At 42.2% G+C, this 110201-nt stretch overlaps 3 protein-coding genes and 1 long non-coding RNA gene across 9 annotated transcripts; 3 read left to right on the forward strand and 1 right to left on the reverse strand.

Moving 5' to 3' along the window:
- The first annotated feature begins 3483 nt into the window (after positions 1-3483).
- On the forward strand, positions 3484-61951 carry XPO6 (exportin 6). Of its 2 annotated transcripts, none has more exons than XM_060786241.2 (24): positions 3484-4099; positions 17472-17562; positions 20310-20422; positions 22177-22374; positions 22947-23106; positions 25918-25995; positions 27413-27866; positions 31365-31491; positions 33081-33190; positions 35192-35300; positions 36187-36279; positions 37186-37255; positions 39336-39495; positions 42087-42179; positions 44666-44810; positions 44955-45101; positions 47721-47910; positions 48732-48887; positions 50770-50884; positions 51201-51372; positions 52676-52837; positions 58138-58236; positions 59576-59806; positions 61230-61951. In XM_060786241.2, exons 1-24 carry the CDS (start codon positions 4097-4099, stop codon positions 61329-61331), a joined length of 3378 nt encoding a protein of 1125 aa, XP_060642224.2. In that variant the 5' UTR covers positions 3484-4096; the 3' UTR covers positions 61332-61951. The 2 variants fall into 2 exon arrangements, with proteins under 2 accessions (XP_060642224.2, XP_060642225.2); XM_060786242.2 differs by having other exon boundaries at positions 36190-36279.
- An 11441-nt stretch (positions 61952-73392) lies between these two features.
- NME4 (NME/NM23 nucleoside diphosphate kinase 4) lies at positions 73393-84149 on the forward strand. Its single transcript, XM_060786240.2, has 5 exons — positions 73393-73553; positions 75066-75196; positions 80492-80593; positions 82050-82162; positions 83748-84149. Exons 1-5 carry the CDS (start codon positions 73421-73423, stop codon positions 83866-83868), a joined length of 600 nt encoding a protein of 199 aa, XP_060642223.2. The 5' UTR covers positions 73393-73420; the 3' UTR covers positions 83869-84149.
- On the reverse strand, positions 77228-80485 carry LOC137095021 (uncharacterized). The gene is made up of 2 exons (XR_010908759.1): positions 80247-80485; positions 77228-78388 (listed from the first exon to the last, which is right to left on the reverse strand). It is a non-coding gene; the product is annotated as an uncharacterized lncRNA (long non-coding RNA).
- A 3045-nt stretch (positions 84150-87194) lies between the features above and the next one.
- Positions 87195-108304, forward strand: DECR2 (2,4-dienoyl-CoA reductase 2). 5 transcript variants are annotated; one of them, XM_060786235.2, is made up of 12 exons: positions 87195-87538; positions 88302-88392; positions 92212-92308; positions 92766-92883; positions 92979-93047; positions 93905-93956; positions 96445-96580; positions 97266-97390; positions 100706-100799; positions 102916-103020; positions 103877-104065; positions 106623-108304. In XM_060786235.2, the coding sequence occupies exons 4-12, from the start codon at positions 92786-92788 to the stop codon at positions 106655-106657; spliced, it is 903 nt and encodes a 300-aa protein (XP_060642218.2). In that variant the 5' UTR covers positions 87195-87538; positions 88302-88392; positions 92212-92308; positions 92766-92785; the 3' UTR covers positions 106658-108304. The 5 variants fall into 5 exon arrangements, with proteins under 5 accessions (XP_060642218.2, XP_060642219.2, XP_060642215.2 ...); XM_060786236.2 differs by lacking the exon at positions 88302-88392; XM_060786232.2 differs by lacking the exons at positions 87195-87538; positions 88302-88392 and adding an exon at positions 89527-89836.
- Positions 108305-110201: the final 1897 nt, after the last annotated feature.

Below are 110201 nucleotides of genomic sequence, written 5' to 3' on the forward strand. Positions count from 1 at the left end.
CTGGGTTTGAACGGCTAACCTTTCGTCAGCAAATTCAGCTCAGTTGTTTAACCTGCTGCGTCACCAGGGGCTCAATGGGTCGTGACTTAGCTTGGCCAATAAGCTCACAACAGGGGCTCCCCCCCCCCCCAACTTCACCAGAGGGATGTGGCTTATCTTGGCCAATAAGCACACCAGAGAGGCCTTCCCCCTTCAACAGAAGGGCATGCCTTGTCTTAGCCAATAAGCTTACAGCAGAAGCCTTTTTTCTTCCCTTCAATAGAAAAGTGTGGCTTAGTTTGGCCAATAAGCACACCGCAGAGTCTTTTTTCCTTTCTTTCACTATTGAGACGTGGCTAAGCTTGGCCAATAAACACATCGCAGAGGCTTTCCTCCTCTAATACAGTGGTTCCAAACCTTTTTTTGACCAGGGACTACTTTGAGCAAGAACCACTCTCCAACATTAGTACCAAAAGTGTTATGAATAACTTTTTGGTCAACTTTAGATTTGGTTTGGTTACTTGGGGTGCCGATTCAGAAAATTGCATTAGATAGACCACATCAGCTCTAGTTTCTGATACAGAACGTACGCCATCCAGTAGTCACCATCTGCTTGCCCACAGAAACCCATATTTAATAATCTAGAGCCGCAGACGTTATTTTAGATTTTGTGGGCCACCAGTGGGCCACGGTCCATAGTTTGAGAACCACTGCTCCAACTTCACCAGAGGGGTGTGGTTTAGCGTAGTAATAATAGCAACTTTATTTATATCCCATCACCATCTTCCAGAAGGGACTTGGGGCGGCTTCTAGAACAGCACAGCATGTTGCCATAAGAATACATACAACACATCAACATTTGTGACAGTAACAATACCAATTAACATAAAACAACACTTACAAAAATTACAAAACCCCAACTCAATTTAGATAAAATACTCAATAAAAATGCAGCAATAGCTACTAATTAAAATGGACAGTACATCCAAATTGAACATCCCAGCCACAAACAAGTTAAAAGCAATATGTTAAGCTGCCAATAAGCACACCACAAAGGTGTTTTTTTTTCCTTCAGTGTATTGTCGAAGGCTTTCATGGCTAGAATCACTGGGTTGTTGTAGGTTTTCCGGGCTATATGGCCATGTTCTAGAAGCATTTACTCCTGACATTTTTGCCTGCATCTATGGTAGGCATCCTCAGAAGTGATGCGGTCTGTTGGAAACTAGGAAAAGGGAGTTGTCTATGTTTTTATACATCATCCCTAATTTTTTAGGTGTGATATACCTAGTTTAGGTGTGATATACCTAGTTTCCAACAGACCTCACAACCACTGAGGATGCCTGCCATAGATGCAGGCAAAAGGTCAGAAAAGAATGCTTCCAAAACATGGCCATACAGCCTGAAAAATCTACAACCCACTTTTTTTCCTTCCTTTAACAGAAAGGCGTGGCTTGGCTCAGCCAATAAGCACACCGCAGAGCCCCCCCCCCCCCATAGAAGGGTGTGGCATGTCTTAGCCAATAAGCTCATGGCAAAGGTCTTTTCTTCTTCGCTTCACCAAGGGGCGTGGCTTAGTGTGGGCAAGAAGCACACCGCGGAGGCTTTTCCTCTGACTTTACTAGTGGGCCTGGCTTATATTGGCCAATAAGCTCACAGCAGAGGCTTTCTTTCCTTCCAACAGAGTTCTTGCGACCCTGGAGAAGGTAGGCTGTGGTAGACTCCATGGCAGTCCCCCCGGACTTAAGGTCCTGCTGGTTAACGCCAGCTTCAGGCCTGGCCATCGCACCGAGACAGCTTTGGTCGCCTTGGTAGATGATCTCCGTAGGGAGCTGGACAGGGGGAGTGTGACCCTGTTGGTTCTCTTGGACATCTCAGCGGCTTTCAATACCATTGATCATGGTATCCTTCTGGGACAACTCTCCGGGATGGGTCTTGGAGGTACGGCTCTGTCGTGGCTCCGGTCCTTCCTGGAGGGTCGATCCCAGATGGTGAAGCTGGGAGACGCCTTCTTGGACCCCTGGCCTTTGTCCTGTGGGGTCCCGCAAGGCTCCATTCTGTCTCCCATGCTTTTTAACATCTACATGAAACCGCTGGGAGAGGTCATCCAGAGTTTTGGAGTTGGGTGCCATCTCTATGCAGATGACACATAACTCTACTACTCTTTTCCACCGAATTCCAAGGAAGCCCCTCGAGTGCTGGGCGAGTGCCTGACCGCTGTGGCTGTCTGGATGAGGACGAACAAGCTGAAGATTAATCCTGACAAGACAGAGGTCCTCCTGGTCGATCGTATAGTGTAGCAACCTGTGCTGGACGGGGCTGCACTCCCCCTGAAATCACAGGTCCGCAGTTTGGGGGTCCTCCTGGATTCTTCACTTACGTTTGAGGCTCAGGCGTCGGCGATAGCCGGGAGGGCCTTTGCACAATTAAGACTTGTGCGCCAACTGCGACTGTACCTCGGGAAGGCGGATCTGGCCAAGGTGGTCCATGCCTTGGTCACCTCTAGACTGGATTACTGCAATGCACTCTACGTGGGGCTACCCTTGAAAACGGCCCGGAAATTTCAGATGATCCAACGGGTGGCAGCCAGATTGTTAGCTGGGGCTCCTTACAGAGAGCGGTCATCCCTCCTGTTCAAGGAGCTCCACTGGCTGCCATTCATTTACCGGACCCAATTCAAGGTGCAGGTTCTTACCTACAAAGCCCTGAACGGTTTGGGACCCGCCTACCTGCATGACCACATCTCTGTATACAAACCCACACGATCTCTTCATTCATCCGGAGAGGCCCTGCTCTCAATCCCGCCAGCATCGCAGGCGCGATTGGTGGGGACGAGAGAGAGGGCCTTTTTGGTGGTGGCCCCTCGACTCTGGAACTCACTCCCGAAGGACATCAGACAGGCCCCAACTCTGGCAGTCTTCAGGAGGAGCTTGAAGACGTGGTTGTTCCAGTGTGCCTTTTTTTAGGCCTGCCCATATGTCTCTCCACAAACGCCACTATCACCTGTTCGTCCATGTTCAGCACTATTTCTAATTTTACATTTGGTCTTCCCATAGTTTTAATTGCATGTTGTCTCATTGATAATGTTATATGTTTAATTTTAATTTTAATTGCTTGCATTGTTGTGATTATTGCTTGTATTGTGTGTTTGGGCTCCGCCTCATGTAAGCCGCACCGAGTCCCTTGGGGAAATGGGAGCGGGGTACAAAGAAAGAGTTATTTATGATGATGATGATGATTCTTCCCTTCTCTAGAAAGGCATGGCTTAGCGTAGCCAATCAGCACACCTCGCCGCTTTTTTTTATCCTCAATAGGAGGGCGTGGCTTAGCGTAGCCAATCAGCACACAGCAGAGACCTTTATTTATCTCTTTACCAGAGGGGCGTGGCTTGATTCAGCCAATAAGCACACGGCGGAGGCTTCCCCCCTCCTCCAGAAGGGTGTGGCTTAGCACAGCTAATAGGAGCGCGCAGCCACACAAACACCGCAGTTTCCCGGATGTGTGGCCCCGCCCATCCGCTTCCGGCGTGACAGGAAGGATGGGAGAGAGTGCTGCGGGAGAAGGAGGCGGGGCGGGAGGGAAGGCGGAGAGGAAGTGGAAGGATGCGTTTCTCCCTTGAAGGAGGGCCTGGCGTGTGGTGACTACGAGCCGACTTTCTAGGGGGACATAAAGGCCCCCAAAGGCAGGCAGGCAGGCCGGCCTCTTCCACGCAGGCTTCCTTCCCAGCCCAGAGTGAGGGGTTTTTCCTCATAGGCTTCTCTCAAAAAGCCTTCCTCCCAAAGAGACATCCATCTCGGCCTTTCCTGCCAGGCCTTTCATGATAGGCCTCTCCTTCCTTTGAGCCTGCTCAGACCATCCTTTCTTCTCCACCCAATAGGTTTATTCCTCTTAAAGGGGCACGGACACTCTTTTTTTTCCTGACTCCTGCCCACTTCATGGGTCTCTGAAGCCTGTTGGGGGAGTAAAAGCCTTTGGTCAAAGTTCTCACTTTTGGAGCCGCCATGGAGGAAGAAGGCCCTCCGAAGAAGAAGCAGCAGCAGCAGCAGCAGCTCCTCTCTCTCGTCGACCCTGACATGAGCTGAAGGAAGGGAAGCCCTGGAAGCCAACACGAAAAGCCACCATGGTAAGTGAGAACGTTTAAGACAGGCAAGGCCAATTTCTGCCCTTCCTCCAGGTGTTTTGGACTTCAACTCCCACCATTCCTAACAGCTTACCACCAGGAATGGTAGGAGTTGAAGTCCAAAACATCTGGAGGAAGGGCGGAAATTGGCCCATGCCTGGTTTAAGATGAGATCGCATTGGATCGGCATGTTTGGAAATCATTGCCATTCTTTAAGAATTATTATATTACTTTTACCATTTAAGCAGACTTGATCCCGCCAGGTGTAAGAAATATTATCATTATTGCCATTTTAAGCAGGCATGGGCCAACTTGGGCACTCCAGGTGTTTTGAACTTCAGTTCCCACAATTCCTAATAGGCAATAGACTGTTAGAAATTGTGGGAGTTGAAGTTCAAAACACCTCGAGGGAGGGCCAAACTTCGTCCATGCCTGATCTTAAGTCATTGTCCATTATGAGCACACATTTTGGTAAATGGGATGCTGAGGCCAAGAGGAGAAGCTGGGCCAAAGCCTGCCTAGGAAGTACAATAAGTGCCCCTCTGAAACATCAACAGAGTCACAACTCAGGCCCTGTCCACACTGACTATTCAATGCAGTTTAAACCTGTATTGAAGAAATATGGTTGTACTCTGCAAATGACGAGGACATCCTGGAACCAGTTTGAGGCCTGGATGACAGTTGCATCAGACCAAAGGATTGGTGTGCATTAAGGCAGTTTCTTTCACACTCTTTCATGAGAGAGTGGTTTTTCTCGACCACCAGTTTGAAGCTAACTTTAAAATTCATTAAGTGGTCAGTTCAGATGGGGGCTTCTGTGAGTGACTGGCTTGCTAATTGTATTTTCAAGTGCCAACTCAAGGCTGCCAGTATCAACACAGGAAAGCGATACTGAGCATCTCTGGAAATAGAGTTTTCCAGGTGAAATAAAGGGACACAGCTCTCATCCATTTAATGATTGAGTAGAAAAGTTAATCTCAACAGGTGCTGCTTTCTGAAATGTCCTCTTCTATCTAGTTATTAAATGGAAGGAATCCTGTCTTTCTTCATCTGGAAACGTTAGCTTCAATTGGCATTTGTACTGGTGGAATGAATTAGAACCAGACATCCTGAGGAGTGAGGTTGAATGGGCCTTAAGAAGCATTGCTAACAACAAGGCAGCAGGAGACGACGGGATCCCAGCTGAACTGTTTAAAATCTTAAAAGATGATGCTGTCAAGGTGATGCATGCCATTTGCCAGCAAATATGGAAAACACAAGAATGGCCATCAGATTGGAAAAAATCAACTTATATCCCCATACCAAAAAAGGGAAATGCGAAAGACTGCTCAAACTTCCGTACAGTGGCCCTTATTTCTCATGCCAGTAAGGTAATGCTCAAGATCCTGCAAGGAAGACTCCAGCAATACATGGAGCGAGAGTTGCCAGATGTTCAAGCTGGGTTTAGAAAAGGCAGAGGAACGAGAGACGAGATTGCCAATATCCGCTGGATAATGGAGAAAGGCAGGGAGTTTCAGAAAAACATCTACTTCTGCTTCATTGACTATTCTAAAGCCTTTGACTGTGTGGATCATAATAAATTGTGGCAAGTTCTTAGTGGGATGGGCATCCCAAGCCACCTTGTCTCTCTCCTGAGGAATCTGTACAAGGACCAAGTAGCAACAGTAAGAACTGACCACGGAACAACAGACTGGTTCAAGATTGGGAAAGGCGTACGGCAAGGCTGCATCCTCTCATCCAACCTTTTTAACTTGTATGCAGAACACATCATGCGATGTGCGGGGCTTGATGAATGCACAGCTGGGGTGAAAATTGCTGGAAGAAACATTAACAACCTCAGATATGCAGATGACACCACTCTGATGGCCGAAAGCGAGGAGGAGCTGAGGAGCCTTCTAATCAAGGTGAAAGAAGAAAGCGCAAAAGCCGGGTTGCAGCTAAACGTCAAAAAAACCAAGATTATGGCAACAAGAATGATTGACAACTGGAAAATAGAGGGAGAAACCGTGGAGGCCGTGACAGACTTTCTAGGTGCAAAGATTGCTGCAGATGCAGACTGTGGCCAGGAAACCAGAAGACGCTTACTTCTTGGGAGGAGAGCAATGTCCAATCTCGATAAAATAGTAAAGAGTAGAGACATCAGACTGGCAACAAAGATCCGCCTAGTCAAAGCCATGGTATTCCCTGTAGTAACCTACGGATGTGAGAGCTGGACCTTAGGGAAGGCTGAGCGAAGGAAGATCGATGCTTTTGAGCTGTGGTGTTGGAGGAAAGTGCTGAGAGTGCCTTGGACTGCGAGAAGATCCAACCAGTCCATCCTCCAGGAAATAAAGCCCGACTGCTCACTGGAGGGAAAGATACTAGAGACAAAGTTGAAGTACTTTGGCCACATCATGAGGAGACAGCAAAGCCTAGAGAAGACAATTATGCTGGGGAAAGTGGAAGGCAAAAGGAAGAGGGGCCGACCAAGGGCAAGATGGATGGATGGCATCCTTGAAGTGACTGGACTGACCTTGAGGGAGCTGGGGGTGGTAACGGCCGACAGGGAGCTCTGGCGTGGGCTGGTCCATGAGGTCACGAAAAGTCGGAGACGACTGAACGAATGAACAACAACTGGTGGAATAGATCCAAGGATTGTTGTATAAAATAAAAAAGTAATAAAATAATCTTTGTGGTCATGGCTGTTTGTTTGCTTCCTAGTCAGCAGTTGTCAAGGAGCTTTTTTATAACTAACAAACAATAAGCTTGGAGCATTGCATTGGAGGATGCACCAAGTTCCTAGAGAGAGTACCTCTCTAGGTTCTCCAGTGCAACTCTGTGGTATGCTGGGACTGAATGCCATTAAATGAAGTAATTTAATGGTATTAGTCATATCTTCTACTTTATGTGAGTGCAGTCTGCTGGAACATAATCCCATAGATACAAAGGCATTATTGAACTGATTAAATCAAAGTACTGTATAGTCAGCCCTTCACATTAGTGTTGCAGGACACTTGCAAAAGTGTGTGTAGGGGAAACAGTGATCACCTCTCAAGAAGTCCCTAGAATGATCCTGTTTCATGATTCTATGATCAACTTCCTTTATTGCCAGGTCATTCCAAGTTTAGTTGTACTAAGAATTCATTTGCTGCATTCCCTAGCTTTGTGAATAATATTGCCATGGATGCACAATTGTGGTTACTTCTTGTATAAGTAGAGGGTAGGCCTTGATGCTACAATTATGGATTTTTAAATGACTTGTGGATATGTTGAGGCCTCCACTTATGTTACAATTCCCATTGTGATGACCCCACTTGCATGATTTATTTTCCCCAATCCCATACCACCCCAAATGTATAAGAATAGTAAACCCACTTCTAGCACCATTATTATTTATTTCTTTTATAATTTTATTTGTTACTTGAAAGACATCTAATTCAAACACCAATGTGTGGTGGCATGACCATGACACACACATATATGCATCCACAAATTCATACTCTTGCCTTCATTTGGTGGTGTTAAATACCAACAATTTATTGTTCTTAATGTACCTTCTATTTCTTTGAGATTTCCCATAAAGGAACCATACTCCATATTTTGTCTCACTTTTTCTGATAATATTGTTTTAGGGTCTTTTTCTAATAATTTATTTCTGCCTTTCAGCGTTATAATGTTGAATAATAATAAGAATGTAATACATTTTACATGCCATACTTTTGACATAACTAATCTCTGCTAGTAGAATAATTGTTTCAGATAGGATGAATGGCTTTGTTTTTGACATTTTGGATTAGATGAAAAAATATTATTTGCTTTAATTGAAAGCAATTAGTGGTATCACCTAACAATTGTTCTTTAATCTGCTCTCTTCTTTTTGATGTTTCTCCATTAGACAGAATCTTTCAGCTAGATTCCCAGACCTCTCCCTCTGGCTTCTGTTATAATTCACCCATTATTCATTGCTTCTGGTGAAAGAACACAGCTCAATAAATGAGAGTTTAAAAGGTGTATGGATTTTCTGTATACTCTTTAGACTTGCACTAATTGAATTGTGTTCAAAGAGTATTTACACAGAAGTCACATTAGAAAATGTGAGTATAAGGTTTGTGTTAGCATTTCCATACCATGACTGTTGTATTTAAACATATGTTTTGCCTGCCCATTCACAAATGGAATTTATAAATTTATTGTGTCCAGATTTTGAGAACCTCTAAATTGTTACAGATTTTTTTAGTATTTATTGAATTTATTTATAGAATGCTTCAAAGGATTCTTTTTTATGAAGAGTTCCAATGGCCCCATTGTTTTGGTGTTTGTGGGCTGTTTTTGTGTATGACATCCATGATCAGTTGTTACCATCATGAAGATATTTTTCCAGGACAATACCTGCATAAATGTTAATGTCTATGACATGGTCTAATATTGTTTTGGAGCCCCCGGTGGCGCAGTGAGTTAAACCGCAAGGCTGCTGAGCTTGTTGACTTTTTTTTTTGGTCGTGTCAGGAGCAACCAGAGAAACTGCAAGTCGCTTCTGGTATGAGAGAATTGGCCATCTGCAAGGACGTTGCTCAGGGGACGCCCGGAGCTGATAGAAGGAGCTCATCCACCTCTCCCCAGATTCGAACCTGCGACCTGTTGGTCTTCAGTCCTGCCAGCACAGGGGTTTAACCCACTGCGTCACCGGGGGCTCCTACCTTGTTGACTGAAAGGTCACAGGTTCGAATCTGGGGAGTGGCGTGAGCATCCGCTTTCAGCTCCAACTTCTGCCAACCTAGCAGTTCGAAAACATGCAAATGTGAGTAGATCAATAGGTACCTCTCCGGTGGGAAGGTAACAGTGCTCCATACAGTCATGCTGGCCACATTACCTTGGAGGTGCCTGCAGACAACACTGGTTCAATGGCTTATAAATGGAGATGAGCACCAACCCCCAGAGTTGGACACGACTGGACTTAATGTCTGGGGAAAACCTTTACAATTACTTTAATATTGTTTTGTTTTGCTTTCCTGCACTTGGATGATTCCAAATCTTACATTTCTTGTTTGTCTGTCACTGGGTCATGTTTTCTTTGTGTACAGCTGTAGATATTTGATTTTTAAAAGATAGAATTGATACTAATCCCTTAATTAGAGTTATAAATATGAATGTGTTCATCTCAGAATTGCTAGGGGGGCTTTATAACAGGTGATGCTGTTTGTTAGCCATAGACTGATATTTTAGTGATGCTGAAAAAATACTTCACATTCCAGACCTATGTTTTCTGCACATGACCCTGAAAATTCTTATCACTTGGTCATTATTATGATCCTTACATTGTAGGTGCAGAGAATAGTCAGGTATGTCTTCAAATGTTCAGTAGCCTGTAGGATGCTAGGTGCTTCTCAAGATGTCACTGTAGTTTACTTTCTCCTGAAGTGTTGCCAAGAGCCTTCACTCTTGCATTTCCTCCCTCTTTGGTATACATTTGAAGCTGTAATCATTAACAGTATCCCACGTCAATCTCATACCCAAGAATGCAAGAATGCTCATTGTCACTAAATTTCCTGTTCTGTGAGCACTTTGAGTCATACTGACTTCATCAGTTAGTTGTTGTTTTTTTCATATTGCAGCAGGAGGAGATTCTGGGTTTTGTGTGTGTGTGTGTGTGTGTGTATATATTCTGCATTCTGCTGTAAGAGAAGTACTGTTTCAAACACGACTTGACAGTGCTTTTCCTTCCTGTAAAGAACAACGGTCAAAACTATCTTCCTTGGTCAAATGAGCTTTTATACTCAAAGGCCTGTTGCAAATGATATAGCATTAACTGACCTTGCTAACCAACCCCAAATTGTGATTGATGGGGGTTCCTCAATTTTAGTAAATTCTTCTACAATGCTAGACTGGACAACTTGCCATGCCCTAAGGAATTGAAGAACCATGTTGATAGTTCTTATTAAAGGTAAAGGTTTTCCCCTGACATTAAGTCCAGTTGCTTCTGACTCTGGGGGTTGGTGCTCATATCCATTTCTAAGCTGAAGAGTCGGCGTTGTCCATAGACACCTCCAAGGTCATGTGGCTGACATGATTGCATGGAGCACCCTTACTTTCCCACCGGAGCAGTACCTATTGATCTACTCACATTTACATCTTTTCAAAGTGCTAGGTTGGCAGAAACTGGGACTAACAGCGGGAGCTCACGCTGCTCCCCGGATTAGAACCTGTGACCTTTCAATCAGCAAGTTCAGCAGCTCAGCCATTAAACCCACTGTGCCACCAGAAAGCAACAAATTAAAGATTCTAAGAATGTTCTACCTGTTATTTTTGGCAGATTTAAGATGGTATATTAGCTCCCACCTTGCATTCATCTCATCCTTCCAACAATTTGGTGAAATTAAGTTGGAGAGAAAGTGACTTCGATAGCAAATTTCAATGCCTTTTCCGCACATGATCCCAAAAATTCTTATCACTTGGCCATTATTATGATCCTTGCATGGCAGGTGCACAGAACAGTCATATAGATAGCCAAAATGCATTGAGTTAGTCAGTGGCAGGGGTCACATTGGATCTAAGGATGTCCACATTTATGCACCACCATTTTGACTGCTGTGTCGTAAAATCATAGAGTTGAAAGAGACCTCATGGGCCACCAAGTCCAACCCCATTCTGCCAAGAAGCAGGAAAATCACATTCAAATCTTCCCCTGAAAAATAGCCATCCAGCCTCTGTTTAAAAGCCTCCAAAGAAAGAGCCTCCACCCTACTCTAGGGCAGAGAGTTCCACTGCTGAACAGCTCTCAACGTTATGAAGTTCTTCCTAGTGTGCAAGTGGAATCTCCTTTCCTGTAGTTTGAAGCCATTGTTCTGCATACTAGTCTCCAAGGCAGCAGAAAACACGCTTGCTCCCTTCTCCCTATGACCTCCCATCATATATTTCTTCATGGCTATCATGTCTCCTTTCAGCCTTCTCTTCTGCAGGCTAAACATGCCCAGCTCTTTGTGTCTCACAATTAAATATTAAGGTCTTTTATTTCATCTTCGAATCTAATCTTTTATTTTAGCTTTATATGGCCATTTCCTTGGCACATATAAATGAATACTTGTGTAAGCGAGTGGGTGGTGTGGGGGTGAATGGGTAATGTGTTTCTTTGCTTCCCTTCTTTCCCATATAGAAATGCTGGTATGGATGGAGCTTTTTATTCCCCATTCCCTGCCAACCCCACAGTAAACGAGTAATCATTGTTGCAAGATAGTACATTTTGTGGACATATTAATCAGCTTTGTCATTTGTTTGTTTCCTTTGTAAATTTGTATTGACCAAATCAAAGGATCTTACAACAATTTAAAATCAAAGCAAAATGAGAAAGTAATATAAAATACACTCAGTCAGTAAAGCCATTATAAGAGTCGGGACCTTTAAAGATCCCCTCACAATTGCATTTATCCCTCCCTTTATCTCCCTAATTCTGCCAGCTTCTCTCAGTTATCATCCACTACTTTATTCCTAACCATTTGTCCTGCTTCAGGAGAGGGAACAGTTCCTTGTCATGTGCGCAGCCACATAGTCAGCCACAGTCTCCACACTTCCCCCATTTCTATTTGTTGCATTAACACAAATGATTGATATGTAAACATATAGGCACCACATCCTGTCTGATCTTGAAAGCTAAGCAGGGCCAACTCTCATTGGTACTTGAGTGGGAGACTGTCAATGAATGAAGAGTGCCGTAGACTACATTTCAGAATGTGGAATTGGCAGAGCCATCTCTGAATATGTCTTGCCTGAGAAAACTTCATGGGGTCACCATAAAACAAGTGATTTGAAGGCACATACATGCACACCATCCTCCTTTAAATGTTAAAATCAAGGGCCTGCAAATACACTTTGCAAAGATGATTCTTGCAAGCACCGCATCAGAGATTACTGGCAAAGGAAGGGGGAGTTGTAGTGAGCTTGGCATCTTACTGCTAGACAGATGGGCTCTAGGATCTTTGTCAGCATCATGGCAAACATTGACATCTCTTTGTTGACATAAAAAGGGTTAATTTACATTTCTCGGGCTTGGTAAGATAGTTTTCATTTTAGCTTGCCAGTTCAAAGCTTGGAAGAGATTGATGACCGGGAAAGGACTGGGAAATGAAATTCTTTTTTAGCAACCTTCTTATAGAGTTCTTACATCAAAAAGGGTCACATCTTCCTACTTTGATTTTATTTGTGTGCTTCTGCACTTATGGATCTATCATCTTCATCCTATCATGGAGAAATGAAAATGTATCTTGTCAGGCCCACTTACATGTCAACCATAGTAAAAATACTGTATTTCTTTAATCTGAGACGTACTTTTCCCCCTGGATAAACATCTCTACAGATGGAGTAGACCTTAGAATTATAGGTACTTTTAAATTAATAAAGTGTGTATTTTATAATCAGTCATGTCTTAGAATCAAAGAAATATAGTCGCTTTGGGCCCCAGTTATACCACTGTCTGTGAAGGAATGCTGAACTAAAGTCCTGGTACGCTTTCCCTGCTGCACCATGTATTATCAAACACTGTCTGCCGGTATTTGGTACTGAGCAAAGTCTTGTAGAGGGCTGACATTCATCAAGTTCCAATTCAAAAAGGGAATTCTGAATACAGACAGACATCCCTGTTACAGAATAATTGGTAGTGCATCTTCCCTGGTTTGTGTACCTGGCAGAGATTGTTGCACAAAGTTAAGGTATAGGTCAAGAAACATAGCCAGATAGAGCACTGAACTTCCCCCAGACTTTTGGAATAACTGAACAAAACCAGAATAAGCAGTTTTCTCTTCCAAGTGCCTAGCAAACTTTATCACAGTAAGTATCCAAGTATTCTGCTCATACCAGAAGCAACTTGCAGTTTCTCAAGTTGCTCCTGACTGTTCCTGGTGTCTCTGAGCCTGATTGCAACGGACTTTTCACCACTTTCTTGTTGTGTGCATTTAAATAGTTCAAAATGTAAACTGAACAGTAAAAATGGTTAGATACTTAGATTGGGTTGAATTCCCATTTAGCTAGAAAACATATTGGGTGGTCAGTCTGTATATTGCCAGGTTTGTTCAAAAACTAAATAGAGTTGTAAACCACCTTATATTGAGAGGCACTATAAAAGTACCCGAGAAGGATTGTAGAACAATGAGGTGGAGAATGTGTTTAGATTAGATTGTAAATGATTACCTTTTACAAATAAATTAAACTCTCTTGAAGTCTGTTTTCCTACATGGATATTAAGAATACTTAGAGAGTTTTTTCAATATGAAACTTTAGTGGAACAAGACAGAATAATTATTGTGTTCAGCCAAATGGCCTTTTCTTTATACAAATCATTTGAGAACATTTTAAGGTTTCTGGGAAAGTGGGACTCTCCAGAGGTTTTTATTATCTGTATTATTTATTTAAAAAATTGAAACAAAGTATGAGGTTGTATTTTTTAAAATTTATAAATAGATACAAGAATTATAAACCACAGAATTACTATTTGGAGACAATGAGGTTAACAGCTTGTATTACAGGGGGAAATTTACAATTCAGTTTTTAAAGGCACCCTGGTTCCAAGTACTGTATGTGTTCAATAAAATCATAATTGAATTTGTTAGTCCAAGTGGATATTAGTGTTCAGGCAAGTATATTAGTGGCATTAAAGTATATCTTGTTCTAACATTAAAAAATCAGATGTTTAAAATTTCTTAAACAGCTCAATAAGCTTCCAGTGTGCTGGATTACTGTAGTCCATGGATAGATTGTTCTTTGCATAAAAGAACTTTCCCTGTTCTGGTTTACTCAAGATACGTTTGAGCATAACATTCATATGCGATGGCACAAAAATACACTTCCTTTGTTCTATGCTACCCTTTCTATTTTACATGTGACTAATTTATTAGCGGAGAAGATCATCCTGGGCTGAATACTTTAAAAACTGTGCAAAACATTGCTGGTGTAATTAGTACTTTGTGGTGATTGAGCACTGGCGATGGCAGAGATAAATGCTAAGAAACATGACAAGGATGAATTGCATCACCTTCTAACTTCCTTGTCGAAAGAGGCATTCTGGGACCCATGAAGTTCACATACCTATCTTGAAAATATTTGGCAACATGTATAGGGCACTTGTTTCCAAACTGCTGAGAAAGTTCCTCTACAAATCAATGAATATGGCTAATGGAGCTTTGTGTAGCAAGCCTCGTTACCACCCCAAATATCAGTCCTCAAAATAACTGTTCCTTTCATTTTCCTGTTGACTTTTGGTGACCTCATGAAGTGCATCACATTTTCTTAGGCAAGGAGTACTCAGAAGTGGTATTGCCAGTTCCATCCTCTGAGTATAGCTTAAAATGCATGATATTCAGTGACAGTGTCCCATCCAGATAGAAACAGGGCTGACCCTGCTTAGCTTTCAGGATCAAATGGGATCTGCTGCTTTTACAGTATGATCTTTACTATATTACCTCTTTGAAATTACTCTCAAACAGATGACATTGCAGTACGACTGTGCGTCTCATTCTGCAGATAATCAACGTGGGGAGGGACAAGTGTGGTTCTTTATTAGTCATAGCAAGTTAAGAAAGACCGGGTTTCTCAAGAATTGTATCTGCAAGACCAAAAAATGTTCAGAAGGTAATTCTGTTGGATGTACTTGATTTCTCTTTGCTGCTACATTGGATGTGTTATTGGCTTTAGGATAGCTGTGTTAGTGTGTTGCAGCAACACAACGTAGTTGTGGTGCCAACCAACGCCTTTTTGTATTCCTTGGCAGTATAAGCAGCCTTTCTTCCAGCAGTAGCCAGAAGGTAACTCGAGATCAACATTAGATTTCTGGATGACTCATACAGATTGGCCACAGCGTTTGACTTCTAACTGCTTAGCAGCAGCAAAAACAATAGTGAGACTTTTCCACCCCAAGTTGTAGACATTATAATAGATTGTGATAATCAAGTGGACTCCTTTTTCTTTTCTTTCTTTTTTTTTGTTGGTAAAAACAGCATGAATATGGTTCAGTTCGCTATTGGTTTATTGATGTACATAGTTGTAAACTGCTTGCATCAAGTGACCTCAGAATGATGGGCAATATAAAACAATATATAAAAACAAAACATGTTGTCCTACTTTATCTAGGGGAATAAAATACATAATGGACTGCATTACCCCAGAAAATCTTACAAACTTGTCTTTGACGTGTTCCTAGAAAGTATAATTGTTAGTCAAAATGATGTAGATGGAGTGATGCTTATATGTATTTCTAGAAAAGGAAAATGGCATTTAGTGGGCGCAGAGATGGTACAGATCCTCAGTATGTTGGAAAGAACCCTGTCACGCCTTCTTAAAGTCTGTGTCTTCTGTATGTATCTCTGACTGGTTGTATCTTGGAGTCCCTACATAAACTATATTTGTTAAGCCTTACATATCGCAGCTCATTTCTTCTCAATCCAGACTAAACTTGAGCCAGGAAAGATTTTTTAAACACAGCCCTTTTCAGTAATATTAATAGGTAATAATATGTGAAACATAAAAAACACATGGCAGAATAATTTAAGGATCATTTGTAAACAGGACAAGAACATTGTAATCAATATTTTTATTAATTTTTCAGCAATATAATTATTCAAGTTCATAATTTTCCAATGCATAATTTATACTACATATACACCTGTTAAAACTAACTTCTCCAACACTCCCTCCATCCCAAAAAAACCCGTAATCATAAAACAAAAAGTTAAAATTGACTTGCCACTTTAAAAGATGTATAATGACAATGTTACTGTCATCCCACAGACTTCTTACATTAAATAATTTCTTTAGCTTACTATTTCAGTATTTTACTTAATCTTTGAAACCCCTCAAGCATTTTTACATAATTTTCTCTGGTGGAATCTTTCACGTGTTAGCATATAAAATGCTCGTTTGTTTTGACGTTTTGTAAGACTGCAACTGATCTCTGAGCAGTCAGTCTTGTGAGATGCGCCTTCTATTTTAAATATACAAAGAGAAATTGAAAATCCAGTTTTCTGTTGCCAAGATACAGTCTGTTAGTGTGCGAGCCAGTTTAAATTTAGTTCTGTTAAAGCTGGTTTCTGAATTTCAGCTGAACTGATTGGGATAATGTAGTCTTTTTGGTTGCTGTATTCTGTGGAGTGGAAAACAGGGTATCCAAATGTAAGGGTTGCTTTAGCTTGAAGTTGGGGTCCTGGAAATTTTTCTGAACATCACCTAGGGCAGGCGTAGGCCAACCTCGCCCTCCAGGTGTTTTGGACTTCAACTCCCACATATCCCACTTGTGGGAGTCCAAAACACCTGGAGGGCCGAAGTTGCCCCGTGCCTGCCCTGGTTGTCTTGGACATGTACTATACATGGGGTTAGTTTAAAAAATTTTGGGCCAAAAGGGATTGCGAATGGAAAAATTTAAGAAGCTTTGCTCTAGGGGGGACATGTTTGGGGACCCTCCAGGCCAATTTAGTCCAAAGAGAGGCCTATTTTAACCATGGGTTACGAGCAGGGGTCACTTTCTGTGCCCTTCTTGTCTCAAAAAAAGGCCTCTATTGTGCCTGCGTTAGTTCTGTGTGTGTGTGTGTGTATTTGCATAAGCACTGTTTAATTTCTGGGCGGTTCATGGTTTTCTCAATATGGTAGTGCCCCCCCACACACGCACACTTCCTAGATTGGCTGGGGAGTGTTTTGGGTCCCCAAAATTGAACCACTGGAAATCACAAAAAGCCTCTGCTTCAATAACAAATAACTACAATGTGCTACAGTTAGGGGTTATCATTAAGAGCTGCCTCTCATTGGATATGGGGGATTTGTTTCTGGTTTTGCTTTTGGTAGTAGATAGCCATTTAAGGTTCTTTTGCTTTAGTCCCTATATAACATCTGGGAAAAAAAGTTCTTACCTATTGGTCCAGTAATTTTTGCTACCTTGTTTTATCCATAACAAAATAGAATGTATAAACATCATATTTTGCCCTGTCTCATTTACTTACTATGTACAATTTCTCGTGCCTTCTTCCACTTAGATCTGATATGTAAACTTGGGCTTCTTGGTGATACCTTTGCTTCTTGGTGATACCTTCGCTCTTTGGTTAAGGGTGATGTTAGTGCTTTTCAACATGCTCATATTCTGTTGAAAGGATTCTCAAATATCCTTGGAATATATACTTAAATACATTAACAGTGCTTGGTTTTTGCTCATAAATTAAGGTCTGGGAAGAGATTAGAGTTGAAGAGGGGCTAGGGAGGAGAGTGGAGTTCTGGCACTGAAGACAATTAAATATCCTTATGGGAGATTTTGAATGAGGTATGGTTTTGAATGAATTTAGGCATTTAGACAAAGACATTCAAGATGTTATTTAGACGAAGGTATTCAAGGTGTACGTTGCCAAAATATTCTCTGAAATGTCTTCAACAGGCTTCTGAGGAGGCTTCGTTGCGAGCTTTGGAGAGTCTAATGACAGAGTTTTTCCACAATTGCACTACCAACGAAAGGAAGCGTGAGATCGGTAAGTTCATGTCTATTTACAACAGCTGCAACCAACTTTCTCCAACTGCTATATCAAATAGCTTTGCTGGTACTCGAATGAGATTTCAAAAGTGGGCCCTCAACCTGCCCTCAACACATAGTATAAGAAATGGAATTGTACGTTGTACTTATTTATTTATTATTTGTTTTTTGTTTTTTTGATAAGGCATCAAATTGTTGCCTATTGTAAGGCCACTCTGAGTACTTCTTGGGGTGAGAAGGGCAGGGTACAAATATGGTGTATAGATAGATAATAAATTAATTCTACTCTTTCCTTTTTTTCTGATGTCACAAACTTCCCTAGTTTACAATTGGACAATTCAGTCCTTCCTTGAGTCATGGCAGTTGACCTTTGCATAAAGAAGGTCTTGATTTCTTCTTCGGCTTTCATTCAGGTCTTTTATAGAAGCATAAAACGGAGCTCACCTGCATCCATGTTTCATGCAATCCAGAAAAAAATTGAGCTATGAATAGCAAACCACCTAGGAGGAACTGTTACTTTCCATGGGAAGTGGATAACAACATAGCTGATTTCCCTTCATGAAGGGTTGCCAGGGCGATTCTGTGCCTTGTTTCAGTGCATAAGTCTGAAATACTTTTTCATAGCACAGATGGAATGCACAAAGAATGTATGAATTACATAGCTCGAGGCCAAGCTGCGAGCATCCCTGCTGATGAGATTCTTCCTTTCTCCCACTTGCTGTTGCCTTCTGCATTCATTTGAACACAGGAATAATCGGAATTCCAGAGTAATCTCCCAGTGGACTGTTTCAAAAGAGTCTTTCTGTGCCAGGAAACATGGATTAGATGCACAGCCATTATCTTTATGCATTCAGTAGCTGGAAGAATGATCAACTCTGACACAAACAGACATAATAAGCTACTATTATTCTCTCATATCAATTTGATCTGTTATTTACAGCAGGGGTAAGCTGAAGGTAGATCATGATCTGGGTAAATTTTAGTAGATCACGAAAGCCCATAACCTAACTGCTGCTGCTGCAAAAAAAAATCAATAAAAGGAAATTAATTCCTTGGAGTGATGAGTCTTGTGTCAGTCGCCCGTCTCCTAGCTTCAGAGTCCTTAGGTTTTAAAACTTTTTGGGCCCTTCTACCCTGCCATATAATCCAGTTCAAAGCAGATAATCTGGATTTTATACAGCTGTGTAGAAGGGGCCTTAGACTCTGATGTATTGTAATTAAGTTGTAGATTCATATATCCCACACTGCAGTTGTGAGCTGTATGCTCTCCTGGTCAGTCATGACACCAGTCAGGGTATAGTGTGACAACCTGTGCCGAAGATGGTTACCCACTCCCCGAGAGCACAGGTCCACAGTCTGGGGGCCTATACACAATTAAAGCTTGTGAGCTAGCTGTGACCATACCTTGAGAATCCAGATCTAGCCACAGTGGTCCATGCCTTTGTTACAGCTCATATGGATTACTGCAACGCACTCTGTGTGGGGCTGCTTCTGAAGATGGTTCAGAAGCTCCAATTAGTACAAAGATCTGCAGCCAGGCTGCTGACTGATGGGGGAGGGGTCATAGAGAACATATGACCCCCCCCCCCCCCAAAGCAACTACATTGGTTGCCTGTTTGCTTCTGGGCCCAATTCAAAGTGCACATCATTACCTATAAAGGCTTATATTATTTGGGTCCTGCCTGTTTATGCAACCACATCTCCTTTATGAACCTGTTTGAGCTCTAAGATCAGCTGGGGAAATCCTCTTCTTGGTCCTGCCTCCATCGCCAGCGAGGCGATGGGGACGAGGGAGAGGGCCTTCTCAATAGTGCCCACCCTCCAGCTCTTGAACACCCTCCCCAAGGAGATCAGACAAGCAACCACTGTCATGATTTTTAAGGAGGACTTAAAGACTTAGCTATTTCAAAAAGGCCTTTGAAAATGATTAGTAATATCCTGTTAATGGGGACAAGGTCTTTGTTTTATGGATATGCTCAAGTACTTTGGCTTTTATCTCATCTATTTAATCTGTTGGAACTACTGTGTTTTAAATGTGTTTTTAACTAATGTTTTTACTGTTTATTGTTTAATCTGTTTATTTTGTTTTATTTTGCTTTCTTCCTTTATTAACTTGTTACTTAATTTGTATATATTGTCTATTGTGTTTACTTGTGTTGTGAGCCGCCCTGAGTTCTTTCGGGAAGATGGGGCAGGATAGAAATAAAGATGATGATGATAATGGTGATGATTAAGATTAAACAGTTAGATAATCCAGTAATTTCAACAAACAATTAAACCAAAGAAAGTGTGCCACAAAATATCCCTTTTTAAAAAAATCTACATCAAAGGATATTAAAGGATTTTTTTATTGTTCCACGCATAGGATGTGTTAACAGGATTGCGTGGGTTGTATTGTTAGGATGATTGCTTTAGATAAGAATTTGTAAGTTGTTTTAAGTTAATATTCTATACTAAGAAAATGTTGTTTTTAAGAGGATATGGTCCTTTTGTTTTGTGAAATCTGTTTCTGTATATGTTTGATTGTAAGCTTGCTTTTTAAAATAAAAATTAGTTATTAAAAAATCTACATAAAATTGGCCGACTACTACTTTCCTTGTATTGGTAACAGAGATTATGCTCCAGACCCTATGGGATCCTATTCTATTTAACAAATGGGTATCATTCCAAAAGTGTGAATGAATAGATTCATAATTTTCATTGTTCTGAGTTTTAACACATTTGTAATTATTTTTCCTCCCCCAGAGGAACTCCTAAATAACTTTGCCCAACAGATTGGCGCCTGGAGATTCTGTCTGTATTTCATTTCAAGCACAAGAAATGACTATGTGATGATGTATAGTTTGACAGTGTTTGAGGTGAGTTTCCAAGCAAGAATGAACATACCAAAAGGCATGTGTTGTGATCATGAAAAGAAATGTATATCACACAGTGAACATAGAAATAAGTGTCTGGGTCTGTTAGTATTGAACAGACATACAAGGCAATATCTTGACTCTTTTAGCTTTGTGTGTCTATATATGTAGCAAAACTTGTAAAACCTTGATCTATCATTTCCCTGTAAAGGAAGGACTTGCTCCTCCAATATTTTGGCTATTTAGTATGTACTTTTCATTGCAGTGTCTTCCTTTTGAAAATAATAATTTAATTCTGGATGTTAACTGTTTTAATATGAGTTTGCACAAAATTAACACAAGTATTACAATTTTGGAAAATGGCATTCATAACCTTTTGGAGAACACCTTTTGGAGATCATAACATTTTTAGAAAAGCATGACCTTTCAGAGAAGAGCCAAAACCCCTTTAGAGTATAATCTTCTCTTGCTGTATACAAACAAATAATTATGCAAGGCAATGGTTTCAGTTGTTAGCCTAAATAACCTGTTATCTCTGATTTGTTAGGAAAACGGAGATTTTGCCAGTGCATAAAAAAACAGCAGTGCTTCAAAAGTGTTTTTCATTGCCCAAAAATATATATACGCTACTCTCCCATAAAACAATTTGTTTTATATCATGCACTCAAGAGACAAAAATGAAGTCAGCTTGGATAAAAATAACATATTTGGTTTACTCACAACCTTCATTTGTACAGCATACACAGATACAAAACATAGCTGTCCAGTTTCAGATATGTTTGAGATAATTTTCTGTGCCGTCCAGCCAGGATATCTCTTACACCAGTGGTTCCCAGCCTTTTTTTGACCAGGGACCACTTTGACCAGGGACCACTCTCCAACATTAGTACCAAAAGGATTACGAATCAGCTTTTGGTCAACTTTAGGTTCGGTTTGGTTATTTGGGGTAGTGATTCAGAAAATTGCATTGGATAGACATCAGCTCTAGTTTCTAATACAGAACACATGCCGTCCAAGAGTCGCCATCTTCTCGCCCACAGAAAATTATATTTAATAAGCCTTGGCACGATAAGAGGGCTTCGCTAGACCAGTCGCTCTAGTTGTAACAGTGTAGTAATGATGAGGCCGGGGACCATATTTTCATTCCCGCGGACCACTGGTGGTCCACGGACCACAGGTTGGGAACCACTGTCTTACAGCAAAACAGCAAGCAAGCGTGTGATCCAAGGTCTAAAGTAGTCTGTCGTCTGTCTATGGAGATGATGTGGTCTACAGCCCATTTTATAATTTCCCAGGAACCATGGAGTAAAGGAAATTGCATACCCAGAACATACATACAGAAAACAGTAAGCCACAGGATCATAGATGAACATTGCTAGAAAAGGCTTGAAGAAGGTTGTCATTTCCAACATACAATACTTTTTATATGGATCACTTAATTTTGGTTAGCCTTTTTCTACTCTTCATAAATGCAATAGCATTCCAGTATTTATCTTTAGTGTTAGTAGTAGGGTTAAAGTTCTCCCTCAACACTAGTTGAGAATAATCCTTCCTAATTCTAAATAAACATTCGCTGATGGATTCCGTCACTAAGTAAATAGTCTAAAAATGACTTTTAAATAGGCATTATCTTTTTCGATTATCAGTGGCATTTCTACCTTTTGATTTAGTATCTTAACTGTAGGCTTCAGCTAAGTAGAGTTGTCTTTTCAGGCATCCGAAATCTGATAACAGGGTTATCTTTTATGCTTTTCCAGAACCTGATTAACAAGATGTGGCTTGGGGTCCCATCTCAAGATAAAATGGAGATTCGCAGCTGCCTGCCCAAGATTCTTTTGACTCATCACAAAACGCTGCCTTATTTCATCAGGAACAAGCTTTGTAAAGTCATTGTGGATATTGGCCGGCAAGACTGGCCAATGTTCTACCATGACTTCTTCACAAATATTTTACAGGTGAGATGCTTTCTAGAAATTACACTGCCGAGTTCAGCTTTTGTCTGAATGAAAACTATTTCAGAAGAAGGATGATACGACCCAAGTCCTGTTATACTATTACACTGCCTGAAATGGCCCTTCAGAAAACTGTATGAATTTAATATTGAGAGAAACTGTGGAGGATCTTCCTGTAACCTCCCTTATCTATGTGAACCGGTTTCTTTTAATTAGCCTGATTAATGCAGCAATGCAAAATCTGTTGATCTCATTATATACAATAATGTAATAAAAATGGCAAAATGCAGAACCCATTCACTGTGAGAGTCAGCTGCAATTTCTTTTTCTTTTTTTAACTAAGTTACATAGTTTTTTTATTTGTTCACTGCCTGAGGTATTTTGCTTCAGAACAAGAAAGAAATCATGTAATAATGAAATAAATCAACTCGACCCTGAGCTTCTTTAAAAATAGTGGAGCTTTTGAGTCCCCTTCGGAGGAGATAAAGCAGGGTATAAATAAATATAATAGTAATAATAATAATGGGCAGAGAATGCTAGCTGTTTAATATTTATAACCTGGTTTCCTTTAACAGTTGATCCAGTCCCCTGTGACAACTCCACTTGGGCTAATCATGCTGAAAACAACGTCTGAAGAGTTGGCATGTCCACGGGAGGACCTCAGCATCGCACGGAAGGAGGAGCTGCGCAAATTGCTCCTGGATCAGGTCCAAACTGTCCTTGGGCTTCTCACAGGTGAGTGAAAGCGATGGGGCAGGAGCAGCAGAAGAAAGGGAGGAATCCCTGGTTTTGCAGCCATGTCTGCCTTTTTTTCCAAAAGCCATCTTTTAAAGAGAATCACAAGTGAGAGAAGCTTGACATCACTCTTATTACATCAGTATCAAGGCATCTTAATGTCAGGGCATTCCAGAAGGATCGTGCAGTTTGTAGTCCTACGGATGTGCATTTTGGTACTGAGATGCAGACCTTTTGTGGATAATAACAAGCAATGCAATACAGTGGAACCTCTGCTTAAGGGCATCCCAACTTAAGAGGATTTAGAACTAAGAGCTGACATTCAACCCAGGTTTCACTTTGACATAAGAGCAGCATTTGAGTTAAGAGACATCAGACAGCACCAGCATGGGAGTACATGGTTTTAGGGCTTCAAGGGAGCAGATTCTGGACCTCGTGCCTCATGCTCTTCCTACTTTGGGAGACTGCTGTCCACTTTGCTCTTGTCCGCTTTGAGGGACTTTGAATTAGTTGATTTTGTGTGGTTTTTATTCCTGGGTAATATGCATTCCCAGGGAGCCCTTTGCCCAGTGAATATGGAGGGCTATTTCTTTCATCCAATATGGAAATGGATCTCAGATATACTTGCCTCGCTCATAATGGCTCCTTCCCCAGAAAAGTTACTGACATTTTAATAGCCAGATATATTTGTGACTTATTGCCAACAGCACTATTTATGTAAAATGAAACATAACCATAAACAACATCATACTTTATCACCTCTATGCCTCTGCTTTGAATAATCCATTTTGCTATCAACTAACACACTGAATCAAATTGAGAGGGATTTTCTAAGCAGAGGGATAAATGCTGTGAATGTTTTTCTTTGTTCCTTCAACATTCATAGCTTGTAATTCCAGAGCACCATTGAGAATCTAGGCTTGGGCAAAGATGAGAGATCTCAACTCTTTTAGTACTTGAGTAGTGACCTTAGACCAGTGATGGGCAACCTTTTGAGCTTGGTGTGTCAAAATTCGCCAAAAAAACCAAGCATAATTCAGGTGGGGTGCCACTTTGAGAAAAAAAACCCCCATAATTTTGCGATATTTACTTTAAATAACAAAAATGCATAATTGTAATATATAAATTACAATTTATTTAATAATCCAAAAACTAATTATTTAACTGCTTAGTGACATCTTTGTTCATCCTTCAGTCGGTTTCTTTTCTGGTCTTGATATTATTTAACACACACCCTTTAAAAATTGGATACAAGAAGCTAAACCAGAAGATGAACATTGGGGGGAAAAACTAGATAGAATGCAATGAAGGCTCGAATAAATGAAGAAGGACCATCTTGTCAATGGGGGGAGGGGGGAGGATTAGGGGTGGAAGAAAAAATGTATTGAAACTAAAGCAATGTAAAGATAAATGTAAAAAAATATTGTTTAACACTGAGAATAAGATGTCACAAAAGTACATCGAGGGAAAAATTGTGAGAAGCCACTGAAATCCACAAGCATGTGGACAGTTTCAACAAAAAAGAGGAAACCATGAAAATGAGCACAATCTGGCTAGCAATATTTAAAAAACTCTAAAATCAGGACAGTAAAGAAAGAGCAACACTCAGAAAACAGAGGGATTCCAGACAAGAATCAGTCAGGCCCAGCTAACACATCCCAACAAAGGATTCCCCTGAGCAGGAAGGAGCCAGATTTTGAAGCTGCAAGGCAATTTAGTGTTAATCAAAGTGGCCAATTGCAACATTCACACTTGCCTCCGACAGACAAAAGTTATTTCTCCCACCCTGGACGTTATTCCACAGGGATATAAACCCCACTTGCCTAGTTTCCAACAAACCTCTGAGGATGCTGCCATAAAATTTGAGCAAAACGTCAGGAGAGAATGCTCCTGGAACATGGCCAGACAGCTCGGAAAACTCACAGCAACCCAATGTGTGTAAAGCTTTGGTTGATGTCTTTTAATATAGGCATTTGATTACTTGTAATTATGTGTTTTAGCTATGTTGCACCCCACCCTGAGCAGAGAGGCAGATAAGAACAGGAATATACGGTCAGAAGGATGTTGGGATGGGAGGAGAGATCTAAAAGCTACAGTGAAAATGCCAGGATCACAGGATGGAGGAAAGGAAGGGTGGGGTGAATAGGAAGGAGGAGAAGAGAGAGAGAGAGAGAGAGAGAAAGAAAAAGAAAGAAAGAAAGAAAGAAAGGGAAAATCTGGAAAAGTGAGGAAGAGAGAGGAGGGAATGCAGGATGGGGCCAGCGGCTGCGGGAAACCCGCCCCCTCCCTAACTTGGCCCTCCTGCCTCAAGAAAGTTTGACTAGCTGCCAGCCCAGCCTGAGACAGAAGCAGCAGCGCCGGATGGGTTTAGCTGAGGAGGAGGAAAAAAAGACCCCAGCCACCAAGGTGCGCCTGTGTGTTTCTCCCGCGAGCGCTCCTGCCTTAAAGAGACAGTACACTTTTTTCCTCTCTCCCTCTCTTTCTACTGTTTGGAGGAGCGAGCAAGCAAGCAACCAGCCAGGGGCGTGCCCTTCGGGATTTGGCGCTATGTGGCTGCGTGTCATTGAAAATGGCTATGCATGTCAGTGCTGTCACGCGTGTCATAGGTTCGCCATCACGGCCTTAGTCTGAGCCTCTGCAGGAGCATATACATCAAAGTAAAAGCTTGAAAGCTTAAAAAATGCCTTGAATTCCTCAAACAAACTCTGAGCATTGGAATTTGCATTATAGTTGTGACATGTAACTGAAATTCACACAATGTGTAGGAATCTTCCTGCCATTCCTAGCTGCTTTCATCTTCTTTCCTTACAGGTATTTTGGAAAGCATCTGGGATAAATACAGTGTTACTGCTGCCACTCCACCACCCTCTCCAACATCAGGAGAAAGTGGTAAGGCCTGAGTCAGTCCCTTAACCCAATTAGCTTATTTTCTGTTTTTCGTTTGAGTTTTATTCTGCATAGTGAAGGTATGAGACAATAACCTCACTAAAATATTTTCTGAATTTTCGAGAGCTACTGAAGTGCAGTACTATTTTGTGGCCCAGATCATGGGTTCTGGAGGTTTGACTTGAAAGGAATTTCATCTTGGATTTCTCCCATTTGATCTAAGGCCTCTACCATTTATTTTGACAACATGGCAAGGAGCCACACTGCAGTGACTCTTATTTCTTGGATAATATATACCTTTTAATGTCTTTAATTGATTCACATTATCCCTGTTCATCATCGCATAATCTGGGCCACAAAAAAGGAACTTCCTATTGGGCATTCATAATGGGAAGGACTAAATGCTAGACTATAATAATTTCTTTTTGTTGAATCTTTTTTGTGCCATTTTGTGAAGATTTGCTGTCTTGTTAGCACAAATGCTAAGCACCTTTAACTCAGAAACCAGAAAATCTGTACATTGCATGTAACATGATTCAGCCTGATATTTGCTGTGCTCTTTTAATTAAAGGAAACAGAGTTCATTTCAAAATGCACAAGAGCTGCCATGTCAAAAGGCTTGATCTTTCTGAACAAATTCAATCCAAACTAACTCATGATTTACAATATATGGAAACAAGCACATCTTTTAAGTGCCAGCATAATGTTCAAACAAAAGGGATAAGCTTCTCAAAGATCCCCCTAGAAAATGACTTTCATGTGGGAGCACATTTTATAGGAATGCCACAGTAAGATTTCTCTCGTGAACTGGCTAAGAGTGTGAGCTCAGCTTAAAGCGTGTCTCAACTGAAAGCTTGATAGACATAGGCAAGGTTCTAAGTAATCACTCATGTGCAAATCATAGCATTTATTTATTTATTTATTTACTTTATTTGTATACCGCTGTTCTCAGCCCTTAGGCGACTCACAGCGGTTAACAACAAGAACAGCAAAAATTCAATGCAACAATAACACGATATAAAAACAGTTAACATCATAACACATTATACAATAATATACAATTAACAACAATAGCCATTCACTATCGTCTCATCACTAAAAACATGATCCAGATCCGTCATCCCTTGTTCCATTCCTATGTTCATTACACTCATTGCACTGACTGTTCGAACGCCTGCTCAAACAACCAGGTTTTCACTTTTTTGCGGAATACCATTAATGATGGAGCTAGTCTAATGTCCGTGGGAAGGGCGTAGTAATCCATAACCATCCAATCTAATATCATCAGGATGGCTGAGAGAAAGAACACAAACTGCTTTGAATAGTCAAGTGTAATATTCAATGCTGAACATTGAGAGTATAGAACTGGAACTATGGATTCTGCAAAATGGGCTCATGGCTGTTGGTTTTACTTCCCTAGGTGACCTTTTAAGTAGCCTGTTGCAAAGTCCCAGCGCAGCCAAATTACTGAACCAGCCAATCCCTGTCCTGGATGCAGAGAGCGAGTATGTCTGTTCCTTGGCCTTGGAGTGCCTGGCTCACCTCTTCAGCTGGATCCCTTTGTCTACGAGCATCACTCCTTCCCTCCTTACCACGATATTCCACTTTGCCCGCTTTGGCTGCGACGCCCGGGCCAGGAAGATGTCCTCCATCAATGGCAGCAGCCAGAACTCTGTCTTGGGCCAAGAACGCGGCCGGCTTGGGGTGCTTGCCATGTCTTGCATCAATGAACTGATGTCAAAGAACTGTGTGCCAGTGGAGTTTGAGGAATACTTGCTGCGGATGTTCCAGCAGACCTTCTACCTCCTGCAGAAGATCACCAAGGAGAATAATGCCCATTCAGTGAAGAGTCGGCTAGATGAACTGGACGAGAGGTGAGGGAGAACAAAGTAACGAAATTGCTGTGGTTGAACTTCCTTCTTATCACAAGATGTTCTTTACTGACTTCTTGTTAGGTGTAGTGTATCTAATCACCTTTTTTCAGAATCCTGTGGTGACAAAGGAAAAGAGGGCAGGTAGGGGCAACCAAATACGTTGACTTTGCAGTTGCAGCATTGTAGGCTTCTTCTACCTCCTCATTTATTACAGTGTGGCTGCGGGTCTGAGATTGTTCAAGATCTGAATTTGCCTTAATTTGGTTGTTACAGAAAGTAGCCAAAGAGACCCAGTGAGGTAAATGTGCATTCCTTTTGTAATTGGCATCTTCTGTCTTGTTCTAAAACACTGAGTGGAAGTTTTCATGCTTTATGAGAAGGAATATTAATCATAAGGAAGCAGAGAGACAGAGAGAGCCATGTTGATCTGTTTTATCCTTAAAACATAAAGCTGGTCCATCTTATACTAGACATTTATTTTGCCCAGATAGTATTCCTTTGTGTTTTTCTGATCATAAGCATTCAATGTACAAAATGTGATATTTGTCAGCTAATTTGGATGACATCTCCCATCATCCCCACCATGGCCAAGTGCCATGTTACTGTGGTATAATGAAGCATAAAGTCTGGTGCCTGTGGAGTGAAAAACACAGTACTAGAATTTGTGTTTATATACATATATACACACATGCACACACTAAAGAGTTCTGAGTACTGACTTCTACTTTTTCAACAGTCTATAAGCCAATGATGCTAAATAGACTGCACTCCTTTTTGAAAAGATGTGAGGAGAAAGGTAATTTTGGACACAATTATTCATTACTCCTTTTTTTAGAGAAATATTCAAAGAAGCCTTGTGGGATGCTTTTCTTAACTACTTCTGGCAATAAGATAAAGCAGAGCAGAATCTTATAGCTTGGAGTGCAATTGAAATGAAAAATTGGCAGGCATTGTTATAAGAAGTGACACTCTCTGTGTGGCATGTTACTGCTGACTGCATTTGCAAGAGTTGAGATTTGCCAGCAGTATCTGACCAGAGAATTTGTTTTTAAGGATGCATTTCCCTGGAAAGCTGGCATTTTTTCAAAAACTGCAAATAAGCTGGTGCTGACATTTGCCTTTGAAAAGGTTGGCTTTTCAAAGGCTGTGGGCATCTTGGGATGCTGAATCCAGATGTCTTTACATAGTCCCTTTTTCTTTTTACTTGCCCTCATCTCTTTCTCTGTATATGATCTCTCTCTTCCTTGCTTTCTCCTCCTCCTCATTTTTGCTGCAATGTGTGAAATCTATGCTTAGTGATTGGTTGCTATAGAATTTAAATGATTGTGTTTAATTTAGTATGACTCACTGGAATAAAAAGTTAAATTGGGAAGAGAATGTCAGATATGAGCTGGCATCCACATTGGTGGAAGCCTGCATAGTGTGACTTTCCATCCTTCCCTTTTCTCATTTGCTTAGTAAAACCTTATCTGCTCGTATCGTCGTGCTATCAGAATAGTCTGGAAGTAGGCTGGGCTTTGCCAAGTGCTGCTGTAGATGGCTGCATGGCATAACTAATAAAAGTATATATTGGCTATTACTGGTTGGCATTTCAACCTGGTTTCAAACTCACCTGATGCCTTTAAAGTAAGCTGTTGTGTTTGTCCCCTCTTTACATGAAGGAGCATGGATTTTTTTTCTAACTTACAAAAACCATTGTTATGTTAATATACATCCAACATTTTGAGTGCTTAGGAGAAATATTCAGTAAACACTGGGTTTAAGATAATTAAACCAGTGCCTGTCATCAGTGATGGACTGGATGAGGGTCATGGTAGTTCATCTGCATGGTGCTACCTTTGAAGATATTTCGGAAGCTGCAACTAGCTCAGAGATGGGCAGCCAGGTTACTAACTGGAGTGCCATACAGGGAGAGAACCACTACCATGTTATGCAAGCTCCACTGGCTGCCGGTCTGCTTCTGGGCTAAATACAAAGTGCTGGTTATTACCTATAAAGCCCTAAAACGGTTTGGGCCCAGACTATTTGAAAATCTCCATGTACAAACCAGCATGAGCACTGCGGTCCATGGAGGAGGCCCTGCTCTCAGTCCCACCCCTGTCTCAAGTGCAGCTGGTAGGGACGAGATAGGGGGCCTTCTTCGTGCTCTCTCACCACCTCTGGAACTTCCTCCCTAAAGAACTAAAAATGGCCCCCTCTCTCCTCTCCTTTAAAAAGCTTTTGAAGACTTGCCTGTGCGTGTAATCTGATTTATGGAGGATTAGTATACCTTACACATATCCTCACCTTGATATCAGTTACTCACGTCATTTGAGTAACTGATTTGATATTCAATTTTATGCATTTAATTGTATTGTGTTTTAATTGGTATGACTCCTTGTGTTATATTATATTCATTTAGTTTAATATTTAATTTAATTTCGTTTACGTTGTATAAGTAATGAGGTATATTGAGTTCATTTTATCTCATGTTTACGTCTTGATTGCTGTTTGTCTGTTTTAGGCACTGAATGTTTGCCATTTTGCTATATTTGGAAACCGCCCTGAGTCCCTTCAGGGAGAGAGGGCGGATTATAAACAAAGTGTTGTTGTTGTTGTTGTTGATGAAGATAATGTTACTATGTTTTTCTTCCATAGTTTTTCTATTTTCTATATTAACATAACAAGATTTTTCTACATCTGTGTGTATGTTGTACACCGGGGAGCTATAAATTATATGACTAGAATAAAGGAAATTGAGTGCATTTCTCTGCATTGTTATTCCTGTAACAGCTAGACTTTCTCAATTAGGTTTTCTGGGTTTGCCTAGTGTGTTATTTCTTCTTCCAGGCATAGATTGTATTAGAAGGCCTTTTGGGGAGATCATTGCTTTGTTTTAGTCAATTTTCGTGATGTACTCATTCTATAGTTGGGTAGCTTTACCTAAAGTCCAATTATTTACATCAGTTATGCAGCCAGTAAGGTTTTTAAAATGTTGAGAAACAGACTGTGCCTTCTGGCCCCAGTCATGTTATATTAAAACCCAATTTGAAAACCCTCATTAGCATGATGACCTATGATTTGAAACATAAGCCACTTTCCTCTTTGCCATATGAAACTAGTTTGATCATTCTTTAGATGGTTGTCCCAAAGCAAAAATGTATTCATTGTCCCTTTTTAATAGAATTCTTAGCCGACATAATTCTTTTAGCTAAAATACACACTGGTGTAGGGTATGGTTGTAGATATTTGTAGCAGACATTCTTCATAACAGAAGCTACAGTGCTTTGTTAAGAACCTCTTTCTTCTATGTTTCACGTAGGAATAGAACAAAAGATTGCCCACCTTGTTGGCAATTCTCATCAGCCTTCTATCTAATTTTAAGGGTGATGGAATATTTTGTTTATTGAAAAAAAAATACTCACTGAATCGTTGTACCTGGATGCTGTTGACAATATTAAGTGTTTTGGCAACATCCACATGTATTGAATTGGGTTTTCTGCCATCTTTTCCTTTTAGTTACATAGAGAAGTTTACGGATTTTCTGCGCCTATTTGTGAGCGTCCACTTGAGGAGGATTGAGTCCTATTCCGAGTTCCCCGTGGTTGAATTCCTTGCACTGTTGTTCAAGTACACATTTCATCAGGTAAACAAACACTAACATGTCATTTCTGGGTAGTCCAGCTTTATTGAAAGTTGGATGATTGCGCTGCAGCACAATAAATAATATTACCCTTAACTCTTGGATTCTCGAGTTCCACAGGAAAACACCTTACTGCTTTTTATTTCTCGAGAACAAAATCTTTCATGTTTTAGAATTTTACTGCCTCAACTGTGATCTTGACAGCTCAAGATTTTGGACTGAGTGGGATTCCAGAATTGTGAGACAATCTTCTTTGTGGGACTTTGAGGAAAAGAACCTTAACAGGAAAATGCAGTCTCAATTTTAGATTTCTGGATTGTCAAATATTATCTCTGAGGGCCCACAATCCCAAGTTGTGTCATTATCTTAATACAGCTCCATAACAGTTAACTGTTAAAACAAGATAAAACCAGAAACAAGTAGGAATCACATCTCTTAAGTGTCTGCACACCCTGAGTTTAAATTTCCACTTAACATTAAAATGCCATTAGAGTATGTTGCCATTTGAAATGCCCTGAAGAAGCAATTCCAAGTAATAATAATAATGTAATATACTTTGGGTTGTTGTAGGTTTTTCGGGCTATATGGCCATGTTCTAGAAGCATTCTCTCCTGACCTTTCTCCTGCATCGGTGGCAAGCATCTTCAGAGGTTGCAAGGATGCTTGCCAGAGACGCAGGCAAAACGTCAGGAGAAAATTCTTCTAGAACATGGCCATACAGCCCGCAAAAACCTGCAATATCCCAGTGATTCTGGCCATGAAAACCTTTGACAATACATAATATACTTTATTTATATTCTACTCTATCTCCCCAAGGGGACTCAGAGCAGATTACAGAATACATTTATGGCAAACATTCAATGCCGTTATACAATTTACAAACAAAGACAGACAGTACATAGACAGAGGCAAAGCTTCCCTCTTTCCCATTTCACTTCCAGCATCTGGAGGCTGTGGTCAACTCAGTCTTGGGGATGGGTTTTTGTTCCATTTTTCCATGCCGAGGTGCCTGACCCACTCAATGCACCCACGGCTTGAACTGCCAACCTTCCGGTTGGCAAGATTTTCTGTAGCTGGCGATTTAACCTGCTGTGCTAACCGCAGCACTGAAGACATACCAGCAATTATGGAATGTTGCCATCAAAATGCCATTGTCTGATGCCTTATCATTTACCCAGCTTACAAAGGCAAAAACAACATTAGTCAGAAAACATTCTGAAAATTTGAGAAGATTCCTCTGGAAGCAAGAACCTGAATTGACTCACACTGTTGATGCTTGCCAATATTACTTTAATTCTGATTTATGAGCACAGTACACGTTTCAAAAATATCCTGTACAGCAAAAAAAAATTATGTTTGATAGTAAACTTCCCAACTGAGTAGAATAACATTTCTCTATGTCTTCTTCAGCATTGTTTTGTTGCATAAAAATGAACACAACCCATTGCTTTGTCTGGTTTGCTATCAATTAGGATTACATTTCTACACAATCAGAGGAAATGTCATATTTTAATGGAGTGATGCCTGTCACTCTGACCCTGTAAACACTTTTTCACTACTCTTAATAACTTGTGTTTACTTCCATCTTTCAGCCTACCCATGAAGGTTACTTTTCCTGCTTAGACATCTGGACTCTCTTCTTGGACTACTTGACCAGTAAAATAAAGAGCCGCCTAGCAGATAAAGAAGCCGTACTGAATAGGTATGCACACTGGGTTGCTATTGAAGTACATTGATGAGAAATCCTTTGGCTGCACGAATTGCTATTTTTAGCACGTCTTTTCTTGTCTGTCTCTGTCTTTATTTATTTATTTATTTGCCAAAACTCAACATCTTGTTGAATTCTCATGTATTGTAATTTACAAGGGAAAAGAAAAAGAACTGTTGTTTCTTCTCACATAATAATAATAATAATAATAATAATAATAATAATACTTTACTTATAGACCGCCCTCTCTCAGACTAGAAACTAGTTCTAGCTCAACTTCTTAGTTTTGTGTAGCCAGACTTGGTCATACTTATTGTGTGGATCAGGTCCGAGGTGGTAGGAAATAGCAGTGTTTTGAATTCTTCTTGCTCTTACTGTCTTGAGAAGGAAGAGCTGAAGCCCAAACATTAGCTGCTAACGAAACAGCAAATCTTGATTTTGCTAGTCAGTGAAGTACAGGAAGAACAAGGTTTCGTCATTTTTTTTCTGACAGCACACTTTATAAATGCAGTTCTTACCAAAAGTATGTGAACAGGAAGTTGTAAAACGAATGTTGATATGGAAGTGCAAGTCTGGTTACACCACAAGAACAGCTCTGAAGACTTCCTTGCTCATAGTTAAGGCTTTTTCTTATTAAGAAGAGCACCGTGTATGAAATGTTTAATCCGGATGTGGCTTCTAACCTCCCAGTTCAATTGAATGCCTGCGTAACTGTTATGTCTTCAGAATGTTCATATGTTATAGATAATAGTATTCCCTCTCATGCTGTTTTCCCCTACTGAAATTATCTTTGGGAAGATATTATAAGCACATCTCAGGCTTGTATATTTCCCCAACTCACTACATGGCGAAGCAAATCACCAGGAAAGATGTCTTAGCTGTTTGAATGGAAGCTGATGGGTATAATCTCTCAGACTCAGGGAAATTGCACACTTAAATAACTACAGGATTTCTTCAACAGTAGTTTATTGCTCACTGTAGTGAAATGAGGCAGAGGAAAGGAATTACATTTCTGGCCCTTCTCACTTTTTCATAGGGACCAGAAGAGGATGAAATGAATTTCTTTCAAGATATTTATATTACGAAATTATTATTGTGCAATAAGTACTCCCTGCAACATGTGTCATTGCTAGCGTCAGGTTTCAGTCTGACTTCAAGAGTGTTCTGTATGTTGCTGTTTTTTTTTCCTTTTTGATTTTGAAATGAGTATAGCTCATGGGAAAGGAGGTTTAGTTCTGCTTTTATAGTTGGTAAATAACTGTTTTCTGGAGTGACACTGGTTTGTATTAGACCTCAACTGCCATCAGTCTATCACTATTGGCTGAAGTCTGATGGGACTTCAAATCCAGGAGAACCACACTTTTTTCATCCCTGATGTAGCCTACAACAGTGACAATACTTTCATTAGAAATGCAGAATTATTTCTGTTGTGTGGTTTTTGTTGGGATTTTTTTTAAAAAGCAGCATTACAAAAACGCAAAGTATAAAAGGAGACCGTCCATTCCATCCCAAATATCCATAATCAGCAATGTGATTGTGTGGCATCCTTTCAGGTATTTAAAGATGGCTGTCACATCAACTCTCAGTCCTCTCTTCCCCAAAATAACGATTATTTGAATCCAATTCCTGTCCTCTGAGATATTGCCCACTTGTCATCTGAACATTTAAAAAGCATGGATTCTGTTCCACCATCTAAGTAATTTGTAAGAAAGTTAAAAAACATCTTGAGCCACCCCATTTATCACTCTTCTCCAGGATGGTCACTCATGTTTAAGTCTTATATATTTTCTTGCAATAATGTGCAAAGGCCATTTTATGAGGAATGATGTTGACTAGTACAGGAGGGTCAAGCCATTTGTATCAGGTGGGGGAGCCAAGCTGCAGATTATCTGATCAAAGTGGGGTGAGCCTTATTTTAGTTTTAATGAGAAAAGTATAACTCCTGTGGAATTTCCTTCCTTGATTTCACTAATTTGGGGAGTTTTTCCCCTACAGGTACAAAGATGCCCTGGTTCTCCTGTTGACAGAGGTATTGAATCGAATACAGTTCAGGTACAACCAAGCTCCGTTGGAAGAACTGGATGACGAGGCGCTGGATGATGATGTAAGATCAGACACCCACAAAGCTAAGAACAAATAACTGTGAATTTAAGTCTTGAATGTGAAGCCATGTTGTTCTAGTTTCATATTCTTCATTATGGAATTGGGAGAAATATCAACAAAACTGAAATACTTGTGGATAGTAGCCTGCTGTTGGTGACCCGTTGAGCTCTTTGTCCCATGCTATTTTGTTTTGTAGGGTTACAAATGTGTAAAGCTGGGTGTATGGTTAGGAATTTATTCTATGTTACACAGTAGATTCTATATAGGTACTGCCTATGAAAGTTTCTGGACTTTTATGACTAACTCCAGCCATTGAAACTATAGTTTTGAATATCTTTGTGTGGTTTTTAACTTAAATGTTTTTAATATTAATGCTATTTAATTCTGTTTTAATATTTGTATAGTATTTTAAAATTGTATTGAAATGCTTTTAATGAATCTGCTTTGTGGAGAGAAAAAGCAGGATATAAATAAACTTAAAAATAATAATAGCCAATTGAATTTTTGTTTTAGATAACTTGAGAAAGAGACTCTTCTGTAGTTTCTCCTAATTTAAACATGCTTAAAACATATCTCCCAAAAGAAAAATTAAGTGGTAGAATGAAATTTTGTGCATTCGACTGCAAGTTTAGGAAGTAATTTTTAAAAAATTGTTGGGGATGGGATCTCTATCGGCAGTAATTGAGTCAACAGACTGTGACTACGACTGGAAGCCGCATTCTAGATTGGTGTTTTTAATGAGATGAGCATCAAAAATGGTATTTTCCACTCACTCTACCACTTCTAGATTTTGTGGTCACATTCTGCTGCATACACAGAGCTGGTCTAACGGTAATAATTTGGAAGAGAAATGAAATAATTGGCTTTCTGTTTTCTTTTGGCCACAGCAGCAGACAGAGTGGCAACGGTACTTACGCCAGAGTTTGGAAGTCGTAGCCAAAGTTATGGAGCTCTTGCCAACACATGCCTTCTCTACACTGGTAAGACTGCGTTTGACATTTGTTTCCATTTCAAGTATCAGATCTGCTTCAGTGCAACTTCAGAGACCTACTTTCTGATATATCGTATGTGTGGATTAGCGAGAAGTGCGAGGTTTTAACTGCATTGGGCTCACTAAAAACACAGTGATCTGTGACACCTGCAATGTCACTATTGTTCCAGATCTTGGAAGAGTTTTTCCTTTTAAACTAGACACAATACTATTGGTTTTAGTTATGAATAGATTTTTAATTGGTTTTAATTGTTTATTTTTAATACCATCAATATTTGATTTTATTTTAATGTTTGGATATTTTGAGCTTTTCAATTATATTGTATTGGTTTTACTGTAAGCCTCTTTGAGTCTCTTTTTAGAGAATAAAAGCAGTGCACAAATAATAATAATAATAATAATGATAATAATAATACTTTCAGCTCAGTCTTACTGGCAAGAGTTTGTCAATAACCATGGAATAATGAAACCAAAACTGCACTAAAGTAGGGCTATTCCATTTGACATGTGAACTTATTTCAGTAATTGTGTTGAATCTGGAAAAAGAACAAAAGGTTTAAGAAGTGAAGTAGTGTTGTGCAAGTCTGAAAAAAAAACCCAGTCCTTTCTGACCTAGGAATGTAAAGAGATATCACTTTTAATTATTTTGCATTTCTCAGAATCCTGTCAGTATCTTCAAGGGAATATGAGGGCATATTGTCATGTTGTGGGCCCTCTTGGACCATTGTAAGACTAGGAGAAGCTTGGGAAATGGAAGTCATAGAATCATAGAGTTGGAAGAGACCTCATGGGCCATCCAGTCTAACCCCCTGGCAAGAAGCAGTCACTTCCTATTTATTTTTTTAAAAAATAGGCCTTTGTGGTCACGTTCCATCTTTTCCCCCCTTGTTTTTAGTTTCCAGTTCTCCAGGAAAATTTGGATGTGTATCTGGGACTGCAGCAGTTCATTGTCTCTTCAAGTTCAGGTAAGAAGGATGCCTTGTGTTTGAAGTCTCATGTGTGTTTAGCAGCCTTGTCATAATACTGTATTGATCCGATTTGTTGGATGGTTATATTTCAGGATGTTGGAACAGAATGAACTCAGCAGCAGCATAGTTGACTGAGTAACTTCTCCAAACTCTGTTTTGTTCCCACAAAGCTCTTCACTGCATTACACTTTAAATTGTTTTGAATAGCCCTTGATAATGAGTACTTAAAGACACATTCAGGATTGTTCCTGCTATCCTGACCTCTCTTGTATGATTCGTGGTTATCTGTTGAGAGATATCGCCACCCTGTTTTGAATAGTAGTTGATCCTGGTACAAACGAGTGGGATTTAATAATAATAATAATAATACACTTTTTATATTCTGCTTTATCTCCCCGGAGGAACTCAGAGCAGATTAGAATACACTTATAAGGCAAACATTCAATGCCATTTTACACAAACAATGACATACAATACACAGATCAGCTTAAAGGCCTTTACCCCTTTCCCTCTCTGGCATCTGGTGGCGATGCTCAACTTCCAGCCATGGGAGGTGTTCTTGTTCCGTTTTCCATGCCGAAAGAGCCTACTGTCTCCAGATATCTCTGGTCTTTTTGTCGGCATGTCTACATGGGGTGCCCTTTTACCTTCCTGCTGAGGTGGTACCTATTGATCTACTCACATTGCATGCTTTCGAACTGCTAGGTAGACAGAAGCTAGGACTAACAGTTGAGAGCTCACCCCAGTGTGTGGCTTTGAACTGTTGACCCTCCGGTCAGTAGCCTTTCCTGCAGCTAGCGGCTTTAACTGCTGTGCTACCACAGCCCCTTAAAACAGCAGTGTACCTTTCAGCAGTGCTCTTTTGTTGAACTAAACAATTTTAACAAGAATTCTGCCAGTAATCAGCACTTGACCAGTGACCTACAAGGGAAAATGCATATAATGTAATTACTGTAAATGTTTAGCTTCCTGGGAAGCTAGTGCCGTAATTAGATTTCGCCTCCTAGTGTCACTCGTGTTACATAGATTATAGCTATTCATGAGTTTTATGTTTTAAAATTCTATAAAGGGGAGGAAGTGGAGGGTTCCTTCAAGTTATCAGAATATCAGAATGGCTGTTGTTTTTTGCTATATTATTTACAGCCATATTTACATTCTTGTCTTTCTTAGTGTTTTTATGTCAGGTGGTTTGTGCTGGTGATGTGCAGTCTTTGGGGAGGTTGTGGGTGGGTTTGGGGGGCAATTGAGTTTTAAAAACTATTTTAAGTGTTCGTTTATTTAATGCTTAGGCCATAGGACTTTCACGTCCAGGACAAAAAAATAAATACATAAAAGCCAGATTATTAAATGCAATACAAAGTACACCATTAAAATACAATATAAACCATTAAAATGCTACATAAATCAATGGTTAGATGCACCCTCAAAATGCTACATAAACTACTATATGAACTGGCTGTTGCATTGTTAAAAACCAAATATTATTAAACTAGTATTATTAAAAATTAAGCAAGAAATTCTTTGGATGTAGACAACCACACTATGATTATAAGGTAAAGGTCTCCCCGGGACAGTCAACTGCAATATCAGTATTTAATCTTGCCTGGATTTTCAGTGTTGCCAGCATTTTATTATTACTACTACTATTATTATTATTATTATTATTATTATTTTATTTCCTGCCTGCCTCTCCTCATGGCGCCAGGTGGGTTACAGAATAATTAAAACACATAAGCATTGTAAAAATACCACAAATATACATATTAAAATGTATTTCTATAAAAGATACATATTAAAATGTATTTCTATAAAAGATACATATTAAAATGTATTTCTATAAAATATGCATTAAAATATACATTAAAAAGATTAAACCAAGGCCCCTTTTAAAAATTGTTTTAAGAGCATTTATTGTATTTTAATCTGTTTTAACCACCCTGTTACTATTTAAATTTTTTGTATCACAGTTCTTAAACTTGACTAAAGTGTGGGATAGTTAGACCCTTTGAGTCACCACAGGGAAACAGGCAGGGTATAAATAAAGTAAATAATAATTTTTTTTTAATTATTATTTCAGGTCACAGGCTGAACATCACAGCAGAGAATGACTGCCGGCGCTTGCACTGCTCTCTGCGAGACCTCAGCTCTTTGCTCCAGGCGGTCGGCCGGTTAGCCGAGTATTTCACTGGTGATATGTTTGCTGCCCGGTTCAGTGATGCCCTTACCGTAGTGGAGAGGTAGGCAATGTGACACTCCCTTGCAGTGTCAAGAGGTTCTGGGAGTTCATACTTTTTCTTGCTGCTAGCACAGGCATGGGCCAACTTTGGTCCTCCCTCCAGGTATTTTGGACTCCAACAGCTGGTAGGCTGTTAGGAATGGTGGGAGTTGGAGTCCAAAACACCTAGAGGGAGGACCAAAGTTGGCCATGCCTGATCTAGACTGTAGAATGGTTACTAAAAAAGGTTAAGAAAAAACCCAGAATTGTGTCTTTTAGGATTATTTAGAGAGAGGGAATCAGCAAAGGAGATGAAGAAATTTGCCAATATAGCTTTGTTGCTGCAAGATTAACAATAGTGAAATCTTGGAAGGGGGAAAATGAGTTACTTATAAAGCACTGGAGAGAGAAAAAAACCCTATTAGAATGTATTTCAATGACCAGGCTGACAAATTGTGTTTGGGGAGGAAACAATGAGGAATTCTCTAAAAAATGGAGGCTGGCATTTGGATATTTGGAAAGGAAGAAAAATGCAGTAGCCGCAAGGGGGATTTCTTAAAACAGGTATAAGAGTAGCCTTTTAATAGTTATAGCCACTTTAAGTCTCCTTATGGAGAGAAAAAGTGGGATCTCAATAAACAACAACAACAACAACAACAACAACAACATAATAATAATAATAATAATAATAATAATAATAATAATAGATGCATAGCCTCTTTGAGTGTCCTTATGGAGAGAAAAAAGCAGGGTATAAATAAACATAATAATAATAATAATAATAATAATAATAATAAGGAAGCAGATGAAACAATAGATCACATCCTCAGCTGCTGCAAGAAGATCGCGCAGACAGACTACAAGCAGAGGCATAACACCGTTGCTCAAATGATTCATTGAAACTTGTGCCACAAATACCATCTGCCTGCAACAAGGAACTGTGGGGATTACAAGCCGGAAAGAGTTACAGAGAATGAACACGCCAAACTCCTCTGGGACTTCCAGACAGATTCAGACAGACAGAGTTTTGGAGCATAATACTGACCTCAAAATCGTGTTAAAAAACAAAGTATGGATCGTCGATGTTGCAATCCCAGGTGACAGCAGGATTGCAGAGAAACAACTGGAAAAGCTGACACAATATGAGGATTTAAAGATCGAACTGCAAAGACTCTGGCACAAGTCAGTAAAGGTTGTCCCAGTGGTGATGGGCACATTGGGTGCAGTGCCTAAAGACCTTGGCCTGCACTTAAACACAATCAATGCTGACTAAATTACCATCTGCCAGCTATAGAAAGCCACCTTACTGGGATCTGCATGCATTATTCGCCAATACATCACACAGTCCTAGACACTTGGGAAGTGTCCGACGTGTGTTCCAATTCAACAGTCAGCAGAGTGTCTGCTGTGGACTCATCCTGTTGTGTTTCAAATAAATAAATAAATAATAATGATGATGATACATATTATTCTGCACGCATTATTCGCCGATACATACATAGTCCTAGACACTTGGGAAGTGTCCAACGTGTGATCCAATACAACAACCAGCATAGTGATCTTGTTTGCTGTGGACTCGTTGTGTTTCAAATAATAATAGATACATAGCCACTTTGTGCCTCCTTGTAGAGTTAAAAAACATAATAATAATGACAACAATAAAATACAGAGCTACTTTGAGTCTCATTATGGAGAGAAAAGGTGAGATATAAATAAATGTAAACATAATAATAATAATAATAATAACAACAACAACAACAGTAATAATAGATATAAGATTCACATTGAGTCATGTTGGAAGTCATAGTTGGTGGGTTCACGGTTGCTGAGAAGGAGGGAATGGGTTTGATAACATGTAATTCTACAGTTTCTGTTAGTTACTGTGCTGTTTGTACTTGATGTTTACTTTTGTTTGTTATTCACACACAATAAAATTTAAACATTTTAAGGGGGGAGACAATTCTTGTAGTTTAACACCACTTTGGCTGTTCGAGTTCAGTGCTATGAAACTTGTCGGAGTTGCATTTTTACAAGGTCAAAGAGTGCTGGCACCTCATCAAAATACATCTCCCATGATTCCATAGCATTGAGCCAGGTCAGTTAAGGGTTCTTAAACTGCATGCATTCTACAGTGTAGCTGCACCATTAGATTTTCTTCCTGTTTGCTCCTATAGCATCTGCAGAGAAGTAAAAGGCCCTACTCAGATCAATATTAAGTAAACAATACTGAATGTCAAAAATACTATCTTGTTCTTTAAGAATATTATTTTAACTAATGCTTTAAAAATTCAGCATGGCTAACATCTTTTTCAAGTGTTAAAACCAATAGTACTACAAGCAATGCCATGCCTGCATGCAGCAGAGGAAAGCCCCATTTACTTCCCCGTTAAGATTTGGGCCCTGCTTTAGTTAATGAAGTGGTTTGATCCATAGCTGCTTGTAAGTTGGCAAAATGGGGTCTCTGTTACTTCCTCTTCCTGCTTTTCATGATGGAATCCACCTTAAATCAAATATTCATTAATGTAGCTGAAGATTGCATGCATACATTTACAGTTCCCATTGTTCTGGAATAGTACCTAATCATCCTGTTTTCGGAACCATTTCTCTCAACAGATTGGTCAAGGTGACACTGTACGGATCCCAAGTCAAACTCTACAATATTGAAACTGCTGTGCCATCTGTTTTGAAACCTGATCTTATTGATGTGTGAGTAGGATTTGTGGAATCTTTGGGGACATTGGAAACACAGTACTTACCTTTCTACAAGAGAACAACACTCTTTAACTCTGTACCTTGTTGCGGTCTGCTAGCATTGGGAATTGGCACATTTGGCAGGCTCATTTCAATGCCAAGTTTCTGAGATTCCTCCCACTTGCCTGAGTCTTCTGATAATTTTCTCACATTCAATACCAGTCCAAATGAAGTATACTGTCACTAGCTCTCAGCCCACTCAAACTGAGTCAGAAAGAACTCAAAATTATGCCAAATATCTAAGAAGCAGATCAAATCAGTACCTGGTTTTAGACTCTTAGAAACAAAAGCAGAAACAGTGGCATAAATTGCAGGTCATTGTCAGCACAAGATCAACACGCTTAACACCAAACTAAAGAGGTGAATTAATTTGCAGAGGTAAGGGGGAGGAGATAGTATTTTATATAACCAGCTTTGAGACATAATATTGTAACATGTAAATGTAAAAAAGGGATGACCAACTAGCTAAAACTGCCAGTAATGCAGCCAGGAACCTCAGACATCTGGAACAGAATCTCAGACTTACGAAACATAAACATGTACCAGGGCCGGTGAGTGAGTAGCACACAAGACAAAATATGAGAAAAACAAAGAGCAGGAGCACATGAGAAAACCTTTGCCCCAAGGAGCCCTGTTTTTCATACTAATTACGTTTAATTCTGTTTTAATATTTGCATATTTGTATTTTTAATTTGTATTAAAATGCTGTTAGTGTAAGTCTTGTGAAAAGAAAAAGCTGGATATAAATAAACGTAATGATGTGTTGTTGAAGGCTTTCATGGCCGGAATCACTAGGTTTCTGGGCTGTCTGGCCACGTTCCAGAAGCATTCTCTCCTGACATTTCATCTACATCTTTGGCAGGCATCCTTAGAGGTCTTTTTTGAATCTAGGCAAGTGGGGTTTATATATCTGTGGAATGTCCAGAGTGGGAGAATGAACTCTTGTCTGTTTGAGGCGTGAACGTAACCCTAACCCTATATAAACCTCACAACCTCTGAGGATGCCTGCCATAGATATGGGCAAAACGTCAGGAGAGAATGCTTCTGGAACATGGCCAGTCAGTCTGAAAAACTCACAGCAACCGAAACATGATGATGATGTTGGGTCTTGTGAGGCTTCCCATGCCTGACTCTTAAAGACTAAAACATGGAAGGCTTGCATTACATTGATGATGTTTTGCACACAACTATAGATAAGAGGGAATGCAGGTTGTAAAGGCTAAGAAGCTGCTAGAAATAACGAGCGTAATAGGACCAATGTGCTTTAATCATTGAGAAGCCCAACCCTGAATGCTAAGTGTGAATGTCATTGTGTGACAGTTTTGAAGAGTCCTTGTTCAGTACAACTTAGTTAAGCTTTCACTGCAGATAATCTCATTTGCAAAGACCTTTAAGGGTGAAAAGGGAAGCTCCTTTTCTTAATGTTAGAAGTGTTCATTGCATTAAGGTTCCCTAGTGATGAACAAGTAAACCAGCAAATACTGTAAACACTGCAATTTCCAGAGGAATTTTGCAAAGCTAAAATAATTACAGAGGCAATGTTGGCATGTTTTTATATTCAAGAGGCTGGCCATCTTAAGTTAGGGGGAGACCATTTTTCTACAAGGATCTAGAATAATAGAATCATGGAAGAGACCTCATGGGCCATCCAGTCCAACCCCATTCTGCCAAGTAGTAGGAAAATTTCATTCAAAGCACCCCTGACAGATGGCCATCTAGCTTCTGTTTAAAAGCCTCCAAACAAGAAGCCTCCACCACACTCCATGGCAGAGAGTTCCACTACTGAACAGCTCTCAACCTTTGAAAGTTCTTCCTCATGTTCAGATGGAATCTCCTTTCCTGTAGTTTGAAGGCATTGTTCCATATCCTAGTCTCCAGAGCAGCAGAAAACAAGCTTGCTCCCTCCTCCCTATGATTTTCCCTCACATATTTATACATGGCCATCATGTCTCCTCTCAAACGCCTCTTCTGAAGTCTAAATATGCCCAGCTCTTTAAGCTGCTCCTCATAGGGCTTGTTCTCCAGACCCTTGACCATTTGAGTCGCCCTCCTCTGGACACATTCCAGCTTGTCAACGTCTCCCTTCACTTGTGGTGCCCAGAATTGGAGACAGTGTGATTCCAGGTGTGATCTGACTAAGGCAAAATAGAGGGGTAGCATGACTTCCCTAGATCTCGACATTGGACCCCTATTTATGCAGGCCAAAATCCCTCCCTTTTCACATCCCCGGTTATACAATAGACTCCTAAATAGAATTAATTTACTAACAAAACGTCGTGACCAATGTACTATGTTTTCCTACTACCTCCTATGAGACTTGTAATAATAAAAAAACTAAATTGCTTTGATAGAGTTTGATCATCCTAACCTCTCTTTGTTCTGGCTGTTCCCCCTTTTTCTTCCCAAATTCACTTACATTTAACTCATGTTCTTCTCTACAGGCATGCACAATCCCTGGCAGCCCTACAAGCCTACTGTCACTGGCTAGCGCAGTTCTATAGCGAAGTTCATCGACAAAATCCAGCGCAGTTCATCTCACTCGTCTCCACTACTCTGGAAGCAATCACTCCACTGATCAATTCAAAAGTACGTTCAACTAGAAAGAGTGAACAAAGCCTTTGACGGCAAAAATATTACAATCCCCCCCCCCCAAGACTTTTGGCCAGTGACATACATGTAAAAGCCTCCACTTTGTTCATTCCCAGCAGTTTTATCCGTCTCCCTTCCTAGGTACAGGAGAAGTTACTGTTGTCAGCCTGCCACCTCCTTGTTTCCTTAGCCACAACAGTGCGGCCAGTCTTTCTGATTAGCATTCCAGCTGTGCAGAAGACGTTCAACAAGATTACAGATACTTCTGCTCAACGTCTCCCTGACAAGGTAAGGAATGTGAACATCCTGGGTGTTTTGAGGGTTTTTGTTTTTGGTGGAAAAGCAATATATGCTCAATTAGCCATAGTAATCCAGTATACAAATGGACCTACCATGAGTAATTCTACTACATTAGGAACATATGCTTCTATGGTTATATCTGTGAAGAGGAGGAGCATGTAAACCTAAGTCTTTGAAGTCAGGTGTGTCTCACTATACCAGACCTGGGCAAACGTGGGCCCTCCCTCCAGGTGCTTTGGACATCAACTCCCACCATTCCTAATAGTCCCAGGCCCTTTCCTTTTCGCTGAAGCAGCTGAGGGGAAAAAGGAAAGGGCATGAGGCTGTTAGGAATGGTGTGAGTTGGAGTCCAAAACACCTGCGGATGAGGAGGGAAAGGAAAGGGCCCAAGGCTGTTAGAAATTGTGGGAGTTGAAGTCCAAAACACCTGGAGGGAGAGCCCAAGTTTGCCCATGCCTGCACTAAACCATCAGTCCTATAGATGCAGATGTACTAAAACTCCAGTCAGGCCAGCCTCATTGGTCAGGCTGCTTATGATTTAAAGGATTTGAAATTCAATAATACCTGGGAGGCCATAGGTACTACAACCCTGCATTAAGTAATTTTTTTACTCTTGAGGCTAAAAGAAACTTTCAAAGACCTTTGTCTCCTTAGTTCTCATTCAGCCTTGTTTATAAAAAGAAAAGCATCTCCCCAGGCCATGAACATTTCTCTTAGTGATAAATGCCTGGGCAATAAAATGACACCCAGGGCAGGCAGGGGCAACTCCTCCAAATGGCCTTTGACTTATTCATGGGTCATATCAAAATCCCACTCCCAACATATACTCCAAGTCCAGTTATACACGAGTATATAGTTGTCATTCCCTTGGGAGAATTATGGTCTTGGCATAGAGTGCTATCCTTCCTGGCTCTGCTACTTTTACTCTATGACGCAGTGGCTTCAATGAAAGGCACGCTGCTTTTGGTTTGTGCACTTTGCAACTTCACCAGTGTTTTTTAACAGTTTGATAACTAAAATGGAAGACACAAAGTCATTTGAGAACAAATACATTGAATGGGAGTAACCATTTTAGCTCACTGAAGCTTCTGTATTTGTTCCATAATAATCACTATCACTAACCTGGTTTGGAATTGCACTAGATGCATTGCATTTTGGCTGCTGATTAAATGTCTAGTCTACATTAACTGACTTATGTTTGGATGTAACTGAAGCCCAGCCATGTCTGTTAGAATGTAATTTGCTGCAAGCAGAGAGAATATACCATCTGAAGCATGGAGGGGAAAACTGAAGCTTGCCTGAAGTTCTAGCATCAGTCTTCCCATTCTCCTCACTTCATCCTGAAATGGGCGTAGGGGTTGAAGGTAACCTCTACTGGATGAAAGAACTGTAAGAAGTAAGCACTTCAAATTACTCGTACTGACTCGAGTCTCATGTGTCATTGAATCTAATGCACGCCTTTATTTTCCATACCCTGAAATCAGTTTGCTGGCAAATGTAATTCGCAGCGACAAAAAGTGCACTCTTTCTGATTTGGCCAAAAAAAAGGGTGCATTGAGTGGCTGCCTGCTTATTTATTTATTTACAGTATTTATATTCCGCCCTTCTTACTCCGAAGGGGACTCAGGGTGGATCACAGAACACATATACAGCAAACATTCAATGCCAATTATACAATGACAAGACAGACAACAGATAGAGCTTTCTTTGTTCATAAACTTTTCCACTGTAGGCTGACTCAACTTCAAACTGACAACCTTTTGGTTGGCAAGATATACTGCAGTTGCAGCTGGTGATTAACCTGCTGTGCTAAAACCAGCCCTTATCATTTCTTCTTTGAAAACCAAAATGTTAGGACACCAATGCTTTCCGCAAAGAAAAAGAAAACCTTGGGGTGCATCTCTGCTGTAGATTGAATCCACTTTGTGTGCCTTGATTCAATGCTATGGAGTTGTGGGGGTGTAGTTGGGGATCAAGTGGGCTGCCAAAGAATGCTGATGCCTCGCCAAAGTACAAATTCCAGCATTGCACATCATTGAGCCATTGCTAATTAGAAATCATGTCCCTCAAAGTAGTTTCCCCTTTTGCTTTGGCACAGCGCTAAGATTACCATATTATGCAAATCTAATGCGCACCCTAATTTTGGAAAGGTAGTTTAGTCAAAAAAAGGTGAGCATTAGATTCAAGTAAATACAATAAACGCACACCCCAACATGGGTGCTCTTGACCTTCCATCACATGGGTTGCCATGCATTAAGCGACTTTCCGCTTAATGCAAAACAAACCTTTCAGGCTGATTGCTGATCAGTATTTCCATGTCTCAAGAGGGGGAAGCCATCCGTGCACCTTCAGATGAGGTTGGGCTCCAACTCCCATCAGCCCCAGTCAACATGGCTGACGTGAGGGAATCAGGACAGTTGGGATCCAACAACATCAAAGGGCCTCACTTTTCCAAGTTCTGTCTACCCAGAGGAGAAAGAAGCAAAACAAAGCAGCCTGAACTACCTGATCTCCCAGCAGCTTCCAGAGCTGCTTTTTTATATTTTCTTTCCCGGTGCCTTTATGAACATGGGCTTTAGTTTGTTTGGCGTATCTTATCCTCTGCAGGCTCAAATACTCGTATGCAGAGCGCTCTCAAACGTTCTGCTGCTTCCGTGGCCAAACCTTCCCGAGGGTGAACAGCAGTGGGCCATTCGCTCCACTAACCATGCCAGCCTAATAACCGCTCTCACCCGAGATTACCGCAGCTTGAAATCCAGTGCCATCATGCCCCAGAGGAAAATACAGCAGGATGATAGTAAGTTTCCCCAATGTAAGCTTTCAGCCTCTCTCGTGACAGCAAAGCTGTTGTAGCTTTACTGGTAGTGGCAAGATGGGTAATATTGGAAACATGAGGCTCTCTCAGAACTATGGTGGTTGTGGGAGGAATTGGTCTGTTGTCTGGAGCCCGGCGAAAGGGTCAGTATCGCAACTGGACCTAATTGTGACTCTAGTTCCAGCAGTTCATGGGAAATTAATCCTTACTTACCAGCCATGAATAACATTAAAAGCTTGAAAGCCTCTCCCATTGCAGTTTCAAGGAGTAAGAGAATGGGATATGACATATAAGGCTGCTAGATTTTGTTTTGGTTCTCTGAGTACTTAGGATTTTCTAGGGGAAGCTTGTTCCAAGGCTGATCTCCATAAGGAGCAGAGGCTTTTTCTTCTCAAAATTGCAATTCAGTGCAGGAATTGTGTCCTAACTGGCATTTTAGCTACCTCAGAAAACAATGACAATATAGTTATTTATTCATAATGTAGCTGCTTTGGTTAAGTGATTAAGTTTGCCTCTCAGTAGAGTAAAATATTTGAGAAGGTGGCTGATTCAGGAAGCAGGTTTGACAAATTGTGTTTAAATACACTTTTGTTTGGCTAATGGGGATTTTTCCTTTGATGGATAAACAGCACGTTCAAAAGACTCGATTCTCCATACAGCCGGGATGTCTGTTGTAGAGTATTTCAACCAAATGGTATGCTGTTCCAATAAAACAAAGTAGCCATATAATATTAAATCTCTCCTTGTTGTACAGTTGGGGAATTTCAGGCCATTTCATTGAATGCCCACTCTTGGTTTTACAGCTAAGGTGGTTATCCATCAAACACTCAGTGTCTTGGAAGATATTGTGGAGAGCATCTCTGGGGAAGCCACCAAGTCACGCCAGATCTGTTACCAATCTCTGCAAGAGTCTGTCCAAGTCTCCCTCGCACTTTTCCCTGCCTTCATTCATCAGTCAGGTAAAAGAACAAGTCAGCTCTACATCAGAAGTCTAGATTCTTCCAAATTCTTGCCTGTTGTTAGGATTTTTCCCTAGAAGGAGAAGACCCATGAGACAGAAGTGGCTATGCAGGTGCTACTAATGCAGTTCTTTCCATACTGATCCATTGGTGTTGATGTTGCTGCCATGCATGTTGTTAGATTCCCCCAAATAGTTAATAACATTTCATGCTTACCGAAGAATGAGCACGGTTCAGGGTAAATGGAGTTATGACAAGCAGGATCAAAACATATAAAGGGGTAAGACCAGGGTGCATTTTAGCACCAATATTATTTAATCTTTATATCATGACCTGCCTGGAGTAATGAAGGACCCTGTCGCTCATACGCCTAAAGTCCTAAACACATACTGTAACACTTTGTTATATGCTGATGATATGATAATACTATCACATTCACAAGTTGGACTTCATACATTGTCAAGAAGACTCAGCTCCTATTGCCAGGATAACTTTCTGATCATCAACAAATGAAAGTAAAAAATAATGCTGTTTGGAAAAAGACAGCAGAGACACAGATAGCAATTAGATAGTGAAATAATAGAACAAGTAAATAGTTTCCCTTATATGGGAGTAACTTTCTTTGAGACTGGTTCTTGGACTTTACATGATCAAAGGTGCACACTCAGAGCAAAGACGCACTTGAATCTAATACTTAAACTAAAAACACATATCCACCCAGGTACTCAAATCCCAATAATTAAAGTATATAAGGCTAAGTTCTATGCTTTTATGTGCAGTAGAAGTATGGGGTTTAAGTTCCATCTAATAGAACAAACACCATCTCAGCACTTGAGAAGCATACTGGGAGTAGATAAAAGGACCTTAACTGCTTCAGTGAGAACCGAACTTGAAATTTACACAATCCATGCACAGTCTAAGCATAGAACATATAAATTACTGGTGTAAAATTGATGTAATAGAGCCAAATAAACTCCCAAAATTGTGCCTATTAGAACAGATAAAATCCCAACTACAGAACTCTTGGATTATGCAACTGACAATTTGTATAAGAAGTTGCGGTCTTCCTGTCTCCTGTGCTTTTAGAGACAAAGTAAAAAAGCGAAGAGGGTAAATCTTAATAAGGATTCAGTCTATCTGCCTATCCTTCAAATGCCTAGGCTGTGAATTGCCTATAACAGAGTAACACTTGATTTCCCTCACCAATCAGGAATCTTTATTGCTGGATACCTTTAATTGAGTTTCATTGAGCTGGGGATTCACCTGCTGAGTTTCCTCAAATATGGTTATATGTGTTTTCAGTGGCTTACAGACGACATTTATACCTTAGAAGTCAAACATATTGGATAACTGGCCACAGATCCAACATAAGACCGCAGCCCCCTTACCCCTTACTCACAATCAGAGTAATCTCCCATTAAATTTGCTGGAACAGACTTCTGAATAAGCTCATGATTGTAACCCTAAATATGCTTGCCAGCCCAAAGTTCCTGTTTACTTTGAGTATTTTTATGCATATGTTTATGTAATTATGTTTATAACATTAGTTTAGGGCCATGTGTGAAACAATTCCTCACTTGATTGTCTTGCATTGCCACAGTGGGCCACTAGAGTTCAATATATATAAACTTTTGTGAAAAAGTTCTTTGTTTGTTGTATTGCCCCATACTCCTTCCTTGCTCCTGGCACCTGCTGGGAAAGGAAAAGGAAAATGAAGAAAGCTGTATTACTAACTGTGAAAGATGGCAGGGGAAGGGTGTTTAAATTGTAAGTCCCAACATCACATAGAAAAAGCAGTTTCTGTCTGCAAAGGGCAGCTTGCCAAAAACCTTGGGGTGTTTTAATGCTTTATTTTCTGTCTGCTCCATTTTCCTGATTCCAGACGTGACAGATGAAATGCTGAGTTTTTTCCTCACCCTGTTTCAAGGGCTGAGGGTGCAGATGGGTGTCCCTTTCACGGAGCAGGTCATACAGACATTCCTCAACATGTTCACCAGGTAACCTGCACTTTCTCTTATCTGTTACATTCTTGATGTGGCCTGGAATTGCCTTCTGACTTGGACTAGACCATTCATGGACAAACTTCACCCCTCCAGATGTTTTGGACTTCCACAATTACTAACAGCCTATGGGCTGTTAGAAATTGTGGTAGTTGAAGTCCAAAACACCTGAAGGGAGAGCCCAAGTTTTCCCAGGCCTGGACTAGACACACAGAATTCCCTATCAATTCTCTGCTTTTGTTGTTATGTTAATTTGTTTTTGCCTTTATAAAGGCACTCTTAAAGGTTCCTGATTTTGTGCCTTGTGTCTTAGAGAACAACTGGCAGAAAGCATCCTCCATGACGGCAGTACTGGCTGCCGTGTGGTGGAGAAATTCCTGAAGATCCTTCAGGTGGTGGTGCAAGAGCCCGGCCAAGTGTTCAAACCTTTCCTACCCAACATCATCTCACTCTGCATGGAGCAAGTGTACCCAATTGTTGCTGAGGTGAGTCCGTTCTCAGTTTGAATGAAACTCAATTGTCTGTAAATGGAGCAGAAGAGACCAGCCTCTGTAAGGCTTCTGTCACAACTGGCAGCTTTCTTCATGAGAAATTTTAAGGCAAATAAGGAGAAGCTTTATAAGGCCAAGGGCTAAAAATTCATTTTTAGAGAATTCCTTGTTCAGAGTTGGGGTCATAAACATTAGCAACAGTAAAAGTTTTCTGAACACCAGCAAAGCATTTATACAAATTTGTCATCAATAACGTTCAGTGTTTCCAGTGGTCTCTGGAGAAAATACTTCAGCTATACTTCAGCCGTACATCAGCCTGTTTAGCAAACCTGGCAAATGCTGATTTATTATCAGTACATGTTGTATTTTTATACCTATTTTATGTATTCATATACCCAGGGCCACAAAAAATGTCTTAGGCAAAAGTGGGTCACAGTGAAAAAAGTTTAAGAAGCTCTGCTCCGGATGATCTGTTGGAACAGAAGACCTCTCTTTATTTATTTATTTATTTATTTATTTATTTATTATTTTACACTTGCGGGGCCCTGAAGGCCACACAAACAACTCAGGGCTTCAGGTAGCTCACAGTCTCCATTCCTGAATTAAATTCATGATCATGTTCTACTGAGCAGCACTGATTTGGGGTTAATGAAAGGCACTTTATACCTGGGGTGGCTCCTTGACCTGTGAGGCCAGTGGCAGGAAGGAAGGAGGCACAGTAGACACTTGCATCTTCAGCTGAATGCACTCCACCAACCTTTGACTGCAGCTTCTTTATTTGTCTTCTGTTTGACCCCTTCATACATACCAAAAGGATTTTAATATATAAATTACAAGGCATTTCATCCCTACTCAGTTAATCATCCTGCTTATTTAGATTGATAATACATAAAAAGAGATTTGGTTAAAAACCCTGAACAAGTAAACTTTCTCAAACCTTCCTGAAAATAAATGTACCATAAACTAGGCATTTAAGAATACTACTTTTTTATTTTGAATCCAGGGTTGGAGTCATTACGTTTTGACCAGCTCCATCCAGAATTGCTTCCGTTTCTATATTTCCAACGTCAGAGCCCTAAAGTGTCAGAAATGTCTACTAATTGTTGTTCTGTAGCAATAAGCCTGCAGATTCTTCTCTCCAAATAAACCATCTTGCCTTCAAATGGCAGTGTGTGCCTTTTACATATAGCGAGGGGATTGCCTCTCCTTTTGACAACCGACCTGTGCCTGTGTTGAAGATGAGATTCCTTTGCGTAACAAGTTTGTTGAAACCCTGTGCCTTTTCTTCCTCCCCAAGCGCCCGTCTCCTGATGTGAAGGCAGAGCTCTTTGAGTTGCTTTTCCGGGTCCTTCACCACAACTGGCGCTACTTCTTCAAGTCCAGCATCTTAGCCAGTGTCCAAAGAGGGACAGCTGATGAGCAGATGGAGAACCAAGCGCAGTTCAGTGCCATTATGCAGGTATCCAAAGAGGGCTGTGGAAAGCTTTGGAGGTCCGTTTTCTAGTTCAGAGATTTCTATAATACAAATCTCTGAATTACTCAACAGCACTAGACCCCCTCCAAAGCATTATGAAAGAAAATGGAAGCCTCTGAAATGTTTTGGAGATATTACTAAAAAATTGTTGTTTTGGAGAGTTTCAAATTGTGGGGTTTTTTTTCAGTTTGACATGCTCTATAATTGTCTGAGGTGGGAGGGGGCAAGGGAGCTGATGTGATTGACAATGGCAGCTGCATGTTGTTTTCCTTATCAGCCAGTCATAAGGGGCCATAAGTTTTTTTTAATTATTTGTAAAATCTTCTTAAAATTCCTGATAATCAGTGGATAACCAAAACGTTCTGAAACCTGGCAGGCTTAAAGTCATAAATGTTGCCTATAAGTGTGTCACTCCTTTCCACCTGCTACTAAGGAGGCTGTCCAGGTCCTGAACCGGTGCTTGGCCGCTGTGACGGTCTGGATGAGGGCGAACAAATTGAAATTGAATCCAGACAAGACAGAGGTACTCCTGGTCAGTCGCAAGGCCGAACAGGGCATAGGGTTACAGCCTGTGTTGGATGGGGCCACACTCCCCCTGAAGACGCAGGTTCGCAGCTTGGGTGTGACCCTGGACTCATCGCTGAGCCTGGAACCCCAGGTTTCGGCGGTGACCAGGGGAGCATTTGCACAGCTAAAGCTTGTGCGCCAGCTGCGCCCGTACCTTGGGAAGTCTGACTTGGCCACGGTAGTCCACGCTCTAGTTACATCCCGTTTAGAGTACTGCAACGCTCTCTACGTGGGGTTGCCTTTGAAGACAGCTCGGAAGCTCCAACTAGTCCAACGCTCGGCAGCCATGATTTTAACAGGAGCGGAGCGCAGGGAGCATACAACCCCCCTGTTGCGCCAACTCCACTGGCTACCAATCTGCTACCGGGCTGAATTCAAAGTGCTGGCGTTGGCCTTTAAAGCCCTAAACGGTTCCGGCCCATGCTACCTATCCGACCGCATCTCTGCCTATGAACCCACTTTGAGATCTTCCGGGGAGACCCTGCTCTCGTTCCCGCCTGCTTCTCAAGTTCGGCTGGCGGGGACGAGAGATAGGGCCTTCTCGGTGGTGGCTCCTCAGCTGTGGAACGCCCTTCCTACGGACATTAGACTAGCACCATTTCTAATGGTATTCCGCAAAAAAGTGAAGACCTGGCTGTTTGAGCAGGCATTCCAATAATTAGTGCAATGATTGGTTAATGAACACTGGAATGGAACAATGGATGACGAATCTGGAACATGTTTTTGATGACGAGACGACAGTGAATGGGTATTGTAGTAACTGTTTATTAATTGTGTAATGTGTTAGGTTGTTAACTGTTTCTATACTGTAGCACTGAATTTTTGCTGTTCGTATTTGTTGTGAACCGCTGTGAGTCGCCTTCGGGCTGAGAACAGCGGTATATAAGTAAGGTAAATAAATAAGTTTCATCCTGATAGCCATAAAAATGACAGAAATTTTCCCCCTTGTCAGTAATGGAACAAATCTTAACGAAACGATTACGAAGCTTCAAAGATTCAGATTCTGAATTTGAATGGGACCCCTCCGAATCTTTACAAAATGAAATGAATGTCATCCAAATTACTAAATGACTTTACTAATCAGATTTCAGCTGCTTCGTACATCTCTAATACTGGATTAAAGGGACCCTGCTTAGATTCAGAACTCCTAGAATCATTGAGTTGGAAGAGACCCTGCGGGCCATCCAGTGCAACCCCATTATGCCAAGAAGCAGGAAAATCACATTCAAAGCACACACACACCCCCTACAGATGGCCATCCAGCCTCTGCTTAAAAGCCTACAAAGGAGGAGCCTCCACCACAGTCCAGGGCAGAGAGTTCCACTGCTGAACAGCTCTCCTTACAAGCTTGCTCCCTCCTCCTTATTACTTCCCCTCACCTGTTTATCCATGGCCCTCATTATCTCTCCTCTCAGCCTTCTCTTCTGCAGGCTAAACATGCCGAGCTTTTTAAGCCACTTCTCATAGGGCTTGTTCTCCAGACTCTTGGATCATTTTTTCACCCTCCTCTGGACACATTCCAGCTTAGAGTCAACATCTCCCTTAAACTGTGGCGCCCAGAACTGGACACAGTGTGATTCCAGGTGTTGTCTGACCAAGGCAGAACAGAGGGGTTGCATGACTTCCCTGTATCTAGCTACTAGACTCCTATTGTTGCAGGCCATTTAGGATTTCACCTGATAGATATCTTCTTCAGATGTGTTGCAAATTAGATGCTGTAACCTAAGAGATACAGTCATCCATAGCTATAGTTTCAGTTATTTTTCTATCCAAAAATATAAAATAAGGAGAAGAAATTACTTTTGGCTTGTAGGCTGGGGTGTCTGAGCCTGCATTGAAACAGCAGACAGGCAACTAGCAACCTTCAAAGTTCTTATGAGGGAAAGTTAGAAGTCAAACAATAGCAACAACATCCAACCAACTTTTTTACAAATGCATCTTTGACTCCATATTTGGAGAAAGGCGGGTTATAAAATAAATAACTAAATTTGCAAAGCTCCTCCCAGCTGATCCAAGCAAATAGGTTTTGGGAGGAAGTGTTATATTTTATCCCTGCTGAGATGTGCAGGATGTAAAACCTTTCATTCTCCCATTGGCTATGACACAATGGAGATAAAGGCTTGGACTTCTTGCAACTTAGCTGCGTTGCAGAAAAACCCCAGTTTTAGTCCTCAGTAAACAAACATAACATCCCAAATTACACAAGGAAAGACTTCCAAGACTTCTATCTCACGCAGATTCCCAGTGGCAAATACATAAAAGATGGGAAAGGATCTATAATATGCACTGCATATTAAATACAGACTTAAAAGTCAAGGCCTCTTGAAGCCTTCCCAAATGGAACTGGGTATTTCAACCTGATAAGCAAATAGGCAAATGCAAGATAATAATATGATGGAAGTGACTTGTGTTTCTGGTACACAATGAAGCTTGCTTCCTAAATATTTTATTGAAGACTAGCAAGGTGTTCTTAGGAAATCACTTCTTGACCCAGTGATGTGCCTTTTAGCAATGCTGGAAGACACGACTAGCTTGCATCATGTTTTGGAGGAGATATTTCCTTTCAACGCTGCTGTTTTGTCCTGTCAGCCTGTCAATGTTGAGGTTTTGATTTGGGGAGTGCTTTCCCTCTATCAGCCAATGGGAGATTCCTGTAACCCTTTTTCACTCCCCCCCCCCCCCCCCCAGAGCAAGAGGCAAAAAACCTTCATTAATCTGTAAGCAAAATATTGCTAAATAAGTGAACTCCCAGCAATCATTTTTTGCAGCCGAGTGCTTCTGGCCTTTGGCATACCCACCTGGGTCAAGGTCTTCAGAAAAGACGCTTCTGTTTAATGTTCTCTGGATGTTCTCGTTGGCACAGGCTACCTGTATCCAGCCAGAGGTCAGAGTCCAGCCTCTTGCATTTGGCCATTCCCTGATTCTTGTCATCTGAACAGAATAGAGAGGAGTTCCCTGGCCCCATTTCCCTCTTTCCTTGGAACAGGGTCCTTGAATCCCATGCATTCCCTTGCAGTTATTCCTCAGGAGGCTGGTCTCCCCCTTGCTAATCTCTGTCCAAAGAAGTGGGATTTTCCACCAATAAAAATAGCCGTTTGTAAGAATCACTGCTAATGGCTGTTCAAAAGGATTGTTCCTTCTCCTAACTTGCTTAAAGGACTGCATTTTTATGCTGTGGTGAAATTCGCTTGATTCTTAAGGTTTTTTCCACTCCAGCCCAATTTGTCTAATGCAGAGCTTGACTTCAGGTTGCAATGGCAATGCTTCTAACTCTTCTTGGAAAGGTGCATACTAAATAAACACCATGCATTTTATAGCATCTGAGTGCACTCAGAAAGCAAAGGAGACTTCATGTGCATAACATGCCAGAGTCCTGAATGTGGGGAATCTAGGCTTAGAGCATCTCCAAAAGATGTTACTCTTGAAGGGAAAGATGATAAATGGTCAGAAAAAATCATTCTGAACTCTAATCCTTCTGCAATTTTTGTCAACAAAAAGTTGGTTGTAGTCTTAAAATGTTACAAGATTCTCATTAAACAGAAAGGAAAGCTTTACTTTTCAAAGCCTTGCTCCTCAAGAGTTAGGGAGGACCTTGGTTTTCCAAAACATTTTACTTTTCTGTCATTCTCTGGCCTGTTGTTCCTCTTGGCATTTTTGGTTGCTACCCTGGAGGCCCCTGGTGGTGCAGCGGGTTAGACCGCTGAGCTGTTGAACTTGCTTACCAAAAAGTTGCTGGTTCAAATTCGGGAAGTGGAGTGAGCTCCTGCTGTTAGTCTCAGCTTCTGCCAACCTAGCAGTTCGAAAACATGCAAATGTGAGTAGATCAATAGGTACCGCTTCTGCAAGAAGGTAACAGCACTCCATGCAGTCATGCCGGCCACATTACCTTGGAGGCATCTATGGACAACAGCAGCTCTTTGACTTAGAAATGGAAATGAGCACCACCCCCCAGAGTCGGACACGACTAGACTTAATGTCAGGGGAAACCTACTGAGTCCTTGCTTCCAAACTTCTCCAGACTTGCTTAGACCATGCTCTTGTATATAATTGTGTTACAAGAGGATGAAATGTAAGCAACAGAAACTGACTTAAACACAGTGGGAAGAGAAAATCATCCCTCAAGAGGTAGTTGGCATGTCCTACCCAACCCACTGTGTGTTTCAGTCAAGAGATAAAAGCAGGATACAACAACAACAATAATAATAATAATAATAATAATAATAATATACCCTATACCCTGCTATTTTACAAATACCGTTTTAAAGACTTCTAAGTGCACGGTTTGGTTTGTTAGTGGACATAACAGAGGTTTCACCAACTGAGATGAGACCAAGCAAGAAAAGTCTGAAATACAGCAATTGAACAGGAATTCCACTTCTCTGTGTTTTCTCTTTTTTTCCCCTCAAAAAGTGCCATATTTGCAGCTACCTAGGTGTCCTTCCAGACAGGCCCTGTATCCCAGGATTTCATCCTAGGTATTCTTTTTATCCCAGATTATCTAGCAGTGGGGACTCATATAATCCAGTTTAAAACAGAAAACCTGGGATCAGATCCTGGGATCTAGGGCCTGTCTGGAATGGCCCTAAGGCTTAAGGTACCTGAGTAAGGAGAGGTTCTTGGTTGAGTGTGATTAATCCTGTTGCTCTGTCTCCCTACATTGGGGAAGGCATTCCTCCGCTTACAACCATATCTTCCTGAAAAACTTTTCTGTTTCCTAGGCGTTTGGCCAGTCCTTCCTGCAGCCAGACATACATTTGTTTAAGCAGAACTTGTTCTACCTGGAGACTTTGAACACAAAACAGAAACTGTACCACAAGGTGAGTGTGATGATCCTTGCCCTTGACAAAATAATAATGATGGTGGTGGGGGTAGTGAGTGGGTGGGAAGAAGAGAAATCACTGTTTTCTGCCTATGTAGAACACTCTACTCACAAAACTACTTGCAGCTCTTGTTATATGGTGAACAACAGGTGATTTGCAGAGGATTAAATGTATTGAATGCCATGTCTAAGACCTACAAAAACATGCACAGTTCCCTTTTCAGTCTGCCATAATTCATTATTAGATCATGAGCTGGCCAATTTCACATTTCCAATTGTATAGCCACTTTGCCATATGAATATGCTTTTACAATCTTGGCCATGCTTGGTAGAGTCATATTAAAACAGGTGTGGGCAAACTCAGGCCTGGAGATTCCTTTCTCAGGCCCTCTCTCTCACACCGTCCTGCACTTCTTTCTTTCCTTCCTCCTTCCTTCCTTTTCTTACTTCCCTCTTATACTTCCTTCTTTGCTTCCAAGCTAAGCTTCTTTCTCATGCAGATAAAAAGCTTTGCTCTCACACTAAACTTACACGGGAGCTTCACACAGGAGCTTTTTACACACAGCAGCCTTCACAGGGGAGCTTTACACACAAGGCTTTCAACCTGAGGTTTCTCTCACTGAAGCCTTCTTACACAGTGAGGCCTACTAACTGAGGCCTACCTCATACTGAGGCCTGCTGACACTAAGGTTTACCTCACACTGAGGCACACTAAGCTACAGACACACCTATGTATATTGAACAGCAGTCATTGCATCAATTTAACCCTTTCAGATCTTGACTCACATTTTTGTAATTAAAAATACCTAGTTAATTTTTAATATTTCTCACAATTCAGAACATAGATTTGTTATAATTATTAAGATTCTGGAGAAATATCCTTAGATTATATTCCCTCACCCCTCCTCGTGACTTCCTATAGAAAGTACAGTCCTACTGCCACCTTCATAGCCACTATAGAATCCATATATCCCACACAAAGATGGATTACAAGCTATTAGGAACATCATTCTGCAGTATTGCATTGGGATAATGAGACTGATGATAGACTCCTAGCCCCTCAACTTCCCTGGGATTTTTAATTTTTTTTTTTTTTGCAGAAATAACCATATGGACAAGAGCAAGGAGCTTTCCTAGCTGCTCCCTCAAAGAACTGCTTAATTAAGATTGCAGGTGGCATACTCTCACACTTGCTCGTAATTCAAATTTCAGCTCGCATGTCAAAGCAAAAAAAGGACGAGTGACGGCTTGTATCTCAAAAAATGTATACATTGGTTCACTTGTAAGTCAAAATTTCAGTGTAGTATCTTCAACATTTTCCTTGTCTTTCCCTGCAGAAGATCTTCCGGACGGCCATGCTCTTTCAGTTTGTGAATGTGCTGCTTCAGGTGCTGGTCCATAAATCGCACGACCTCCTGCAAGAGGAGATTGGGATTGCCATCTACAACATGGCTTCTGTGGACTTCGATAGCTTCTATTCAGTGTTTCTCCCAGAATTCTTAGCCAGCTGTGACGGCGTAGACGCCAACCAGAAAAGTGTTCTTGGAAGGAACTTCAAAATGGACAGGGTATGGAAGTTGTCCTGTGGTTGGCATAGCTATGGGGAAGCTGTTGGGCACACCTTAAATATTTTGCTCTTTCCTTATAAAAGCCATGGTAACATTTCAGGGTTTCTTCTCAAATGTGCAAATGCAGGGCACATCTTCTCCATAGAACGCAGTTTGAGACCACCTTAACTGTCATGGCTCAGTGCTGTGGTATTGTGGGAATTGTAGGGTTTTTTTAAAAAATAATCTTTAGGCTTCTCTGCCAAAAGTGCTGGTGCCTTGCCAAATTCCAGGATTCTGTAGCATTTAGCCATTGCAGTTAAAATGGTATTGAGATTGCATTAATTCTACAGTGTGGATCAGGAATGGTCAAACTTGGTCCTTCCAGGTGTTTTGGACTCCAACTCCCACAATTCCTAACAGCTTCAGGTCCCTTCCTTTTCCCCCTCAGCCGCTTAAGTGGAAAAGGAAAGGGAAAAGGAAAGAGCCTGAGGTTGTTGAGGATTGTGGGAGTTGGAGTCCAAAATATCTGCAGCTGGGGGGGGGGAATGAAAAGGTCTGAGGCTGTTAGGAATTGTGGGAGTTGGTGTCCAAAACACCTGGAGGGCCCATGCCTGGTGCAGATGTGTAATGCTAGCTTGTATTTGGTCCCTAGTGTAGCAGATCTTTTAGATGAACAACTGTGAAGCACCGGCTCTCATAGGCTTTGTCTGCAGGTGTTGAATCCATTGTTGCTCAAACTCACATGTGTCAAACACAAGGCCCACGAGCCAGATCTCTCCCGCCATGTCATTCTGTGTCTCCCTCCTCCAGATGCTGGATTACAACTCCCATCTTTCTCATCATTAGACATCAGCATGACTCATGCTGATGGGAATCATGATGCAGTAACATCTGGAAGGCTGGAGTTTTTTCTGTTTAGTCAGGAGAGTAGGGTTTAAATGGAGACTCAAGGCTTGTGGATACAATGTCTGACTTCAACCTTTGCCCAGCCTCAGAGCCACAAGTGCTGTTGGGTTGCAGTTCCCATTATCCCCAATCTGTATGGCGAATAACACTGTGTAACTCGATTTTGGTTCCTGCGTTATCAATGTCATTTCCTAATTGATTCTATCATAAAATATATTAAACTGCCAGCACTTTGTTTCTGCAGGAGGGACACCCTGCTATAGTACATTTTGCAATAGTTTTTCCATTATTATTATTATTGTTGTTGTTATTATTATTGTTATTTTAGTGCTTACACCTCAAGGGGCCAAGTTTTCCCATACCTGCTTAAGATGACATTATTTATTTATTTATTTATTTATTTATTTTAATTTCTTACACCTCGGGCCAAGCTATTAGGAATTGTGGTTCAAAACACCTGGAGGGGGGGGGGGGGCGAAGCGTGCCCATGCCTGCTCTAACCCCTTGCATTGGGTGATCTCCCTTCCTTCTCTAGGACCTGCCGTCCTTTACACAGAACGTGCACAGGCTGGTCAACGACCTACGCTACTACAGGCTCTGCAATGACAGCTTGCCTCCTGGGACTGTGAAGCTATAGTTGGCGGCGCTGGACTCAGTTTGAATCGCTGTGAAGAGCCAACCAACCCCTTTCCCTTGCGTTGCCACCACCTCTGCTCCCCAATGCTGTCTATCTCCAGTTGGGAGCTGGAGTGCCGCCCCCCTCCCCACATTCCCCTCCCGGCTCATCCCTTGCAGCCGAGTTGGCAGCTTTGTGACCTTCGGGGTGTCTTAAGGCCAACCGCAGGCCCTTCCGCACGCTGGGTGTTTTGTTCGTCTTAATGCTGAAATGGCATCCAGTTGTTGCGTCTGCAGGTTTTCTGTGACAACAAACCAGTCTTGTGCATCAATCATGAGGCAGAAACGCCAAAGACGACTTCAAGATGTTTCCACCTCATCATCATTCCGCCTGCCTTTCTTTTTTCCCTTACTTTGCCATTGAGGAGACAACCCCCCCCCCACCACCACCACCATCATCCCCTTTGTTTTTAACTTGCCTTGAAGTCTCCCTGCTCGTGGTGAGGATGGAGGGAGAGACCCACAGACTGACTTTTTTTAAAAAGAGAGGAATTTTTTTTGTTTTTCTCATCATTCCATTGTGATACTAAAATGTGCTTAATGGAAATAAAGAACATGTGCTTTCTTTGTTTTAAAATAGAATTGGGTCCTGTTTTAGCTACCTTGGAGGCATTTTGGAAAGCACCGGGAAAGCCTAAGTATTGCACAGACTCTCGAAACAACGCTTGATATGACTTTCAGTTTTTACACTGATATATTGGTATTTCTTTCATGATACACATTCTCCACTTCTTTCACCATTGTGTCCTCCCTACTGGCACTTCTCTCAGCTTTGCCTTCAAAAATTATATGAAGTAATAATATAACAATATAGTTTATTTGTATTCCGCCCTATCTCCCCAAGGGGCTCACGGCGGATTACAGTACACATACATACAAACATTAAATGACATTATACAATTAACAAAAACAGACAGTACATAAACACAGGTAAAGGCTTCCCATCTTTTTCCATCTCCAGCATCTGGAGGCTGTGCTCAACTCCAGCCACAGGAGGTTTTGTCTCTCCATCTTCTGTGCTGAGGAGCATTGTTGTCCTTAGACACACCTTTTACTACCTCCCCACTAAAGCAGTACCTATTTATCTACTCACATTGCTTCTTTTCAAACTGCTAGGTGAGCAGAAGCTGGGATGATGGTAGGGACCTCACCCCAACATGGGCTTGAACTGTCAACCTTTCGATCAGCAAGATTTTCTGCAGCTGGCACTTTAATCCACTGTGCTAAAGCCCGGCCAGTATATTTAGCAGAGGCAAGTATTGGCTTAGGTATCAACCAATCTTCAGTGCTGAATGTGAATATATGAACCAAGATAGGACTCTGTTCTGGGCCCACGATCTGCCCAGTGAATCATCATCATCATCATCATCATCATCATCTTTATTTATACCCTGCCACCATCTCCCCAAGGGGGACTCGGGGTGGCTAACATGAGGCCAAGCCCAACAATTACAACAGATCAAAAATACAGCAAATAATGAACATCAAATAAAATATACACAAAACAAGTTAATGCAAAGTCAAAGTCAAACGGGAAACAAAATGTCTCACTACCATCACTAAAAAAATTATGATTTGTCATTTGGGAGTTGTAGTTGCTGGGATTTATAGTTCACCTATAATCAGAGAGCATTCCGAACTCCACCAATGATGGGATTGAACCAAACCTGGCTCACAGGACTCCCCTGATCAACAGAAAACACTAGAAGGGTTTGGTGGGCATTGACCTTGAGTTTTGGAGATGTAGTTCACCTACATCTAGAGAACACTGTGGACTCAAACAATGATGGATCTGGACCAAACTTGGCACAAATACTCAATATGCCCAAATATAAACACAGATGGAGTTTAGGGAAAATAGACCTTGACATTTGGGAGTTGTAGTTACTGGGATTTATAGTTCACCTACAATCAAGAGCATTCTGAACCCCACCAACAATGGAATTGGGCCAAACATCCCACAGAGCCCCCATGACCAACAGAAAATACTATGTTTTCTGGTGGTCTTTGGTGACCCTTCTGACACCCCCCTGTTGACCCCCCCCCCCCCAGGTCAGGTTGAGAAATGCTGCCTTAAGGCCATCCAGTCCAACTCCCTTCACAAGGGCAAGAAAACATAATCAAGGCTCTCCTGACAAACGGCTATCCAGCCATTCACGCACACACATATATGTATATGACAGATGGAGTATCAAAGATTTGAAAGGGACCCCTAAAGAAGGACAATATGTTGCATGTTCCAGAGTAGGCAAACCAGGCAATCTCCACATCAACACTGACAAACAGCAAGAAATACTGTTTACCCACAAGCATAAAGACATTACATATATTAGAAACCAACACTTTCTCATTACTTTATTTTCCAGATCACCAGACTGGGCCACAGCAACGTGTGGCAGGGGACCGCTAGTAAAATAATAAAAATCGTGCAGAGCGGGCTGGGCCAAATTGCAAGTGATAGAACTCTGGGTGAGATGGATGAATAGGGTAGTGTGCCTGGTGGGAGATTTCAGATGGGACAAGCAATGGGGTGAATTTCACTAAAGGATGAGATAAAGTGCATCGAAGGGCATTTTATACTGAGTTGGTCATGTTGTGGGGATTTGTTATTCATTCCTCAAAGGCACACCGCAACAGCCAGATTTTTAGGCTCTTCCTGAAGGCTGCCAGGGTGGGCGCTTGCCTAATCTCTCCAGGTAGCGAGTTCCAAAGTCAAGAGGCCACCACAGAGAAGGCCTTCTCCTTCGTCCCCACAAGTCATGCTTGCCATGGAGGAGGAAGCAGGAGGAGGGCCTCCCTAGAAGATCAAAGGGGTCATGCAGGTTCGTAGAAGGAAATACGGTCACAAAGGTAGGCAGGTCCCAAACTGTTCAGGGCTTTGTAGGTAATAACCTGCACCTTGAATTGGGCCCAGAAAATAAACGGTAGCCAGTGGAGCTCCTTAAACAGGGGGGTAGACTGCTCCCTGTAATTCGCTCTGGTTTGCAGTCTGGCTGCTGATCGTTGGAACAATTGAAGTTTCCAGGCCGTCTTCAAGGGCAGCCCCAAGTAGAGTGTGTTGCAATAGTCCAATCTAGAGGTAACTAAGGTGTGGACCACCGTGGTCAAATCTACTTCACAAGGTGCGGTTGCAGCTGGCGCACGAGTTTAATTGTGCAAAGTTGTGCAACTATTTGATCCTTGCCAATCTTTCCATGAACAAGGGCTACCAAAAAGGCACCAGATTTCATCTTAATGGAAACTAAGCAGGGTGTTATGTTTAAGAGGAAAGGTAATGGCAAACCTGTTCTGAATGTTCCTTACCTTAAAAAAAACCCCTATGAAGTTCATGCGATCGCTAGAAGTCAATAGGCATTGTCAAGATGTCTTAACAATCGCTGAGAGATTGAAAACTAACATCATTTCTCTTCCTGCACAATACACATAGGGAAAATGATGTAGGTCAGACATGGGCCAACTTTGGCCCTCCAGGTGTTTTGGATTCCAGCTCCCACAATTCCTAACAGCCTACTGGCTCCCAATCTCCTGCTTTCTGGATGTACGACTGTTAGGAATTGTGAGTTGAAGTCCAAAACACCTGGAGGGCCAAAGTTGGCCATACCTGATGCAAACGATGTGATTTGGCAGATCTCTTCCCCCTAATTTTGTGGTTTGAGTCTGCTGTTCTTGTTTGAATTCTCTGCATGTCCCGGTCCAGGCACACAGGGTCAACAGCCTTGCAAATAGGCCCGCCATGGTCATAACATGTTTACCCAGAGCAAAAGTTTTTTGCCCAGAGCATATTTTCTTTGTTAGGGTCGATACAGATCAAGGGCATGGTTTTGGGGAGGTACGCAAATCAAGACGTGAGAACAGGTATCTCCAACTTGAGGTCCCATGATGATTTAGACTGCCAACTCCACTACGGTCATGTCGGTTGGGGGATGATGGGAACCGTACATCCAGAAAGTAGCAGATTGGGAGAGCTGGTAAAAGTTAATCTTGTTTGCTGAGTCAGCTTAAAATACTACCGTATTTCCTAATTGTAAGATGCCATTAATTGTAAGACACACCCTTATTTGGTGCCGCCACCACCAAGAATACATCAGGTAGAACCATCAGTAGTTGTAAGAGATGTTTATATGTAGAAAAAAGTGTGGGCCCTTCCACACAGCCCTATATTCCAGAATATCAAGGCAAAAAATCCCACATTATCTGAGTGTGGACTCAGATAACCCAGTTCAAAGCAGATATTGTGATATTTCCTGCCTTGATATTTTGGGATGTAGGGCTGTGTGGAAACACCCTGTGTCTTAGAATAGAATCAAGACAGTACGATGTTATTCAGGTAGTCTTCCATGTGTATTGTTGACGACTTTCATGGCCAGAATCGCTGGCCCCATCCACACAGCTGAATAAAATCCACATTGAACTGGATTATACGGCAGTGTGGACTCAGATAATCCAATTCAAAGCAAATATTGTGGGTTGTTTGATATTTATTTATTTATTTATTTATTTATTTATTATTTAAACTTATATGCCGCCACTCCCCTGGGGCTCGGAGCGGCTTACAAGAATAGCTAAAATCTAACAAAATTTAAAAGCAATTTAAAACAATTTAAAAACAACACTATCAAACATTAAAAGCCTGTCGAAACAGGTATGTCTTACATGCCCTGCGGAAAGCTGGTAAGTCCCGCAAGGCACGGACTTCAGGTGGCAGAGCATTCCAGACTGATGGTGCCACTGCTGTGAAGGCTCTGCGTCTGGTTGCTGTTAGACGCAAGGTCTTGACACTGGGGACTTCCAATAGATCTTGGTCCTCGGAACGGAGGGATCTCTGGGGTTGGTAGGGGGTGAGGCGGTCCCTCAGATACATCGGCCCCAGACCATGCAAGACCTTAAAGGTGACTACCATCACTTTGAAAGTGATCCGGTGCTCAATTGGTAACCAATGCAGCTGTAGTAAGATTGGTGTTATGTGGCATCTCATCGGAATTCCCTCAAGAAACCGAGCAGCTGCATTTTGTACCAACTTGAGCTTCCGGATCACCGACAGAGGAAGGCCAATGTAGAGGCCGTTACAGTAGTCCAGTCTTGAGATGACCGTGGCCTGGATCACTGTAGCTAGGTCTTCCCTGGACAGGTAGGGGGCCAGCCGTCTAGCCTGCCGCAGGTGAAAGAAGGCGGTTCTGCTAACGGCGGAGACCTGGGCCTCCATCGTCAGCAGAGGGGCCAAAAGGACTCCCAGACGCTTTACTAATGATGACGGCCGTAGTGCCTCGCCATCCAGGGTAGGCAGCTGGATGTCCCCACTGCCCGGTCGACCCGTCTTTGCTGGATTCTGGTTTCTTCAGCAGGGGAGAGACCCGGTCGCCATAGGGTCTCCGTCTTTGCTGGATTCACCCTCAACCTGCTGGCACGCAACCATCCAGTAATGGCTTTGAGGCACTGATGGAAACACTCGGGTACAGAGTCCAGTCGGCCTTCCATCTTCAGCACTAGCTGAGTGTCATCGGCGTACTGATAACACTCAAGCCCAAAACCTCGAACCAGCTGAGCAAGTGGTCGCATATAGATGTTAAATAACAGAGGGGAGAGAATGGCCCCCTGAGGAACCCCACAAGATAGAGGGGACCTCTCAAAGACCAGGCCTCCCCTCTCCACTCGCTGTCCGCTGTTGTGAAGAAAGGAGGACAGCCAGTTTAAAGCTGTCCTCCTGACTCCAGCAACAGCAAGGCGGTGGGTCAAAAGATTGTGGTCGACTGTGTCAAATGCTGCTGTGAGATTCAATAACACAAGCAGCGCTGACCCGCCCTGGTCAAGCTGGCATCAAAGGTGATCCGTGATGGAGACCAGCACAGTCTCTGTCCCATGCCCCGCACGGAAGCTGGACTGGAAGGGATCTAGTCCGGCTGTGTCGTCTAGGAATTGCTGCAACTGCTCTGCTACTGCCCTCTCAATCACCTTGCCCAGGAATGAGAGATTCGAAACTGGGCGGTAACTGGAGGGAACCGAGGGATCTAAATCTGGTTTCTTCAGCAGGGGAGAGACCACCACCTCTTTTAAACCCTCTGGAAAAACTCCTTGCTCAAGGGAGCTCTTTATAATCTTCAACAGAGGGTCGCGTAATCCCTCCAAGCAGGATTTCACCAACCAAGAGGGACACGGATCGAGGGAGCAAGTGGTCGGTCTAGCTGCAGCTATGAGCCTATCGACAGCCTCTGCGTCCAGCGGGATGAACCGGTCAAGGATGGGCCCAGCAAGTGGCCACGGAGTCTCAAGTTCTCTCACTATATCAATTGTGGCAGGGAGGTCCCGGCGAAGTAGCGAGATCTTGTCTGCAAAATAGCTCTGAAAAACCTCAGCTGAAGGGGCCTGAACACCGCTTTTTGGGACGGTAGGAACCGTCGTTAGAGATCGAATTATTTTGAACAATTTTGCCGGGTGTGAGCTAGCAGACGCTATCAAAGAAGCATAATATACTCGCTTTGCCTCGGTGATAGCATGCTCATAGGACTCCCTAAATGCCTCATAAGCTGATCTCGATGCTCTGCCACGGAGTTCTCGCCACACGCCCTCCAGCCGTCTCTTTTCCCGCTTCATCAGTCGAAGTTCCTCGGTGAACCAAGGAGACCGATTTCAGCGGGGTCTGACAGGGCGTCTAGGGGCGATCTCGTCGAGTGCATTGGATAGCCTGATGTTCCATGTGTCCACCTGCACATCGATCAAGTCGCTGGCAGGCTCCAGATCCCTCAGAGCATTCCGGAACCTACTGGGTTCCATAAGTCTCCTTGGGCAAGCCCAAATTGGCTCGGCGCCCTTGCAGCATGGGTAGGCATTATTATTATTATTATTATTATTATTATTATTATTATTATTACTGCACTTGTAGACCGCCGTTCTCAGCCCTAGGGCGACCCACGGCAGTGTACAACATATAAAAACAATTTACAATAAAGGCAATATCACAACAACAATAACAACATCACTATCAATAATACAATTACACTAAATCGTTCGCGACGTCTCATCATAGAATCACAATCCAATCTCGTTTTCCATATTCCGTTCTAATCATCATTGCCAATTGTTTTAGCACTTAGTCAAACGCCTTCTCAAACAACCACGTCTTTAGTCTCTTGCGGAATGTCATAAGGGAGGGCGCCTGTCTGATATCTACAGGGAGGGTGTTCCACAGCCGGGGGGCCACCACCGAGAAAGCCCTATCCCTCGTCCCCGCCAGGCGTGCCTGTGAGGCAGGCGGGATCGAGAGAAGGGCCTCCCCAGACGATCTCAAAGTCCTCGTGGACTCGTAGGCCGAGATGCGGTCAGACAGGTATTTTGGGCCGGAACCGTTTAGGGCTTTGTAGGCCAGCACCAGCACCTTGAATTGGGCCCGGTAGCAGATCGGTAGCCAGTGGAGCTGGAACAACAAGGGCGTTGTGTGCTCCCTGCGTCCCACTCCTGTTAGTAACATGGCTGCCGCACGCTGGACTAGCTGGAGCTTCCGGGCCGTCTTCAAGGGCAGCCCCACATAGAGAGCGTTGCAGTAGTCAAGGCGGGATGTGACCAGAGCGTGTACTACCGTGGCCAAGTCAGACTTCCCGAGGTACGGGCGCAGCTGGCGCACGAGCCTGAGCTGTGCAAATGTTCCCCTGGTCACCGCTGAAACCTGGGGATCCAGGCTCAACGATGAATCCAGGATCACACCCAAGCTGCGAACCTGCGCCTTCAAGGGGAGTGCGACCCCATCCAGCACAGGCTGTAACCCTATACCCTGTTCGGCCTTGCGACTGACCAATTTGTTCGCCCTCATCCAGACCATTACAGCGGCCAGGCACCGGTTCAGGACCTCGACAGCCTCCTTAGTAGCAGGTGGGAAGGAGTGACAGAGTTGGACATCATCTGCATACAGATGACACCGCACCCCGAAACTCCGGATGATCTCACCCAGCGGCTTCATGTAGATATTAAACAGCATGGGGGACAGTATAGAGCATGCTCCAACCGGACTCTCAGGGCGCAGTGATCCGATCATGGAACCTCTATTGTGGAGGCTTGGGTCACTTGAATTCCTGCGCTGAAAATCAAATCAAGCGTGTGTCCCGCCCGATACGTGGGCCCAGTACTACAAAGCGAGAGTCCTAGTGTCTCCATGGTAGACACTAGGTCCACAGCCGCTAATGAACAAGAGTCTGCATCAGCGTGGACATTGAAATCCCCTAAGACGATAAGTCTGGGGAACCTTAAGGACCACTCTGACACAGTGGGGGACCTTCCACACAGCCCTGTATCCCAGAATATCAAGGCAGAAAATCCCACATTGTCTGAGTGTGGACTCAAATAACCCAGTTCAAAGCAGATATTGTGGGATTTTTCTGCCTTGATATTCTGGGCTATAGGGCTGCGTGGAAGGGCCCACTTGGTTACTGTGGGTTTTTTGGGCTGTATGGCCATGTTCCAGTAGCATTCTTTCCTGATGTGATGTTTGGCGTAGGGAACAAGGAGAGGAGAGCTGAACGCTAAAGGATATGTTGGGAGAAAGAGCACGTGGGGGGGTTTTTGACCTTGATGCTTTATGCTAACATTATTTTTCTGGGGTCATTATTCTGGGAGCGACAAACTTTGCAGCAATGTTGAGCCATGCCATTTGCCCCCTGGATTGCTGCCAATTCAAAAAAAGTCAGCAGAAAAGGATGGAAGGGAGTAGGATCAGGCTAATTTGCTTCTGGGAGGGGTAAAGGGTATGACTTCAGACAGAAATTGCACATTATTATTATTATTATTATTATTATTATTATTATTGACACAAAAACACTGTATGTCACAGCAAACAAGATATATATGCTGGATTTGTTGTTGTTGTTGTTGTTGTTGTTGTTGTTGTTGTTGTTGTCTGTGTGCCAGAGCAGAGAGAAAGACGGAGCTGGGACCGGAGAATCCTTTGGATTCTTTAATTTTTCAAATACTTCTGGAGGGGAAACGCACTCCAAACACAAAAGCGCCAAGGCTCAAAAGCCTGTCTCCTTCCTTCCTACCACAACAAAATCACTCAAAACAAAAGTAGCCATACCAAACCCCCAAATAGAAGGGACTAACCCTAAAGGACTCTCCTTGCCCACTCAAGCAGGGAAGATTCAGACAAGTGATTATCACTTCCCATCCTCCAAGATGTAGAAAATCCTTAGAATCATAGAATCCTAGTTTGGAAGAGGCCTCGTGGGCGATTCAGTCCCAACCCATTCTGCTAAGAAGCAGGAAAATCGCATTCAACGCACCCCCGAAAGATGGCCATCCAGCCTCTGCTTTAAAACCCCCAAAGAAGGAGTCTCCACCACACTCCTGGTCAGAGAGTTCCACTGCTGAACTGCTCTCATAGTTAGGAAGTTCTTCCTAATGTCCAGGTGGAATCTACTTTCCTGGAGTTTGAAGCCATTGTTCCACATCCTAGTCTCCAGGGCAGCAGAAAACAAGCCTGCTCCTTCCTCCCTATGATTTCCTCTCACCTCTTGATACATGGCCCTCATCATGTCTCCTCTCAGCCTACTCTTCTGCAGACTAAACATGCCCAGCTCTTTAAGCCGCTCCTAGTAGGGCTTGTTCTCCAGACCCTTGATCCTTTGAGTCGTCCTTTTCTGGACACATTCCAGCTTAGAGTCAACATCTCCCTTCAATTGCAGTGCCCAGAATTGAACAGTGTGCTTCCAGGTGTGGACTGAACAAGGCAGAATAGAGGGGTAGCATGACTTCCCTGGATCTAGGCACTAGACTCCTGTTGATGCCAGCCAAAATCCCATTGGCTTTTTTAGCTGCCGCATCACATTGTTGGGTCATGTTCACCTTCCTGTCCATGAGGACTCCAAGGTCTTTTTCACATGTATTGCTATCGAGCCAGGCGTCCCCCATTCTGTATCTTTGCATTTCAATTATTATTATTTATTTATTTATCCTAAATGGAGTATTTTGCATTTGTCCCTGTTGAAGTTCATTTTGTTAGTTTTGGCCGATCTTCTCTCTAATCTGTGCAGATTGTTTTGAATTCTGCTCCTGCCTTCTGGAATATTGGCTTTCCCTCCCAATTTGGTCCCGTCTGCAAAGTTGATGGTCATGCCTTCTCACCCATCATCTAAGCCATTAATAAAGATGTTGAGCAGAACCAGGCCGAGGAGAGAACCCTGCTTCTGGCACTCCACTCCTCACTTCTTTCCAAGATGAAGAGGAAGCATTGGGGAGAAGCACCCTCTGGGTTCATTCACTTAACCAATTCCAGATCCAGCTAACTGTAGTTTTGCCTAGCCCACAGTGGACTAGTTTCCTTGCCAGAAGGTCATGGGGGACCTTGTTGAAGGAAGGTCTTCCTGATATCCAGATATGCTCCATCCATGGCTTTCCCTGCATCTACCCAGCTTGTAACTCTATCGGAAAAAGAGATCAGATGAGTTTGGCATAACTTATTTTTTATTAATCCATTTTGACTATTAGTGATGACCGCATTCCTTTCTAAGTGTTTGCAGACCACTTCCTTAGGGGTCTTTTCCAGAATCTTGCCTGGTATCGACATGGGTATATATTACTTTGGTGTATAATCAGGAACTCATTTAATTTATATTTATATATATTGACATGAGAGCCCCTATTGGCACAGTGGGTTAAAGCGCTGAGTTGCTGAAAAGATTGCAGGTTTGAATCTAGGGAGTGATGTGAGCTCCTGCTGTCAGCCCCAGCTTCTGCCAACCTAGCAGTTTGAAAAACATGCAAATGTGAGTAGATCAATAGGTACCGCTTCAGTGAGGAATAGATAATACGTATAAGCAGAAAAATAACACTAGATGCCAAAAGTTAAATTACGGTAGGTTGTATTGAATAATATATAGAATCATAGAATCAAAGAGTTGGAAGAGACCTCATGGGCCATCCAGTCAAACCCCCTGACAGATGGCCACCCAGCCTCTATTTAAAAGCTTCCAAAGAAGGAGCCTCCACCACACTCTGGGGCAGAGAGTTCCACTGCTGAACGGCGCTCACAGTCAGGAAGTTCTTCCTCAGATGGAATCTCCTTTCTTGTAGTTTGAAGCCATTGTTCCGTGTCCTAGTCTCCAAGGAAGCAGAAAACAAGCTTGCTCCCTCCTCCCTGTGGCTTCCTCTCACATATTTATACATGGCTATCATATCTCCTCTCAGCCTTCTCTTCTTCAGGCTAAACATGCCCAGCTCCTTAAGCCACTCCTCATAGGGCTTGTTCTCCAGACCCTTGATCATTTTAGTCGCCCTCCTCTGGACACATTCCAGCTTGTCAATACCTCTCTTCAACTGTGGTGCCCAGAATTGGACACAATATTCCAGGTGTGGTCTAACCAAAGCGGAATAGAGGAGCAGCACGACTTCCCTGGATCTAGACACTATGCTCCTATTGATGCAGGCCAAAATCCCATTGGCTTTTTTTGCCGCCGCATCACATTGTTGGCTCATGTTTAACTTGTTGTCCATATCTGCTGTAAAATAAACAATGTATAACAAATGTATTGAGCCACGATAAAATAATAAAAATATTTTTAAAAATAGGTACCGCTTCAGCGGGAAGGTAAGGGCGCTCCATGCAGTCATGCCGGCCACTTGACCTTGGAGGTGTCTATGGACAACGCCAGCTCTTCAGCTTAGACATGGAGATGAGCACCAACCCCCAGAGTCGGACACGACTGAACTTAATGTCAGGGGAAAACCTTTACCTTTACCTATGGACAGGAGGCTGACCAGACATTTGTAATGGTTTGGGTCGTCCTTTTTTGAAGCAAGGGACTGTGCGCCTTGTTGTGTTCCAGGAAAAGGGGAGGAAAGGAAAGGCTCTCTTTCTCTTTCTTTCTTTCTTTCTTTCTTTCTTTCTTTCTTTTTCTCTCTCTTTCTTCCCTTGTCGGTTGCCTTTGGAAAGGAAGCGCCTCTGGATGGGAGGTGATGGGAAGCAAGGCGAGCCTCTCCTCTCCTCTCCTCTCTGCCCCCGGCCATCCGCCCCCAAAGGCGGGACCAAAGCCGCTATAAACCCGACTCAAAGGCCGGTTGCTTTCCCCAAGCATGGGCTTCCTCCTCCTCCGGCGGCTGGTGCTGCTACAAGTCCAGCAAGAAAGGAGACTGGGATGCAAGGCGCTTCTTCCTCAGTCTCTGGTGGCCCCCCATTGCCTCCTTGGGGGGCGGCCCTACAGCGCCGGTGAGTGAGTGCCCGACTAGGTGGGCTCGAGGGGACCCCCACCCTTGCCAAGATCTCCTTGACAGCTGCCCAAGCTGTCACGCCCAGCCCTTTCTTTCTTTCTAAGGGGGAAGGATAAGGCTGGGGAAGCTCCTTTTGGGGAATGCAGCCTCCAGAAGTCACTTTTGTCAAGCTCCAACCTCTCTGGGTAGTCCAAGGCTTTCATGGCCTGAATCACTGGATTTCTGGGAGTATTTGGGCTGTCTGGCCATGTTCCAGCAGCATTCTCTCCTGACGTTTCGCCTGCATCAGTGGCAAGCATCCTCAGAAGTTTGTTTGGAAATGAGGCCAGTGGAGTGTATGCGTGTGTGTGCGTGTGTACTACTAATAATAACAATAACTGGGTCCCCTGAGCTGCTGAACTTGCTGACCGAAAGGTCGCCAATTCAAATCCTGGGAGTGGGGTGAGCTCCCAATGTTAGCCCCAGTTTCTGCCAACCTAGCAGTTCCCCTGACATTAAGTCTAGTCGTGTCTGACTCTAAGAGTTGGTGCTCATCTCCATTTCTAAGCCGAAGAGCCGGCATTGTCCATAGACAGCGCCAAGTTCATGTGGCTGGCATGACTGCATGGAGTGCCGTTACCTTCCTGCCAGAGCAGGACCTATTGATTTACTCACATTTGCATGTTTTCGAACTGCTAGGTTGGCAGAAGCTGGGGCTAACAGCGGGAGCTCACCCGCTCCCTGGATTCAAACCTCCAACCTTTCTGTAAGTAAGTTCAGCAGCTCAGTGCTTTAACCCACTGCACCATTGTTTCATATATGTTTATTTAATTGTCAACCTTAAAAAAATTATAATAAATAATTATAGCTCCCAAAGGCTAAAATAAAAACACATGTCTTTAGTGGAGTGTGTGTGTGTATGGAATAATAATAATAATTCATATATATATATATATATATATATATATACACACACACATACACTAAAGACATGGGCTTTTTATTATAGCCTTTGAGATATTTATTATTATTATTATTATTATTGTTATTGTTATTATTATTATTTGAAACGCAACGAGATGAGTCCACAGCAGACACTCTTCTGGCTGTTGTATTGGATCACACGTTGGACACATGTTGGGCGAATAATGCGTGCAGATCCCAGTAAGGTGGCCTTCTGCAGCTGGCAGATGGTAATCTTGTCAGCGCCGATTGTGTTTAAGTGCAGGCCAAGGTCTTTAGGCACTGCACCCAGTGTGCTGATCACCACTGGGACCACTTTTACTGGCTTGTGCCAGAATCTTATATTATTATTATTATTATTATTATTATTATTATTATTATTATTAGTCAATGGTTCATTCGATATGAGTCAAGACAGGGATATTATCTATTTAGCTGTGCTTGTTTTGTCCTTCCTGAATCTCCCATCATTGAATGGACACCTGTCCCACAGTCAATGTCCCTGATAGAGTCAAAGCCTTTCAGATACCTTTGGCCTCTCTCCATCTTTCCCTTTCTTTTCCCATAGGCTCTGCTGGGTTCCAGGAGCGCACGCTCATCGCACTGAAGCCGGACGGCGTCCAGAGGAGGCTGCTGGGAGATGTGATCAAACGCTTTGAGAGACGCGGCTTCAAGCTCATAGGCCTCAAGTTACTCCAGGTGACCTTCCTAGTGGGCGAAAGGCTAGAAAGAGCATCCTTTGGCAGCAAAAAAAAAAAAAATCAGCCAAAGTCTCCAGGAAAACGCGCCTCAAACCAGATGAACTGCTGCCCATCAAAGCTTCATAGTATTGGGCCAGATGGGAAGGGGGACCATTTTTCAACCTTTTGCCCCATTTTTAATTTTGAAATTTGGTGATGACTAGGAGGCCATAAAATCTTGTGATCCATGAAAAATCCATTAGTGGCAACCGAACTTTTTTCTGAGTTGTGAGTTTTCCAGGCTGCATAGCCATGTTCTAGAAGCATTATCTCCTGACGTTTCACCTGTATCTATGGCAGGCATCCTCAGAGGTTGTGAGGTCTGTTGGAAATTGGGAAAATGGGGTTTCTATATCTGTGGAATAATGTCGGGCGGGGGGGGGGGGGGGAGAAAAAACTGTTGTCTGTTTGAGGGAGGTGTGAATGTTGCAGTTGGCCAACTTGATTAGCATTTAATCGCCTAGCAGTTTCAAGGTCTGGCTTCTTACCTTTTTTCTTGTCATTATTTATTCCATTATTTCACATGGAAAATAGTTTTAGGGGTGTCAAGATTTGGAGGTTGCAAAAGAGGAGTTTGGGAAGTGCATGTGTTTGTAAACCAGATCTTCTTGCCCTCTGATGGATCAATTGTTGAGTTTGTTATCGGGCAGTTTGAGGTTTTTTTTTCCTGCATTCCTTTGAGCAGGAATAATTGCATTTGGGGACTGGTGCAGCTTAGGTAACGCTATCATCATCATCATCATCATCATCATCATCATCATCATCATCATGTATACCCCGCTTTATCTCTCCCACAGGAGACTCAAAGCAGCTTAACATAAGACATCAGTGTACAATTTAAAATAAACAAATATCAGAACAGTATTGTCATGGAGGGATGTTGCTGGTCAAGTTCAGACCTCTATAACATAGCACTATATAGCAAAATTTGAAAAAAAAAATCCTGTTTCTTTTATTTATTTACAGTATTTATATTCTGCCCTTCTCACCCCGAAGGGGACTCAGGGCAGATCACAGAACACAATCATTTAATGCTGATTATACAATAACAAGACAGTAAACATTTAATGAGGACTATACAATGACAAGACAGACAGAGGTATATAGGCTTTTCCATCTTCTGCATCTTGGAGGCTGTGCTTGGTTTCGGCCACAGGGGGGTGCTGTTGCTCCATCTTCCCTGCCGATGAGCTTTGTTTATAAACTTCCTCCTTTGATTGAATCACCAGCATTTACTGACATTTCCTTATAGGTGCCTTAACACCTCCCTGTTTTTAAAGCAATACCTATTTATCTCTTCACAGTGGACAAAATTTACTGCAGCTGGTGGTTAGCCTGCTGTGCTAAAGCCTGGCCCACAATGTTCCAGGTTCCTGTTCCTGGTTTGAAAATGTTATTTCCTATTTAATTGTGCTGTACTTACTTTGAAAGTAGTTGTTCTACTCCAGAAACTTTGTTACTGTGGCTGACACAAACCATGCTGAATTGGTTGAGATTCAATGAGATATTCATTGGGAAACTATAGCAATACGTGCTGCAGGATGACTCTCCCGTAAAAACAAATTTTTGGCAGTTTAATTAGCCTTTTCCATGTTTTTATAATAGAATGAGTTAGGAAATTACATTTATAACCCAGGAACAAAAATCATGTTACGTAGTGTAATCTATATCTATATGGGAAATTCAAAACTTCTAGATTAACCTGAGTTGCAGACCATGGTTTCACCAAGTCAGTATTAGGCAATGCCAGAAATACAGCTTAATGGTGTAACATTAGAAAATGTTGACCATTTCCACTACCTTGGCAGCCACCTCTCCACAAAAGTCAACATTGACACTGAAATACAACACCGCCTGAGCTCTGCGAGTGCAGCATTCTTCTGAATAAACCACAGAGTGTTTGAGGACATCCGTAGGGATACCAAGGTGCTTGTTTATAAAGCTATTATCCTCCCAACCCTGTTATGCGCCTGCAAAATGTGGACTATCTACAGACGTCACATGCAACTCCTGGAACAATTCCATCAACATTGCCTCCGGAAAATCCTGCAAATCTCTTGGGAAGACAAGCGGACAAACGTCAGCGTGCTGGAAGATGCAAAGACCACCAGCATTGAAGTGATGGTCCTCCGCCATCAACTCCATGTTGTCCGGATGCCCGACCACCATCTCCCAAAGCAGTTAGTCTACTCCGAACTCAAGAACGGAAAACGGAACGTTGGTGGACAGGAAAAGAGATTGAAAGATGGGCTCAAAGCCAACCTTAAAAACTCTGGCGTAGACACTGAGAACTGGAAAGCCCTGGCCCTTGAGCGCTCCAACTGGAGGTCAGCTGTGACCAGCAGTGCTGTAGAATTTGAAGAGGCATGAATGGAGGGTGAAAGAGAGAAACGTGCCAAGAGGAAGGCATGTCAAGCCAACCCCAACTGGGACCGCCTTCCACCTGGAAACCAATGCCCTCAGTGCGGGAGAAGATGCAGGTCAAGATGCGGATCAAGAATAGGGCTCCACAGTCACCTATGGACCCACCGCCAGGACACAGAACTTGGAGGACTATCATCCTTGAAATACGAGGGATCGCCTAAGTAAGTAAGTAAGCAAGCAAGAAAGCAAGTATTAGGCAGACTCACTGAAAATAGGTATTCTACTCCAGAAACTTTGTTTTTGTGGCCGAGGGTAGTACTGTTATTTCCTTCAGAATGGGTTTTTGGTTTGTAATCTTCCTTAATGAAAATATGCAACTGTTAACCTTTCAATGTGTTTATTTATTTATTTATTTGCCATACTTGTTCGCCCCCCTTCTCCACCTCGACATTTCTAGCCCCAAAGCGCCCCCCCCCCCAATTCCCAGAATCACTATTTTAAGAGAGCATAATTTGCAGGCATTTTTACTCCCAAACCACATGAAAATACCCTTGCCATCCTATCGGACCCCATATTGCCCCAAAATGCATCTATTTACCCTCTCAAAATGGTGACAATTGATGTGATGTCACTTCATAGGAGCACCCTGTGGCACAATGGGTTAAACCTTGTGCCTGCAGGACAATGGGTTAAACCTAAAGATCAGCGGTTTGAATCCATGAGACAGGGTGAGCTCCCATCTGTCAGCTCCAGCTTCCCATGCGGGGACATTAGAGAAGTCTCCCACCTCTCAATGCTAAGTAAGATCGCCCTTATTAAAATGAACATTCTTCCTAAATTTCTCTATCTGTTCCAGAACCTGCCCATTATAAAAAACGTAAAGGTATTCGAGCAGTGGAATAAAGAGATAGGCAGGTTTATATGGAACGGGAAAAAACCAAGGATTAAATTTAAGATCATGGAAGATAAAAAGGAGAGAGGTGGGTTTGGATTGCCAAATCTAAGGCTCTATTACGACGCCTGTGCGTTGGTTTGGATAAAAGAATGGGCACTCTTGAGGAATGAAAAAACCCTGAACCTGGAAGGTTTCAACCTTGATGTAGGATGGCACTCATATATGTGGTACAGACCAACAGGACCTTCCAAGACCTTCAGAAACCACTTCGTTCGAGCGGCCTTGATAAAGGTGTGGGACAAATATAAAAGGTGGTTTTACACCAAGACACCTCTATGGGTCTCTCCAGTAGAAGCCAAGCAGAGGCGCCTTCTAGGTTGGCATAATTGGCCGACCTATAAAGAACTCCTAGATTATGACACCCTGAATAAAAAATACACTCTAAAAACACAGGAAGATTTAGCAAAAAGCCTAGAAAACATAACATGGTTAAAATACTTTCAAATAAGAGAAACATTCAAGCAAGACCAAAAAATAGGATTCGAAACCAGTGACTCGACCTGGGACAAAATACTCAAACTGGAAAAGAATTTAATTACAAAAATATATAACCAACTACTTGACTGGGAGGTGGAATCAGAAGGGATCAAGCAATGCATGATTTCATGGGCAAAAAACTTCGGCAGAACGATCAACATCCAAGAATGGCAGACCATCTGGCGGAAAAATCTAAAATACACATATGCCGCTTCTTTAAAAGAAAACTGGCTAAAAAGTTTTCACCGTTGGTACTTGACGCCACAAAAGCTCAGCCAGATGTACAAACAGTATAAGAATATATGCTGGAAATGTAGGAAAGATGTGGGCAGCTATTTCCACATGTGGTGGACCTGCCCAGTGGTGGCCAAATTCTGGAAAGAGATAAGGGCAGAAACGCAAAAAATCATCAAGCGAAAGATTCCGCTGAAACCGGAAATCTTCTTATTAGGGCTTGTAGGAGACGACCTAGACCTGAAGAAGAATGAGGATATTATTCTCAACTATAGTTCTACAGCAGCGAGAATGGAGCTCGCGAAAGTTTGGAAAGGAGATCAAATCCCTACCCTGGAGCAATGGCTAAATAAGCTTCTAGACATCAAGGATATGGACAGGCTAACTTTCTACCTGAAGAAAAGCTCTGGGTATCCAATAAAACAAACAAACTGGGAGGCACTAGAGGATTATGAAAAACAGCGCTTAGTAGTTAGCACAACCCATGGAAAATAAGGAAGAGGACAAATGGTAAAAGTCCCAAATTAGAAGGGTCAAAACTTTAATTTCTTTTCCCTCCCCCCCTCCGGGCCAGAACCGGCAAGGGGTGTCGGAAGGACACATATTAAAAAGTTATTGAGGATACAAAGGAAGGGAAGTCTTTTATAGTGTAGGATGGATTGATATGAAAGTACGGTGTGATAAGCTTAGGCATAGCATTTGTATGAAGATTTGTCACACCCAACCCCCCCCCCCCCACACTCCCCCTAAATCTACCACCATTGCCTTCCCACCCCCCTCCCCTCCCCTTCCCTTCCCAGTACTGCCATCCCCACCCCCTTCCCTCATCCCCTGACACGTATGAAAGGAGACATTGTATTCGGATGAATGTGATGACGATGCTTGATGTATGTATATCTTGTATCTTTTAATTTTTGGAAAATGAATAAAGATTAATTAAAAAAAAAAAAGTAAAAAAAAAAAAAGAGAAGTCTCCCACAAGATGGTAAAATATCCGGGCATCCCCTGGGCAACTTCCTTGCAGACCGCCAATTCTCTCACACCAGAAGAGACTTACAGTTTCTCAAGTTGCTCCTGACACTAAAAAAACCTTCATATTCAAAGGAACCAAGGAATAAAATGAATAAAATCTCAAATAAAATTGCATATCGAAATTTCTCCAAGAAGGAAGTCTGAAAGAAAGAAACATTGCCTTAAAAGATTACCTATGTCTTTTCTTGAAAGGCAAATGAAGGGATCCTGGGACAACACTACCAGCACTTGCAAAAGAAGCCGTTCTATCAGGAGTTGGTCCAGTACATGACCTCGGGACCGGTGGTTGCAATGGTAAGCTGCGTTGGCACTTGCGGCTTCTTTGGGGATGTCTCGGCAGCAGGTTTTGGGTCTGGGCCTTTCAGTCCTGTTTAACGTCTTTATTAATGACTTGGATGAAGGTTTAGAGGACAGGCTGAACAAGTGTAACACATTAGGAGGGAGAGCTAATACTCCAGAGAACAGGATCAGGATCCAAAATGACTCACAGATGACAGAGCCAAAACTAACAAAGTTAATCTCAACAAGGACAAATGTAAAATATAACACTTAAGTATTAAAAATTAAATGCAAAGATACAGAATAGTTGATGCCTGGCTTGACAACAGTCCATGTGAGAAAGATCTTGGGGTCTTTGTGGAGAACAAGTTGAACATGAGCCATGAATGTGATGCAACAGCTCAGGAAGCCAATGGGATCCTGGGCTGCATCCAAAGGAGTTAAGTGTCCAGATTAAGGGAAGTCATGGTGCCTCTGTCTTCAGCTTTGGTCAGACCTCTTTACCTGGAATCACACTGTGTCCAATTCTGGGCAAAGGAAGTCAAGGGGAAATAATAATAATAATAGGCTCTGGCACAAACCAGTAAAGGTGGTCCCAGTGGTGATCAGCACACTGGGTGCAGTGCCTAAAGACCTTGGCATGCACTTAAACACAATCGGCGCCTACAAAATTACCATCTGACAGCTGCAGAAGGCCACCTTACTGGGATCTGCAGGCATTATTCGCCAATACATCACACAGTCCTAGACACTTGGGAAGCGTCCGACGTGTGATCCAATTCAACAGCCAGCAGAGAGTCTGCTGTGGACTCATCTTGTTGTGTTTCAAATAATAATAATAATAATAATAATAATAATAATTGTTATTTTTAAGTGACATACTGTGTTTTTGTGTCATAATAATAACAATAACAACAACTCTTAAGCTGGAAGAGGTTCAGAGGATGAGGGTATCTAAAATGATCACAAGTCTGGAGACCATTAATAATCCCTCTGAGGAGCATCTTCAAGAACTGGGTCTGGTTAGCCTGCAGAAGACAAGTTTGAGAGGAGGCATGAGATCAATGTATCAATATGTGAAAGGATGCCGTAAGGAAGAGGGAGCAGGCTTACTTTCTGCTGCCCTGGAAACTAGGACTCAATGGAGCCATGGGTTCAAATGACAGGAAAGGAGATTTCATTGAATCTTCCATTAGGAAGAACTTCCTTGCTGTTCAGCAGTGGAATTTTCTGTCTCAGAATCTGATGGAACCTCCTTCCTTGGAGGCTTCTAAACAGAGGCTGGATGGCCATCTTTTAGGGGTGCTTTGCTGGTGCTTTTCCTACATAGCAGAATGGGGTTGGACTAGATGGCCCAAGGGGACTCAGAATTGGAAGAGTCCCCTTGAATCATATGATTCTATGATGGTGTGATCTGGTTGTTGTTGTTGTTTTGGTGTGATCCCTGTCCCTCTTTGAAACACCCCTGTAGGTTTGGGAAGGGCACAATGTGGTCATGGCCTCCCGGGCCATGGTGGGAGAGACCAACCCGGCCGAAGCCAAGCCCGGGACCCTCCGGGGCGACTTCAGCATCCATGTCAGCAGGTAGGAGCTGGACCTCACCCACCATCTCCATTCCGATTTGGCCAGCAATCTTCGGGGGTCAATCATGGTAGGAGGGTCCAGATTGTAGCTCCACGTGGCTAAGTCTTCGTATTTCACTTCTGCATCACAAATAAAAGTGCAGTCATGGGCACAGCGGATCCTTGGTATCCACTCAAGGTTGCCTCCAGGATTCCCTACGGATACCAAGATCTATGAGTGAACAAGTCCAATTATATACAACAGCACAGCAAAATGGCAAAATCAAGGGTTGCTTTATGGGGTATTTTGGGGAGGAATACTCTTAAGTAATGGGTCGTTGAATCCATGGGTACCGAGGGGGGAGGAGAAGGGAGGGCAACTATACATGGAAAATGAAGATATTTATTTGAAATGGCCTGGTTAGGAAAGTGCTGGATGTTAAGTGTTGTGTTGGTAATGGTTGCATTATTTGCCAGTAATCAGCTCTTTGCTTGGGTCTTTGCTTCTTAATCTGTTGCAAATCCAAATTCTATTTTTTAGATTCCCTCACTTGAAGGTCCCTCTTTTTTATTTCTTGTAATTGCTGCTTCTGTTTGTTAAACAGATCGGACCATATAACTAGGTGAAGGATTGGCTGTTGCTGGGTGATGTGGCCCTCTGTTCTGTGGCTGGATTGGCTGCTTCTGAATGAAGTGGCCCTCTGAGCTGTGGCTGGATTGGCTGTAGCTAGATGAGGCAGTTCTGTGCGCTGCGACTGGATTGGTCGTTGCTGAGTGACATGGCCCTCTGTACTGTGACTGGATTGGCTGTTGCTAGGTGAAGTGGCTCTCTGCACTGCAGCTGGATTGACTGTTTCTGGGTGAAGTGGCCCTCTGCACTGCAGCTGGATTGGCTATTGCTCGGTGAAGTGGTCCTCTATACTCTGATTGGATTAGCTGTTGCTAGGTGGAGTGGCCCTCTGCACTATGACTGGGTTGGCTGTTGCTGGGTGACTTGGCCGTCTTGTATTGTGAGTGGATTGGCTGTTGCTAGGTAAAGTGGCCATCTGTATGATGACTGAATTGACTATTGTTGAATGAAGTGGCCCTCTGCTCTGCAGCTGGATTGGCTGCTGCTAGGTGGAGTGGTCCTCTGCACTATGACTGGGTGAAGTGGCCCTCTGTGATGTCACTGGGAAAGAAAGGTGATGTATGTGTGCAAGGGAGGAAGGCTTTCAGAATTGGAGAAGGCAGAACGTAGACAGGCACAAGTCCCAATGACACCCGTGCAATACCAGATATATTTGCTAGTGTTACTTAGACAGGGACATGGACTCCAGTGTGGTGAACTAGGCATCCAAGAGATCAGGGTGACCACAGCCAAGGCCCCATGCTATACTGCAGTTCGAAACTGCATTATAGTGTAGTGTAAAGTGTAGATGGGGTCCAAGTCACACTTTCTCACTTTAAAAAGGAAGGTGCCAACAAACTCCACTGTGTAAACCATGCCAAGAAAACCCGAGGATGGGGCTCCATGAGTCAAGAGCGGACAAAGGCATACAACCGCAACGACGACAACAACAACAACACGGGAGTTAATGTGCAACCTTCTCTTTTCTTGGAAACAGGAACGTCGTCCATGCCAGCGATTCAGTGGAGACAGCCCAGCGGGAGATCAGCCTCTGGTTCCAAAGCAATGAGCTGGTGACCTGGGACAGTTGGGATCACAAACTCATGTATGAGCCCTGACCGCATGTGTGGCCATGCAGATACACCATTGACTACCTCGGCTTGTGCAATGTGCCTTCTTCCTCCTGGGTCTGTGCATCACAGGCCTCCAGAAGGGGACCAGGAAGGATATGGCTCCCAAAACACTTTGAAACTGGTGTTGCCTCTTGCGCATCGCATCTTCCATCCACCCTCTTGCCAGATGCGGTGATCATCTGATTGAACACTACTTAGAAATCTTACTGCTGTAATAGAAATACTGTGGAGTACGGGTCTGAGCATTAAAAATGGATTGGTGCAAACCTGTTTCTGCTTTCTGTGCATAATGATGCTTTTTCTCTGAGTCGGTGTCAAAGCATTTCACAGATACACTGAATAGTAAGCTTGTGCATTCCGGGTAAACCGCAATCTGTTTCAGTATCCTGGATTTCGGGGGGGGGGAGGCTGATCCATTTTTGGGGGCCTCCCAAATTTGGAAGAGTCGATATCTGTTTTCACTGTGGGATGCCAAAAGATTTGTTTTCTATCCAGAACATTATAGGGGAGGGCTTCCCAGGCTCCCCTTCTCATATTTTTAGGCATTTGTTTCTATTCTAGGAGAGAGATGTTGCAAGCAGGCACACGCGCTTTCTCTCCCAGGCTTGCACCATGGCACACACTCTTTTGAAGGCGTATAAAGGAGGATTCTTAACGCTGTCTACTCTAGAGGAGAGATGCTACAGGCAGGCACGCAAGCTTTAAAGAGGTTTAAAAGTTGTTTCTATTCTAGAGGAAAGGTGCTGCAGGCAGGCGCACATGCTTTAAGGAGGCTTCTTACCTGTTTCTACTCTAGAGGAGAGGTGCTGTAGGCAGGTGCACACGCTTTCTCTCCCAGGCCTGTACCACGGCATGCACTCTAATAGTAACAATAGTAATAGGTAATAGATACATAGCCGCCTTGAGTCTCCTTCAGGAGAGAGAAAGCGGGATATGAATAAATATAAATATAATAATAATAATAACAACAACAACACTAATAGATAATAGATACAAAGCCACCTTGAGTCTCCTTTGGGAGAGAGAAAGTGGGATATAAATAAATATAATGATAATAATAACAATACTAATAGATAATAGATACATAGTCACCTTGAGACTCTTTTGGGAGAGAAAAAGTGGGATATAAATAAATATCTGGATGATTTCTTTTGCCATTGTGTTGTCATGCAATTTGTTGTTCTTTGCTTGCTCCCCCCCCCCCCGTGTGCGTGTACACATTCCAAATTACCCTTGTACACATTCCAGATTATCCGCTTTGAACTGGATTATATGGCAGTGTAAACTCATACGATTCAGTTCAAGGCAGATAATAATGTGGGTGATCTGCTTTGATGGTCATCTGGATTATATGGTGGTGTTGAAGGGGCCAGGGTTGCATACGCAGCTCTTGCAAAGCACATCTTTGGTGGGACTCATTGCTTTTGCTTGCCAAGCGACATGTCCATTTCACAGCCCCACATAAATAAATGACTATAATAATCGCAATAGCGGAGGCACCCAATGGCAACAAAACATTGGAATGGAACAAAACGCCCCTTTGATGTTAACTGGGAAAGTTCAATGCAGGGCAGAAGAGCGAAGGGCATGTCGTCGCATCCGAAAAGTGCCTTTGTTCCAAAGGACGGGTTTGTTTTGAGCCAGTTTTGACTCAAGTCCAAGGAAGATCCGAGTTCTTGAAAGTTTGTGATTTGTTTCCTCTCTCTCTCTGTTGGACTAAAATATATTTGATTGGAGGGTGTCTTGTATTGTCCAGGCTGGTATTCCTTGCCCTCTTGTGCCTCAAAAAAAAAAAAAAAAGTGGAGAAAGGCAAAAGCTTTCCTCTGTTTTGGCCTCTCGTCTATCATCCTGTGACTTCCGCACACATGACTTTATTCCGGGCTTTCTCAACTTCCAGATACAATTCCTTAGAGAAAGGCAATATTATACTGGCTGGGTTCTTTATGAAAGGCCATGCGTTAGGCGGGTGATTGGTAAGCGACTCCATGCGCTCACATTGTGAATTAAATCTCATACTATTCAACAACACACACACACCCTTCCAATGGCAAACAGCTGAGAAATTATTATGGAAAATACTCTGAAACTTCATCTGGTCCAAAGTGCTGCACCCAAACGTTAAGAGCAAAGTTTGCATCCCACTCCAAAAGCATCTTCATTCCTAAGAACACAACTCCTTTCTTACAAGCCCAATGGCTGACCTACATTGGACTGGGCAACTTAGGTCCTGTCTACACTGCTGTATAATCTAGTTCCAAACTGTATGATAATGGCAGTGTAGATGTGGCCTGACAGCAATCCCCTTGGCTGCCAGCCAACACCATTTCAATGTCACAGCAGTTTGACTCACAGCTCTCACACAGTTTAACTGCATTGCAAAAGTTTACACTGACCATATAACGTAAATTCAAACTGCATTATATGCATTTCCCATCTCCTTGCTGGGAATTTGCAGTGCTGAATATGCCTATGTGCTGGAGCACCAACTAGAGTCATCAACTAGGGAACCCCAGGTGTCGGCAGTGGCCAAGAGCACCTTCATACAGTTAAAGCTTGTGCTTCAGCTGCACCCATACCTTGAGATGCCAAACTTGGCCATGGTAGTCCATGCCATAGTCACATCCCGCTTGGACTACTGCAACACTCTCTACATGGGGCTGCCTTTGAAGATAGTTCGGAAGCTTCAGCTAGTTCAGTAGTCAGCAGCCAGGTTACGAACTGGGACTTCATAAGGGAGAGATCCACTCTCAAGTTGCAACAGCTCCATTGGCTGCCTGTCTGCTTCCGAGTGAAATACAAAGTGCTGGTCTCTACTTATAAAGCTCTAAACAGTTTGTGTCCAGGCTACTTGTCTAACCACATCTCCCCATATGTGCCACTCATGCACTGCGATCTATGGAGGAGGCCCTGCTCTCAGTCTCAAACCGTCACAAGCGCGGTTGGTGGGATCTAGAGAGTGGGCCTTCTTTGTGATTGCTCCCCGCCTCTAGAACTCCCTCCCCAAAGAAATAAAAACGGACCCCTTCCTCCCTCCTCTCCAGGGCCGTAGCCAGAAAAAAATTTCAGAGAGGGTTGAAAATTTCGGGGGGGGGGGGGTTGAAACCTGCCTCCTAGCTCACGCTGAAGCAAAGAGCACAGCAGGGGGCAGAGCAGCCTTCAATAGCCTGCAGCTCCGCCCCTGTCAACCACCTCCACCAAGTCTGGCCTCCTTAATGAGAGCATTCAACACCTCCCCCCCCCCCCAACGTGGTTGCTTCGCTACATCGGCTATTGCTGCAAGTAATGACAGTGTGAATAAATTGTCAATATTTGCCTGAGATAGTGCTTGCAGTTCTGGAGGGACTCTTAATTTTTTGTGTCTCATAGACTTAGCAGGGGGATTTGGTTAACCAGTTAAAATTCATAAGTAAATCAGGTTTTTTTTAACCTGAAAAATTTGGGAGGGGGGGTTTGAACCCCTAACCCCCCCCCCCCCACCTCTGGCTACAGTCCTGCTGCTCTCCTTTAAAAAACAATTAAAGACTCACCTTTGCTCGCTGGCATACGGAGAGGAGGAGAAAGAGGATTAGTTGATGGTGTCCAGCCAATAGACCGCTGCCTGGAATTCGTTTTATAATCTGGCTTGTATGCTGGATAGGTCTAGTGATATTCCAGGTAAGTAGAGTGAATTTTAACATAATTTTAAACTAACTTATTGATTTTTGTGAATTCTTTGTAAAGTCAATGTTATATTTATATTAGATGTAATTTAAATTAATTTTTAAGTGGGTTGTTGGTTTGTTTGTTTAATTTGATTTGATATGATATGTGGGTGTAAACTTGATTTATGTGCTTTTAAAGTGATATATGTTTTTTGGGGGGGGGGGATTTGGGCAGTCTGTTTATGTATTTGTATTTGTAATTCTTATTGTATAGGCATTGAATGTTTGCCTTCTGTTGTTGGAATCTGCCCTGAGTCCCCTTTAGGAGATAGGGCAGAATACAAATAAAGTTATTGTTATTATATTAGCGGCCAGTGCTCCCATTGCGACAAAACCACTCCCTCTTCTTCTTCTTCTTCTTCTTCTTCTTCTTATTATTATTATTATTATTATTATGCTTTTTTTCTCTATGTGGAGACTCAAAGTGGCTTGCAATTAAAAGCATTACAATTCAACACAAAATATACAAAGATAAGGTAAAGATTTCCCCTGACATTAAGTCTAGTCATGTCCAACTCTGGCGGGGTGGGGTGTGTGCTGATCTCTATTTCTAGCTTAGGTAGTACCCTGCGTTACTTGGGTTATTTGAAAAAGTCATTCTTTTATTTTACAAAATGCATAAGGTTGTGAGTGAACTACAACACACATCATGCCAGGTTAACCCCCTGAAACTCCATCAGTGCTTAAACTTGTCATCCTGGTCAAGTTTGTTCTAGATGTATCATTGATGAGATTTCGTGTGCTCTGTGGCTGCTGGATGAACTATAGCTCCCACCATGATGGGTCAGTTCCCTCCAAACCCCCCAGGTATGTTCAGTTGGACATGGGAGTTCTGTGTGCCAAGTTTGAACCAGGTCCATCATTGTTGGGGTTCTCAGTTGGTTTAGCTGTAGGAGGGGTCCAGAGTGCTCTTGAAATGTAGGTGGTCTATAAATCCCAGTACCTACAACTCCCAAATGCCAAGGCCAACTCCCCCCAAATCCTACCAGTGTTCAAAATTGGGCATATTGGTTATGCGTGCTAAATTTGGTTTAGATCCATTGTTGATTGGGTCCACAGTGCTCTCTGGACGCAGGCAAACTACAACTCCTATAAATCAAAGTGAATTACCCCCAAAGCCCTCCAGTTTGTTTGGGTTTTTTTTGTTGTTGTTGTTTTTGTTGGTCATGAAGGTTCTGTGTGCCAGGTTAGGCCCAGGGCCACCATTGGTGGGATCCAGAAAGCTCTTTGATTGCAGGTGAACTATAAATCCCAGTATGTACAACTCCCAAATGCCAAGGCTAACTCCCCCCAAATCCCTTCAGTATGTTCTGTTGGTCATGGGGATTCTGTGTGCCAAATGTGGTCCAGGTCCATTGTCGGTGGGGGTCACAGTGCTGTGTCTTGATGCAGGGTGAACTACAACGTCCATCATGTGGAGTCAGTCCCCCAAACCCCTCCAGTGTGTTAAGTTGCTGCTCAGTTCCACTCTGTTTGTTATGTAGACAGAGTTGAAAAGAGTAGGAAAGGGGTAAGGGAGATGCAGTGGGTGGGGTCATGCAAATTCCACACCAAGGGAGAGAGAAAGGAACACTGGGATGTGGTGCTCACTATAACTGTAATGTCATTGGAAGAAGGGCCATTGGTGTCTCCTGGGGCGGGTGAGCTATAGGTGCTTTCGGAGGTGGGAATCTGTCATACACACATATACAATTTTACTTTTATTATGTGGATCGTTATAGTTATTATTATATTGCATTACATTATTATCACGTTACAATATTAGTAGTAGTATTATGTATAGTATACAATATATGTATCTTATATTAATATTATGTATTATACTGCATCGTGTTATAAGTAGTACTATTATATCTAATATCCAATAATAGAACAGCATAATATTAGTAGCATTATTAGTAATAGAACATTGCCTTGCAATGCCAAAGCACTGCGGAAAATGTGGCTTTGCTGCCCTCTGCTGGTTGGAGCCTTGAAGTGCAAGGCGTCCCTGTTGCTGCTTGCAATGTTTTGCAAAATGCAAAAGGAAGGCAAACGCATTGCAAGGGTCTTTTAAAGCCCCAAAGGCCTTGGGAGGAGGAAATCCTTTCCCCGCTGGGGGGAAAGTCGAGCATCCTGGGTTTGCATTGCAAACTACAATTCCCAGAAGGAAGCTGGGGAAAATAAAGGGGGCGTTCCTTCCTAACCTAACCTTGGAAGGCATGTCTTGCGCATGCGCGGTGCGCTCTGAACAAAGTCCTTTGCAAAACAGGTAAGTGGGAAGAGCAGCTGGGAGAGGAGAAGTTGGGGGCTGCAACATTTGCAGAAAAGCCACCTAAAGTATGCATCTCTATGGATTTTGCAACTGCCCTATATAGTCAGTGTAGACTCAGAACTGCATTGTAGGACCATATCATAATGCAGTTTCAAGCTGCATTGGATTGCAGTGCAGATGGGGCCATACATGCATGCATTTCTAGGGATAGGCTGGCTGCTCTTGTTGCCTTGCAGGTTAACATCTGCCCCACCAACCAGCATGACCAATCCTACTTATTAATATTATTATAAGATTTACTGCTGACATTGCAGTTGGCTGTGCTGGGAATGCTTTTCATCTCTAACCATTGGGTGGTTGCTTCTATTCAGGGTTCCCTTGTTTAAATCTTTGATAATACTGAATTTGACTTTGCTTCTATCTATGCTCGTTTATGTAGTATTTTTTAATAATGTTGCATTGGTTGCATTGCTTGTTTTAATGTTTATATATTTTAAATTGTATAGTAGTGTTTTTATGTCAAACCACTTTGAGTCGCCTTTGGGAAGATAAAGCAGAATATAAATGTAATAATTATAATATATGATGATGATAATAATAATAATAAATGCTGATGCTTTTATGCCAGGCCGCTTTGAGTCCCCTTTGGGGAGATAAAGTGGAATATAAATATAATAATAATATATAATAACAATATTTTGATAAATATAATAATAATAATTTAAATTAATAATGTTATTAATAATATATAATAATATTTTAATAAATATAATAATAATTTAAATTGTATGCTGATGCTTTTATGTCAAGCTGCTTTTAGTCCCCTTTGGGGCGATAAAGTGGAGTATAATTATAATTATTATTATTATATGTAATAACAATATTTTAATAAATATAATAATAATAATTTAAATTGCATGATGATACTTTTATGTCAAGCTGCTATGAGTCCCCTTTGAGGAGATAAAGCAGAGTATAAATAAATAAATAATACTTTAATAAATATAATAATAATAATAATAACTTAAATTGTGTGTTGATGCTTTTTTATGTCAAGCCACTTTGAGTCCCCTTTGGGGAGATTAAGTGGGGTATAAATATAATATAATAACAATGTGATTATCGTATTGCTAAGCCAAAGCAAAAGGGGAAGCTGCTTCCGGAGCTTCTCTTGAGGGACCCCACGCCTAATTAAATGGCTTAATGTGATGCTATGTGATGCTGAGATTTGTAGTTTGGCGAAGCATCAGCATTCTTTGGCAGATAATTTTAATGGCAGCCCAAAAATAATAATTTGTACTCCACTGTTGTTGTTGTTGTTATATGTCTCCTCTAATAATAATACAATAGTAGAAATAATTATAATTATAATTATTTGTGCCCTGCTTTTAATGGCGGCCCGAAAACATAAGGTTAAATAGGATCCAAATATAGGGTCCAGATACAATTTCAGATGGGATCCATTACATCCAAATATAGGGTCCGAATGTAGGATTCAATGAGGGAGTCCAATTGATCAGGGAATGTGTCGTATTTTATTAAGTTGTATATGGTTTTTGTGCAATGTGCAGTCTATTTATTTGGTTTTATGATGCTTTATTGATTTTTGTGTTATGTAATTTCTGTTGCTTTTAACTATTGTATGCCACTTTGAACCCACCCATAGGAGAAAATTGGGACAAAAATGTATTATTATTATTATTATTATTATTATTATTATTAATGGCTCGTGGCCTTGCAAAACTACATCCTCGAGACTCCATAGCATTGAACCATGGCAATTAAAGTGGATTCATTCTGCAGCATAGATGCATCCAATGTTTTGCAGCATAGATGCATCACTGGAAGCTGTGGTGTCTTAAAGTTTTGGTTTTTAAAGAAGGAATTCCCAGCACGCAACAACTGTAATGGCCAAGTACACGTTTTGCCACTTTTTGTGCATTATATTTGGCAACAAATACTTTTTGTAGTTTCAGGTTTTTGAGAAATGGAGGTGCGTATGAAAACCCGAGTAAATATATGCTCTCAAGGCTAGAGAGAGGCCCAGGAAACATGGAGGCACGCCTCGTGGCCTGCCTGTTTCCCAAGACTTGCGTCTTAAGCAATCGCACAGCCCTGGCATCTCTTATGCGATTGCTTGGGAGCAGGAGGAGGATGCCTGGAGCGCCCTGGTTTTGCAACAGTGAAGGGAAGGAAGGAAGATTGTAGCTGTCAGACCTGTTTGTGCAGGAATAGCCAGTTTTTCTGATCCCAAAAGATAGCCGGGAAATACGTTTTCTGGAAAACAACAGTAGCAAAGAAATGCCTTGGTCCCTCATTTCTGCTGTGTGTTAATATGAAGTTCTCTACTATTTCCTTTCCCCTTTTGGCAGGAAAGAACGTGTTGTTTCTGACCTCCAGAGATTGGAAGCTATAAAGGAACCGTTTGTTGTTGTCCTTCCTTCCACCAGCAAAGACTTCTCGATTTGGGTGAGTTTTTGGTCAGTGCCTGTCGTAAAAGGAGCCTTTGGCTTCATTTTTACCAATAGGCTTTTAAATTGCTTTAAATTTAGTTCTGTTTGTATATTAGAATACCTTTGATTGCCTTTTTAGCATCACGTCTGTAGATGTCTTTGAATGTTTGTTGTGAACTGGGATCTTATTATTCCCCACCCTCCATCGATTTCTCCAGAGTGCTGATAGGACTCATCAATTTTCCAGCTATTATTATTATTATTATTATTATTATTATTATTATTATTTCTCTCCCAAATAAGAGTCAAGTTGGTTTAACCTCCTGTTTGCAAGTAGCACTGAACTACTGTGTTGTGAAATGATGCATGTCTCCAAAAAGATGCTTCTCCTTCCTGGCTTACATTATGACTTATGAAGATATATCTTTTGGGAATTGTTCAGCTTTTTGTAACGCGCTTCTCGTTTCCTGCAGAATTGCCCAGGAAGCCAACCATGTCCCAGCCGGGCTTTGCTTGCCAGCCTCCCCTGGATGTTGAAACAGATGATTGTCTCCAGGAATATACTTACCTCTTCAACCCTGACATCCTCAAGTAAGTTGTCCCAAAATATGGCTTCCTCCCAGAAATGGACTAACTTGGCGACATTGAACTAGAGACGTTATCCTCTTCCTTCTGCTTCCATCTAGGGGCAAAGTCGCATTCATCACCGGAGGCGGCTCAGGCATCGGCTTCCGCATTGCTGAGATCCTCATGAGGTATGCATGACTCAGGGCCTTGATAGATGTCTCCGTCCTCCTTTTGGTGTGTTGCTTTCCCTTTCCCTTTGGCCGAGCTTTTGTCCCTGGAAAGCAAGCGTTAATATTATTATGTTTATTTATATCCCACTTTTTCTTTCCATACGGAGACGCAAAACTACTCACAGTGAAAAGTATTACAATACAACTTAAAATATACAAATATTAAAACAGTATAGATTATTAGTATTACATTTAATATATTAGCACTATTTTATGAGAATGTTATGTTTATATATTATTATATTGTATTATCAGTATTATATTGTATTACATTACATTATTATTATTATTATTATTATTATTATTATTATTGGCATGCTACACTTCTCTTGCAACTGAATTATAGTTGGAAGACACCATCCAGGCCCTGGTTTGGAATCAGCAGACTGAGCATTTTGCATCATAGAATCCTAGAGTTGGGTTGCACCCCCAGAGGCCATCCAGTCTGACCCCTTTCTGCTAGGCAGGAGGACACCATCAAAACCCTCCTGGCAGATGGCCATCCAGCCTCTGCTTAAAAACCTCCAGAAAATAAGACTACCCCATTTCTAGGCAGCCTTTTCCACTGCCAAACAGATCTTACCATCAGGAAGTTCTTCTTAATGTTTAGGTGGAATCTTTCCCTGCAGTTTGAATCCCATAAGCTCTTTTTTCCCATATGACCTCCTTTCAGATCTTTAAATATGGCTATCATGTCCCTCTTCTCCAAGCTGAGCATATTCCCAAAACCACTCCTTGTAGGACTTTCAGTACTCCCATTTGTTCTAGGTCCTTCTCTGCATATGACTCCTTTCTGCATTATTTTGTTTTTGCAGGCATGGTTGCCAAACTGTGATTGCCAGCAGAAACCTCCAGAGAGTGACAGAGGTGAGTGGACATGCCATTTGGAGCGCTCAATCAGGGTCTTCTTGGTGGAAAAATATGCAGCGCATTCCGATGTAATGTACATATAACACTATGGAATAAAATGTGGGGAAAAATATCTGTTCCTGGTTTGAAAGCATTATTTCCTGTTTAATTCTGCAACACTTACTTTGAAAGTATTTGTTCTTCTCCAGAAACTTTGTTTTTGTGGCACAAACTAGGTTGAATTGGTTGAGACTCGATGAAATGCTAGAGCAAAACATGCTGTAACAGGATGTCCCTCCCACAAAAACAAAGTTTTTGCAGTTTAATAAAACTTTTCCATGTTTTTGTGATATCATCAATTAGGAAATAGCACCGATAACCCAGGAACAAAAATCGTAGTGTTACAGAGTGTAATTGTCATTTCATTGTACTGGTCTGTGATGTCTTCTGCTGGGTGTGTTTGTGCCCAGAATGCAGGAGAAGGTGGCCCTTTAAATGCCAAATCCTTTTTTAAATAAATATTTTAATGTGTATAGGTGGTATACAGTCTGCAAAAGAAAATACCTACCCTTTTGTGTTAATAAATTCCCCCTTGTGGCTGCTTTAAAGTCTACTTTTGTCTTCCTTTCTAAATATCCAAATGCAATCCTCCATTTTCCAGCAAAATCTTCATATATATATATATATAGAGAGAGAGAGAGAGACTTTATTTATAACTTTCCCTATCTCCCGAGGGGACTCAGGACGGTTTCCAGTCAGAAAGTGGCAAGCATTCGATACCATAATAAAAATAAAAATAACCAAATCGAAAACAATAAATAAAACAGCATCAATATAAACTTATAATGACTAACCAAAAAGTAAGGAATTAAAAACATACTATCCCTCACCATACACATTTACATCGTAATAAGATCTAAACAACTGAAATGCATTAAAAATATAAAATGGCTTGCATCAGCCAACAGAGCCAGGGTGGGTTTCCAGTATCTAAACGAGGCTGTATATTAAGATGTCCTAGTCCTCCTCCTCTCTGTAGACTGGAGCACAAAGATGGGTTTTCAATAGTTTTTTGATGGGGAGGAGAGAGGGGGCATTTTTACTTCTTTAAGAAGGGAGTTCCAGAGGTGGAAAGCGATCACAGAGAAGGCCCCCTCTCTCGTTCCCACTAACTGTGCTTGAGACGGGGGTAGGAGATGCAGTTAGTCAAATAGCCTGGGCCCAAACCATATAGGACTTTATAGGTAATGACCAGCACTTTGTATTTAGCCCAAAAAAGGACTGACAACCAGTGGAGCTGCCGCAACATGGGAGTAGTTCTCTCCCTGTATGGCACTCCAGTTAGCAATCTGGCTGTCGATCTCTGCACTAGTTGAAGCTTCTGAACTATCTTCAAAGACAGCCCCACGTAGAGAGTGTTGCAGTAGTCCAGATGGGATGTGACTAAGACATGGACCACCATGGCAAAGTCGGGCATCTTCAGGTACGGGTGCAGCTGGCAGACAAGTTTCAGTTGTGCGAAGGCGCTCCTGGCCACTGCCGACACCTGAGGCTCCAGGGTCAGCGATGAGTCCAGGAGAACTCCCAATCTGCGAACATGTGTTTTCAGAGGAGTGTGGCTCCATGCAGCACAGGCTGTAATCCTATGCCCTGATCTGCCTTCCGACTGACCAGGAGTACCTCTGTCTTGTCTGGATTTAATTTCAGCTTGTTAGCCCTCATCCAGTTCATTACTGATGACAGGCACTGGTTTAGGGGCGAGACAGCTTCCTTGGCATTTGGTGGAAAGGAGTAATAGGGTTGGGTGTCATCAGCGTAAATTTGACACCAAACTCCAAAACTCTGGATGATCGCTCCCAGCGGTTTCATATAGATATTAAACAGCATGGGGGTCAGAATTGAACACTGAGCGACCCCACTGGCCAGGGAGTCAAACAGAAGTCCCCCAGCACCACCTTCTGGGTCTGTCCCTCCTTCAAAACAATGCCTCCAAGTCCCATCCCGGAGAGACAACCCAGAAGGATACCATGGTCAATGGTATCAAAACTTCCTCCCCAAATACCGTTGAAGAGCTTGGCCATTTGTATATAACCTAATAATGTTCCTCTCCAGTCCTTTAAAAATAACTCCCCCCCCCCCCCACTTTATGATTTTACTATTGTTATTCCTGAATCAACAAAACGGTATCAACAAATTTCTATTTCATAAAATAAACCTAAGAAACACATTTCTGCGTTTTTTCTTATCCTTTTTTGTAAGCATTTTGGGTTTTTCCCCTATAATTGTCTTTTCTTTAAAAAAAACATGGAAGTAGGTACCATGGGGAGAAAGGTGTTGTATAAATCAAGATAATAAAGATAATAACAATAACAACAACAATAATAATAATTTGCATATCCAACATTCTCCCTGGTGGGATACTATCACCTCAGGAGTTATGTAATGTCTATAGAACATTTATACATATTTTCTCTAATGTTTAAATGCCAAATCTGAACTTGCACAGGCTGCCAAGAAACTGTCTTCGGCCACGGGCCAGAAATGCCTGCCTTTGACCCTGGATGTCCGGCAACCTCAAGCCATCATGGCCGCCGTGGATGAGGCCCTGAAGCAGTTTGAGAAAGTTGATATCCTGGTTAACAGTAAGTGATTTGCCTCTGTCTCCTTTGGGGAAAAACTATCTATTTATCTCTGGGCAATTTTGGGATGCATCTACAATGTTTACACCCTATTACAGTGAGAGTACTTGACTCCCTCTGCATCCTAGAAATACAAGAGTAGGTAGGAGTATGGCAAGATTATGACTCCTGTTTAATTCTTCAAATGGGAATATATTCCTGAGCTCGGGATCCTTGAGTTCTAAAGGTGCATCTGTTGTGCCAGAATGCAGTTTGTATTTTGTGCGGAACGTTTATTATATTTCCAACCTGCCTTTCCTTTCGTGGACTGCACAGAGCTTGCATTCGTCCCATTTCTGGAACATGTTAAGTAAAAAAGATAAGGCCTGAAAAAGAAGAAAAAACAAAGTGTAAACACCCAAATGTGAAGTCTGTTCACTCCTGGATGACGTTCTTGGGCATTGAGAGCTCTGTACTAACTTGTGTATTCAGTACTTTATTGCTTGAGGTTAGCCAACTTTAACTTAGCAGTTTCCAGATGCCTTGGATCACAGCTTCCCTTGACTGCACTTGTTGGCCATGAGAAATCTAGTCTGAAACATCTGGATTGAGAAGCCTGGGTTCAATTCCAATGATGTGACAAAGCTATGGCACCAACGATGGCGTCTTCCTTTGTTGTCTTAACTCTGTCCCTGATGCCTTTCCACAGATGCTGCAGGCAACTTCCTCTGTCCGGCCAGCGCTCTGTCTTTCAACGGTTACAAAACAGTGATTGAGATCGATACCTTGGGAACGTTCAACGTCTCCAAAGTCCTGTATGAAAAGTGCCTCCGCGTATGTTTGCCATTGATACCTTTTGAACCTTAAGAATGTTTTTTAATCTGTTTCCAGTGGAACAAAGTGCATCAGGCACTTTCAGAGAAAGAAGTAGACACACAAGCCCAATATTGGTTTTATAATAACTATATTGGTTACACAGACAAAAGGGGGAACATTCACATATAGTTTTAACATTCACTCCTAATCCATTCATTCATCATTCATGTGTACCGTCCTCCTTCATTAAGTTGATCAGCTTCTTGAGAGCATGCCACAGCTATTCAGAATGGTGTTCCTCCAGGTCTGATACACTTTTTCTTAGAGAAAATGGTGTTTTTATGTAGCATTTTGCTGTTGTGGTTCTAAATTGATTGACAACTTGTTATTCGGCTAAAACTTGCTGAAATCTTCGGACAGATGTTATTTTTCTTCCTTAACGTAAAGAGCATTGTTTTGGACTTCCTTAACTAGTCTCTGACCATGTAAACATGTTGTTTACACCCAAAGTTCCCAGATCAGTTATTGTCAGTTCAGCAGTTTAGTACTTTTCATCTTCTTCCTAATGCCATTTTAGGCCTCAATCTTCTTAGGGTGGTGTCTTCAGCCTTGGCAAGCCTTAATAGGCTCTCGCCAGACCCCAATCATACAATTTCATTCATTCACACATCACAACTTCTCCCTTTGGAGGTCTTTGAGAGACACAATGGAGAGGCCTCCTGCCTTCCATCTGGGTTTATGCATCCTTTAATCTCAGGATAGTTGTCTGTTGTTGGAACCTTGTGGATCAGATTGTTTTGGGTTGGTTGGAGTTGCAGTCTACAATATCTGGAGGATACTAGTTGGCTCCTTTATTCCAGATGCTGTTTAGCACCACAGCCAATAGATTGCATGGTCTTCTTGTCCAACATAATATTGTTTCTTCCCCCTAAATGACCAGTCCTTGTAATGTCCTTTGGCCGTTGCCCTCTTTTGTTAGTTCAGATTGAAAGGAAAGGAAAAACCACTGTGGATTCTTGCATTAGGGCACCATTGTGCTTGTGGGAATGTTGCCCCTAATTTTGGATGGGAGAACATATTCGGGAAGAACTGGTCAATAACTGGTAGCATTTTCACCACTTTAAAAAACATTAAACAGTCCTTATTCTACCTCTTTAAAAAACTCAGTCTGGATTGATTTGCTATTTGGTGACATTTATACTCCAAGCTCAGCGATTGCCCTCCTCTGTTCATTTCCCATGATCCTTCTCCCCAATGCTTTGCTTCAATTTTGTCCTATGAAGCAGGTGAACTAAAGCCCTGCTTCAGCCGTGGGTCCCGACCCCAAATGGGGTCTTTTTAGTCCTGAAAAAATGTTCTGAACATCACTCAGTGGCTATTTTAAACATGTATACAAATTTGTTGTGCAGGGTTTACTCTGCAGAAGATGCTTCAGCTGTACTTCATAAAAAAAGGAAAATCGACCTGTTAGCAATCCTTGCAGATCTGATTTGTTATCAGTAAATTTCAGATTGACATGCCTATCTTATATACCAATATACCCAGGGTCATTGCACTCTTTCTCGGGCTAAAGAGCATCCCACATAGAAAAGTTTAAGAAGCCCTGAAGTAAAATATTACTTGTTAAATGACCACTTAATCCTAGTCCAACACTCTTAACCACTTTTCCCCCCTGTCTCTCTGAAGCTACACTCTTGTGTCTTTCCTTCAGTGTTGTGACATTAAAGGCATCATAAACAGAGTTGTTACTGATCTTGTATTTTGGGTATCTTCCAATGCCAGCTCGCGTTTCAAAGAAATAAAGCTGAACAGACATTTACACCATTGCTAATATGATGGGAGGAATATTAGCAATTATTTCATCCCAGGTCAAAAACCAGGTTTCCCAACATTTGGGAACTATAATCAGGAAGAATAATAGACCAGCAGGGATTTATAACAATTTTCTCCTGCCACCCAACATCCCAAAGTGCTGAGCAGACATTATTTTTTGGGGAAAAACCCAAGAGTGTTGTGCAAAAGCAAAACAAAACCCCTGTACTGAGCAGCAAATGACTTTCCTTTAGGATTGACTAGTTTGGGTAACTGACATTGCCCAGGTTATTTGAAAAAGGTCATTTTAAAATTTTTACAAACTGCATGAGGTTGTGGGTGAACTAGAACTCACATCATGCCAGGTTAACCCCCTGAAACTTCATCAGTAGTTAAAGTTTGTCATGTTGGGAAAGTTTGCTCTAGATGCATCATTCATAAGCTTCAGTGTGATCTCTGGCTGCAGGATAAACTACAGCTCGCACCATGGTGGGTCAGTCCCCTCAAATCCCTCCAGTATTTTCAGTTGGTCATGGAGGTTCTGTGTGCCCAGTTAACTCCAAGGTCACCATTGTTGGTGTCTGGAGTGCTCTTTGATTGCAGGTGAACTATAAATCCCAGTACCTGCAATGGCTATAAATCAACATGAATTCCTCCAAAACCTCTCCAGTATTTTTCTTTGATCATGGGGGTTCTATGTGCCAAATGTGGTCCAGGCCAATTGTCAGTGGGGGTCACAGTGCTATGACTTGATGCCAGGTGAACTACAACTTCAGTCATGTGGAGTCAATTCCCCAAACTCCTCCAGTATGTTTATTTGCTGATTAATTCTGCTCTGTTCATTGTCCAGACAGAGTTGAAAAAAGTAGGAAAGAGTTAAGGGAGAGGCAGTGGGTGAGATCATGCAAATTCCACACCAGTGGAGAGAGCAAGAAACACTGGGATGCCTTTGGTGAAGGAAACACATAAAATCTAAAATGAAGTTATTCCTGAATGAAAACATTCCTTTGATGGTGGGTAGCATGGTGTTTGGGGAGGAAATTAGTAGGGGTTGGGCCACATGTTCATGGCTCTCTCTGTAACATGAAATGTCATTGGAGGGAGGCATTTTGGTGGTTCTTCAGCACTGTGGGTTAAAGCTCTTTGTGGAAGTGGGCAACCCAGTCACATATACATATTCTCACTTTTATTATGTGAATAGATAGATCTGTTTGTCAATTAGTCCACTGACCATATCAATAAAAATAGACAGATAGATACTATGCTAAAACTCCTGCTAAAATAAATGAAAACATGATAAAACTTGATTAGATAATAAGTTGGATAAAATGGGATTAAATTGCAAGATGAAAGTGGGGGGAGTCAAGTGGTGGGTGTAAAAGAGTTGGTGGGAGAATTTTGAGAAGTTCATCATCAGTGCAAGGGCGTGTTGCTCTGTTTGGGGTCTTCTGTCCTTGCTGTAAAGTATTGACCTGTTGTTTAATGCCCACCTCTGAGTCAAACTCCATTCTCTCCATCTAGGCCCATGGAGGGGTGATTATAAACATCACGGCGACGCTCAGTTACAAAGGGCAGGCCCTCCAAATGCATGCCGGCACAGCTAAGGCAGCCATAGGTACTGTTAACCGTTCCATTGTTTCGTCCACCACTTATGCTTACCTGTCTAAGTTTTGCAATGATTGGAGCCTAATATTAAGTGGGGCTCCTTTGGTTTGTCGTTTGAGTCTTGAGAACATGGCAGGGGCCTTTGGAAAAGACCTTGTGCCTTTTTCCCTGGAGAAAAATCTTGACAGCTTACTTTAGAATAAAAGTGTCCTGGTTCACTGGGTTGTTGTAGGTTTTGCCGGCTATATGGCCATGTTCTAGAAGCATTCTCTCCTGATGTTTTGCCTGCATCTATGGCAAGCATCCTCAGAGATTGTGAGACCTCACAACCTCCTAGGATGCCTGCCATAGATGGAGGTGAAACATCAGGAGAGAATGCTTCTAGAATATGGCCATATAGCCCAAAAAACCTACAACAACCCGGTGCTTCTGGCCATGGAACCCTTCGACAATACATTGTCTTGGTTCAGTTTCTCCTCCTCCTGTCTTGTTTGCAGGCCTTAAAGTGTCTTATCAAGTCATGTACTCCTGCCATAGTTTTAACTGGAATCCTTGCAAACCCATTGGGTTTGGATTCAATTTGGGGAGCTTTGGATATTTCCCCATTTTATAAAGAATGGAGAGGCTGCAGGGTTTCTGTTGTTGTTGTTGGTTGAGGTGTGTGTCGTTTTTGCATCTGCTGATTGCCTTACAGCATTAAAACCCATTGACATGAATCTTATCCTTCACTAAGAGAATTTTATTTTTGTTTTTTGTAACCAGCACCTAGTGTAATGCAGAGAATGCTTTTTCCCGGTGGCAGAGTGCAGAGAATAACATCCTGTGCTGTTTTGCTGGGTTGATGTTAATTTTTCAGGCTGTATGTCCCTGTTCCAGTAGCATTCTCTCCTGATATTTTGCCTGCATCTGTGGCTCATGGCATCTTCAGAGGTTTGTTCAGAGGTCTGTTGGCAGTGAGGCAAGTGGGGTGTATATATACCTGTGTAATAATATCCAGGGTGGGAGAAAGAATCCTTGTCTGTTTAAAGCAAGTGTGAATGGTGCAGTTAGCAAGCTTGATTAGCACTGAGCAGCCATGAAGCTGCAAAGTCCATGAGTGAAGGTATCTGGATAGAGGTAGCTTGGCTGTGGAGACATCCTCTGTTTGGGAGGTGTTAACTGGCATTTGGTTGTTTGCTGTCTGGAATTCCCCTGTTGTTGAGTGGTGTCCCTTATTTACTGTCTCAATGCTGGTGTTTTTTAATACTGTTGACCAGATTTTGTTCATTTTCATGGTTTCTTCCTTTCTGTTGAAATTGTCCACTTGCTTCTTGTGGATTTCAATGGCTTCTCTGTGTAGCCTGACATGATGGTGGTCAGAGTGGTCCAGCATTTCTGTGTTCCCAAATAATATTCCGAGTCCAGGTTGGTTCATCAAGTCCTCTACTTGGATCAGTCTGCAGTGCCTTTCAGACTAAAGACAGCAAATAAAGAACACCACTCAGAAACAGTGGGATTCCAGACAACAAACAGTGGGATTCCAGGCAACAAGCAATTAACACTTCCCAAATAAAGGATGCCCCCAGACAGCAACAGCTAACAAATACCCTCACTGATTGACCTTGCAGCTGCAAGGCTACTCAGTGCTAATCGAGCTTGCTAATTACAAAGTCCACACTTGCTTCAAACAGGCAGGATTCTTTCTCCCACCCTGGAAATCATTCCACAGGTATATACACTCCACTTGCCTCATTTCCAATAGAACCTCTGAAGATGCCATTAGCCACAGATGCAGGCAAAATGTCAGGAGAGAATGCTGCTGGAACATTGGAATATGGCCAGATGGCCCGGAAAACTCACAACAACCCAGTGATTCAGGCCATGAAAGCATGTGACAACACAATGAGAACAAGATCTTTATTAGCCTCATAATAATCTAGACTACCTTGGAATAATATATTTCTGTGAATTGATCTAATTGCTAGATGGCCCTTAGAGCTGTAGTGCTTGTTGTTTCCACTTTGTTGATGACGATGATAATAATAATAATGATTGTATCCAATCTGGGTTTGTTTTGTTTTGTTTTTGGTTTTTTGCTCATCTCTCTTTCCCCTTCATATTTTATTTTCTGTTTTGTTTCCTGGCAGACGCAATGACAAAACACCTGGCGGTGGAATGGGGCCCAGATGGCATCCGAGTGAACAGCATTGCTCCTGGTCCCATTTTGGGCACGGAGGGGATGCGCCGCTTAGGTAGGACTTGAAAGAATGATGGAATACATAGTATATTACACACACACACACACATATATCTTGCCATTCACTATAGTTTGTGAACCATTCAGGAACAGATAGCAAAGTCATGTTTCTGAGCCATTAGGACAAGTTGTTCTAGTTTTATAATGGACTCTGCCTTGTGAGCCCATTATAAAACTAGAACAATCACCCCTGTTCTCATGACTCTAGACTCCAGGACATGTTGCCATGTCCTGGTTTCATTTCCAAAGAGATCCCAAGGGCCATCCAGTCCAACCTTGAGACACAATCAGTGCCTCCTTTCAGATGGCTAGTCACCCTTTGCTTAGAAGCCTCTATAGAAAGAGGCTTCATCCCACTCCAAAGCACTCTATATTGCTCTATGGAGTTGGATGGAACACCCAAAGGCGATCCAGCCCTACCCCATTCCGCCAGTTAGAAAGACACCACCAAAGCTCTCCCGACAGATGACTATCCAGCCTTGGCTTAGAAGCCTTCAGAGAAGGAGACTCTACCACACTCCAACAAAGCCCGCCTGACAGATGGCCTCCCAGCCTCAGCTTAAAAGACACCACCACACACCAAGGCAGTCTATAGAGCAGCATAGAGTTGGAAGGGGCACCCAAAGGCTGTCCAGTCCTGTCCCATTCCACCATGCAAAATGACACCATCAAAGCCTCCCAGCCTTTGCTTAGAAACCTACAGAGATGGAGGCTCCACCACCCTCCAAGGCAGTCTATATTGCTCTATAGAGTTGGATGGGACACCCAAAGGCCATTCCAGTCCTGTCCCATTCCGCCATGCAGAAGGACACCTCCCAACCTCTCCTTGAATAATCCTCCTTCCCTTTCAGCCTCCCCTCGGGCAGACGGCAGCAACATTTACCAAGAGATCCCTCTCCAGCGGGCCGGAAACAAGACTGAGATCGCCCACAGTGTGTTGTACCTGGCCAGCCCCTTGTCCTCATACGTGACCGGCACGACTCTGGTGGTGGATGGTGGCAGCTGGATGACAACCCGGAATGACTTCCCCGCACTGTTGGGTATTGCCTCACACTCTGCTAAGCTCTAGGTGATGCTCCTTTCCCGCTCGGTGGGATTAGATAGGCGTCAACAGCAGAATGACTCTCCCACCCTGTGATTTAGTGAACATAACCATAGAAACATGACCTAAGTCCCCTCTTCAATTCCTCCCCCCCCCCCCCCCCAAAGGATCATTGCCCACCTGGATTCCAAGTTTTCTAAGGATGCCTTATTTTGTAGATAGTATCAATCAGTGGGACTTAACTCGCAGGCAAGTTTGTATGCAGGACCGCAAGCTGTAAGTAGGATGCATGTATGTAGCAGTGCTATGTGTTCAATGCTTTGCAGCTAAAATGCATGCCCAGTAAGGGGTCTTATTTTGCTTTATGGACTCCTCTTTGAAAATAACATATTCACTAATACTATCCTTTGTTGTTGTGGTTTCATGTTTGCCAATAACAAGAAGATATTAAATCTTAGTCTGAACTCTATATCTTTGAAGTCATTCTGAATCCATTACACTATGTAACAAAATTGGAGGAAAAAATCTGTTCCTGGTTTGAAAGTGTTATTTCCTGTTTAATTGTGCAGTACTGACTTTGATAGAAGTTGTTCTATTCCAGAAATTTTGTTCTTCTACATGGTCTCTGTGAAATACGCACCTGATATATTTTCCTGCACCTGTCGCAGCTGAATCAGACTCTTCTAAAAAGCTCTGCAATTAAGGGGCTCCAACCCCACCCACCCACCCTCCCATGATATAACGCGGTGGCCAGGCTTGGAGCCTCAGTTCCTTTTTTGCCACTAGCAGCAGCTTTGGATCTCTCTTTCTCTTGACTATAACACACTTATCTTTTGCTTGATGCTCATGGGGCTTTAATGTTTTACATCAAGAAGCCAGCTGCCTTTAGGAAAACAGCTCGGCTGTTCATATAGTACTGCAAGAATACAGCAGGACTCCCTTTCCATTCAGAGGTTGTCGGGCTGGATCTTCGCAGTGATTCACTTAGCATACTAGCTAGTTGGTCAAGACTTACCTGTGCATGTGAGAGCCCATTCTACCAGGCAGTGTCTACCTCCATGGCTGTCACATTGCCAGGGCTCTGCCTGTACACAGGCAGAGGTGAACCAAAACAAACACCCAGCTTGTGTCAAACTGTTTAATTAAAGCAGTACTTACAGACTGGCTGTTTTCACAGTCCAAAATCTAAAACATAAAGATAGCACTCAGCCACAGAATAATAAAACAAAGACGGATAGCAAATTCTGATGCAGGTTCGAGAAAACACCATAGTCAAAAAGGTCCTGTCCAGTAGTCAAACGCCGAGAATTTAATGAGTAAAGTCCAAGGATCAAGAATCTATACTGTAGTTAATATCCAGCCCAGAGATTCAAGGTTCCAGGATTCCAAGAATTCAGGAGACAGGTCAGGTTACTGAAAATCCACAAACCTCTGTTTGTGTTGGGGGGGGGGGGGGGAAGCAGCATCCACAGCCAAAAATAGAACAAATACTTTTCTTCCCAGATCAGTCTGCAGGCTAACTCCTTATAACCAGTAATACCCAGCTGCAACCTATCTCTTGCATGCCTCCACCCTTAACTGTTTCACCTTTAAACTCTTACTTCGAGATTACTCAGCCCTTTAGATCTAAGACTTACATTAACCCCTTCCATCACCAACTGCTCAGCCTACCACCATCAACTGCGGAACATGTTACATGACAACGGCTTTCTTAAGGGGCTTCCCACTAGAATACATTTGGGCCACGCCTGACACCTTCAACACCCATTACAAACTGGATGTCCTAGCTAAGAGAGACATAGCCTTCAGTAGAGCTGTTTTGTTCTCTGCAGTCGCATGATGCCCTCCTCCACTGAGGGGAGCTTGCTAGTCTACATCAGATGTGTATTTCACAGAGACCATGAAGAAGAAGGATTACTTACCTGTTACTGTGTTTCTTCAAGTGGTCATCTATGAAATTTGCACAGCCTGCTCATTGTCTCGTCTGTTATGCTTTGGTTCTCGACTGCTGCTTTGCGGCAGCGGAACTGAGGTTTCAACACTGGCCGCCGCGTTATATCATGGGAGGGTGGGCGAGGTTGGAGCCCCTTAATTACAGAGTTTCTTAAAAGTGTCCGATTTAGCTGCGACAGGCTCAGGAAACAATATCAGGTGTGAATTCACAGATGACCACTCAAAGAAACACAGTTACAGGTAAGCAACGTATTCTTTTTGTGGCACAAACTATGTTGAGTGAGTTGAGACTCGATGATGAGATACTCATTGAAAAACTATTGCAATATGTCCTATAGCAGGATGTCCCTCCCACAAGAACAATGTTTGTGCAGTTTAATCAACTTTTTCCATTTTGAAATGATACAACCAATTAGGAAATGACATTTATTACCCAGGAACAAAAATTATAATGTTGCATAGTGTTATCCGAGTTCCAAAGTATTTGTTTTCCTTCTTTATTGAGCCGGACATCTCCCTTCTGTGTTGTTTTATTGGAGTTGTCTTTCATCCGTTTTTTAGATGCCATGTGATTCCATCCAGTCTCTTTCTTTCCTTTTCAGATTTTTGGACTACGGAATTGAAAAGAGATAAATGAAAGACCATCCTGGAAAAGACCCTCCGACTTCAAAGCAGGGCCAAGATGGGGAATCACAAACCTGACTTCGCTGCTACGTAGCTTTGGACCAAACTGGCAACAGAAGTATTTCAGATCTTGATATCGTAGTGATATCAAGTCAGGAAAGCCAGAACACATTTGGGAACCAAACCCAAAAATCTCACAGTGATTCAGAATTACTTGGCTGCTTTCTCTCCTTATTGGCCCATCTCTTTCCCAGCTCGTTGTCGTCCAACACTCTCCATAGCAGGCATGGGCCAACTTTGGTAGGCTGGTAGGAATTGTGGGAGTTGGAGTCCAAAACACCTGGAGGGAGGGCCGAAGTTGACCCATGCCTGCTCCATAGAGGCTCACCTGTTCAATGTGACTTCGGATATTTTGAAAAAGGCCTTCCTTGGACCTAAATAGTTTTGGGAGGAAATAGCAAAACATGGTAGAAATGTGTTGCTGAAGGCTTTCATGGCTGGAACTACTGGGTTGCTGTAAGTTTTCTGGGCTGTCTGGGCAAACTCCAGAAGCATTCTGTCCTGACGTTTCGCTTTCATCTATGGCAAGCATCCTCAGAGGTTGTGAAGTCTGTTGGAATCTAGGCAAGTGAGGTTTGTATGTCTCTGGAATTATGTCCAGGATGAGAGAAAGAACTCTTGTCTGTTGGAGGCAAGTGTGAATGGTGTAATTGGCCAGCTTGATAAGCATTGAGTAGCCTTGCAGCTTCAAAGTCTGGCTGCTTCCTGCCTGGGGGAATCCTTTGTTGGGAGCTGTTAGCTGCCCTAATTGGCCCTGACCATGTCAGACTAGACAGTGGAGTCATTAAAATCCACAAGCATATAGACAATTTCAACAGAAAAGAGGAAACCATGAAAATGAACAAAATCTGGCTAAAAAAACTGTGTGCATATGAAAAAAAACTCTAAAATCAGAACAATAAATAAAGAGCAATACTCAGAAAACAGGGCCATTTGCCTAGTTTCCAACAGATCTCACAACCTCTGAGGATGCCTGCCATAGATGTGGGCAAAATGTCAGGAGAGAATGCTTCTAGAACATAACCAGACAGCCCGGAAAACTCACCACAACCCATGGCAGAAATGCTCACAAGAGACCTAGAAAGCATTTGAGGGCAAGCGATTGATCTTTTGGTGTAACTGCACTTTACCCAGCTCTTGCTTTGAGATTCTGCAGCCTAGCAATGCATTCCCAGACCTGAGATTCGACATTTACAGTCTGTTATATTATCAACTCCTGAGGTTTTTGCTACCATATGATACAAAAGCAATGTCTGGTAAAGTGTTTTCCAAAATACAGGGTGAAAACCAGAGCAGCATCCCGATGCTGATGCGGGAAAATAAATATGTTTTAACTTAGGGTTAGTTTATTATACTTACTCAAATTCCATTTTATTTTCTGTTTGCCTTACCTGCACCATTTGCTACTGGAGCCTTTTTTTGTTTCGTTTTGTTTTATTGCGAGGAAAGAAATGTCTTGTTTCGTATTGACTGATCCAGACTGACTTTTCCTATATCTAATCGTCATGATTCTGGGCCAAACAGGGTGATTCTGCACTTTTCCCCCACAATGCGCTCCTTGAAATAAATTCTACAAATTTCTGTCTTAGAAAAAAGCAAATTTCCATTTGGAATCCTTGTTTTGGGAGAAAATTTATGGCTTTAATATTGGTCCATTTCCAAGGTGAGAAACCTCAGGTTCACCTTCTATTTTGAATGCTGGTTCACCAGCATTCGAGTACCATAATAATAATAATAATAATAATAATAATAATAATATCTGTACTGGTGGTCCCAGTGGTAATTGGCACACTGGGTGCCGTGCCAAAAGATCTCAGCCGGCATTTGGAAACAATAAACATTGACAAAATCACAATCTGTCAACTGCAAGAGGCCACCTTCCTTGGATCTGAGCACATCATTCGAAAATACATTTCACAGTCCTAAACGCTTGGGAAGTGTTCAACTTGTGATTTTGTGATACGAAATCCAGCATATATATCTCATTTGCTGTGTCATACTGTGTTTTTGTGTCAGTAAAATAATAACAATTGTATTTCTTACCCACCTCTCCTTGTGGCTCGAGGCAGGTTACAGAATAATTAAAACACATAAACATGATAACAATTCAACAAATACACATATTAAAACGTATTTCTATAAAATCCATATTAAAATACACAGAACAGATTTATCATGTCAGAGGCAAATTGAGGGTACAGTTAAAATGTATTTAAAACACAAAGTTAAAAACTTGGCATTATACTAAATGTTCTTTGACCAGTATCTGGCCACTTGGAGTGCCTCTGGTGTTGCTGTGATAAGGTCCGCCATTGTGCATGTGGCAGGGCTCAGGTTGCATTGTAATAGGTGGTCTGTGGTTTGCTCTCCACACTCATATGTCATGAAATTTACTTTGAAGCCCCATTTCTTAAGGTTGTCTATACAGCTCGTCATGCCAGAGCGCAGTCTGTTCAGCACCTTCCAAGTCTCCCAGTCTTCTGTGTGCCCAGGGGGGAGTCTCTCATTTGGTGTCAGCCGTGGATTGAGGTTTCAGGTTTTAGCCTGCCACTTTTGGACTCTCACTTGATGAGGTGTTCCTGCAAGTATCTCTGTAGATCTTAGAAAGCTCTTTCTTGATTTAAGGTGTTGACGTGCTGGATGATATCTGAACACAGAATGAGCCTTGGTCCTTTCATTATTGGCTGCTTCTTCCCAGCAGGTGGTGCAATACTGGCCATTTCTCCAGAGATTAAAACAAACAACACGAGTTTAAAATTCATGCTCAAAACTTCTTCTAGCCTAAAAAGACACAAAACAGCCAACACTAAAAACTATACAATATATAATTGAATACCTTTACAAAACCATACAAATATTAACAGGATTTATCATTGAAAGTATTAAGAATAAACAGTTTCTGTTATCTCCCATCAATGATTGGAGAAAACGGGATATTTCAAGATAGACAAACTACGCTGCATATAGCAGAAGGGTTATTTGCAAACAGTGGAAGGAATTATGTGAGAACTCACTGTTGTTACCATTTATTTATATGAGTAAAATACCATCAAAATAGCATGATTGCTGTGTGCCTTCAAGCCATTTCCATCCTAAGGTGACCCTGTCCCAACGACTACTTTTAATACACATTCTCTATGAAGGCCATTGCTTTTTATAAGACCTACCAGAAGAATGCAAAAAACATGAGTTTCCAGGATTCCCAGATCTCTTGGTTGGCTAGATGTTACAAAAAGGAGAAGAAACCTTGTTGAAGGAAGTTGTCCTGAAATCCAGATATGCTCCATCCACGGCGTCCGCTGTATCTACCCAGCTTATAACTCTATCAAAAAAAGATATCAGGTTAGTCTGGCATGACTTGTTTTTAATAAATCCATGTTGACTATTTAATCTCTTTTGGTTGCCATCTTTTCCAAATTTCTTGGGTTGTTTTCCATATCATTTTTTCCAATTCTTAACCTTAGATTATACTGGTGAACATCCCATGAAAGTGAAGT

This window comes from Anolis sagrei, chromosome X, assembly GCF_037176765.1.
Source record: "Anolis sagrei isolate rAnoSag1 chromosome X, rAnoSag1.mat, whole genome shotgun sequence".
Taxonomy (NCBI): Eukaryota; Metazoa; Chordata; class Lepidosauria; order Squamata; family Dactyloidae; genus Anolis; species Anolis sagrei.

Bases quoted from the DNA above. Each gene is read 5' to 3' on its own strand.
- DECR2 (XM_060786235.2), top strand. From the start codon at position 92,786: ATGTCCCAGCCGGGCTTTGCTTGCCAGCCTCCCCTGGATGTTGAAACA. The intron at 93,957-96,444 runs GTGAGTGGACAT...GAACTTGCACAG, and splicing joins ACCTCCAGAGAGTGACAGAG to GCTGCCAAGAAACTGTCTTC. The intron at 96,581-97,265 runs GTAAGTGATTTG...GCCTTTCCACAG, and splicing joins AGTTGATATCCTGGTTAACA to ATGCTGCAGGCAACTTCCTC.
- XPO6 (XM_060786241.2), top strand. The intron at 20,423-22,176 runs GTGAGTTTCCAA...ATGCTTTTCCAG, and splicing joins ATAGTTTGACAGTGTTTGAG to AACCTGATTAACAAGATGTG. The intron at 45,102-47,720 runs GTAAGGAATGTG...TATCCTCTGCAG, and splicing joins CTCAACGTCTCCCTGACAAG to GCTCAAATACTCGTATGCAG.
- NME4 (XM_060786240.2), top strand. From the start codon at position 73,421: ATGGGCTTCCTCCTCCTCCGGCGGCTGGTGCTGCTACAAGTCCAGCAA. The intron at 75,197-80,491 runs GTGACCTTCCTA...TTTTCTTGAAAG, and splicing joins TAGGCCTCAAGTTACTCCAG to GCAAATGAAGGGATCCTGGG. The intron at 80,594-82,049 runs GTAAGCTGCGTT...ACACCCCTGTAG, and splicing joins CGGGACCGGTGGTTGCAATG to GTTTGGGAAGGGCACAATGT.